Source organism: Tauraco erythrolophus, chromosome 27 (genome assembly GCF_009769465.1).
Source record: "Tauraco erythrolophus isolate bTauEry1 chromosome 27, bTauEry1.pri, whole genome shotgun sequence".
In the NCBI taxonomy this organism is placed as follows: Eukaryota; Metazoa; Chordata; class Aves; order Musophagiformes; family Musophagidae; genus Tauraco; species Tauraco erythrolophus.
Genome location: NC_141491.1, coordinates 4,749,445 through 4,863,131, shown reverse-complemented (window position 1 = coordinate 4,863,131; position 113,687 = coordinate 4,749,445). Strand labels below are relative to the sequence as shown.

The 113,687-nt window shown below is 51.4% G+C and overlaps 6 protein-coding genes across 7 annotated transcripts; 5 read left to right on the top strand and 1 right to left on the bottom strand.

Annotated features, from left to right (window-relative positions):
• The first annotated feature begins 3,321 nt into the window (after window positions 1-3,321).
• Window positions 3,322-20,361, top strand: SLC26A8 (solute carrier family 26 member 8). The gene is made up of 18 exons (XM_086627192.1): window positions 3,322-3,425; window positions 5,778-5,917; window positions 6,656-6,772; window positions 7,664-7,839; window positions 8,619-8,783; window positions 9,472-9,621; window positions 9,856-9,938; window positions 10,302-10,449; window positions 11,526-11,639; window positions 12,423-12,500; window positions 13,745-13,840; window positions 14,386-14,492; window positions 15,946-16,015; window positions 16,785-16,877; window positions 16,966-17,100; window positions 18,273-18,626; window positions 20,003-20,057; window positions 20,186-20,361. The coding sequence occupies exons 1-18, from the start codon at window positions 3,322-3,324 to the stop codon at window positions 20,359-20,361; spliced, it is 2,361 nt and encodes a 786-aa protein (XP_086483318.1).
• Window positions 20,362-24,160: 3,799 nt separating this feature from the next.
• On the top strand, window positions 24,161-51,812 carry SRPK1 (SRSF protein kinase 1). Of its 2 annotated transcripts, none has more exons than XM_086627190.1 (16): window positions 24,161-24,428; window positions 24,512-24,572; window positions 36,271-36,389; window positions 38,090-38,198; window positions 38,572-38,659; window positions 38,870-38,957; window positions 40,440-40,546; window positions 41,228-41,393; window positions 42,405-42,430; window positions 42,926-43,139; window positions 43,427-43,855; window positions 45,306-45,406; window positions 46,326-46,433; window positions 47,789-47,858; window positions 48,285-48,377; window positions 49,267-51,812. In XM_086627190.1, the coding sequence occupies exons 1-16, from the start codon at window positions 24,161-24,163 to the stop codon at window positions 49,449-49,451; spliced, it is 2,232 nt and encodes a 743-aa protein (XP_086483316.1). In that variant the 3' UTR covers window positions 49,452-51,812. The 2 variants fall into 2 exon arrangements, with proteins under 2 accessions (XP_086483316.1, XP_086483317.1); XM_086627191.1 differs by having other exon boundaries at window positions 24,388-24,428; window positions 36,256-36,389.
• A 1,571-nt stretch (window positions 51,813-53,383) lies between these two features.
• Window positions 53,384-56,521, bottom strand: LHFPL5 (LHFPL tetraspan subfamily member 5). Its single transcript, XM_009980487.2, has 2 exons — window positions 56,110-56,521; window positions 53,384-53,640 (listed from the first exon to the last, which is right to left on the bottom strand). The coding sequence occupies exons 1-2, from the start codon at window positions 56,519-56,521 to the stop codon at window positions 53,384-53,386; spliced, it is 669 nt and encodes a 222-aa protein (XP_009978789.2).
• A 1,979-nt stretch (window positions 56,522-58,500) lies between these two features.
• On the top strand, window positions 58,501-59,548 carry CLPS (colipase). Its single transcript, XM_086627400.1, has 3 exons — window positions 58,501-58,596; window positions 59,199-59,321; window positions 59,411-59,548. The coding sequence occupies exons 1-3, from the start codon at window positions 58,501-58,503 to the stop codon at window positions 59,546-59,548; spliced, it is 357 nt and encodes a 118-aa protein (XP_086483526.1).
• Window positions 59,549-80,364: 20,816 nt separating this feature from the next.
• Window positions 80,365-94,045, top strand: FKBP5 (FKBP prolyl isomerase 5). Its single transcript, XM_086627466.1, is given in 11 exon segments — window positions 80,365-80,472; window positions 81,723-81,867; window positions 82,080-82,222; window positions 83,075-83,189; window positions 88,318-88,474; window positions 89,212-89,302; window positions 90,552-90,635; window positions 91,142-91,186; window positions 91,188-91,328; window positions 92,288-92,527; window positions 93,938-94,045. Coding segments are annotated over 11 exon segments (1,374 nt in total). The 5' UTR covers window positions 80,365-80,367.
• Window positions 94,046-97,237: 3,192 nt separating this feature from the next.
• Window positions 97,238-104,557, top strand: TULP1 (TUB like protein 1). Its single transcript, XM_086627361.1, is given in 21 exon segments — window positions 97,238-97,284; window positions 97,758-97,803; window positions 99,342-99,369; window positions 99,372-99,458; window positions 99,577-99,639; window positions 99,642-99,725; window positions 100,289-100,372; window positions 100,375-100,422; window positions 100,669-100,782; window positions 100,891-101,028; window positions 101,221-101,303; window positions 101,558-101,731; window positions 102,107-102,190; window positions 102,192-102,220; window positions 102,712-102,742; window positions 102,744-102,767; window positions 102,769-102,822; window positions 103,019-103,117; window positions 103,392-103,563; window positions 104,423-104,514; window positions 104,516-104,557. Coding segments are annotated over 21 exon segments (1,623 nt in total).
• Window positions 104,558-113,687: the final 9,130 nt, after the last annotated feature.

The following is a 113,687-nucleotide window of genomic DNA, read 5'->3' as shown; positions in this document are numbered from 1 at the left end:
GGCGGGGCAGCCCCGTGAGGTGAGGTGAGGCGAGGTGAAAGCCAAGCGCGGCCGGGGTCGGCCGGCTGGCCGGCAGCGAGCGGGGCGGAGGGCTGCCGGGCGGGGCGGCGGTGTGGGGAGACACTCCCGTCGCAGGTAGGGCGGCGCAGGAGACGCCACAGCCGCTGCCTCCGCCCCTCTCGCCCGCCCCGCCCCGCCCCAAGCGGCGCAGCCCGGGACGGGCCCAGGCGGCGGCCCCTCTCCCCGCCCCCTCCACACACACCCCGGGGCGGCGGCGGAGCCCAATCGCTTGTCACGACCGCTCTCGCGAGAGCTGAGGCGCCGAGGGCAGAGATGACCCAATATGGAACCAGCGCGGCGGGCTCTCGCGAGAGCGGCCCCGCGGGGAGGGGGCGGGCCGGGGGGCGGGGAGGGGGCGGGGAGGGGGCGGGGCTTGTGGGGCAGCGCCGCGGGGGAACGTCCCCGTGTAAACCCTGTCGGGTGTAAACCCTGCCAGGTGTAAACGGGTGCCTTCTGACTCGAGCGATTCTGCCCCTGTGTCGCCTTGTCGTGAGCCCGGCTTGACTTTCCCGCGCAGTTCCCCGTAGGGTGCGCCTTAGGTGAAAAAAGAAAAGGAAAATGAATGGAAAACGGCCCCCGGAGCACTTCTGCAGGCCCAGGGTGACCCGTCAGGGTCGCTGGTGGGGAGGCCACGGTGTGTCTCGGGCTAAGCTCGCGTGCTTCGGAAGTCTTACGAGCCAGTATTAATTGCACTTGTAAACTTCCGAAGGACATTTTGTTCCCTTCCAGGGGCTTTAAGCCAGGAGTGATCATAGAATCATAGAATCATGGAATGGTTTTGAAGGGACCTCAAAGATCATCCAGTTCCAACCCCTCTGCAGGGGACACCCTCCACTACACCAGGTTGCCCAAAGCCTCATCCAACCTGGCCTTGAACACTTCCAGGGATGGGGCAGCCACAGCTTTGCTGGGCAACCTGTGCCAGTGCCTCACCACCACCAGGGAAAAATGGTTGGACTCGATGATCTCTAAGGTCTTTTCCAACCTAGAAATCTATGAAATCTATGAATCCAATCTAAATCTCAGTTTAAAGCCATTGCCTCTTGTCCTGTCACTACACACCCTTGTAAAAAGCCCCTCTCCAGCTTTTCTGTAGCCTCTTTAGGTACTGGAAGGTACTGGAAGGTCTCCTCGGAGCCTTCTCTTCTCCAGGCTGAACAGCCCCAACTCTCTCAGCCTGGCTCCAGAGCAGAGGTGCTCCAGCCCTCGGATCATCTCCATGGCCTCCTCTGGACCCGCTCCAGCAGCTCCATGTCCTTCTTGTGCTGGGGACTCCAGAGCTGAATGCAGTATTCCAGGTGGGGTCTCATGAGAGCGGAGTACGGGGGCAGAATCACCTCCCTCGACCTGATGGGGAGAGCTAAGCTCTCCCTGCCCCAGTGTCCCGCTGTCCTGGTCTTTCTGTCTGTGTTTGGAGAAAAAACTGTTTCTCAATCCTGCAATAGGCCTTGCGATATGGAAGATATGTATGTGCTCGCTTCCAAGTACTTGCCTAAGACCCGATGGAGTCATTACGTGCTGCAGGTTAAGCGTGTTTTGGAGTGGAGCCCATGGTGTCTTCACCAGGTAGCGGGTACGGAATGCCAAAGCATCATGTTAGAGATTTGTGTTTAAGGCTACTTAGCTTTGATCTCAAGTGTGAGGAGGATGAGTCTTGTGAGCAGTGCTGGCCAAGGGACACATTCCGAATGGGATATAGAAGCCTGCTTTTAGAACTTCCCTTGTCAAAGCCACTTCTACACGGTGTCACAGAGTGGGACCCTGGCCTCTGCTGCTGTGAGTCATCACCGAGTCCAAGGAGCAGGAGCGAAGAGCTGAAAGTTACCACTGCTTGCATCTAAAATGTTGAGGCTTTTAATGCCTTTAATTTGCAAACTCTAACTTCTTGTTAGTTTTACTTGTTGTTGGAAGGGTGATTATGCTCAAAGATGTCACGAACAGCTGAGTCTTCAAAAGCTAAGGAAAAAAATGACTCTTAAACTCATGTGTGGAAGACCTTAATTTATCTCCTCTGTAAAAAGAGGGAGAAGCTGTGCCCTAGTTGTTTGAGTCGTGCCCACTACTGGCTCTGTCTATGGTTTGGAATGACTGGGGCGTGTGTATGTGTCGGTAGACGTGTCTCACAAGGCAGTAAATACTGTGTCAGAGTCCCTGGTGCTGCATCCAAAGGAGCAGATCTCAGTGATGCAAAGCACTCGACCTGTACAAACTGATGTGGGAGGTTCAGGAGATGAAATATGAAGAGAAAACGTAAATCTCAATGAATTTTTGTTTTTGCAGGTTTTGATACTTTAAGCTTAGATTGCATTCTGAACAGATTCTCAGCTGCTCACTCACAGCCGTTTTTTATTTCCTCTTTTCTTTCTTTCTTCTGCCCATAGCCAAAAAAATATGTTCTTACATGTCACCGCCCTTCTTATATGTGCTTTCACTTGGTAGCTCTGGATTTGAACTTTTTCACTGCCTCAGCTGTTGGTATGAGAACTTTGTCTTAGATCTGCTCTTGCACTGGATCTTTACTTAACTCAGTATTCACTTTGGGAACTCACATCTTACCTACTCTGAGTGATAGTGATTGAATACGCATCTCCTTCCTGATACTGAAATTCTAAGGAATGGGATGAGATGTTTTTGGGATTTGAAAACCTGAATGGTATCAGATACCGATTTTGTACAGCAAGTTGTGGCATTTGTACAGCCTCAGATTTAGCTGCTCTCTGTACGATTCAGATTAATCCTTTTTCCTCCAGGACTGGAAACAAGGAGGACTCAAACGGTTTCCTGAGCTGTGGTAGGTTTAGAGAGAGAGATTGTGTTTAGTTCCCTAAACGCGGACCTGCTTTGAGGATCACAAAACGGAGGGGACTCAGGCTGATTTTTCCTACAGAATAGGAAGGCAAGTTCCAGAAGGACTCAGTGTTCCTACAACTGGTTTGGCAATCGATTCGATTGATCCTAAGAGCAGCATATCTTTCAGGGGTTTCAGTCTCCAGAGCCTTGCTTATCCCTGCTGTAACTACTGGCTTCACAGGAGTTATGTTGGGATGGACTGAACACAAACCATAAGTTTTATTTTGGTTTTAGTAGATAATTCAGTCAGTGACTCTGTTTCTTTCTTCCAGTCTCACTGCCAAGGAGAGCGTTCGTTACAGTCTCCAGCGTTGGCTGTTCCTCTGGTTTTGACTGACTTGTGATCAGAAGGAAAATACGGCCCTAGACAACGATACCCTTGGTACTTACAGGCAACCAGGAGCTTGAGAAATGCAGACTGAGGGGCACTTCCAGGCGCGGTTTGAAAGAAAACTGTCCTCCACTTTGAGTGGAGTACTGCAAAGCCCTTGGGAGATCAGGCGGCTACAGTGCAGGTAAGTTCCGTGCCAGGAATTTATCAGGTGTACAATTAAGGAGACTCTCCAAGCCCAAGTGTAGAAGAGGTGCTAACTTGCCCACAGTTGGTAGTTAAAATGCTGAACTGCACTGACTGATAGCAGAAACAGAACACCCAGTTACAGAAACTGGCACCTGAAGTGTGCAAAATCAGCCTTGCACTACCAGAGCTGCTATTTGCCATCTGTGAAAGCGTCTCTTCCGTTAGGACTAAGGTAGCGTGAGGGACAGATGCACCGTAAAGCAAAGATGCCAGCAGTTGTAGTTCCCTCCAGTGCTTCCCTCAGCCCAGCTGCCAGACACGAGCTTTCATTTGCTTTTTTCTCATTTGAGCCTTTTTTCTGTTCCCTCTTAGCTGGGGTCATGGAAAGCTGCACAATGGTGTGACTGAGATTGACTGATGTGCTTTGGCATTATTTTGGAGCTATGTTCCTGTGTTCTTTGGGGAGAACGGGTGAGGCGAGGGTACTGATAGAGCATTAATGCTTCCACAGCTTCCCAGCTGCAAAAATTCTCTTTTGGGCATTATACTGAGAGTAGAAGCATCTCCTCTGCCAGAGGAGCCTTGCAGGCTCACCAGAAGGCAGTCTTTGTTGGCAGCACAGGAGAATTCCTGATGTTCTTCCAGCAAGGCAAATATAATAAAAAATAGTACGCCCGTTCATCAGCTTCCTTTTTAATTTTGTTTGACTATGAATACTCTCAGTTTTTTTCTGAATCTCGTTTTGGATCCGCAGTGGACTGTCAATGGTTATGGCTGTGTCTGCTCTATAAAGTCCTCCTAAGAAAGTAAATACAAACTCTCTGATTCATCATTTATCTGAGCTTTGTTTCCACATGTATACTGAAACTTAAACTGTTGGTTTGAGACCATGGCAGGACTTGAGACTCAAGTCTAGCTGTGGGTGAGGTTCCACAAGGTGTGGTGAGCTAATCTAACAGCTTGCTGCTGCCAGAAGGGACAGGACCACACAGGGAAAGGAAAGTGGGGGAGCCAGACCTCTCTCTTTCTGTATAACTACCTCTTACATCGACTCTGTGTGGGCTGCAGCCTAAAACTGTGGGTCGTGTCTGACTTACGCTGCTGTAAAGTAATTTCCTGGTGTTAAGTGAAGGCAAATGGAGCCGTAGTTTGAGTTGCTATTGTGTTTTCTAACTTTCATTCTCCATGAAGACTTGTCATTGAGATTAATGGTGAGATCCTTTAGATTGTGCAATAACCTTCTGTTCCGGTTATTTATATGTATTTATTTATATTTTATAGATTTAAAAAATGTAAGAAGGAGATTGAATGAGGTTCTGGAGTCAGAGATACAAAATTACTTGATGGAAAGGGTTGAGTTGTGTATAATTATGACATGTGACCTGGAGTTAACAGTCTGTCCACCCAGAAACACCTGGTGCAGTAAAATAAGTCTTGTCTAGAGACCAAAGGGAAAGTTTTGCTCTAAAGTCATAGCTAACATTATTGGAAACTTTATCATTGCACTTGCTGCTTAATAAGAAAATATCTTTATTCCCACCCCCAACTCGTCATTTAAGAACTATGTCTGCCTTGCTTCCTCTTTTCCCTGTTTCTTTTCCACTTCCCTGTCTCATGTGTTTTCTCTCTTCTCCATTTTGTATCCACTTGTCAGCACAGTGTATAGTCACCTTGGACACTAAAATGATGGAAAGAGACTCAACTCCATCATGTTAGCTGGGGGTCAGTCCCCACAGCCACTGTTCAAGGCTGCCAGAAGCCTTGGGCAGACACTACATCGCTTGTATTTGGTTTGTAAGTAGAAAATCACCACCACTGCCAAGGGATTAAAAGGAGCACAGGGCCATGGGGTTAGTCACAGTTTACCTACTGGAAATTCTGATTCAAAACCATATATGTAAAGTAAATCATGTTGGTCAAGTCCTGCGTCCCCTTATTAAATAATGTAACACAAGAAACATTTGACTGGTTTTTGGGAGGTGAGATAGGCTTGCCTGTTTTTTCCCCCTAGATGTAGTGTTTCTATGTTTTTCTTCTAGATCAGAACAGGAGGAATCAAAATACCATCTCCTGTTTTTCTGAGGTGTTAAGTGAGGCCAGGTAATTGCTGCTATCATACAAGTGGCACACAGAGCATTTGCCATTCATCCGAATGGCACGCGAAGCCGTGGGGGTGACTGTGTGGGAGTCATGTTCTGTGCCAGCTGGATCTGCGGAAGGCTAACGCCTGCGTGGGTTCGCAGTACGTGGTGCCCCCAGTGTGGCTTCTGTGCCTGCAGAGCATGAAGCTGTGCAAAAGATTGTAAAAGCCAGTGCCTATAGCTTAGTTTATCTCGATTCTTTTCAGCTTCTCCTGGGGAAGGTTCAGAAAGATCACACTGAAGATGTTCCCTGTCCTGAACTGGCTTATTTCATATCGGTTCAAAGAATGGATCTTGAGGGATCTACATGCAGGCCTAAGTGTTGGGATGTTTCAGATTCCCCAAGGTAGGCAGAGAGAAACAAACACTCTAGCTTCCTTTTGTATATCATGTTTTTCATCATCTGTCTCCCGTGTGTGTTTCTGTTCTTTCTAATGGCATCAGGTTATGTGGGAACTTTAACCTTAGAGTTCCTTAAATCATTAACCTAAGTATTTGTATATTTGCAGAACTTCTTTTCTATAATTAGACATTACAGAGTGTAATTTCAAGGACAGGACGCTACTTTTTTCATAAAGTTTCCCTCAAACTAACTCAAAATATAGCATCGTTTTCCTATATTGCAAACAGAATAACATGATCTTTAAAATCCACCTTGCAAAGTCGGGTCTGTTGGACACCCACATGCACAGTCACCCCTCTAGCAGGTGGCCTAAATGAAGAGTTGTGGTTCTTTGTCTAATTTCTAGTTAGCAAAGGCCCATGTTGTAAAACAACATTGGCTTTTGTCCCTAACTGGCCTGACTTTATCAGGTCTTGAATTCCCTAAAAAACAGACTGTGGGAGTTGAATGTCCATCTTGCTCACTCATTTGGCGTCTTTAGACCCAAACTGGAAAGTGGCAGGTAAGTAAGCAAGACCAGCACTCATGCTGCCTATGTGTGGTGATTCTGTGAATAAATATAATGGGGTTTTCATCAGGGGTGGCAGGTTTTCATCAGCAAAATTTTGCTTTAAAATAGTAAGCAAAGATAGAGAGCCTTCCCAACTTGCTTGATTTTAGAAACAGACTTTTGCTTTCCAGGACTTTTAGGAGCTTGGCTGACCAGGTTACCTCTGCCAAATATCAATGTCTTCCTTTCTGCATTCTTCTGCTCGATGACATATGTTATATTTGGGACTTCGCATCATATCTCAGTTGGTGAGGTTTATTTTGTACTGTGAAACGTTTCTGTAGGATTTAAGAGATTCCATTCAGTGCTGCTTCAAAAAACTGGTGAGATGTCCTAGTCTATTTCATCTAATATGCAGATGTTCTATAAGTGAGAATCCAGATCCCTACATTCTCAGTTCATTGTAGTTCCGCTTCTGCAGCTGATCTGTGGTGAGAATTTCACCAAGTCAGTCACGTTTCAGCTGTGAGGTCCTTTGTGCCCCAAGGACGTGAGCTGTCACAGACACCAGTGCAGAGAAGACACCTGGAGTGTCATGGAGGCATCTCCTACGTGAAGTAAAGGACCAGTGCAAACTGCTTCACATTTAGCCCCAGGATGTTGCTGTGAATCATTGTTTGGCTCCTGGTCTTCTCCATGGTCTTCTACATGACTGAACTGCTGATGGGTTTACATTCTTAATTTGTTCAGAGGCTAGATTATTAAAATGCTGTTTACGTGTGAGAAGGCCCTTCACATGATCATAATGAGTGGGTGTGTGTTGCCCTGGCCTCTTAGGTAAATTGGCAGTTCTTTCTCTGACTGGTTTTCAGCCTTTCTGGCAGCTCATGGTAATGCATCCATTTTTTTTGTGCTTTACATTAAAATCTTTCTGTCATGCATCTGACCAACTAAAGGTTTTGCTTGTAAAACAGTAGGAATCTGAAATTTTCAGACAGGACTTTGGAAACTTTAGGTACTTACTCAGAAACAGTAAAAATCGATTATGTATGTGGATTATATACATGGATGAGAACAGACTGTCTCATACTGCACAGACTGATGGTGGAGGGAAGAGATGGATGTGTGGTTTTCAGATAAGTCTTTGTTGCAACATCTCATGCGGTTCCATTTTCTGTTCTCTGTCCTGTTAGTTCCAGGCTCATTCAGCATCCTAAATATGGTGGTGACAAACATTCTGAAGACTCTTAATTTCAGCCAAACGTTGTCCTCTAATGGTTCACTGGACAACTTCTCAGACCCTACATTTATGAAGGATTACATGGAGACCTTGACACTTACTGCATCAATAACATTTTTGACTGGCATCATTCAGGTAGAAGATCAATCTATTTTATATCCTTAATGATGTATCCTTCTGTGTGTTCTTCGTACAAAGGTAAGAATTGGTGCTGCTTGCACATTCTTACCACGAACACTAAGCTCAGCATATTTGAATACATACATTGTGCAAAGTGGGACCTGAAGGTCTGTCTCGTCCTCTCGTTCTGTCTGAAGAAGATAAGATTCGTGTGTCCATGATTAATACGTGTGAAGTAAATTATTATCTTTTGTGTTGACCAGTCCTGCAATGTGTTGACCCTTAGGTAGCCCTGCATAACTGCACACACTTGATGTCAAGTGCTCCTATTTTGGTTTGGCAGTGTCTTACTTAATTGTGCATAATGCAAATAGTGTGTTCAAATAAGTACCTGTCACGTGTGGCAGTGAGGAGTCGTGCTCTTCAAATATGGAAACAAGAAGGGCAGGGTTAGGCACTGATAATTGTATCACAGAATCATAGAATCGTCTGGTTGGAAGAAACCTTCAAGATTATCGAGTCCAACCATTCACCCTGCACTGTCAGGGTCCCTAAACCATGTTCCTCAACACCACATCTACACGGTTTTTAAACACCTCCAGGGATGGGGACTCCACCATCTCCCTGGGCAGGCTGTTCCAATACTTCACAACCCTCTCTGGAAAGAAATTTTTCCTGATATCTAACCTAAATTTCCCCTGGCGTAATCTGAGGCCATTCCCTCTCGTCCTGTCAATGTATTGCTTCTGTATTGCTTCATGCATCACATCTTGCTTCTCGTTTGTTCCACACAGTTGCTGCTGGGTTGCTTTTGCCTGGGGTTTGTGGCAACGTACGTGCCGAAGACTCTCATTGACGCTTACCTCTCTGCAGCAGCGTTGCATGTCATCGTATCACAGTTTGTCTTCATCTTTGACGTCATGCTTGACTTCCACAAGGGCCCCCTGGGCATTTTCTGTGTGAGTAAATTCATTATTAGTCGAAGAAATGGGTGCTTCTTGGCAAGGTGAGAAAAGAGCAGCTTCAGAATTTGGATTTCAATCTAAGTCAGTTGCTAAGGGATATTTGTGCAAGTCTCAGCTGTGGTTTACTTCGCCTTCCTGTTGTCTTGAGCAGTGTGTAGAGCTTATTGTGTGACTTGCAAGAAGAACAGTCCGTGTGTATTTTTAATTGCTTATGTAGCACTGTAATATGTTTTCAGCATGTCTGTAATTGTAGGAGAGCAAAGGTTAGAGGAAAAGGTACTTTTTGCCTGAGTAGTTCATCGTGGGCAAGCTATGGGGCACACGGTATCTTTATCCTATCTCACAAAGAAGCAGCAGACTTCAAGCCAAAGATAAGTTAAAGCTAATTCATCCTAATTCACTTTAGTAATGTCAGTCAGACAGCTTGAGAGAACGGTAGCGTAGAAGAGAGAAGATGATGGTACTCCATCTGAGCTATGTGTGGCAGTGCTTTCTCTGTAGATACCAACAGATAAGAGAGATTTTTAAGTAGTTTTGCTTTTAGCATCTCTCTTCTAACCAAAGATGCTACCGTAGCAGAAAGGAGGAGTTCAAGTGTCAGGGCAACCAGTGTTAACCTCCTGGGATATAGAAAGAGTTGTAGTATCTGCCTCTGATCCTCTCTATGATGATTCTTTTTCAGAACCTATTTCATTTCCTCCTGGCTCTCCCAAAGGCTAATGCCACCAGCATATTGCTATTTTTGTTTAGCATGGCCGTACTACGAGTCAATACATACATCAAAGTAATTTATAAGCAATGTCCTATTGCATTTCCTATGGAGCTTCTCCTGGTGAGTGATCTCTGAAACGCCTTTGTGGTAATTGAACTAACAGAGAGTATAATCTACTTTCCTTCAAAAAACATTTTGCAAGTTACTTTAGGATGCTGTTATAATTACACTCTGAATCTGTGCTTAAGTCCTTTAAATATTCCTACAGGAGTAACTGTCTGTAGATGTATTGTGTACAGTTTCAGGAGCAAATGCTGTGTCATCTCCAGTGTTGCTTCTTGTTTTCTTTCCCAGATTATCACAGCCACCATTATTTCTAATTGCATTCATCTTCATGCGGAATCTAGTAGTGCTGTGATGAGTGTGAATCCTCAGAGGTCAGTAATATGTGCTGTTTATGAGCTTATACTTTTCAGATACCAAATAGATGTTTCAGCCTGTTCTTGAGATCTGACATGGGCTGACTTTTACTGGGAAGGACAGCTATAGGAATAACTCTTCAAGAATTTTAATTGCATCATCATTTCTGAGCATACGCAGAACTCAAATTCCAGTTTTCTGTATTAGATTCAGGGTTTATTAGCACACAGAGGAAGGAATTTGCATTTTTGTGAGGTGGAAGTCAGATTGAGACCATCTCCTGTGGAGTGCTGGATGCCTCCAATGACGATCCTGGGTTTGGAGTGACTGTGGACAGAGCTCAGAACAGGTCTAAATTTATCTGTTCTCTAATCCTGTAGGTTTCTGCCTCCTACACTGCCAGATTTATCAAACCTGAGCACGATCCTACTGCATGCCTTCTCCCTTGCTGTTGTGAGCTACTTCCTTCTTGTTTTTGTTGGGGAGAGGTACGCTTCACGTCACAACTACAGTATTGCCAGCAATCAGGTGAGAACAAAGCTACTTCTTCGGTCAAGAAGCAAGCTGAACTCGACTTGCAAAGCCACTAACTACCTGCCAGTGATAGAATCATAGAATCATAGAATCATAGAATCATAGAATCATAGAATCATAGAATCATAGAATCATAGAATGGTTTGGGTTTGAAGGGACCTTAAATATCATCTAGTTCCAACCCCTCTGCCTTGGGCAGAAACGCAAGGATGGAGTGAATATGCCAGATGATGGTTTTGTAGCAACTTGTTACCCTTCCTATGGAAAGTGGATGTTATAAGCCAATAACGTGAAGGCCAAAACATGGCCTTCTTTGGCGAAGAGGCCTTTGTGTATTCCCAGTGATTGGGATCAACCTCCCACACACAGTGCTGCAACTGATTGCTGTGGACCGTTGCTGTCAGGAATCCATGAGGCTATAAAAGCATGATAAATTAATAACTGAAATTGTAAATGGCCAAAGCAGCTGTTGTTCTTCTCTGTATGTGGCTGCTATCCCAGAGTATGGATTCTCTGCCCGGAGCGATTGCTCCGAGAGGCCTTTAGGCTAAGGCTTTGTTAGTTTCCAGCGTGCTGGAGTTAGTAAGCATTAGGTGTTTTGCACTACTCCATGTTTAGCTTGTTGTGATGGCTTTGGATCTTGACTAGAACGGAACTAAGCCAGTAAGGAAGCTGCCCTGACTTCTTGAAGCCTCTGGGGATAAATATAAAGAGAATGTCTTTTTAGCTCAGCTTTTGTCCAGGTGTACTATGCTGCGTACTGAGATCTGCCATATGTTACCTTGAAAGTCGGTGCTTCATAGCTTTGGGGTTCTAAGTGGATTTCTTTGAAAGAAGGAACTGAATCTTTGGGTCCATGCGATCCTCAGCTGGGAAAAGAGTGTGCCTTTTAAGAGAGCTCATTTCACCATGGGAGACCTTGCTTTCCGAAGGTTTCCTGAGCTTAGCAATACAGATGAGCAACCAGCAAGTATGAACAAAAGGAAAGGGATTCCTGATAAGCTGCTTCTATGAAGGTAAGTCACTAGTTTGGGGTTTTCTGTGCTTCCGTTTCTGTTTTTGTTTTACAGGAGCTAATAGCTGTGGGGCTATGCAATATTTGCAGCTCATTTTTCAAAAGCTTTGTTGTCAGCTGTGCTATTTCTGGAACTGTCATTCAAGAGAAGACAGGTGGAAGAACACAGGTGAGCTGGGCTGGATTTTTTTAAGCTTCCAAACTGTTATCTAAAATCCCTGTATACTGAGGATAGGCTGACATTTAATCGAAACAGTTCGTGAGATACACGTGTCCAGGCAACATGAACTCAGGTACCCTCTGTATGTTCTATTACATACTGTCCTTACACAATATTCACAGCACGTGATGTGCCATGAAGGAGGCCAGGATCCTGTGGGGAGAATGGGATATGTTCATGCAGTTTAAAACTGTATTTTAGTGAATATACCCGAAAAGCCAAATGGAAAATTGTTCATGCACCCTTAATCCTGCCACTTCTTCCTAACTTTTGAGTATTTCACCTTGTGATCTTTTTTTTTTCCCAGTGGGAAGGAGGGTGTAATATGTAATAATAATATATAAGAATGTTTTTATCATACCTCTTAACTGAATGTCTGTACACACTTCACTGCAGCATAGAAATAATTTTGTTTAATAAAGAGTTTATTCCAAAGTCTGACTTGCAAAAGAAGTATCTTATTACTCAGGTGAAATTATCAAACCAAAATCCTTTGTTGCATTGTTCTGTTGTGCCTAATAGTCCGTTTAGGTCAAATTGATATCTACAGAAAACTCCTTCAGCTTGAGTATTCTGTTTGTACCACGCTTTGCCACATACCTGTGGCCTTTGTTAATTGTCCCCTGGGTATTTTTCCCAGTCGGTGGTGTTCCATGGGCAATACCTACTTGTTTAGAGGGGACAAGGGAGGTTGGCTTTGTCAGGCCTCTCTAATAAAGTATTTCTGTTCAGGTAGCAGCAGTGATTGGAGCATTTGTGATGCTGGTGATTGCGCTGAAGCTGGGACACTTTTTCCAGATGATACCTAATGTAAGTGAACCTTAAATAGTTATGGCAGCAGCCTACTTACTTCTTTCCTAAGCATAAAATGAAGATTTTCTAAGCATAATATGAAGATTTTGCTGGGACAGTTAGAGATTGTATCATGCTCTAGAGTTAATTGTTTTCAGGGATAGACCAAACCAGAACAATGACTTTAAACTCTCCTAAATTTCAGCAGGCTAACATATTGGGCAATAAATATTGCAACCCTCTCCCGTCTCTCACTGATCAGTACAAGCTCAAATTCATTAGCTAAAACTGTATGGAAATTTCACTTCCAGCCTCTACAATTTAAACATTGTATTTCACTTTTGGTTTCACACAAAAAAGGAGATCTCGCACAGCTGTATAACAAATTCATGAGTTTCTCTCTTGCACCAGTATAAGTAGTTCCAAGATGGGCACTTCAAAACCTTTAATATAAAGAGGTAAATAAAATCTTCCAAATGGAAATCTGGGGTTAGTGTTCCTGATTCGAGTTTAGTCTTTGAAGTTTATTTTAAAACCATATGGAGTCCTAAACTGTCTTGTGTGAATTTTGCATTGCCAGTGCAATAAACATAAACATTTTTTTATCGTAGATTATTCAGAGTGCTCAGTTTTCCACTTTTCCCTTAAATTTTTTATTAGACTTTCTTTTTTTTCCTGTAAGTTTTCTCAGGGAACCACTGACAGAGCATTGCTTCCTGATTTTTTCCTGGCCTTTTTGTAAGATGGGAGAATTAATCCCTTACCCAAAACTAGCTAACGAAGCACAATTTAACCACCTCCTTCCTTTCAGTCTCCTTTTCTTTGGTAAGAGGCAGTTTCAACAAATGGTGTCAAGCAACTTCCTAGATCTGGCAATGAACGACCCATGCTAATTGAAACCATTCTTTGAAACAGCAAGTCTTAATTCCGTAGATAGCGTTGGCCTTTCTCCTCGCGCCGCAGGAAGCGTAGGGATTCACTAAAGAACACTGGAATGGAAACTACACAGAGCGTTTGGAGAGGAAGTCCAGTCGTATGGGCAGAAGTGATTGTGAAATCAAACATGAAATTATGTGCTAGTTTCACGTTGGTTTGCAGATCAGAGGAGAACTCGTGTATCTGTAAAAATTATGGAAATAAAGCTATGATGAGATCTTAATTTCAAGCAGCTTGTCTGTCATGGATGTCTGCCCCTTAGCATGTTTGTGGTTGCAGACAAAAAAATAACAAAAAAATAACTGCTTTTTTTGTGATTTGCACAGGGTATACTGGCTGCTATTGTGGTATTTAACGTGCTCCCTTTTCTGGAAAAACTTCTGGACGTCCCCATCCTGTGGAGACGGGATAAGTATCACTTTGTAAGTGACAAAAAAAAATCCTGCCTAGGATTTGGAATGCGTCTTAAAGGGAGAACTGGATGTTTTGGGAGGGCAAGGCAAAGCAGTGGCCATTCCCTTAGAAAAAGGATCCCTTGAAATACCTGCTGAAAGAAGTGTATTGAAATCTCTTCAAATCAATTTGCAATTAATTCTATAAAGGGAAAACTGATTGTTGTTGTTGCTTCCTAGATTCCCTAAGAAGGAAAGTGTCTAGCTGCCAGCTGGTGCCACATTCTCACGTCAACTTTTGTGCAGGATTTCTCACAGAGAGAAAGTCCCCCAATATGATGTGGTTTTTCCTAAGAACCAAAACCCTGTTAAAAAGTCTGGAGATTTGAACTGTGATATGTGATCCTTGTTTGCAACTACTTCCAGGACCGAGTTGGTCCAGATATGCCAACAAAGCTTTTCACGTTACCATTTCTAGCCTTTTATATTGTCTGCAATTTGCAAGTGCTGGGGCTGAGCTGGAGATCATTTTGCATCTTTTTCCTGCTGATGTTCTCTCTGTCTCTTGTTCAAAGGTTATTTGGCTCGTAACTTTTGCTGCAGTGCTTTGTTTTGGTCTTGATGTCGGTTTAGTGATCGCCATGGGATTTACGCTCTTCGTAATCACCATCAGGTCACACAGGTACTTGTAACTTTTAAAACAAAATACTAGTTTTTTTCAGAGTTGATGTTTTAGAAAGTTATACCTGTGACGATGAAAAAGCTGTTTCATGGTTGGAAACACTTCAGTCAGGTCATTCTGGAGTCTCTCTAATGCTATCCCAAACCAATAATTCTGGGTTATTGGTTTATGGGCTGTGGATTGGTCCCTTCTGCTGGTGTGCAATGCTGTTGAAGACTGTTTATTGTGGTGTAGGCGTCAGTCAGGAGAGGTGATCTGTAAACACAGATAAAAGGAGATGTTGTGCCTTTATTTCAAATACATTCCTCAGCCTTCACTGCCCTTTACCAAGTTGCTTTATCTGCTCTGTAAGCTCAGTTCGTGATAGGGAAAGGAGGTTACATCAGGCACACATTACTCAGTTTATTCCCTGCTAATCCAAACAGGAAAATCGTTCATAAATCCAAGCCACACCTCAAGAGATTTACCATGATAGGGAGTCACTTGTCTGAGTAGACTGAAGCCTCTAGAATAACATGGAAAGAGCTAGGAAGTAAAAAGATGAGCAATGACCTCCAACTCAGTTGCTGCAAATATCAAACTGCTTGTGATCCGATGCAGAGTGGCTCTGAATGAATACCTTCAGGAAGAATTTCAGTTCTTCCGCCTGGAACTCACTGTATTACTTCTGCTAAGAGTTATGCTCCTGGGTTTGCCTTGGGATTTAATAAGCATTGTGAAAGGGCGTTTCTGCAGCCACTGTTCAGTGAGGTATCCCTGTTGTCCATGCTACCTTCAGGATATATAGCCACTTATCAATTTCCTACCAGTAAGAGCATTTTGCCAACAGCACTCCAAAAAGCTTGGGAAGTTATCTGCAAACAGATTGCTTTGAGTAGAGTGTCTTGACAACAATTTTCTGTATATCAGGGCGAGGAACCTGCCAGCCAGCCACACGTTTATTCCACCCATAGCCTAAACCAACCAGAACCTGCCCCCAAACCACACGCAGCACCATTAGCAAAGCCCAGTACCCACACTGAGATATTCTCCTTGGAGGCAAAACCCTGCCCTAGTGCTGCCACACAACCTCTGGGTCAGACCCAAACTATGTGCTGCCAGCTCTAAGCACGAGTTATAGCTGCCTCCACCTGTCTAGATGTGTCTTTGAGGAAGGCTGTGAGGAGATGGAGAGGGAACATGCTTCCTAGTGTAATAACAATAATCTGAGTGTTCCAGAGCTAGAAGTGGGGCATCATACATTCTTGAGGGCACCAGTGTACCTGAAGGCTGTGTTTGTGTACTGCACCCCTACTCAAAGAACTCGAATTATGAGTGAATAACTCTTTGTACTGGCACCCTCTAAGTTACAGTTGGTGTATCCAGTGTAGAGGAGAGAAATGGAGATCAAGCTTTTGGGAACAGATGGTTTTTCTCTGTTCTCTGTGAAAACCTAATAAACATCTTGTTTCAGAATGAAGATGGCAGTGCTGGGACAGATTCCAAACATGAATATTTATAGAAGTTTATCCGTCCACAGAGCCGTAAGAGGAAACAAAAAACAAATGTTCCATCTCTTTCTGTAATCCAGCTTCTTCCTTTAAATGCCTTGGGGTGACCATTCAGACTCAGGTCACTCGATTCAAAACTTTGAAAACTGAAGAATGTTTAAGTATCTGTAGTGTGAAGTGATGCAGATACCTCGCTCAGCCTGCTTGGAGCTCCTTGTGTCCCTCTGCGCGGTCTCACGGTGGAAGCACCACTGCTGTCACTTCCAGAGCTGTTTGGCACTTTTTGCTGACCTGCTTTTCTCACTCTGCTTTTCTCTATATATGTTTTCACAATAATAACTGTGCATGTGCTGGACTGACTGACAGCTTCTCCTGGTGGGGTGGGATAATAGGTGGGGCACGGGCCTTTTTAGCACGTTATTTTCAAGATCTGCACCACAGCGGGTTAGGCAGTACAGCAGTAGAGAGCTTTGCCTTGGCTGCATGGGTACGTTCTCATGGAATATGGAATAATATCAGGACAAGGTTAGTAAGATAAGGATATAGTATATTTTTCTGTAATGAGCATTAAAACCAATTTGGCTTATTTTATATTAGAGCAGAAACCTGTTGTCTGTGGTAGATCTGCTGGAGGTATGTTTTCTATTGCCAGTGCCGCTATCAGTATGCAGCGTAGCCAACAATGTGACCAAGACAAACTCTGTCCTTAAGACAGGACCTTGCAGACTAGAACAGACAGTCAGGAGGGGAAAAATAGCTCCTGCTAGGTACAGCCCTCACAGATACAACTTTTGTTTTACAGGCAAGGGAGATTGAAGGTATCAAAATCTTCCAGTGCTGTTCTTCCATCTCTTTTGTAAACATGAATCACTTCAAAACTTACTTGTTACACAAGGTAAATGCCACTTTTTCAGTCAGTGGAAGTTTCCAAGAGCCTGCATTAGGGAGATAAAAACTCTAATAAAACTACCTTTCTTTTTCAGATGGACATGAAAGCAGTGCCTCTAGATGAAAATGAAATGAGGGCTTTAATTTCACTTAATCTGTCTGACACTGCAGCAGAAGGAAAAGATCTTAAATGCTCTTGTGCGTGTGATCCACCTCTACTACCACCTAGGGTCAGCTTCAAAAGTATATTTATCTGGTCGGTCTGTTTGAGGTGCCTCCTTCTCTGTTCCTGAGGACAATGTTCTTAACTTGCCAGAACTTAAAAGGCTGTAAATGTTTATATAAAGCATATATATATATTTGCTGTTTGAAAATAAGCAAACATTACCACTGTATCTCTTTACACACACTTTGTCTGATAGAGCAATAGTAGCTCAGCTTTCTGAGTGAATTAACTAGCAGTTGAAGTATTCAACATATTCTCTTCTCAACTGAAAGCATTCATTTTGTCAGGTGCTTCTGTAGAGATTTTCTTCTTTTTCCCCATAGAAGTGAGAGAATTCTTTCGCCTAAGAGGAATTTGTTCCACTGCCAACACTGCCAAGCACGAGTACAAAATGCCTCAAAGGCAGTTATGATTATTGTGATCAGAAGATTTCTCATCTTTACTATAATTGGCTGCTGTGCATCTTCTGGAGCCACTCATATCCCTCTTTATCTGAATTTTCTGAATTGTCTCAGACAATGAAAGGAACTTCAGGGAATAGACTGTCTTCAAAAGATATTTTTCAAGCAGTTCTATGTGATTTGTAAAAGCCATTGTATAAGAAATGAGTTGAAAGACATCATCTTCTAAAGTACAAAAATGCAGATAGTGACTTTTCCTTTCTTGTGTTGTAAAAATTAAAAAACACATTTGGAACTGTTAAGAAAGAAAAATTGATTAAATCAGTCCATGCTGTGACCAGCTGCCATACAAGAAAGGAGATGAATCAAAGGTCTGCAGAACTCAGCCGGGAAGGGTCAGCTTACTGTTGCTCAGAAAGGCAATGGTCATGGGCAATATATTTTTTTCTCTTTTTTCTTTTCTGGAAGGTAGAAGTGACAAGTCAGATTCCAGTAGCACAGGCCATTTCAAGGTGTGGAAGAGTAAGGTACCACTGTACTATTTGGTGGCTGCAGGCTCTCTGCTTAACCACATGTGAGGCTTGCCTAAGTCACCTGCTACTTTGCATACTCTTGTGGCTTTGTCCTATATTTAGTGTTATTTCAGATGTGTTTTTTACCATGAGAGAAGAAATATCATGGGATTTACAAGGCTGTCTTACTTGCAGCAAAAAATTTTCCACCTCCCGGGCCCAATTCTTCCAACCACTGGTGTGTTCTCCATTTTCCATCTTAGATACCATATACAGAGAAACTGGTGAAGCGGTGTCACGCGGACAGCGATTCCTCATCATCTTCAGTTAATTTGGTACATTGGTCCAAGTACAGAGACACACTCAGCTCCAGGATGCTGCTGATGGGAGCAGACGATGCACAGCACGTGTCCCCAGGCTTGAACACGGGACGTGGGACTGGAAGGAGCGAGGATGAAGGGGGAAGCCTTTCACCAGGTTCTGCGATAGATAATTCCTCAGTATGCTTAGACCATGAAGAACAGACGGTGCATTTGCCAAGTCCAGTTCACACCATTATTTTAGACTTTGGCATGGTGCAGTTTGTGGATTTGCTAGGTTCAGAGTTACTGCGACAGGTAAGTAACCTGACTGCACATAAATGTGAAACTCGAAGTTTACCCAGTGGCTTTTGCTTCTCGTTAGCCTAAAACGCCCTGCACCATCCGCACATCTTCCCCTTGGCCTTTAAGAGGGCAAGATTTAGCTACTGAGTTTCAGAAATCGATAAATTCCCACAAAACCACTTCTTTTTAAAACCAAAAGCCCCGCTATTCACACAGAAGACATGCAAAAACCCATCATCCATTGTCACTAGTTCTCGAATAATGTAAACTAAACTAAACCCACATTTATTAAAATGTCGCATTTGGTTTTTCCATTTTGGCTGTTCATTTTTTCTTCTGGCCGGATGCTTAAAAAAAATGCTCTTCTTTAGAAGTGTCAGATACAAAACTACGAGCTGTCTTCTCCTAGAGTGATTTTTGTTACTGCTGACTGCCTCGTTACCCTTTTCTTTGAAGTATACCTTCAACTTTTAAATCTTCAAGTGGGGAGCCTAGCCAATGGAGATACATATTTAGCAAAAATAAATTTCATGGAGCTGTCGGTGCTTCTCAGAAAGATACAGTTCCAGATGGATTCTCAGTTGCCTCCCTCAAACTCTGTAGCTCAACTTCAAAGGATTTTTATTTAACAACAGGTTAGACTAACACCTGTTGGGAATAATTGTGGACTGAGCTGTTGTCCCTAAAATCCTTGAAGATTTATTTGCCATCCATCGAATGACCCTCCCATTGGGAATGGAGGATAAAGTCAGAGTTTTTCCAAATTCCTTCCAGCCACATATTCTGAAATCCTGTGATTCTCTGAAATAATGAGTTTCATTGCCTTTAAAAAAAAAAAAAAAAGTTAACTACTTTGAGATCTTTTAATTACAAAGGGTCAGGCAGTGAGAAAATGGTGAGAGTCTATCCCCTCTAAAATCTGATTCCTTTAACGCTGAGTTGATCTATCTAAAAATGTTGGACATGAAAACTGAGACAAGCAGAATTACAGGTCACACTTGAAAATCTAGGTTCCTATTCCGATTTACACATGGGCATGGCATCTGCGTGTGGAGAGATGCTTCAGGTTGGTCTGTTCCTGTGAGAACTTCTCGTTTAAGCGAAGAAACAACCCTGTGCGTGCGTAAGTGAGCTGTAGGAAGGCCGGCATGGGGGCTGGCAGTCACCTGCCCTGCTTCTGGAGTCAGTATTCCTTAAGGTCTTGGACAACTTGGCTGTTTAGTGCTGAACTAGAAAACTGGATCTAAGTTACTGGAACAATGGTTTTCTTCAGAAAAAAAAAAACCAACACTACAGGGGAGGTTTTATTTCCCTGTTTATGTTTTATCTTTTAGTACACCTGTGTAATGCAGAATTGCTCTAATGCCTGTATGGAATTCTTTTCACAGATCATCCATATGTTTCACAACATTGGCATTTCAGTCCTTATAGCTGGCTGTCACTGTGAGTATGCTATTTGGTTACTAATATTGACTTATCTCCAAGGATAAGTTTGAACTTAAGCGAAATGTTTTAGCCGTACTGCTTGGTGTGATTTTGCCGCTTTGTTTATTTTCCCCCAATTTTTATAGCCTCTGTGATAGCAGACTTGGAGAAGAATGATTTCTTCGACAGCTGTGTCACCAAAGAACGGTTCTTTCTAACTCTTCATGATGCTGTGCTGGCTGCTTTGGACAAGCATCCAAAGCCAGATGAGCTAGAACTTACTACAGAAGAGTTTGCTGAAGAACCAGCAGCTGAACAGTAGAAGGTAGAATATTTAGCTTAACATTCAAGCCTTCATGTTGTTAAAATATCCTGTCAGTAACTTAAACTTTGTCATGGGGCTGAGGAAATAGGGCAGAGCAGATGCTCTTTTGAATTCTCCACTTTTTCACAGGTACTTGCCTTTTTGCAATGGATCGATAATCCAATTTGTTTCTTTGAGTCCCATGTTCCTGTTTGGCGAAAGGCATGTTTGTGTGCAGGCTGGAAAGATACCCAACTGAGTTTTGCTACAGGGAATGACTGTTGCATTTTAAATTGTTTCCATTTCTCTGACTGAGCAAGGAAGCATACCAGCAATCCCTGAATTACAAGTGTTGGGGAGTTGGGATTTCAGTAGAGAGGAGAAAGGCACAGTTAGGCAACAGCCTTCGATGTTTTTTTTATTTTTTCTGTTCCAAAGTTCTTAAAATAGACAGCCTGCCTAATTAATGCTGTTGTTCTAAACAAAAAGCAACATTTATGATCTTGCTTTCAAGCATGTTCAAATAGATGTGCTAGCCAGCAATGCTGAAAGCAGAGAAATTTCAATGTGTTAGATAACTCCTAGTTTTGTAGCTAATTCTAGCAAATTATTTGTGCTTGTTTTCTGAAATTCTGTAAAAGTTTAAATGTCCTAACTTTGCACTTCTTGTTTATTTATTGCTTGCTAGGAAGTAAAATTAATCTGCCGTATTTCAACAGATTACATGCAGGTAGTTTCATTATTTTCAGATGTATTTAGAATTATATGAAGCTTCAAACAAAACATTTTGTTATTACTCTTCAACACTATGCTGAAGTTGATATTGTTGACACTAACATAATGTGGTGTCGGTCCATTATTTCTTCTTAAGCCTCTTTCTAATCCACCAGAACTAAATTCCAGTAAACAATATATATTTTTTATGTTTTTGTAGTCCTTTACTGAAATAGTGAAGAACGGAGGAACGTATTCACTCTGTTCTGAAGAGCCAGGAAAACTGTACTTAGATACAGTTAGCTCTTGGGAAAAAAATCAACTTAGTTCTATTTTCTGGAGATCAGCCATAGTTTGACACAGGGATATTGGCACACAAGTGTGAATTAGGATTCCACTGAAAGCAGAAGCATTTAACTGTGCCAGCAATACACGTCACAAGGCTTCACCGTGCCCTCACCCTGAGGATTATCCCATGGCACAAATTGCCTAGCATGAAGAGCTGCAGGTGAAATTCGTTTCAGATGGGTGGCCAGCACGGTGTATCTACATCAGACCCCATTTTAGGGCAAAACTTGGATTTAAACGATGGATCTTTTGTGTACAGATCCTGTGCTCTGGGCTGAATTCGTTAGCACAGGAACAGCTCTAACTTTTGCTGCTGGGCATCGTGTGGTTTCTGGATGTGCAGTAACACACAAGGTGGCTCCTCTGAATTCTGCTGCTCCTGGCTGCTAAATTTTAGCAATGATACAACAGCTAATAGGAGTATTAGTATTAATCCATAATGTATTCCAGTGAGTTCTGCTAATTTTTTTTTTTTCATTTAAATTCTTATCGTTTCCAAGTTTCTAGAAGGAAGCCACAGTATTGCATGTGTAAACTGCAATGGTAGAGGATTTTAGGGAACATTACTGTGTAGAGTTGCTTACTGTGGAGGAAACTGAGTCCTGGAACCCTCATACCTTTTGGATTGAAAGACAGGAAAAACTGAAAGCTCAAATGGTGTTGAGCAATTCTCAAACCACATATGCTTCCCTGCATTGTTTTGGACAGTGGCTTCACGCCAAGCTCCTCTCAGCTCTGCTCAAAACAGAGTAATACAAACCCCACAAAAAGCACAGCCCTAATTTCCAGATCCTGTTGGCTCTCCTACGGCAGCCTTGATTTAAGATGAAATGGCATTCCTAGCTGTTGGCACTATCAAAAGTCTCCATTGCAAACTTAAGAAAAAAATTTTTTTTTTGGCTTGTTCTGCAAAGTTCCGAATCTTTCCTTCCTACCCCCGTGACTCTGCAGAGTTGAGCACCAGGGGACAACGCAGACGTCAGTATGTTAGCTTTCAAATTATGGGCATTCATGTTGCCAAACAAATACGTCGCTGAGAGGAAGTCCAGACAACCCTGATCTTTTTTCCTTACAGCTGCACGGTGCTGTAACTCCGCTCCCGTGTACATACACAAGGCTTCTGTGTTTAGCCAAGCACAAATCCCTGGACATGGGCTGTGAAGTGACAAAGCATGCACTTCATGGCCAAGGGCTCCACCTACACCTCTAAAAAGCCACAGAAGTTCAAAGGCCTGTCTGTAATCATGTGTTTGTAGGCAGCTTGACGTTCTCACCTGACCTAGTTGCAAAAACTACAGTTGTTTTGTGCACAAAGCAACTTTTTAATGTCCTTCCCAGCTAATGGGATGCCACGATGTTTTCCTAGCTGGGCACGCTGCAGAAACCCAGGCAGCTCTCCCACTGTGTTGAATTAGAGGATGCAGATCCCCAAACACCCACATCATCATTGCAGATGGTGCAAAGTGCATATAACTACTTTCAAGCCTCTTGTCCTTTTATTAACATCTTACTCTGGTGCGTAAAGGGCTGCAGAAGAACACGAAGCAGCTGAGGAACCTCAGGAGTCAGGCGGCGTGTGGCAGCAGCAATGTGCTGCGGTGTGTCAACACTGTGCAGGAAGCTATGAGGAAGGACCAGATAAACCAGTTAGGTACCACCATTGTTCAGGGGCATTTATTCTGTTTTAAAAATCAGTGCCAGGCTGGTTGTGGAAAGATGAAGACTTCCAGGGATGGGGCAGCCACAGCTTCTCTGGGCAACCTGTGCCAGTGCCTCAGCACCCTCAGAGGGAACTCATGTCGTGACTCTAAGGTCGGGAGCTGCTGTGCGATGCAGGGGGGACTCCATCGTGCTGGAGCTCTTCCAGCACAACGTTACCCCGAACGTTGTTGTGCAAAGTTGTGCAAAGTTTGCAAAGTTGTGCAAAGGCTGAAATTTGCCCCTCTCTTGCATTATCGTCACAAAATCTGGTGCTGCAATTTCTCACTGAAAACTCTTTGCAGGACCGATGTACTGAACATTCCATGTTTGTAGTGAGTAACAGCAACAATTTATGAAAAGGGATTTTTCTGCCTCCCAAAACACGCCTTTTCATTAAAATACTTATGATCTGATGCAAAGGGCCCCGTTCTCATCACGCTTAAAAACACCGTGTCCTAAAAATTCCAACCAGAGCGGACACGGCTCACGCTCCGACTGCCGGCTTCCCGGCCAGAACGGGGCCAAGAATCCCCGGTACAATATGGAATGGCCTTGGAATAGAGCTGGGAGAAGTTTTTAGGTGTAAAATAGCGGGAAGCAAAACTGCAGATGGAACTTGCGAAAGTTCTAAGGCGAAAATACACCGTAAAACGTAGGAGTTTGTTCAGCGCTTACAATCGAGCGCCTGGACGGCCCGGTAACAGAAAAAAATGATCTTTTTTCTTGGATTTCTTGGATAATTTAATAGGGAGAACCTCTGACAGGGCAGGGCACGCGGGGTGGGAGCCCTTCCGCTGACACAGGCGGGTGCGGTGTCTCACGCCGCCCGACCGGCAGCTTTCCGCGCCACGGCGCTCGTAACGTGAAAGCCCTCGGGAACGCGGCTCCGCCGTCAGTCGGCCTCACCGCCGTTATTCTCGCCGAGCGGCCGTCACACCCGCGGCGCTGACGTCACACCCGCGGCGCCGGCCTCTCGCCACCCACGCGGCCGCAGCCGCAGCCGCCGCCACCGCTCCGGTCGCCCCGGCCGCCCCGCGCCCGCGCGCCGCCCGCCATGTCGCTGCCGCAGGCGGGGCCGGCGCCCGGGGAGCCCCGCCCCGGGGAGCCGCGGAGGGGGCGTGTCCAGCAGCGGGGGGGCGTGGCTTCCCTCTGCAGCTCGAGCTCGAGCGGCACCGCCAGCGGGGGCGAGGCCGCGAGGTGGCGCGCTGAGCCGCGCAAGCTGCGCATGCGCCGCCGGCCCGGCGTGGCGCAGGGGGAGGGCGCAGTGCGCAGGCGCCCGGGGCTACCGGGGCTACCGGCTCTGGCGGCCATGGAGCGGAAAGGTGAGAGCCGCGCGGTGTCCCCTGCCCCCCCCCCCCGGCACCGCGCCCGCCGCCCCTCACGCCTGTCCCCCTCTCTCCCTCAGTGCTGGCGCTGCAGGCCCGGAAGAAGCGGACCAAAGCCAAGAAGGACAAGGCCCAGCGGAAGTAAGTGCGGCCCCCGGCTCCCGCCCCGCCGGCCCCGCCGCCTCTTTGTTACCCCGCGGGGAAGGGGCCGCCGGGCCCCGCGGCGCCGCGAGCGCTGAGCTGGCGCTCCCGGGGCGGAGGAGCGCGCAGAGCCCTTGGGGCCGAACGCGTGTGGAGCTCGGGCGTAATTGAGGGCGCGTTTCGGGCGGGTGGCCCGGGGCGGCGGGTTCTGCCGCCCTGCTCGCCGCCGGGGCGGGTTTTCCCCAGGACTTTCCCCCGGCGCCGTTTCTTTGGTTTCCGTGGGTGTGTGAGGAGGCTCGCCGTGCCCGGCGCCTGCCCCCGGGCTGGGTGCTGCCCAGCTTCGTGCCGTGCCCTGACCCTGTCGGCCCCGGGCCGTACCCGGTGCGGGATGCAGGCGTCCCCTCTCCTCTCCGGAGCCCCCGGAGCTGCCTTTAGGAACCCGCTTCCCTTGACTCTCTTCCCTCACCGCTTATTTTTTTGTTTTGTTTTTCTAATCTTGCCATAAGAACGCTGTGATGCTTTGTCTACTTCTTTCTCTAACTTTGATCATAGAGTCGTGGAACGGTTCTGGTTGGAAGGGACCTCAAAGATCATCCAGTTCCAACGCCCCTGCCATGGGCAGGGACACCCTCCACTACACCAGCTTGCTCAAAGCCTCATCCAACCTGGCCTGGAAGACTTCCAGGGATGGGGCAGCCACAGCTTCTCTGGGCAACCTGTGCCAGTGCCTCACCACCCTCAGAGGGAACAATTTCTTCCTTATATCCAATCTAAATCTGCCCTCTTTCAATTCAAAGCCATTGCCCCGTGTCCTGTCACTACACACCCCTGTCCAAAGCCCCTCTCCAGCTTTCCTGTAGCCCATTTAGGCACTGGAAGGTGCTGGAAGGTCTCCCCGAAGCCTTCTCTTCTCCAGGCTGAACAGCCCCAACCCTCTCAGCCTGGCTCCATAGCAGAGGTGCTCCAGCCCTTGCATCATCTCCGTGGCCTTCTCTGGACCCGCTCCAGCAGCTCCATGTCCTTCTTGTGTTGATGCTCTTGTGTGGCTTCTTTCCGACCGCAGGAATTTGACAAGTCTTTGTGTGTGGTAAATTTTTGGATGCAGATGCCAAAATTAAAAGATCTCGAGTAAATGCCAAACAATGGCTCCCACCAAACTGTGTTAGGTACCGCAGTTGGTGCTGCTCCTGGATTCCTTTCTAGTGAAGGGTGATGTAAATCCCAGAGCTGGTTCTGTGTGCTCAGGAAAACGCTGTTTATTTGTGTAAAATCTGTGGTACCTCAGGCGGTTTTGTGCTCCCAGTGCTCAGGAACCAAAGGTATTTAGTGAGTAAGGCTTCGAGGGTGTAAGCTGGAGGGGTTTTCTCTTTAGAGTAACGCTTTCTTAGTCGTTTCATCTGACAAATCACAGGAATTTCGAAAACTTTTCTAGTTGTCTCCAACAAAGATTGACTTGTTTTGAGCTGAGGCTTCTGAAGGGTGGTGAGCATTCACTAAACTCTTTGGGAGATGTGTGTTAGGTTTCCATGTTATCCTGTAGATGTTCCTGGTGTCTCTTGAAGATAGCATTAGGGCAATTTTTGAAGAGCACTCCTCTTTCTGTGGTATCATCTGCATCCTAATTTCTGAATGAATAATCATTTATTTCGTTCTGTACCTGCCACTTTCTTTTTTTTTTTGGTCCAGCTGCAGACAATACTGGCTCTGCCAATAGTCTCCACATTTACAGTTGGAAAGACTGTTGTCTGTGTAAATCCTGAAGTTGCTGAATGGTTCCTTCCAGTGCTGGCATGATTTTAAAAAAATAATTTTTAACTGTGTAGCTAGAGCAGGTCCTTACCAGCACTGCTGGTTAGCCATTGATTTTTGCCGCTGACCCGGACTGGAGTGGAGAACCATACTGTTTGTAAAATGCTGTGTTTCTCTTCCTAAACTGCACACTTCGGCTCTGTTTTCTGGTACTAATAGGTTTATTAGATCCTACCCCGGAATTTAAAGAAAAATGCATGTACTTTATGCTTTACAATGTACAACAAAACCCAGTGTCAGCCTCTAACTTTAGGTGCAGTTCCATGACATTTATGCTATTTAAATACAAAGCTGCTCTAGTTAAATCTTCTAAAATAAGCTTAACTGGGTTGTTGCAAGAATTTTTCCATAAAATCCAAACTTGAAACCGAATGGAACGTCCTTTTAACATCTAATGTTCCATGGTAGGTAGTTGGATCATATGCGTGTAATTTTTTTGTATATGAAGGGCAGTAAAAAGTGTGAAATAACTGGTTTTAAAAAGTTAAGGTTGGTAAGTATTAGGAGTTATTATGCATAAGTATAAAAATGCAAAGAATGTTCTGAAGGGATTTAATGTGACTCAAAGTGTCTTTCACTTTAGAAATGAACTACACGTGCTTTAAGTTTCCCTATCAACCCAATCCTTTTAAAAGCAGAAAAAAGAAATACTTGAAAAGGTTAAAATAATCAGAATGGACTGTTTATAGTAGAAAACTGGAAAGTTATCTCTTTTCATCATTCAGTAGTCAAAATTGCTGCTATTTAGGTTCAGACAAGACCGGCCTAAACTGGTTACTTACAGAAAACCCTTGTAAACAGTAATTACAGTTCTATGTATAAGATATTTTTTTTCATGGAAAGGTCAACCAAGTTCTTCATTTTCTGCAAATTCAGTACAAATTCCTGTTTCTTCCCATCGTTCCTGTCTTAAAAGTTTTATTTGCTATCAGTAAAGCAGTGAGTGCATTTATCCTAATGTGTTCTTTTGCAGAAAGAGAGCAGGCAAAGCTTCTTAGTCATAAGAAGGTGAGGTACCTGTGTCTTCCTACTCCAGTAAAACTACCCCAAATCATCTTGCAATCTGGAAGAGCCATTAAACCAGCTGCCTCAAGTCTTTGTTTAGGAAGCTTCTACTTGTCCAGCCTGCTTGTTGGTCCTGTGTCTGCTGTTGTGGAGTTGGAGGAATGTCGTGGCTGCGTATCTTTGCCCAGCTCCTATTTCTGTGAGAATCGAGGAGGAGGAAGGATGGGGAGAGTGATGGCTGAATGTCTTGGAGACACAAAAAGCAAGCCTAGATACAGTGAGATCCTGAGTTCTCATGTTCGCTATCACTGGGTTGCTTTGTGGCCTTGAGTGAAGCGTGGATTTCAGTTTCTTCTTATCTCAGTCTTTTTCATCAGAAAGTCAAGGAATTGGAATTGCTTTCATCTGAATTATTTTGAGAAAATGAGAGGCAAGTTTCTGCTTGGCCTTTTTCTGAATATTAAGAATATGTCAGGAAATAATAACGCATGTTGAAGCTTTAGTTGCTAATAAAACACAGGCAGTTTGGTACGTAGGCTACTGCAGTGTGTATTGCTGCCAAAAGATGGCTTTGTTGAGAGCTATCTGGGAAGTATGGGATGTATTCATCTTATTTCATGAGGTGTGAACATCTCGGGCACTAACAGTCAGCTCGTTCCCAAAGGTTTTCAAAAAGGAGCTGGTAGGCTTACAAGCTTTCTTTTTTATTAAAACTTTCATAACTTAGACTGTCAACTTTATAGATAGCTGGGTCTCGTGAGGTGCATTCGAATAGTTATTTTTGTCTGATTGTCAAAAATGCATTTACTAGTCTCTTTGGAGTTTGGCACTCGTGATGCGTTAGGCATGATGTTTGGGGAGGTGGGGGAGAGCTCCACAGTGCTCTCTTGGTGAGTTTTGCTTGTTTGACTTCTGGAAACAGAATATCTGTGCTCTGGTGCTTTGTGAGCTGCTTTGGATGGGGATGTCCCTGAGCTCCGCAGGAGGAGCTCGGGAAGGAGCGGCGAGTGTCCCAACGGTTCCGTCGGCTACGAAATGGCTGCTTTTTGCTCTGCGGGTCCCGTGGCCATAATTGTGGTGCAGCAAGGTCGTGTCTGGTCAGGAGGCACTGCAAGGTGACAGGAGGTTACCAGCTTGATTTTTGAAGGCCCCATGTGCTGTTCGAAGGGGAACGTTGCTTTGAGTTGGTTCTGGTGTGGACAGAACATCCGTTCCTGGCTGAGGTAGTGCTGGAGCGTGCCCTCTCCGTGGTTTCATTTGGAAGAGATTCATTTCCTACGCTGTAAGACTGCTATACTACATGAACAAAAGCCCAATACGTGATGACAATCTGGTATTTGCTTCAAAACTATGCTTATGTTTGAAAATATAAGCTTCTGTTTGAACTAAAATACAGATTACCAGTGGCTCTGGTAGTTTGTAATGGAATCAGGCACTTGTGACTACTAGACTATAATTGCCAATAAAATGCTGTGGCTTTTTTCTGTCTATGTTGTACATTGCAAACCCGTAGAAGATCAAACTGTTCTCTTTGTCCTAGGAAAAAATGGCTCTTTAGGTTACTACCGAGACTAAGACCCGGAGTTTAAAAACTAGACTAAAAAAAACTATCCAGATTCAAAGCAGCTAGAGAAACAGGCAAGGAACTGAGCAAATAGTTCTGTGTTACAGCTCATTTTCTCTGAAATGAAGAAAACAAGCATATTACTAGAACCAGGCTACAAGTCTGTATGATGTCTAGCTAATTATTTCATTGGCAGGCCCAGATTATGATACCGTTTCGTCAAACCCAGTGTCTTTTGTGTTTCAGGAAAAGTTGGCCTTGTAATGCAGAGAACCAGCAGCTCTGTGAGGGCTGTTGGACCGATTGTGCCTCAGAGCAGAACACTTTCTTCCTGTAGGCATGAATAGCTGCAAAGGTACTGGCAGCCATACAGCTACAGCACGTGGCTCGTTCAGAAAAATGTACGTGACCTGAAGTACTTTCTTCCAATTCTGCAGGCACCGGTAAATTTATTTAATCCTTTCTTACAGGCTTTACTGAATGGGAGATAGGTTTTTCACAAGACTTTCAATAGTTCCTCTGGCTCCCTCTACTCCTGGAGGGAGGGCAGTGGCAGAGCTGGGTTGGTACAGTGCTGCTGTCTCACTGCCTCCCCCTCTTCCCAAATGCATGCAATGTTTAGTATTTTCAAAAGCTGCTTTACAGTTACCTGTAATTTTCTGGCCAGACTCTTGACATGCAGTGAAGCCTCACTTCCTTCTTCCTCCTCAATAGAATTGCTTTGAAGAGAGACGAGGAAATTGGTAATTTTTCCATCTGTGCAGTCTGGGGAGCAGAAAACTCCTAGTAGAGTCTGATGGTTTCCAGTTTGTTATTGCATGTCTTGCTTGTATTGCTTTCCTGATGTCTTTGAGGAGCCCTTGGGTCCTTAGGAGTTCTGACAGCCCTCTGGGGTTCTTCCTAAACTTCCCTATTCGAAACTTAGCTTGAGATCAGGATCTTGGATTATGTTTTCTCACTTGTCTTTCATAGTTAATACCAAGGCTATGTCTTTCGTAAGTGTTTTGAATGTAGGTTTCAGGTAGAGTCAGAATGCCTCGCCCACAGGATTTTTTCATGCACATGCAGAAGTGATTATCAGGCTGTGACAGGACACAACTGAAGATCTGCTGGTTTCCATATAAGTCCCTTGGTTTGGAATAGCTGGAATAGCAGACAGTTCTACAAACAGCATGTTAGTGTTTGTGTGGGGGAGTGGGTATGGGGAGCAAGAAACTTGATTGCCTCTGTTATCTGTGCATTAATACCATTCTTCTGTGAAATTCATGATTATTTACCTTCAAACTGAGCTCCCACAGATCCACTAAATTGTGTTGTGGTGCCTCTGAGTGCTGTTCTTTCAAAACTAGGTGTGAGACCATCTCCAGTCCTCTGAAGTTCTCAGCAGTGGTATTCTCCTGGCTCTGGGGTGGCTGCCCTACAGCAGCAAGCATTGCAGATCTGCCCTACTGGCAGAAAATTCATAAAATTTATTCATAAAAGTAGGGATGGGAGAGGGAATGAACTGCATATAGTCACAAAATGTGGATAATAGACTCATAAGTCCCCTACAACTTATGATATATAATTCCCCCAAATTCCCTCAAATACTTAAAAGCTTTTTGAGCAGAAAGGTAAAGTGCATACAAGCAGGAAAGTACTTTTATAATGTCAGAGCTGAATTTGTACTGCAAGTTTGAGTCTAAACAGTTACAATATTTATCCAACACCGGGTTTGCCAGCGGGTCTGCACGTTGGTGTGTTGGAGGCTGGCACCCAGCAGTTGTTCTCACTAGATGTGCCTTAACATGATCTTGCAGTTGCAGCACGATGAGGAGGAGTAACGAGATGCAGTCTGGCAAGCACACTTCCCTTAGAGAGACATTGTCTTTCCTCTTCCCCAAATGAAAACAAGGAATCCTGAACGGCACTGGAAGCAGATCTCGCTGCGGTGGGTGTGCAGCCCTGGGAGTCGCTGGCTGGATGGTGAAGGTGGAAAGCGCCGCTTCCTCCAGCAGCAGTCCCAGGGGTGTTGTAGCACTCTTCTCTGCCCCTCCTACGGCATGAGCTGGGTTCGTCACGAGTCCTGCGTTCGCGGAGGTGAATTCTGCTTGGGGATGTTCCACACGTGTGATTTGAGCTCTCAAATAAGGAACGACAGTGTTTGTAAAGATCGTGCTGCAGGCGGCTTAAAAATCATTTAGGAAAGCAGTCGTCTCCCGTTCCCCACGGACGGGCAGATATCAAGGGGCTGGCAAACCGAGGTGGAGAGGAGGAGTAAGGAGAGTATCTTTTGTTAGTTCATGTAAGGATGATAGCTGTGAGAGGTAATTTGGATTAAATGTAGGTGCACTCCCCGCTTGAGGGTGGAAGGGCTCTGCTTTTGTATCTGTTCAAAGCAGGGAGACAGGTAGCACGGACGGTATTCCTGCTGTTTGGAGGACAAGGAGAGATACTTCCTGTACAAAACAGAACTTTGAAGAAGTCGCTCTCAAACAGGAGAGCCAAACACCTCTCCAAGCGTTTCATGACGTGAGTTGTCGGGGTGGAGAAAACAAGTCCCGAGTTTTGACAGCCAAGTTCGTGTGGAGACGTGGCTGTTGCGGTGGCTTCACTGGTGGTTTGTGGAGAGCAGCGAAGGAGCACCAACAGCTTTCTCATGGCACGTTCTGTCCCAGTCTGTGTGACTCTGGTCTCCCGTCGCGTCCTCCTGACACTGTTGGATCTACCTCAGTGGAAATCCGTAGGAACACATTGTGTGATTGAGGCTTCTTAATGGTTTTTTTACCTTATTTCTAGTGGGTGGACTGGATAAGTGATTCTATGGGAAACAGGCAAGAGAATACAAAAGTGTATTTTCCAAACTCTTGGAACACCATTTGTTGGGAACGAGTGAGTGACTGAAGTCTTGGTTCCTGCACCTAGCTATCACTGTCCCTGCTGTGCATTGCAGAGGTGGGCCAGAGTTGTCAGTTGATTTATTCCATGAACGTGGAGCAAAGTCTTGTCCTAAGTGGAAAATTCTGCATGTTGTTAGCGTCTCTTCTGATATGAAGAGGGTCGACAAGGTTAACTGTTCAAAGGATGCTTCAGTGAGCTTTTAAGGTGAAAATATTTTAGATACACAATCCAATGAATCCAATTCTTTTTTTAAACGTCTTGGTTGAAAACTGCCTTCAGAGTGCCTTCCACTACTGAAGAGCCTTCTGTAGCAGAGGAAAATCTCTAAATTGTTACTTGCTGTGTCACCTTGCTGAGTTGTTTCCCCCCTGGCTTACATAAACCAGCAGGATAAACAGGCACAGGAAATGGCTGGTTGTTCTACATCGGCAGAGAGCGATCCAAAGTGCCTGCTGCTGTGAAAAACACTCAGTTCGCCTTTTTAAAGAAGATTTGACTCCTTCTCCTGCTTTTTCTTGGTTACTTTTAAGCATAAAGGATAATTTTTTTCCTCGTAACTCTGGATGGGAAGGCTTGGAATTACTTCAGAAAATTCGTTTTTCCTTTGAACGCCCTTTCTCCCCTGTGTGATGGTGCTGGCGTTTCTGTATCAAAAGGGTTGGACTGTCGACAGTTACCATGATCCTTGTCTTCATCCCAGCTTTGAATCCAGTGGGCTACTGAATAGGCAAATAAAACCGGCTTGTTGAGGAAGATGAAACAAAGCATCTGACTGAATTCCTAATTTCATTAGAGGGAAGATGGAGACAGGTAAACATCAAGAGGAGGAGATGAATCTATTTATGCTCAACCCCTAACATGACTGAATTTGCAGGAAGATCAGCTGAGAGCAACCCCCAGCCTTGCTGCAAGGGCCTTTACCTGCAATGCAGAGCTGTGCATCTGCAGCTGGGTGGTGGAGGCAAAGCCCTCTTCTCCCTCGCCCTTGCACAGAGCTCTGCTGCGTTCCAGGAGAACCAGCCCCTCCGCCCGCCGTTGATGTCCCCCCACTTCCCCAACGGTGTGGCATCTGATTTTTAATGGCTCTTTCGAAAACTATTGGGCTGTCTTCGGGAATATCTTTATCAATGGGAGGCCGTGCTTCGTGCAGGTAGGTTACCCTCTGTCGTTTTTTATTTATTTTTTTTTTCTGGTCTCATGAATTTGCAGTTCTTCAGGCATCCCTGAGAGAATAAGGACTTTCGGGAGGGTCTCTAGGTGTGGGTTCACACAATATCCGTGGAAGATGTGGCATTTTGCCTTAGCGTTGCTGTTCCACGTTGTTTTCCTTAAGTGAAATATTGCTGTGTAGTTGTAGAGAGACCCTGAAAGTCCAATTAATTCTGATGATTAATTAGCACATTGAGGGAGCAAAAGTAAAAGGTGATCAAGGTGTCCTTAAGCAGAACAGAGGTAGATATAAAAAAAGTACCCTAAAACACTTGATTTTTTTTAATGTGTGAAGCATTAACCATTTTTATAGGCTTTTTATATATTTTGTCTGCATTTTGTAATATTGCTGACAGCTGCTTAAGCTGTCATCTTTAAATACCAGGTATGGATTTTTATGCTGTCTTTTTATAAGCCTTTTGTGCCTTTTAGAGTGCTGTCTGTGAGTGAAGCAGACAGATGAGGGCTGGGGGTTTGTGTATCAGTTTTTCTTTGATATTAATACATATTCTGCACTGATTAAATCTCTCTTAATCTGTATCTGCAGTTGACGTGGTCACTTTGGAGGAAGAAGGTGGTGGGATGTAATAACATCTAATGAATTTTCATAGGAAGGCAAAGGAATGAGATGTGTTTTGGGGATGATTTCAGAAAGGAAATAGCACTGTAGAAATGGATGTGACCTGAATACAGCTCGCTATCCCATTAGTTGGTGTAATAGGTTATAACACAGCAGTGAAATGCTTTTGGATCCCCAGGACAGGCTCAGATGCAGACTACGGGGTGTGCCGTGTACGAGGTCGTCAGCAGCACGATTCGTCAGCCCTTCTCGGAGGGGTGCAGAAAGCTTCCGAGGGGATGGGGTTTAGTGCTTCCAGTAACTTCTTCCCTGGTGCATGAAATCACTGTTATTGAGAAGCGTTGGGACTGCAGAATGGCGTGATGTTTCTGTCTGCATCAGTGGCTCTTAAGACGAGCTTTCTTTTGAATCCATTCTAATCCCCTACATCTTGCACAGTGACAAAAGCGAAAATCTTGAAACAGCATTGAGGAGAAATTTGCTCTTTATGCTCTGAGTGTGGCTACTGGGCTTAAATTCTCTTTTCACTTCAGTTGTGCATTCTGGTTCTCTTTATCCTGTCTATAGGATTAGTTATGTGTGAGCATCCAGTCTCCCCTTCAGCCATTCTGTCTGTGGCCCTTTCTTGCCTTTGCTGCCTGCTCTAATCCAGGAATAGTCTGTGACTTTATGTGCAGCTCAGTTGTCCCCAAAGGAATGCAGCAGTTGTAAAGTAGCTTTTTGACCTCCAAGACTTTTCTTTTTCCTCCCCTGGTTTCCTTCTTCCTACCCTCTGACTTGTAATTTTGTGGCTCACAGGGGATGAAAAGTCTAATACTAAATATCTTGGGGCTGGATGGGGCTGGGGAGTTGTTAGTAAATGTCTCATTCGCCTCCAGCAGTGGAACAGACTGGCTGGCAGTCGTGCATTAGGGTTCAGGGCTACTAATCTGTGTTGCTTACCTGTTCCTGAATCACAAAATCAGCAGGACTTACTAGCTCTGAGAACCGACTGAAATAAGTGGCGGGTGGTTTGGTTGTGCCTGGGATGACCTTTGTAGCTCCCCTGTGCTTTACTGAACGTCAGTTCCAGGTTGTAAATGGCTGCAAGCTTGGTCATGATTAGGTTGGAATGGGTAATTTCTTCCTTCTCGTGCTCCATAGGTGTTTAAGAAATACCAAATTTGTCCCGTGGACTCAGATTAGTTAGGGCAGCCGTGGTAACGATGCACAAGACTTCAGCTCTGCTATAAGCTGCAAAAACCGCATCCGAAAGCCCACACGCATTAACATGCTGGCGTAAGCAGTGGCTCTCTCAGCAGTTACTCCTTTGAGCAAAACTAGTTGAATTTGAAGCCGGGTGGTGGAAGGCATCACTTGTGTCTGCTGCTTCGCTGGAACAATAGTTTCAGTACGAGAAACTTCCGCTAATTCTCGCTGACAGGGAAGCTCGCTGGCAAGAATGTTATCTCGTGCTTGTGCGCCGCAGCTGGAAAGAAATTTGTTGCCCACCTCCAGCTTGTTTTAGTATCTCACACTTAAAGAAAGCTCAAAGAAACATTTCCTTAAAGAACATTAATGTTAATATCCCGCAGTACTTTCCCATTAAATCTTGCCCATGCAAATGGGCTGTAGGCACTGTTCTCACGTACAAAAGGGTGTTGAAGATTCAACTTTGTAGACAATCAACTATTCCCTGTAATGCTTTGTGAATTAAATAACTTACCTGTTTTAGGATTATAGTTTCGGGAGCTCTGTGGCTGTAAGCAGTGTGCTGCCACGAAGGAGCTGCTGGGGCGCAGGGCAGGCAGCAGCTCAGGGAACAGCTTAAATCCCCAAGAGCAGTGGTGGCCTTTGCCAGTGTGATCTTCACGAGCAGGAACTCGGAGCAGCACACTTGGTGAAAAGTGGAACACACAAAATTAATGGTTTTATTTATGAAGATAGGAGTGAAGGAAAAAAAACCCACCACCTCGAGGCCTGGTTGCAATCCCTCTGCCATCACACGCTCTCAGAAGGGTTTGCAGAACATCTGCTCTGCGTACTCCTGCTCTTCATGGTTCGGGCTGCCGTAACAAACTTTAGACTTTCAGTGAAGAGACAAACTAGAAACACAGCCTACTGTGTGAGAACAGGAGCAACCAAGGGCAATATTAAGGATTTTAAGAGTTCTAAAGTGTTGGAAGAAGAAGGGTTGTTGATCTTGAAGGTGAAAGGGACAAAGGGCACAAGTTCTAAAACACTGCTTTAATTTTTTTTCCAAAGGAGTAAGAATTAATCAATGTGAGCCTGTAAAATAACATTCATCAGCATTTAAATCTTCAGGTTTTATATGAGGTAACATCTTAAAGTATAGATTTGCTTTAGAAAAGTCTAAAGACGAACATTTTGGTGGGATCACTAAGCTTTTAACTCGCCGTCTTGTCTGGCCTTTTCTTTGTTCCACTATAAAAGCGAATCCAGGGCATTCAGTTGTGTCTCTCACTAGTAGAAGAAAAGTTGTTTCTGTCTACGTTGATTCTAGCTTAGGAGTAAAAGCATTTAAATGTGAAAATAGTATTTCTGGGGACTGAATATTGCATCTGCTCCGTTATCAGCAAGCCCTCGCGTGAAGTGAAAGCTCCTGCACTGATGAGTAACGTGTGTGAGACATGCAGTGTGTTCTCTTTCAGACCCGACACTCAGCACCGGGGCCCTGCTGCTCATTCAGAGAATGATCTTCCAGAGCAGGAGGAAGAAATCCTGGGATCAGATGACGACGAACAAGAGGATCCAAATGACTACTGTAAAGGTGAGAACTGCCCTGTTTAAGGTGCAGGATTTTCAGTGTAATCAAGAAATTCCCTTGATTTCCCATCTGCTGTAGAGAATAAAAGTAGACTCCCTCTTATATTGAGTGGTTTTTGAAACTGCATGGTGATAATAACATTTTTCAAGCTAACCTGGAATGGAGAAACTATTATCTGAAATTCCCACTGTTATCAGTCAAGATTTGAGTTGGAGAGCTGTTTTTAATGTGTGTGTTTAAAGCTGTGCCAGAGGGCTTTCAAAACTGGTAAAAGTAAGTAGGCATTCAATTTCTTTTTGATTTTCATCAAGAAAAGGACACCTTCAAATTAATTTCAAATTCTCCACTGTTTTCTTGTGAAGATCATCTTAGTATCCATGCTTCGGATAACTTTGTGAACGTAGTCTTCCACTGATGTCTGAGTAGAAACTAAATACAGAGCAGATGGGAATATCACATATATAATTCTGTATCAAAAGGGTCAGGCTTTTTTTAACATAGCAAATACTTTAAAAGAGGCAGAACACTGATCAGACAAATTCAACTGATTAATTGAAACTTGAGTGTGTGCCCCACCTCCAAGCACTTCGTAAGACTGCTTCTGTGTCACTATTTATTGCATGTGTTGACTGAGGCAGAGGGAGAAGCATGTAACAAGTGCCATATATATGTGTATAAAAAATGCAAAGTAGAAATAGCACTTCAAAGCACTTACTTTTAGCATGCTACCCAAGTATTTGTGGGATTTTGCTGTAAAGCAAGTGGGAAGAGGCAAGTTATTGTGTGAATTAGTGATCAGTGCAGCTGTTCCTGCTGTAACTGAAATCTTTAAGTGAAGAGAAGGGACTTCTGGAGCTAATGGAGTAAGGATAGCAATTCTGTGTCTTGTTTGTGAAGCAGTCAATCAAGAGAGATTAATCTTCCTGGCAAAGCACGCGTTTCAAGAGTGGTATTTGCTGACCACAATTGAATGGTAAGCGCCTGGAATCTAGGATGTAATTCCAGGTTCTGGCAAAGATTTATGCCTTAGCAATTACAGATTCTTCTCTTTGTTCTGTTTTCTGCCAGTTCCCGTGCTTCCCTTCTGTCTTTGGCCTTTCCTGTCTTCATGTTTCCATCATGAAGTCTTCCTGCATAGTCAGCAGCTGAGAGATACTGGGGATATGGGGAGGAGACTTCCCTGTTTCCAGTGGTGCTGTTAAATGGCAAAGTGCCTTGCAGTGAGGAAAGCAGTTGCAAGGGGAGCTCCGTTGGGGTCATGGGTGCAGTACTCTTTCACGTTACGGGGCAGGGCGTGCAAAAGCAGTGCTGATGTTTAGCTGTAAGATCCTGTTACTGATCGTAAGCTGTGTTTTCCAAAGGTGGCCAGCCTAGCAGGCTTCAGGTGCTTTCACTGGGAGAATAATCTTTTGTGATGCTGCAGTGATGACCTACATTGAAAAGGAGGAAAAGTCATTCTAGTTTAATTATGTTAAAAAGATATTTTTCAATCAAGTAGAGGGCTGTTCTCAGCTCTTCCTCTAATGTATTGCATACTTGCTCTAGCAACGTCCAATCAGAGAAACATGTTTACATTTGTTTATGTGATGAAAAATTTAAACACATCAAATAAGTCTGCCTGGAGTTGTGATGCTTGTTCCGCATACCTGCCCTTCAGCACTTGCCTGGTATCTTGATATACAAACTTCCCACTGTTTTTCTAGGTGGTTATCACCTTGTGAAAATAGGAGATCTATTTAATGGACGATACCATGTGATTCGGAAGCTTGGATGGGGCCACTTCTCCACTGTGTGGCTAGCTTGGGACATCCAGTAAGTCTGTTCTAGCTGGTGTTTTTGTTGGGAATGTACAGCATTGCACAAATGTGATCAGAAAGCATCTTTTTACTTTTAGCTAAAAACACAGAGCATAGCTGTCCACATCCTGATGCAGAAGTCTCTCTTGATGTTGTGCATGCACGTGTGTGTGGGAGGGAGTTAACAGGACATGTGTGTGGAAAGATTACTCTTGTGTGCAGCAGTTTCTGACCTGTTATGTCATTTTATGAGTGTTTAAACCTTATTTTTCCATGATGCCTTAAATAAGCAGCTCTCTTATATGCAAAAGAATTAGGGTAATCCTGGAGAATAAGTTCTTTGTATGAGCATTAACAGTCTCCAATTTACTTACCTTGTGTGTGTGTAGAGGGAGGAGATTTGTGGCAATGAAGGTGGTGAAGAGTGCAGAGCACTACACAGAAACAGCACTGGATGAAATCAAGTTGCTAAAATCGGTGAGTGCCTGACAGTAGGGTTCAACTTATTTTTTTTTAAACTCATTTTAGGGAGTTCACATTAGTCATGTGCTTGATATTTCTAGATCGTTTAGCTGCAAAGAATTTGGGTAAGAACCTAACAGTAATGCAGTAGATCTGACTTCAAAATATAGTCTTGCCTAGTAAATACCTCGAGGAACACAAAATTAATCCTCTTTTTCTGTGCAGGTCCGCAACAGTGATCCAAATGATCCAAGTAAAGAGCGAGTGGTTCAGTTATTGGATGACTTCAAGATTTCAGGAGTTAATGGTTCTCGTATCCTTTTGTGGAATAAGGGCAAAGAATTGCATGAAGATGGGAGTTTGCTGGGTAGCTGTCACGTCAGGGCGGGTGAGCGATGCCTGGGCATCCCTTTCGCTGCCCAAGGAAACCTGCTGCAGAATCATCTGCCTCAAAACCGCCTGCTAAACTCCCACCCAGAGCGATCGTTCAGCCTGACACAGTAGGTGTAAGTCGTGGAGACAGCACTGCTCGGTCGTGCTGTGAACGTGAGACATGGGGTGGCCACATCCCATGTGTGATGGGATGTCCCAAGTGCCTTTGTGGTAAGAACTCATCTGTCTCAACCCCTCTGTTTTGCAGGCAGCCTGGTAATAACTCCTTATTTAAGGAAAGCAGTACAAAATGTTAGGTCAGTAATTAAAAAGAGCAAACATGCAGTCTGTAACTTGATAATAAGATGGTTTTCTAGTTACAGAAGCGTCTTACCTTGGACTTTCTCAACATTGTTAGGATGTTTGAAGTGTATTGCTTTGAAAATCCCCTGCAGTTCTCTGAACAGCCGTCTAATAGGCAGCGATTTCTGGCAATTTCTAATAATGCACCCTTGAAATTTGAAAGCTGGCCTTCTGTGCGTGTTTCTGCTTTGCAGTACCTTGAATTTTATTTCAGGGAGAATCACTAGGCTGCTTGAGGGAATCAAGCTGTAGGTTATAAATGTTTTAACGCTTTTAGAAAACAATAGCCCTGTAACGTATTTCCTCTGACTTTTTTCTAGTACCTAGGACCGAGTAAATGTTGACCTGATCTTGTATTTCTCCCACTCTTGTGAAACACATGCATGTTTTCTGCCAGTGTAGAAGAAAAGCAGCCTAAAACTCCCTAGAAGCTTGGCTTCTAAAGCAAAGGCACAATACTGAATGTGTCACTAGAGTGACTGTAGCTGTTGAGATCTTCTAGAGAAAAAGCAGATAATGTAAATATTGTTGAACTCCAGGCTTGTCAAAAGTTTGTTTTGCTGGTAAAGAGGCAAGAGAGGGCAGAGAAAGTAACTTAATTGTTCTGAAGATGACTTATGAAATAGAAATTTTATTATCTTTTCATATAATGCTAGTACAGGGAGACCTGGCCTCGAGTTTTGCCTGGGGCAAGAGCCTAGGCTGTTCCGAAACGTACATTGTTGGCTTGAAGCTGTCTCAATACCAGCAGGAAATACTGGTACGCACTTGCTTGTGTAACTGGCTTCCCCTCAAAGCAGGAGATTGCTACTGCTGCATTAGGACCATTGTCCTAACTGACTCCATCCCTTTGTATTTTAAGTTTTAGATAACAGCACTGATGTGTAGGGTAGGATGCTGCTGTTAAGGAAGACAGCTTCTCTGTCTGAGCTGTGTCAGACGGTTGAGGGTTACCTAATATAAAACACTTCACTGAAACGGGTTTCTTGTGATCCTCAATCTTGGGACTTCAGGGCTCCTTGGGTCAGGATGTCCATCTCTTTCCTTGACTGAGTTCCAGATATCTGTATGGTGTTTGAAGTTCTAGGGCATCATCTCCTGAAGTGGATCATCAAGTCAAATTATCAGGGGCTTCCACTTCCTTGCGTCAAAAAGATTATCAAACAGGTAAGTTCCACTTCTGACAGCGCTGTTCGCCTCGACCCAGTGAGAACTCTTTCACTAATCTTTCTCAGATCCAAGAAAACAAAATTTAAAAATCAGTGGTGTATCTCTCATGCAACAAAGTAATTCTTAGGTTAATACTTCCTTTCTTTTCTGCAAAAGCCTTGAGCTACAGATACTTATTTTCTGACACTTAAACCATGGCGGGAGGCCGGCTTTGCTTTTCACCTCTTCTTGCCGTGGTTTTTCCTTGTAAGTGAAATTATGTTTTTAAAACTCTGTCATAGTAAGTAAAGTGCTTAATGATGGGAAGAGCAAGAGAAACCTGTTCTTCCTACTGAATAATTGCCTGAGAAGAAACATCTTTCAACATGCGAGGTGGAAGGGAGGAGGAAAGCATGATTTTATTGTAGGGTATTAAGATTAGATTTTCAGCTGTGGTAAGCTATGAGAGTAAAGAGATAGTATTTTAAATCCATAACTAAAATCTGTATGCAAATCTATATTTTTCTGGAACTGAGTAGTAACCACTGATGACATTAGCTCCAATCTGGAGTGTTCTCAAAAAACACGGAAGTCATTCAGGTTCATTGGTCGTCCTAGGCAATGCTGTGTTTTCACTTCACTCTGTTTGCTTATTCTTTGCTTTTTCTAATGATTGGTTTTCTTCTCTCCTGCCTGCAGGTTCTTCAGGGTCTGGATTACTTGCACACAAAATGTCGAATCATTCATACAGATATTAAACCTGAGAACATTCTTCTCTGCGTTAACGACCAGTATATCCGCAGACTGGCTGCAGAAGCAACAGAGTGGCAGAGATCTGGGGCTCCTCCACCATCTGGCTCTGCAGGTGCTTTATTCCTGAATATTGTTGCTGTTTCCCACACAAACCCTCAAATCACCACTAATCTCACTAGGGAAAACTTCCTAACTGGGTGCAGTAGAACAATAATGCAGGTAACGTCTGAAAAGCCAACCATAAATTGTGAAGTTAGTCTTAAGTAGTAACTCAGAAGATGGTCATGAAGGCAGTGGTTTGTATAAGAAAAATGGGGGGAGGATACATTCCTGCTGGCACCTGCTTTTAACAGAGCTAATCTGGCGCCGATGAAGCAGTGGAGCAGTCAGTGTTGTATAGCTCACCCTGCATAAATGCTCGTGCACTCCAAATAGTGCTGGAGTGAACACGTGGTGAGATACTTCTCACATTTTCTTCAAAAGTTTATTTCCTTTCATTGTATGATGCTGGAGCTGCATTTCATGAAGGTCTCAACAAGATGGTGATTTACCTGTTTTAAGTTTGCAGAAGTCTGAAAAACTTGTAACAGAAACAGCTTCCCTGACATGCTAGCATCCCTAAAGATCCGAGTTCCTCCCCAGAATATCCATCTGTACCACTGTGTAGTTTTCAAGAACTACTGCAGTGTGTGTTGGGGGGCTCTGTCGGTCATAATCTTACACCACCAGTGTTTCGCTGAGCCCATCGTAGCGTAGGCTAGCTCAGGGAAACTCCCTCAACTTTGTTATTTTAATGTTTTGGTTTGCATTTTCTTTTCAGTAAGATGCATAATACATGCAGTAAATGAGGCTGCATGGCAGGAAGTTTAAGTCTTTGATAATCAGTCAAGCAAGTCTACTATCTGGAATTTTAATTATGCATTTACTGATTTAATGTTTTTCCTCATCTTTTTGCTGTACTTTTTTAGAGAAACGAGCCGTCAGAATAATATTTGCTGATACCTTTAAAATGTTGTTACCAAACCACATAGGAGATATGTGGTTATCTCCTTACCTTAGAGATAAGACTGCAGTTGCAGGTTTTTGGCTATAAACATACTAATTTACTTATCTTCCTTTTCAGTGAGCACTGCACCACAGCCAAAACCAGTAAGTATAATAGCTTTTATGCATAAATATCCATCCATTTACAGCATCTAATGCATTGTTTCATAATGCAGTCAGCATTAAGGGCAGGCAACCTTATCATATCAGAAGGAGAAATATGGTCTGTGTTTGTCATAGGCATCAGGTTCAATGCTGTCTTGGAAATGTAAGTAGTATTAGCTCATATATTACCAGAACACATAGTCTTTTTGGTGGTCTCAGGGTCTGTTGTGAAGGTGACTGTTGTCTGTGGAGTCTGAGATCCCTCATTTGGAAAATACTGTGGGTTTTTCAGGCCAGGACAGAAGTGCACTGATAAGACCTATAGACAACTGCTCCAAAATCTTAATATCTACTTTTTATTTGGGAGGAGAACTGTCTCAAGAGTCTTCATCCCAGACTACTTCCTCGGGTCTAAAATAAGTTAAAACCCAATGTGTTTTAGCTTTATTGAAATATAAAATGCTAAGTCAAATTTCTCCACTTGCTTTTGTGTAGGCTGACAAAATGTCAAAGAACAAAAAAAAGAAGTTGAAAAAGAAGCAGAAACGGCAGGCCGAGCTGTTAGAGAAGCGAATGCAAGAGATAGAGGAAATGGAGAAGGAAGCAAGCCCTGGGCAGACCCAGCCCGATGAGGAGGAAGAAGCTCAGAGCCCTCTGGAAATGCTCATAAAAGTTAGTCCACCAGAGGAAAACGTCAGCAAAAAGACAGGTATGGACCTAACATATTGCTGAAGCAGCTCAGCGTTGTCCTTTCTCTCGTGCTGGTACGTGTAGAGTGAGCACCTTTAGTAGAGGTGCCCATGGGCGTTTCACCCGTTTGCATTGCGTTCTGCCTGCCTAGAGAGGCAGGGAATTTCCTGTTACAAAAGGAACTCAGGAATGGTTGTGTCCAGTTAAATGTTAAGAACTACCTACTTCTGAGGGCTCCCTTGAGCAGCGTCAGCTATTACTTTGTTTAGGTGTGTTCTGCTACCTTCTTCTTTTCCACTCTTCCAGCCGAAGTCGTCGTACAAGAGCAATCCATTGTAATGGAAAGCAGCGTGGAAAAATGCGTAACAGAAATAAACTGCAACGGAGTGATACAAATGACGGACTTCCCAGACTCCGGCAATCAAGGGTCTGTGCGGCTTGAGGACGACCTTCATAACGCCAATGACTCTGGTGATCACCCTGGCACGCAGAAGGAGGAGAACTTCCACAGTTGTAACTACGGTCAGTGCAACGGTGACCCGGAGAACAGGCCTCCAGAAGCCATGTCGGACTCGTTCGTGCCCTTAGTTTCAGAAGATTCCATGGTGTGTCAGCCCACGTCCAACGAAGAGCGATCGCTCAGTGAGCAGGAGATGAACCATTTGCAAGAAAGCATCCGGACAGAGACACCTTCAGAGGACGAGAATGAGAATAACAGCCCATCAGACAACAAAGGTATAAGAGGAATCCTGAGGGAAAGGGCTTCTGTCTCCTTGACGTGGGAGAGCTGTGTTGTGACACTTCATCAGAGAATTAATGGAAACCTTCATTTTGTGGGCTGAAGTGATCAGAACCACCTGTTTGAGCCTTTTCCTGCCAGGAGTAATTCACCTGACAGTCCTGCTCCGAGGCACTCGCTGTTGGTAGCTTCCAGTTGTAGTTGTACTGTAGTTTTGACTATTGAATGTATTGAGTGTCCCCATTTTGGAAAAGTGCCTTATACATTAGTTTTTCAGTATAGGAACTTCCCCTCCTTTGTATCAGGTGTTGCTTATGTGATTTTTCGTTAACAGTTAGAAATGTAAGTCTGCAAATTGTCACTGGCTGCTAAATTACGGGATAAGTACTGTTCAGTGTGTTCCCATGGTTTTGTTCTTGATACAGAGCACAGGTAACTCCTCTCAGTTACTTGAGATGAGTAAATGGTTTCCCAGAACTGAAAATGCAGCCTGACTGAAACAAAGCTTGTATGGTATAGGGAAAAAAAAACTCTTTAATGCTTTTTGTTTAAATATGATTTGTTTCAGAAGGGGGAAAAACTGTAAGTCTTGTAGGTTTAGGAGAACATAAGGCACACAATAGTGTACAGCAGTTGAAACACATTCCAGGTGTATGTTTTTTACAAACTTGATTCAGCTGATAAAACTGTCCTTTTTTGCATCTTTGAGTCAAGGTCAGGTGCAGTATATCTGCTTGGAGAAGGAGGGAGAAATAATGTTTGTATTTCTTTTTAAAAAAAAACTCAGTAGCAGTTTTCCTGGCAGAGTACTGCTGCGGAGTTACGTGGATGAAAAGTAGCAAGTGCAGTTTAAAGATTTTTGAAACTTGAACTGCATTTAGTTGGATGCCCCTGTTACTAGATGTACCTTGCTTCTTGCAGCTTTCTCCCAACTTGCTGTAGAGCTACAGCTGGGTGTGATTTAGTGACTTAATATTTTTGTTCTCCACTGTGTCTCTGGGGTTTTCGCAATAAATCCTTCAGCTCTTGCAACTGTGGTGCAGCAGTGAGCCATGGGTCTGTCAAGAAGATGCTGTAACACGTGGACTGTCCTTCAAAGATTTATGAAGACACAAGGGTTGAGAGGCTTGTTTTGTTTCTGGCAACACCCTTATTTAAAAAGCCTGTCTAGATAGAGACAAACTCTTTAAGGTTGTTTAAAGAGTGCTGGGAAACACTGTTGCGTGTGCGTAGCTTGTCCTGCTGTGTAACACCAGTTGGGTCTTAATGGTGGTAGCTCTGCTCATAGTGCAGACTGCTGGTTTTTATACCCAGGCTTCGAGGAGGGAAAAGTTCTGATCCGTAAGCAAAACCCTTCCTGAGTAGGGAGAGGGTGGCAGGGTTTGGATGACAGATGGTGACACTGTCCATGTAGCTTTAATCAGCTGTTGTACATGTTGCCTCTAGGAAAATCAACTGCTGGGAATTTCCTTCTTAATCCTCTTGAGCCCAAGAATGCAGATAAGCTCAAAGTGAAGATAGCTGACCTAGGAAATGCCTGCTGGGTGGTAAGTTCACAATCTTTTCACATGGACTGTTTAAACCTGCTAATTCATTCACAGTATGCCAAGATGGAAAAGAATCTGTAAAATAGATTCTATCTTAGACCTGCTTGTGAAAGTAGTGACAGTCTGAAACTCTGCTGGGGGGAAGGAAGAGGTTGGAGCAGTGACACAGAGAAAGAAACGGTCCTCTAACAGGATTTCAGCCCGTGTTCTGAGTGCCTCAGTGGTCACTTCTAATAGACCTGTGAACAGTGTTGCATATAATGTGTAGAAATCAGCGTGTGTGAAACTGCTGAAGGAGTCGGTGGCTTTCCTGGGGAATGAGCAAGTTGCAAACAATTGCTGCTCTGCCGTGCTAGTTGTGGAGTTTAACTCATCAAACCATTGCAGTGGATTCATGAGCACATAAAAGAGACACTCATAAGTAGTTTTAATCTTTGATGGTTGTGCTGGGCTGCTTTTAAATGCTTGACGTTTCAGATAGAAGAAATGTCTATTTTACTTGGCTTAAATGGCAAAATGCTTTGAGACTTCTCTCTCCTGTAAGATGTAAACTCAGCATTGCACATCAGGCTTGCAGCACGTCTGGCAAGGTGGTCTCTCACGTTGGTGCTGCTTATCTGCTTCAGGGTAGCTGAATAATGGCCTGTTGTGGCCGAATAGGAGAGGGTGCAGCTTCTGGACGCCTTCCCTTATTGTATTTTTATGGCCTGCCTTCCTCTATATTGCCAGACTGTTTTACTTGAGGAGGAGTGTCTCATGTAGGACACTTAAACAGTACTTGTAGGAATATAAGGAAATATTTAATGAGGATGTAAAACTCAGATGGGAGTGAGCTTTGCTGTGCTCTGGCCTTCCAGGCTGCGGATTCTCCTCTTTTAAACAGCCTCTAACTGTTCAGTAAAACGTTTCTTCTGTTCAGCACAAGCACTTCACTGAGGACATCCAGACAAGACAGTACCGCTCCCTGGAGGTGTTGATAGGGTCGGGGTACAACACTCCTGCCGACATCTGGAGCACGGCGTGCATGGTGAGTGGTGTCAGCCCAGGGGTTTGAAACTGGTTTATGGGACATGCTGGGACACTCGTGTGCTCTGGACTGCTGAGTCACTAGCCAGGCCTGGCAAAAAAACCCTCACAGGTGTTCAGCCAACTTCCAGACTTGCTGAATACCATCTTTCCATACCAAAGTTGTTTGGTTTATTTTTTTTCTTTAAGCCACATGTGGCTTTCCTTTTGAAAGCTAGTTTTGTTGTACAGCACCAGCAGATTTCAGATATGATTGTACTTTGTCATCATGCTTTGTGGAAAAACGAGACAACTACACAATTCTGAAGACAAAATCTTTTTATATAAAGAGCCTTTCTGCTGCATCCAGCACTGTTTCACAGATGTCTTCAGTATAAATTAATATTTTAATCATATGCATCCTCTGCGTGTTTGGAATCAGTTTATAATCTGAGTAATGCTGAGACAAGGCTGGGCTGTTCCTGTAATAGCTGGCAAATGTAGAATATGGTGATTTAAAAAAAAAATATCAGTCTAGTCAGTTGCTACGTGTGCCTTTTTGGTGTCTCCATTCTGTGTTTTCTGCAAATCAAAGCTTGGTTTTGATATTTTAAGCTTGGAAAATAGCAAGCAAAATCATTTTTGCTGTCTTGGAAAACAAGCTGTGATTTTTGATGAATGTGGTAAAAAAAAAAAAAAACGCAAACGTGATTGTGTTGTGTCTGCAGAATATGTGGCCAGAATTATACAGTGGTTACTCAGAGTGCCTCATTCAGGGTTTGACAACAGCACTCTGTAAATAAAACTGAGAATACAGAAGATCAGAGTTACTGTTTTGAGTAAAAGTGAATATGGAAAAGGTAAATGTGTTGTGGCGTTTAGGAGCGATGAGTTGAATGCAAGTGTTTTTCTCATTTAAAACATGTTTTCATATCTACAGACAAACGTTCAGAGATTAACTGTTTGAAAAATGTGTCTTTAATATCTGGAATTTGGGGAGAGAGGAAAATTTTTGTAAAACAAAACAAAAAAAAAACCCAAACCCTAGAGTTTGGCCACGACATCATTTTGCAAATGCTGTTGAGGCAGAAGAGAGGCGAAGCGCATGAAATGCTTTCACTTTGTGCAGTTCCACACTCGCGTGCTGCCGTGATCCAGAATTCACCACTGATGTGCTTATGGTGTTGTTTAATGCAGTCCTTAGAACCTGGCGAAGTAGTTGCACACCTCAAGATGGTCGTGGTGTGCTGGAGTTGTGCAGGTTCTTCCCACTGCTTTGCTTCTGGCCCACGAAGAGATGCAGAAGCATCTGCAGCACGTCTGACTGCGTGTGAAATGCATTAAAGTGGTTTAATGTGCCTGTTTCTCTTTGTTTAGGCCTTTGAGTTGGCAACAGGAGACTATCTCTTCGAGCCTCACTCTGGGGAAGATTACTCACGGGATGAAGGTGTGTTTGTCCAAGTCTTTCCTTTCTAAAATGAGACACGAAATAGAATGGTGGCTTCTTCAGAATGAGCCTTCTCGTAGGAGTTGGCGATGCAAAGGCTCCTTGCTAAAAGGTTGTCCACCCAAATCAGCACCCACTGTGCTCGAGCCTCTGCAGTGAAACACAGTTCTGGTGTTTGTTCTGGTGTTTCCCTTTCCTCACTCTGGATTCTCTACCTTGCTTCTCAAACTGATCATGCCTCGGGTTGCCCTTACCTTTTTTCCCCTTGACTTTGTCGTTCTTTGTGTAATCTGATTTCAGGTGGATCTCAAAGTAATTTTTAAGGGAGATAATCTCTGGAATATAAGGACAAAGACAAGGAAAACTGGGGTATGGAGATGTCTTGTGTGAATGTGTCTCACTGTCTTTTCTTTTGAAAAAATGCAGATCACATTGCATTGATCATAGAACTTCTGGGGAAGATACCTCGCAAGCTCGTTTTGGCAGGAAAATATTCCAAGGAGTTTTTCACCAAAAAAGGTAAAAGGAAACAAAGCAAATGTCATGTATCCCTTCATCCCCTGCCCCAAATAAACAAGAATGCCTTGCTTGAAATACCAGTTAACAACAGATGCTAGCAAAGATGCCTCTGAAAGTCTTTCCTTTGTTTTACGAAAGACTCAGTAAAAGTGCAGCTGAATGTAAGGCATTCCTGTCTGACTGTTAGAAGTATCCTGCATCCTAGAACTTGACATCTTGGTGTAGATCGAATGCAGCAGGTAGAAAAACAGTACTCATATATTCTTTGGACTTGGTTTGGCTTTATTTAGCTGATTTTTGCCAACTAGAGGTGCTGACTCACCTTTGAAGTCTTCTCTAGACAACTTTGTCCCATTTCTAGCATGCCAGTCACCTAAATAGTGCCTCGCATCCTGAGCCATGTTGCTCAGGACACATTATGCCATTCTTATAAGCCCTAAGTACCCCAGAGATGTATTGAATCTCAAGAAGAAGTTTTTGACCTAGTTTAATACTTTTTTTTAACTAAAACAAACCCTTTTTTGTTAGCACTGTATTGCTTCCTCAAACAGTGCTGCATGTGTTCCAAAGTCAACGGCACAGTGTTTATCTGTCATGCCAACCGGTATAATTGGTGATTTAATGAAGTTAATATTTGCTGATACTGGATCAGAAATAGCAGGAGGGGAAAAAAGAAGCCTTCAAGGGAAGTACATTCCTAGAACAGTTTTCAAAAGCAGATAGAAAAGGAGGTTTAGTATAATTTATTTATTTATTCGGCATTCCCTACCATTTTGTACTCCCTCTGCCCAACTATTCAGAACGGTTTCTGAATTCATTGTTGTGTTTAGCTGTTCAGCTGCCCTCTTCCCGTGTCTTGCACTTCACCTGTCTGTCGTCTGGTTTTCAGGTGATCTGAAGCACATCACCAAACTGAAGCCCTGGGGCCTTTTCGAAGTCTTGGTGGAAAAATACGAGTGGTCCCAAGATGAGGCAGCTGCATTCACAGACTTCTTATTACCAATGTTGGAGCTGATGCCAGAGAAACGAGCTACAGCAGCAGAGTGTCTCAGGCACCCCTGGCTTAACTCATAGAGGCTTCAACCCAACAGTCCTACACTCTGGTTTACAGCATAGCGTACACGCACCCAGCTGCCCCTTCCCACATCCTTTTTTTTTTTTTTTTTTTTTCTTCCTTCAAGGCTTCCAAGATTTTAGATAAATCTGACCTGTTCCTGCTGAGTTTGCTTGTGTGACTCAATGGGGGACTCTCCTCAGCCAGTGGGCATCATCTGTGTTTCACCTTAATTGGGCTTCGCCAAAGACTAATTGACCAGAACGTGAAGTTTTTCCCGAGTCTCCTCGCTGTTACTCACCGTGTGTTACAGATGTGAGCTCAGATGTGCTCCCTTAGCTGAATTTCAACTCTCCTTCACGAGGGGAACGTGAAGATCTGAACCACCACCTTATCTCACTCACTCAGGAGTCAATTTTCCGCTGTTCATGCAGTAGCTAGCAATGGGGTGAGAAGTAACAGATGGCACCAAGGTGGCATTAGTTCCCTGTAGTGCAAAGACCTCGAAATCCTCCAGCATTTTCTAGGTGTCTACTGTATTCTTTGCTTTCCAGTCACTTAACTTTTCCTTAGTTCTAGCTGCTTATATCTTTTGAAAAGAGCTATTTAAACCTAGGTTTTAGCATCCTATATTTCTTCCTCCAAAGTGCTCTGCCCCTTGACTTCTTTTCCTTCCCTGTGCCCAGATAGAATAGTTTCTGAACTCGGTGACGTTTTCAACTTTAATGCCTGTGGCTAAAAGGTGACAAGCAAAATAAGCAAAAGCTGGAACTGACTCAACGCACAATCTTCAGCATACAGGTGGTGCACCCTTTGGCTGCAGAGAGGTAGCCTTGTTGCAGGCAACTCTTCTAATGTTTTAGCAAGCTGTAAGGTTTGTGTTGTTTTTTTTTTTTTATCCCTTACAGGCACTTTTTTGCCTTGCTTGAGGCAGTTGCTGTATCTGTGAGAGGCTGGCTCTCACTCATGCAGTCTACTCTGGCTCTTAATTTTTGACCGTTCACTTTTTCCTCGAGGAAAGGGTGGCAGCATCTTTATCACAGCCACGCTGTAGCCCTTGACTTTCAAAATCAATACTTGAAGGCCCAGTGTAAAGATTTCTTTTCCTTTAACTTGCTTCAGGTGCTGGCTTTCAGAAATAACTTCCCAGCCTGGGACTGCCTTTTATTTTCTGGGCCATTAGCACAAGGAGAGCTAGCAGGAGTGGAAGAGAACTGACTTTTCCATGTAGATACTGGATTAGAAGCTGTTTCTAGAGTTACCCCAAGTAAAAATTTCTGTGAAGTTTCTATATAAACTTCTCAGAGGGGGCTGGATATAATGAGGAAATGGGTTAATTTGAATTCAAGCTAAATCACTGTGGCGTTTGATAGTTTTATGATGGCTTCTTCTAGACTTGCCCATCCTGTTACAGATTCAGTGCATCCTACTTGACTCTAAAGCAAGGTTTGGCAGCGGTGAGACTTCAGAGGCACTTCCTTACCCCGGACCAAACAGGCCTTTGGATTCACGGTGGCTCTCAGAGGACAGGAGTTGCCGCAGGAGCTGCTGGAGGCCACGCGGACACTATCCGAGATGATTCCGTTGCCAAAACTGCCAAGACCACTGTTACATGTCACTTCTGTACGTGTGTTTGGAGATCCTGGTTCGTGAGGATCATTCATTCATAAACCTGGGTGTCATTTAATCCACTTAAAAAGAGTTTTTCCAGTTCCAGTGCCTGATTGGGCTTATTAATGCAAATCCTGCTGCATGTTTTTAGGGGTAGATCAGGTTCTCTATGCATATAATCTAAAATTAAAGGAAGGTAACATACCAAAAAGAGTTTTAAACTGCTGATTCGACTTTTTTTCCCCCTTTCACCTGGAGTTTTGCCAGTTGCGTGTCACTTCCATATCCTTTGCAGAAGGACTGCAGACAGGACTGGGTTCCAGAATACCTCCTGTCTCCATACTGTGAAGATACGTTGGCAGGGCAAACAATTTCTGTTGTCTTGAAAGCTCACCCAGTCCTGTGTGCTCGAGACTGGCCGATTAAGGAAACTTTCCTAGAAGGGGTCTGCACGCTTCGATGGAGAGCTCCTTCTCCCTCTGGCACCCCTGCCTGGAGGAGGAGGGTTTTTACCATGATAGCCCAGGCTAGAGCCAGCTTGTGAGTTGAAGACCTGCAGAAGCAGCTGTCAGGATTCAGTCTTGTACCGTGTGCTCCTTCACTTGGGGTTTAAATTTCCAAATTGCCGTAAAGTGCTCACACTAAAGGATTTGTACTTGCTGTGTTGGTCTAAAACCTGAAGGAAAATACATTTTTATTCTTTCTACTTCGGTGCTTTGTCTTTTTTTCTTTGTGAAAGCCGTACAATAAACAGATTATTTAATAACTGAGCCCTATTCCTCCTATGGTTCCCTCTGTAAGTCTGTTCTTTCTGAGCTAGTGGCCCATTGATTGAATTTTCTTTGCTAGTGAGCACTTAAGATTTCCAGAATGAGATGCAGGGAGATGGTGCAGGTGAAGATTTTGTTGCTGGTATTGTGATATGTTTTAAAAAGAGGAGAAAGGTAGTCCATAGCTGGACAACTGCTGGAATTTTTCTGTTCTAAAATGTTTTCCTCCAAGTCTGTCATCTCTCTGCTCTCTTTGCTCGCAAAGAGTCTTAACAAAACCTTCCCACAGACTTTTTTAGAGGGAAGCATGAAACTAGAAGGTGCTGGTTACAACTGAATCGATTTGGCTACTGCAGGAACCAACAAATTACAGCAAGTAGGAATGAAAACCCTAATCCAGGCTAATTTGGGGTTCCAGCCAGGTAAGAGCTGGACAGGACGGTGTGCCACTTGCACAAACGGACTGTGCCGAAGGCTGTCGCTGGGGGCATTGGATGGGATGAGAAACGATGGATTAATGGGATTAATGGGCAGGTGAGGTGGGGCAGTGAGTCCGTGCTGACTGGCACCATCTGCTGTGGTTTGCAGGAATTGTCCCAGGCCTGCTGCAGCCCAGCAGATTATTTTTTGTTTGTTCGCTTTTTTTTTTCCCCCCCAGAAAAGTGTCTTTTTTTAACTGTCTGGTTATTGGTGCCCAGAGTGGGGAAGCTGATTCATGGCTTCGCTAGGAGTTGGCTGTGTTGTGTTTTTTCAAGGACAAGGGCAACGTGGGACACAGAGGACTCCCCTTGCCCCAGGGAGACCAGCACAAAATCCAAAAAGATAACTTCTTTTTTTATTCAGAAGTAATTTCCTTGAAAGAAGATGTACAAACCCCAGGAAGCAGCAAATCGCCATCCCTTCCCTTTTCCCTGGGTTTGCTGATGCACTCAAATAAAACCTGTGCTGGTTTGGGCTCTTCCCATCAAACAAACTCCACGAGAGCGGTGAGTCCATAGTGGCCCTTAGGTGGGAAGAGCAGCTGTAGAAAATCCACCAAGTTGCTAAGTTTAAAGCTGCTGGAAAAGTCACTTTAAAGAAAAGGCTGATGGAAGAAGAGTTCTCGGTGTCCCTGGGAAGAGAAAGAAAAGGTCAGTTGTCGCTGAAAGGAGCATGGCTTCAAATTTTAAGGTTGGCTGGGTTATTTTTTTTTTGGTCACTTGGCAAGAGTTACATTCTCCTGGTTTCAGGAGGCAAAGCAAAGACTACTTCCCATGTAACCACAACTGAAACCAGTGTGACCATAGCACCAAAAGCCCATGCAGTTGTCAATCCTTTAGTCATCCTCAAAATAACAGCAGTGGCATTATGTGTGCTCGGAAGAAATTAAAAATCACTTACGTGCTGATCAGCTGTCAGTCATTGCCCTCTTCTGTAAAACAAGATAATTACTGTGTTAATGAGGTGTGGGAATAATGATGAAGATGCAGGTGTGTTTTTACCTGCAGCGTGATGATCATGGCTCTCCTGCTTCTCCCACTGGAAGAAGTCACCAAAAAATAGTGATCCCTTGTGGGACGGGAGCTCAAAGCTCAGCCCCGGCTGCTTTTACCTTTATTTTCCACTTTAAAATCAGACGGGAGGAGGTTGTCCTGCCGGTTGCCCAGCACGAAGGCCAGGAAGGAGAGGATGAGAGCGTCGAGGATGCCGATGATGCAGAGGATGTACGCCCAGCGCACGGTGCAGGCGCCCAGCGTGTACTTGTCCGTCTTGTCCCCGCACATGCGCTTCACCTCGCTCGAGTCCCAGCCGTCGGGGTAGATCAGGCAGCCGATCATCAGCCCGGTAGCTGCGGAGAGAGGGAGATGTTCCAGCAGCCATGAGCTCATACTGCTCATGGAGGAGCACGGCACGGCTGCGTCCAGCCACCAGCACGACGCTACAAAGAGAGAAAATGCTCTGGACCAGCTGACTAGGCTTAACGGTTGCCCATGCCCTGCAGTTGCCCATCACAGATGGGCTCAGCTCCGTTCACGCTGCTGCAGCCGGGGAGGAGCAGGATACGGCTCAACACGCTGCTCCCTGTCAAGGACACGCTGCGGCAGCATCTCCCATCGCCGCGTTGCCGAGGCAACACCTCTCCTGCCTCCGCACACATCCCTGGCCCTGTCTCTCTAAAGAAATATTTTCTCCCAACAAAACTGGGATGGATTTAGTCTGCGCGAGGTGGAGATCCTTGGTTTCGCCCCGTGCGTAGCTGGATTTCAGCTTATGCTTTGCCAAGGCAGCGGCTTTGCCGGCAGATTAATTCTGCTTGTTCAGCTGCCGTGGTTCCAGCCCGGCCTGGAGCCACCGGCTCCTCCTGCGGCCGCTCTCATCGCCCGACCCCGGCACACGCGACCTCGACGGCGGCTCCAGCCCGGCCGCGGGGCCCTCGGCACGTCCCCTGTGCGGCTTTGCCACGGGACTTGCACCAAACCCAGCGCGAGCTGCCGAAGGGCCGTCTTCTGCCAAGTGGCTCATGTCCGAAAAGCTCAGAAGTGGTTTTTTTTCCCCACATGCTCAGAGAAATTGTATTTGCTGGATGAAAGTGACCAAGTTGGATAGGGAGAAGAGTTGAGCTCGTCTGCAAGGCTTTGGGATGTGATTAACATAGACTCTTTGCATCCTTTGCTGTTATCCTGGTGCAGAGCATGGGAGTAACTGGTCCTTTATACCTTTTTGTGCAGGTGGGAGGACCTCCAGACCTGCCAGAAACAACCTCATGGTGGGAGCTCTGGATGAGCAGCTGTTTGTCCCTACCCTTCGTGGACATCCGCAGCCTCTTGCAGCAGTGAGATGCTCCCTGCCCTATACTGGTGCCTTTTCTCTGTTACTGGATGCTCAGTAAACCAAAAAACACTTCTAGGGTGGTTGCCTCATCCTTTGCTGATGTTTTTTTTCCCTTGGTTTGGGGACAGGAGAGTGGCAGGGCCAGCGGGCAGCTTCCTCAGTCTGCAGAGAGCATTTCTCTTCATTGAGCAGCAGCTGGTTTCTCCTATATTTAATTACTCTTGCCTGTAGCTACCGGAGAGGAGAGGCATGGAGAGATGGGGGAAGCTGGAAAGAAATCACTTCTCCTGTGAAAACGCACACTGGTGCGGAGCAAAGACCAGAAAATGGATCCGTGTGTCACCTGTCCCCTTTTTAAAAATAACTTCCAGAAATGCAGCAGCACCTGCCTTGCTCGGTGACGGCTCGAAAGCCCCCGAGAGCCTGTCTGGTGCAGAGACACTGGGATGTTGGGGACAATTTGGGCTCATCCACATGGCTGCAGCTTCCTGGGCCGGCTTTCTCTCCCCCATCCAGCACAAAAGTGTACGTAAAAGCCCCAAATATGACAGCAAAGCTTTTCCCTGCTCCAGCTCCCTGGGAGGCTGAGCTGCCCCAAGCCTCTTATCTAAATCTTTGCTTGAGCTCGTTTCTTTAGCCGGGAACTGGAGCAACCCCGATCCCACAGCCGTCCTCCCACAAGGATTCAGCTGGGGTGTCCGGGGATGGCGGGGGCTCCTGCCGGTCCCAGTATGAATGATTCAGGAGCAGCAAAGGGCTGGCTTGGGTTTCAGCTGAGGTTTCGAATGCCAGAGCTGGGTTACCGGGCGTCTCGGGTGTCTTGCTGCATTGGGGGAGGGATGGCAAAGGCTGGAGATCCGTAGGGATGAGTGGAGGGATATAAGGATGAGCGGAAAAGCAGGAAAACGTGGGTGATGATATCAAATCCTATAATCAGTCCCCTCCTCCTGTTCCACCTCCCCCATATGTCTTCCCCTGAGCTCAGGGAGTTACTGGTTGCTGCAGGAGGTATCGCAGGCACCAGATAACCCAGGAAACGTCATCACCGTTTCCCTCACTAATTCCTGCAGCATCCCTAACAGACCGGGGAGCATTCAGTGCTCTTGGACTGATGCTCTGAAGCCACAACCCCACTGCACCACGGGGCAGAGCAGGAGCGACGGCGTTGGGCGATGGCCAAGGGAAAACCCCCCCCAGGTAAGCAGGGACGGGCCGTGGCGGGGCCGTTGGTGCCATGTGGTTTTGCAGCAGCGCGTGGCAGGGGAGCATCGCCCACGTGCAGCGAGTCTGACGGGTCTCAGCTGCTCTGACAGGCTTTACTTTCTGCAAATTCCCCACTGGTATCCAGTAAGGGGGAGCAAATGGAGCATGGAGGTTATGCTGGTGTCCCTTTTCTGGCCAGCCCCCACCCCCAGCAGAGTCAAGGTGGGGGCAGAGAGGGAAAAGCAGCTCCGGCCCCCCCAGTCATCACCTCGGCCCCGCTCACCTGCTGCCAGCTGCATCCAGGCACAGACTTTATAGACGGTGGCCGCGTTGCAGAAGAAGAAGAGGCTGAAGCAGAGGATGGAGCCGATGATGAGGAAGGTGGAGATGCCTACGAAGAACATGGCGGTTTTGAAGGCACTGGAGGGGATGGTGCCGAAGTCGAGGGGGCTGCCCTTGCAGATGAGCTCGCCGGTGAGCGCGTTGCCGATGCAGTAGGAGAAGAGGCCGAAGTAACCGGCCTGCGGCGTGTCGATGCTGTCGCCGATCCAGTAGGGCTGGATGAAGGTCACCACCATCAGGATGGAGAAGCAGAGGGTGAAGAGGGCCCAGAGCACGCCCATGGCCCGCGCGTTCCTCACGTAGTTGGTGTGGTAGATCCGCGCCGCCTCCTGCGCGGGCAGCAGCTTGGGCATGGCGGGGGCACCGGCGCTGGCACCGGCACCGGCACCGCTCCCCGGGGCGCCCGGCGCTGCCCCGCCCCGGCCGAGAGCGGCGGCGGCGGCGGGCGCTGCGGCTGGACCGCCCCGGGGGACGGCGGCGCGACTCCCCCCGCGCCCCCCGCGCCTCCAGCGAGACGGGGAGAACCCGGGAGGAGCCGGCGCGACCCCCCCGCCCCGAGCCGCGGGAGCGTTCGGGAGGAGCCGGGCGGCGCGGCTCGGGATGCGCCCCCGGGATGAGCCCCGTGTCCGCTGGGATGGACCCTGTGGCCCCCGAATACGCCCCCGGAGTGAGCCCCGTGCGCCCGGGACGCACCCCCGGGATATCCCCCTGGGATGCGCCCAGTGTCCCCCGGGATGTGCCCGGTGTCCCCCAGGATAAATCCCTGGGATGCACCCTGTGCCCCCCAGGATATGCCCTCAGGGTGAGCCCCGTGCACATGGGATGGGCCCCATGCCCCCAGGATGCGCCCTGTACCCGAAGGATGCACCCCTGGGATGTGCCCCTAGGCTGGGCTCTGTATCCCTGGGGTGCTCCCCCGGGATACACCCTGTGCCTCCATCGTGTGTCCTTGGATGTGCCCGGTGCCTGTAGGATGAGAGTGATGTCCCCCACGTGCACCCCAGGATACACCCTGGGATGCATCCTGCACCCTGCTGTGCTCCCTGGCACACGCTTTGTGCACTGCTGTGTGCCCCAGGATGAGCCGTGCACCCCCAGGGTGTGTGTCAGGATGTGTACGTGCCCCAGGATGTGTCTTGCCCCACAACATGCGCCCCACAACGTGCCAGGGGCTGGGCTGTGCTCCCCAGGATCCACCTGGGCTGTGCTGTGTGTCCTGGGATGTGTCCCAAATTCTGTGCCCCCTCAGCTGCTCCCCTTGCCCTCCCAGCTGCTGTCACCAGGGGCTTTTTCCACTGGAGGGGAGTGCATGGGGTGCTGCATCATTGGGGCGTGGGGCTGCGGGTGCCCCTGGACCCTCCTGTCAGCTCCAGGGCTGGCTGGGGATGCAGGCGGGAGGGGACCGTCCCCACAGCCCCACTGCAGAAAGGGAAAGGGCTGCTGCCAGGACACCCCGAGTTGCCAGCCAGTGTCCTGCTGCCAGAGGAGTATGGGCAGCCCTGGAGCCTGCCCGGACAGGCTGCGGGCACTTATGGCCACCTTGGGACCTTTCCCCAGAAGCCACATCTGTCTTGCATCCCGAGAGGCCACAGAGGCTCAGCTCCTGCTGTGGAGTCCAGATGCCACGTGCCAGCGTGCCAGCCACCCCGCAGCCAGTGCCAGCCTCAGCGTCACCCCCACGGCTGCCGAAGGCCAGGGCTGCCCGGGTGTTAATCATTGCCAAGAGCAGCCCGGGCAACGTGGGCGCGAAAAGCTGTGCCGTTCCCAGGGCTGTTTCGTTTTCGTCAGCCGCGTCCCCCAAGCACTGGAACCCCGAGAGGAAACATCTGGTGTGGTGACAGCCCGTGGGATGGGGGCACCAGTGGGCTCTGGAGCACCGAGCAAGGCTGGTGGGATGCCCGCAAGGGGGTGGGCCTGCAGGGGGGTGGGCCTGCTCCTGCCACACTTTGGGCTCTCTCGAGCGGGTTTCTTGTGGTCATAACGTCCAAGCAGTGGAGGATCTGGGGATGGATGCAGCCACGGTGAAGGAGAGGAGGGAGGACTGGAATTTCTCCCCAGGGAAGAGCAGGAGGGCTCTTAATTTACTTTGGCTTGGGCCAAAGGAGCTGCCAAAGAGCAGGTTGGCGTCACCAGTGCAGGACGGGGTGAGACACCCCCATCGTGGCACCACCTGGCAGCGCGGGCATCGACGTTTTCCTGCCCTGGTCAGGGCGTTGTGGTGCTGCCCCAATGCCACGAGTTGGGGTGTGATAGGAGCAGCTGCATCAGCTGATGGAGACGCCGGCTATAAAGCGCCCGCCGGCTTCGTGGCGAAGGCACGAGCGAGCCCACCATGGCCAACGTGGTGCTCCCCTGCCTGCTCCTGGCTCTGCTGCTCCTGGCCCCAGCCCTGCCCGCGCCCCACGAGCGAGGGCTCATCTTCAACTTGGTAAGAGGAGCACTAACCCCATCCTTGCTGCAGCCGGGGGTACCCCCTGAGTGCTGCAATGGGGCATGGGGCACAGCGGGGGGTTGGAGAGGTCCGTGGTGGCTTTGGCAGCTACGTGGGGGAGCCCCGGCGTGACAGCTGCAGCTGCTTAGAGAAAAACTTATTGTGACTGGGGAAACTGAGGCAGGTGGGGATGGTGTGCTGGGTTTCCTGGGGTTGTGAGTCATCTCGCAGCCTGGGAAAGCAGCTGTAAAAAGGGACAGGGAAGCCTGACAGTGGATGGGACCGAAGCTCTCAGCTGCCTGTGCCAGGTAAGATGCCCTCCCTGGGGGGCTCGCAGGGAACGCGGAGTGGGGGGACGCTTTCCCTGTGATGTATGAGCCCAGCAGAAAACAGCACTTCAGCGGGTGGTATTTCGGGCCAGATCGAGGAAATCCTGCAGGGTGGGAGGCTCGGGCGTGCTGGCAGCAGTGCCGAGCCCCAGCGGAAAGGCAGAGCTGGTGTCCGACACCCACCCAAACCCCCCCAGACCCACGGTCAGGGGGGATTAAGGGGGACGGGGGACAGAGAGGGACCTGGTGCTCATGCCCTGTGCGGTGCAGGACACCGGGGAGCTGTGCCTGCAGAGCGTCCAGTGCAAGAGCGGCTGCTGCCAGCACAGCAGCAGCCTGAGCCTGGCCCGATGCTTGCCGAAGGCGGCCGAGACCCAGGAGTGCTCCCCGACGGTACGTGCACCCCCTGCTCCTGGGGAGGGGGACGGGGACGGGGATGGGGACACGTCCCCCACGCTGCACCATGCCTTGGTTCCCCGCAGAGCCTCTATGGAGTCTACTACAAGTGTCCCTGCGAGAGCGGTTTGACCTGCGACGCTGATAAGACCCTCGTGGGCTCCATCACCAACACCAACTTCGGCATCTGCAAGGACCCCGGGGACACCAGTGAGTCACGGTGAAGGAAGAGACCCCCCCAATGCCCCCCGTGCTGCCCCTGCCACCCTGCCTTTCCCCCTCCCCACGGATGCCCGGACCTGCCCGTGCTGCTCTGGGTGCAGGGCGGGGGGTTTGAGTAAAGAGCATCTTCTGCCACGCTGCGAGCCGGCGTTTTCACTCGGTGTGGGGCCAGAAGGTCCCAGAAAAAGCCACGAGGACTCGATGGCATTACCTATATGGGCACGCACATCATATGCAATCGTGTAATAACCCGGGCTGGGCCAGCCGTGGGGGGAGCTCTGCTCGGGGGGAGTGTTAGCAAAGGGGGTGCAGGGCAGGGGTGCAGCACTCGGTGCCTGACTCGGTTTATTTGCTGCGGTGGCTCTTCTGGTCACCGGAGAAGAGGGTCTTGAAGGTGGTGCTGAAGCTGTGGGTGCTCAGTGGTCGTGGCCGCCTCCGCCGTGCCAGGAGCTGCACGTGCTCGGGGTGGGAAGCTGTGGCCAGGAGGTGGTCAGCCGGGTGAGAGCCCTCCCTGAAAAGGACCTCGTACGTGCCATGGGGGCCCCTCGTGCAGCACCGCCAGCACCTCGTAGAGCAGCTTCTCCAGCTGCGAGATGCACAGGGGCTTCGGGAATTCGGGACAGAGCTGGGGAGACGTGGTGCCAGGAGCAGCCTGAGCTGGCAGCGAGGCAGCAAATCCCCTTAACTCTGTCCCCGATGGAGCTGTGCCCTGGGCAGAGTGGGCTGCAGGGGAGGGTGGATGATGCCCAGCTCGGAGCCAGCGGTTTGGGCATGGGGAGGGAGTGCAGATGTGCTGCGAGAGGGTGAGGAAGAGGAGGCACCCGGCTGGCAGAGCTGGGGGGGCAGCAGGAGGTGAGGGGGTCACTGGAGGGGGGGTTCTTGGCTTCTCCAGTGCCGTCTTCATCCCATGTCGTTTCTGTCCCTGGGGGCAGAATGGGCACCAGGCACCCACAGCGCCGCTCCCCATCGCCCCGGGGGGCTGGGCACCCCATGGCGGCTCTGCGCTGGGTGAGGGGGCTGTGGGGGGCCGGGGGCCGCTGAGGATGTCCTCCAGGAAACTTTCCTTCCAGGATAAGGGTGACCAGCAGCTTGAGGATCTGCACCTGCAGAAACACCGGGGATGCAGGTGGGAGGGTGGCACGGCTGGGGGGTCCCCATTGAGGGGGGGACATGGGGGGCAGCGTGGGGACAAGGCAGAGGATTCTCCAGAGACCTGCAGGTCCCTGCAAGCCTGGCTCAGCGGAGCTGCCAGAGGGGGAAACGCTGACCTGGATCTTTGTTTTGAACTCGTGGTGGGTGGTGAAAGCCTGGAGGGTCTCCGTGGTCCTGGCAGGAGTGCCACCAGGTCCATGTCCTTATGGGTGCAGGATGAGGCTTGGAGAAAGATGGGAATGGGAACAGAGATGGGGACCAGGACAGGGATGGGGATGGGGATGGCAGCCCCTCTTCTGTGGCAGACGGGCACCCGCAGGCACAGCGAGGGGACAGGGGCCATGGGGCAGGGGATAAGGGACACGGGTCTCTCCTTGGCCTCGTCATCTGCGTGGGGTCCTCAGCCCCCCCTTGCCGTTCCCCGCCAGCGAGGAGCACCCTGGAGAGGCTGCCATCACCCAGGGCACATACTGGGGACACTGGGACCAGCCTCACCCAGCGCTCGGTATCCTCACCATGGGCAGGATGCGGCCAGCACCGGGGCCCTGGCCGTGCCGGGACCAGCAGAGGGCAGCCGCACCGCACCCACAGCCTGGGACCCCCCCCCCAGCCCTGGGGACCCCCCCAGCCCTGGGGACCCCAGCCCCAGCCCCAGGGGCAGCTCAACCTCGGGGGGGAGGGGGCATGAAATGCACCCAGCCCCACAGCCCAGACACCCCTTGGGAGCTGCTTTGGGGGTCACTCCCTTCCTAAAAAGGGGTGATACTGGGAGCGGGGGGAATATGGGGGGGGGGGGCAACACATGGTGTATATGATGTCCTGGTATATATGATGAGGATTTTGGAGTGTCCCCATATTTTGGGGTGTCCTTATGTTGGCAGGAGGAAGATGGGTGCACTGGAGGGGTGAGAATGGGGTGGCTGAGGTGGGGTGGGGGAACACATGAATGGGCCCCCCCCTAATTTCAGCCCTATTTTTATTGGCTTTATTTTGGCAGCTCTCGGCTGGTAAATATTGGCTTAAACCGAAAAACCAGACGCCTGACTCACGGCGTCTTAACAAACACAGGAAGGGGCCCCGGAGCCTGTGGGGTGCTGCCAGCCCCGGGGGGGCCCCCCAATCAGGGTGGGGGCACCCTAAGCTGGGAGGTGGGGGGGGGGGTTATGAACATCCTTGTCCCCGGCAGAAGGGGGGGTAGGGGGGTGGGGGATGCAACCCAGGGGGGGTGTTGCACCCCCCACCCCCATAACCTCCCCACCCCCCCGCCGAGGACTTTCACGCAGGGGGGGACACCCCTCAATCAATTTCGCACCCCCATCCCTGCCTGCTCACCCATGGGGTGCTCCCCCTATCTTTACACCTTGGGGGGGGGTTGTGTGTGGAAGGTTTTCCTGCCCCCCCCCCGACGCTGTCCTCCCCCCTCCCCGGTTCCCCCCCACCCCCCTCCGGTCTGTTTTACCAGGAGGGTACAGGATGTTCTCGCAGAGCCGCTGCGCTCCCTCTCCCCAACCTCCCTCCTCCCTCTCTCTTCCCCCCCCCCCGCCCCCCCCCCTTTCCGCCAGCCCTCGGCCTTCACCTCTTCTCCTCTGCGCTGCTTTAACCCTTTTTTTTGCAAACCGGCGCCTTTTTCTCTTATTCTTCCTAATTTCTGCTGTATTTCTGCAAGGACGCGCTTGAACCTCCTGTTGTTGCCCATCCTGGGGTGTCCTTGCACCCCCAATTCACTGTGCTCCCCCCCCACTCTGTACCAGCACGAGCTGTGGGTGCAGGGTGGGGGTCTCCACTGGGGTGCCCACCCAATGCCCATCCTCGCAGACACCCCCAGCAAGGACACCCCCCCTCAAACAAGAAGCACCCTCCCAACTCTGCCAAAGCCCCCCCAAAAAAGGGGGTCCAGGGGTGGGGGAGTTGATCCTGCAGCTTTTGCTCTGTGGGCAAGGGGGCTGCCAGCCCTTGGGGGGTAAATGCTTTTTGGGGGGGCCTGAGCTGTCCCCGGCCCCACGGAGGAGCCTGGGCAGTCAGCAGCCCAGTAACACCCAGCTTGGGGCAGTGATTTGGGGGGGGGGAGACCCCAAGCACAGCCTGATCCCCCCTCCCCAGTTTGCCGCAGACTGGTGCCATGCAGGGGCCTGATCCTGCGGCAGGGTCAGGGGCGTCTCGTGGGGTTTGGGTTGGAGGGTGCTGGGGATGCCAGCGCTTTGTGGGAGGCTCATGCTGCAGGAACGTGCCCAAGGGGCTGCCCAGCGGTGTCTGGGGGGGCACGGAGGCATTTGGGGGTGTCCCAGAGGTTTTTAGGGGTGCCCAGAGGGATCTGGGGCTGGCCGCTTGCTTTTGGGGCTGGGTTTTATTTTTCTCCCCCCTGGATGACATTTTTCCCCCCGGTTTTGGTCAGGGCATCGCAAGGCGGTGGCTGGTGTAGCCTGGGGGGCGGTGGCCACTCTCGGGGTGTCCCTTGGCCACGGTGGCTTTTGGCTGGTGGTGGTGGCTGCGGGCACAGGGCAGGAGCCGCGGGGATGAAGCATGTCCCTGCGGGATGTGGGACACCCCAGCCAGCACTGGGGGCTCGGGGTCCCCCAGCGGGATGCCCCAGTCTGTCCCAGTGCTGACATGGGACACCTCAACCTGACCCCGCAGCAGTGAAGCCCCCAAGGCAGGTCTGAGTCGTAGGGCACAACAGGGTGCAGACCCCCCACCCACGCACCCAACTGCAGCCCTCAGGGATGCGGGGGCCCGATCCTGCACCTCCCTGGTGGCTTTTCCTAAACTCGGGCCAGGTTTGCACCAGCCCGGGGAGGTGGGTCAGGGCTGGAGCTGGCGAGAAGCCGCCCTCCGACATCTCGCTGGAGGCAGCACAACCTTTCTAGCAACAACAACAAAAAATGAAATTCATGAAAAGCTCTGGTTTGCCTCTTCTTGCCAAAACCAATTGTTGGAAGATTTTTCCCGGCCTCTCCGGCTTCGCCTTCACATGTGACGGAGGGAACAATGTCAGATGCTCTCCTGTTTTTCCGCTCGGATTTTTTTTTTCCCTGAGGCTGGGAGAGGGGAAAGACCTGGCAGGAGGGCAGGGACCAGCTCAGCACTGGGGACCCCAAAACCTGGTGCGGGGGTCCCCATCCTCCCTCCATCCTTGTGGTTGCCTTTGGGACTGGGAGCGTGGCCAGGAGCGGGGGTCCCTTGAGGATGCTCCCCCAGCCCAGAGCAGCTAAGGGCTGAGAACTGCCCAGCTCAGGGCAGTAGAGGAGGTTGCAAGTGGGACACGGGGACGCAGAGGTGGCCATGGGGGGGACATCCAGGCCCCCCATACACCTCCATGAACCCCTCCTGGTGCTTTCCAGCGGGGCGCAAGTGGAAAATGCTGGTGAGCTGGGCTGGGGGAGTGGGCCAGCACAGGGGGTGGGGGGAAATACAGGGGGGGAAATGCAGGGGGGTCTTGGGGGGTGTTGTGGGGGATGATGGTGGAGATGCTGGGGACACACTATAGGGGATGCTGGGGGAGGGATACTCAGGAGATTATGGTGGCGATACTGGGGGGGGAAGTTGGGGGGGGTGCTGGGGGTGGGTGCTGGAGGGGTGCTGGGAGTGGCTGCTGGGGGGGATGCTGGAAGGCGGTGATACTGGTGGCCACCCCATCCCCACCATCCAGCTCGGGGGTACGGGGCGGGGGGAGGGGGGGGGGCAGCTGCTTGGCGGGTCTCGCCCGCAGCAGGCAGGGGGTTTCCTGCCTGCGTGCCCGGAGGCAGCGGCCCCCCCCCGGCGCCCCCCATGCCGGGCAGGGCCGCGGCCGCCGGCCGGCCCAGCGGAGCGCTGTCTCTGGCAGCGGCGCGCACCCGCCGCCCCGGCTGCTGAGTCAGGCTGTTCCCGGCGCTCCCGCGGCCGGTACATCGCGTCCCCACGCCGGGCGCCTGGCACCGTGCCCGCCCGCCCGCCCGGTGCGGCTCCGGGCAGGGGCAGGGCTCGGCTCCCGGGGCCGGGGCCGGTACCGGGACGGCCCCTCCGGGCTCCGTGGATGCCGCTGGTGGGGCTGGCGATGCTGCGGCCGGGAGCAAAGCCCCGGGAGCTGAGGGGTGGGGGTTGCTGGGTTTTTGGTTTGGGTTTTTTTGCTTTTTTTTTTTTTGGGGGGGGGGGTGGGGGAGGCGGAACTGCAACCGTAACACTGGCCTGAGTCACGCTTGTGCGTGTCCCTGCCGGGTGCAGTGATGTCCCTTGCCCGGTGTCCCCCCCCACCCCGGGGCTCCCCAGGCACCCAACAGTCACCCAGGGAGGGGGGATCTCCTCAGGATGTTTTTGGGGTACTGATCCCTGCGGCAGGAGCATCCCCGCCACACGGCACAGCCTCACGGCTGAGCATCCCTGGGGGTACAGCACCCTCCGCTCCCCCCACCCCAGCACCCCCAGGGTGGCGGGGCTGGCGGGGAGCCCTGGCTGCCCCCGGCCACCCGCCCCGGCAGAGGCTGGTACAGTTCGTTACGTCCAGACCGGAATGTACTTTGTGTTAGAAGTGGCCCCAGGCCAGGACGGCAAAGCCGGACTTTATTTATCCTCCCCGCTCCGGCCCCGCTGCATCCTGCCCTCACTTGTCCGGGGTTGGATCTCCAATGGGGCTGGGGGAGCCCTGGACCTTGCCCATGCTCCCCTGCTCATCTCCAGCCGGGTTTTTCCACCTTTTTCCCAAGTGAGGAAATAATCCAGGAAAATATTTGTGTCCCTTCAGCAGGCAAAAGCCGTCCCCGTGCCTGGGAAAATGTGCCATGGGGGAGATGGGGACTCAGGGACGGATCCAGCCCCCAGCAAAGCCTCTGGCTGGAGGTGCCCCCCCAATTCCTGCTTGCATGAGGGTTCTTGCAACGGGTGCCGATGTTGGGATCACAACCCAGAAATTTATGGATTGGAAATAGATGGGGAAAGGGCCAACCCTGGACACACTGGAGGGGATCGGGCAGGATCAGGCCTGTGATGGAGCAGGGGCTGTTCCAGGGGTCCCCCCATGTGCTGGGGATGCGTTGGCCCCTTTACTGGTAAAAATTAATTGCAGGAGCCATGAGCCAGAGCAAAGCGAGGGGGGTCACAGCCAGAGAAGGGATCACCCCAGGCTGGATCCGGCCGCTTGCCACTGGCCAGGCCCAACGAGGGCACCCGGTGTCCCTCCCGCCGCCTGTCCGGTAGGAAGATTTGGGGGAAATTCATGCAGAAAGCAGTGTGCTGGCTGCTTTGCACCCCCTGCATCAAAAACCCCCACACCAAGCGGGTGGTCTTGCCCCACTGCCCCCCCTGTGCATCCCGCCTCCGTGTCCCCACCGTCTGTCCCTGCCGCCGGCGCAGCTGCACCTACGGCGGGCGTCGAGGACACGGTGTCCTGGTGTACTCCTGTACTCTGCTGCCTGTTGTGCAACACCCGCCTGTGCCTCCCGTAAACACCCGGCTCCCCGCCACCGCGCTCCCGCCACGCTGCACCCCCCCGCCCCGGGTGACAAACCGGCCCCTCGGAGGGGTGCCCGTGCCGCGGGGTGCAGTGGGGGGAAGCCACAGCATCATCAGGCTGCAAAAAGCTGCTTTGCTCCCCAAAATGGGCAGTGAGTGGGTATCTGGGGAGCGGGGGGAAGGATGGATTCGGTCCTTCCGGGAGGGGGGGAGGACCGTGCTGCAGGTCATCTGCCCCAGGGCCATCGATTTACGCCCGGGGCCATCGATTTGTACCGTCATACGCAGAAGGAAACGAGGAGAAACCCATTTCCTCCGCTCTCCAACGCACTCGAGAGATTCACTGATGCAGCTTTCAGACGCGAAGCCGGGGCGGAGGGACGCCTCTCCTCCCGGCGCTCTCAAGGCAGATTAACGCCGGTTATTTTTAGCAGAAGACAAGGATGAATAAAAATATCCTCTGTTTTATTTTAATTTCTTTTCTTTTTTATTTTTTTTCTCTTTTTCAGGAATTGCTGCTGTCACATCACACAAGGTGCTCAGGGGCCGGCTCAGGGAGGGATATCGCTGGCAGAGGGGGGGTCTCCAGACTTTGCTCCTCGATTCTGGTGGGGGGCAAGGCTTTCCCCTGGACCCCACGTCCTTTCGGGGCTGGGTGACGGCCGCGCAGTGGGTGCAGGGCTGGGACAGGACATGTGCAGCCAGCTGGATGGTGAGGGGGAACAAGCAGTGCCCCTGGCAGCCGCCCTGAAGCCGGCCGGGATTATTTATGGAGCAGATTTCCTCCAGGTTGTGTTACAGGGATGGGGGGAACGGGGCGGACCCTGGCACTGGGGCGGGGGGGTTCAGGCATCCCACCACCCAAGAAAGCGGAGTGAGTCAGGGAGTCCAGCACTGATATCGTGGTGATTTGGAAGGTGTCTTTTAAAAAAACCCCACTCTGGTACTTTCTTCCTATCCTATTTTGCTTTTCTTTTTCTCTGCCAGCAAACAAATTTAGTGGTTTTATGGTGCAAAAGCAAAGCAGGCTGGACCCCCCCCCCCGCTGCTGTCAGCCCCATGGGATTTTTCAGGGCTTGGGTGTTATCTAAGCTGGGGGGTTTGCCCATACTGGAAACCCACAATATTTGTTTGGCAAATGGAAATATAAAGCTGTCGGAGGCTGGGCGGGAAATGTTTAAAACCAAAATGCAAGATTTAGCTGGGTTATTTTAGAGAGGGAGAAATGAAATGTGAAAATAAATCTTTTATTTTTTTCTAAAATGGGCTTTAATTTTAAGTCTGGATTTCCGATGAGTGCCATCGGTGTCTAAATTACTGCTGGGAAAATCAACTTCAGCAGCAAAGAGCAGACCTGTGAGCAGGTATCCGTCAGGGCAGCGCTGCCTTAAGCCCGGCCCTGGGGAGTTTGTGGGATCAACACGTAGGAATTGGGGTGCAGGTTGGGAGCTGCGGGCACCAGCTCCAACACAAGCCTGGTAAAAACAAACACGATATAAAAACACCGGGAGATGCTGTGTTTTAAATCTGCCCCGTGATCCACCCCTCCTACCTTTCTTTTTTTTATGCTTTCAACTTTTCTTTTTTAACTCGAATCCCGGTTTCCAGGCTGGATTTGATGCCCCAGTGAGGTCCCCCAGCCCCTTTTCGGCTCAGACGCTGCAATTAGCTGAACATGCACGAGCAGGGATGGGATGTTTAATTGCAAACACACTTTTATTTCTAATCTCGGGGGTATTTTTGAAGCAGCTCTTAACAAAAATCTTATCTCCTCCATCCTGAATGGGAACATTTCTGTGTCCCAGCAGCCGGCGTGTCCTCCAAACCCGCGCCTCCCCGTCGCCAGCTGTGGGAGACCGTTATCTGCTTTCTTGTGGGATTATTTCCCTTAATAAACCTCGAGAAGGTTACATGGGGTTGGGGTACTCGCGGGGTGTTGCATGGGGCTGGGGCATCTCCGGGACATTGCGTGGTTGGTCTTTCTGGGGCTGGGATGCCCTTGAAGGGGGCTGCACAACGCTGTTTCCCCCCCAGGGGAACTGCTCAGGGCTGGGGGAACCCTGGGGCACTGCCTGGGGCCGAGGTGTCCTTGGAGCACTGCGTGGGGCCGACACCCCCCCCGGCGCATTGTACTGGGCTGAGCACCCCCCCAAAAGGCATTGCACGGGGCAGGGAACCCACCGGGGCACTGCACGGGACTGGGGACCCCCCCGGGGCATTGCACGGGGTTGGGGACCCCCCAAGGGTATTGCACGGAGCTGGGGACCCCCCCGGGGCATTGCACCGGGCCAGTAACCCCCCTCCTGCGGGACGCTGCACAGGGCTGGTGCCCCCCCCGGAGCATTACATGGCATCAGGCCCCCCCCGGGGGCACTGCACGGGGCCGCACCCCCCCGGGGGCACTGTCCGGGGCCGGGGACCCCCCGGGAGCACTGCCGGGGGCCGGGGACCCCCCGGGAACACTGCACGGGGCCGCCCCCCGGCCCCACTTCCCGCCCGGCTTCGCCGCCGCTGCCCCCGGCAAGTGCGCGAGGCGGGCGGGGCGAGCCGGCCCGCCAGGGGGGCGGGGAGAACGCTCTGATTTGCATACTCCCGCCACTCGAGCCAATGAGAAGGCGCAGCGGGAGCCGTCGCCGAGACGGGCAGGCGGAGGGACCAATGGGACGCGGGCGGGGGGGCGTGGCGTGGCGGCCGGGGAGAATGGGCCGGCGCGGGCGAGCGGGGCCACTCGGAGCCGGGCGGCGGCGGCGGAGCGTGGGGCGGCGGCAGGTGGGGCCGTGCGTGGGGCCGGGGGTGATGGGGGACCCTCCGTGGGGCCGGGGGGAGCCCTGCGTGGGGCTGGGGGCGTCCGCGTGGGTGCGGCGTGGGGCTGGGGGGAGGCTCGGGGGTGCCCTGCGTGGGGCTGCGGGGGGGCTGCGTGGGGCTGGAGAAATACCGTAGGTCCGTGTGGGGATATAGCGGGGGGCAGTGTGGGGTTGGAGGGAGGCGTGCGTGGGGCTGGGCGGGGGGCACTGGGGTCCTGCGTGGGGCTGGGGAGTCGCGTGGGGAAGGGGATGGTGCCCCCAGCTGCTACTGCGGTGTGGGGGTCCCCACCCCAGTGCAGGGGATGTGCGGGGGGAGTTAGTACAGAAGGTGCCCGAGCGTTGCTGGGAGCACTGGGATGGGGACGAGGTGGCATCGGCGGGATGGGGTCGCACCAGGCGGGGGTCCGTGTCCCGCCGTTTGTGCCAGCGGGCCGGTGCTCCAGGGAGGGGATTTTCCTTTTCCCACTTTCCCGAGGCCCCTGGGCTCGGCTGTCGGGTTCCTTTAATGCCACCTCCCCAAAGTCCCCTATAGGGCGTATGCACAGACGTATAGTTCCATTGGCAGGAGGTGTAAGTGATTGCACAAGGTAACCGTGACTGTTTTTTTGAAGCTCCTGCTGTTTTTCCCGCCTCTCTGGGCACAAAATCTCTTGCAAAGCTGCTGCAAGTTCGGGTGAACTTGCTTTTACCAGGAAAGAGAATTTTGCTCGAGGAGCTATAAGAGCTCGCAGGGGTTACGTCCATCGGCGGTGGTTTCCAGCCGAGGCTCCGATGTTGCAGGCACGTTTCTGTCCTCGCTGTGCCGTCGTGCCACTGTCAGTGAAAAAAAACCTCGAAAAATGAAGGAAAAAAAACCTACCAGGACCTGATGCTTCAGGGTTTTAAAAGTAGAGTTTAAATGGTGTCTCTCTGTAAGGAGTTGTTAAACTGTCGAGGTGGATTTGGGACATCATTGGGGCATCAAATCCAGCCAGGAAACTGGGATTAGAAGTTAAAAAAGGAAAGTTGAAAGCACAAATTGCTCCTTCCTTTAAAACGTGGGGAAACTGCATCCCTACTCCATCCCTCCTGTCCCCTTCCCTGCCCTGCGAAGGGCTGGGAGGGGGAAGAAAATAATTCAATCTGTCTGACAGGGTCTATATTTGGCTTTTATGGGATGTGGTGGGTTTGGGTCAGCAGCGATGTTGCGACTCGGAGATGCTCGGGTTTTATTTCCCACCTGGTACCCCAGAGATGGGACGAAACCGCGAGGAGGGGGACAGAAATACCACTGAAACAGAGGGAGTGACGGCTGCCGCCAGCAAGGGGTTGACCAGGGGTGTGAGGCTGGGCAGGATTAACTTTCCAGTGGTGCTGAGGGAGTTTTGTAGCCCAAAAGTGGGATGCTGGGGTCCCTCGGTGGGGATGCTGGGGTCCCTCGGTGGGATGTTGGGGTCCCTTGGTGGGATGCTGGTCCTCAACCCCATGACGTGATGGGTGATGCCAGAGGAAGGTGAGCGTGTGATGGAGCTGGGCGCTCACGGGACCGGGTGGTGATGGGGTGCTGGTGGAGGAAGGGGCAGCTGGGGACGTCCTGGGGGGATTTTGGGGTGATGAAGCAGGTGAGGCTCATGCTGGAGAAGACACGTGATGATGTGAGGGAAAAAAAGCAAATTTCTGGGGAACTGGGGGAGAAGTTATCGCTTCTGCCAAAACTTGCTGGGAGGGACGACAGCATGTGGCCTCTCTGGTGGTTTTGGGTTTGGAGGAGGGAGCGGGACTGGTGCTGGAGGGGGCTCGGGGAGGAAGGCTGGTACAATGTGGGCTGCTTGCATTTACCATCCTACCTGGAGCAGAGGTGTCTGCTAGGATCACAGCTTGTGGAATTATTTTTTCTTCTTTTTAAAAAAAATAAAAGCAAATAATCATACCTTCCCAAGGCTGTGTTTGCCCAGCACACGCTCGAATTATCTTGAGATCCTTTCCCAGTGCTGTTAGAGCATCTCCCTGCTGGGACGAGCCAGAAAATAAGGACAATTCCTGAGTAAAAACCAAACTACATCTTTTGAGAACATCACTGCTGTGTAATTAGGCACGTTTTAATTGCCAGCTTGCAGAAGAAAGTTTGCTGTAAGGCTTGAGATACCCAGCACCAGGACCCCCTCGCTCTGTCTGGCCGTGGCTCTCCGAGCTGGCTCAGGACGGAGAGTATTTTATGAAGTATTTGGAGAATAATTCATTCTATTATTTATACTTTTATACTATTTTATATTTGATTTTATATTCACTCTGTTATATATATTTATATAAAGTTTTTGCAGCCCCTTGAGGGAGCTGCGGAGCTCGCGCCGCTCTCACGCGTATCCCGGGGAAATAATAAATTACCTACCAAAGGTTGGTTTATTTTTCTGCTGTACGTTAGTGGGCGTAAGGAAGTGGCCACCAGTGCTCTTAACGTACAAGTTGTTCATGTAACTTGTTTGTCACGGAGCCAACCAGCTTTTTCCATAATCAGTAGTTGTGGTTGAAATATGAATTTCTGATTTCTGTATTGGAAAATTAGGAAAATAGTAGTAAAGTAACTGTCAGTGGTGAAGAGGGGGGATGCTGAGGGACTGCAATTAAATCCTCTTCTGCCTGTGATGTCCCCTGTTTATAAAGAGTAACATCACTCTTAGAAAATCAGCCTCGTTGAAAGTATTCCTGTTTCAAAAAGTATTTTTTGATTTACGTTAAACTTAATCACATAATTCCGTAAAATGAGCCGTAGGAGGCACCGCGTCTCCAAGAGCATCATCTCCAGGATGTGACCCCCGTCCCGGCGAGGAGCCCTGGCAGGGTGCGCGCCCCCTCCCCGTCCTCGAGCGATGCTCACGCGTGTGACACGCGTGTGCACAGCCGGGACACACGTGTTTCCGCTCCAAAGCCGCAGCTTCCCGAGCCCCCTGCACCTCTTAGCATCCCCCACGATGATCCTGGTCCTGGTCCCCCATCCATCAGTTTGGCCGCTCACGGCGTTTCTTTGTCCTCTCCAAGAAACCCGGATTTGGCGCGGGAACAGGCTGGTGTTTCCCGACACGCCGGGAGTTGCCGTTCGCCCAATATAATTTGGCATTTATGGACCATCGGGTGCACACGCAGCTATAAAAAAGGTCTCGGTGCCGGGTTATTCCTGGGTGTGCGGTGCTGCCAGCGGCAATGCCGGATGCCGAGTTGGGGATCCCCCATGGAATTTGGCAGCGGGGCTCTCGAGATGCCGCCGAGCCCTCGGGCGCGGGGAATAAGTGGTTAAATGCGGCGTTTCCGCTGCCGGCGGGTTGCTGTGGTTTAGGGTCACCTGGCTGAAGGTTGGTTGGAGAAACCCCTAAAACTGTTGCGAGCAACAAGATGCTTTTTGAAATGAAAATAAAAAAAAAAAAAGAAAAGAAATAAATCCGTGTTTAATTGTCAGATTGGTTCTGAAGAAAAGGCTAAATTAGAGCAGAATTGGCAAACAAGGCGTTTCTTGTTTATTCCCATTTTGTAGTTATTTTAGTTCCCCCAAGCTGTTTCTTAAAGTTGAATTTGCTGGGTGTTGGCATAGCTGTTCCCGGGAGGATGCTCCGAGCTGCCCCGGGAAGGGATCAAGCTTTACCAGGATGCTCTGGACAGGGAGGGGAACTTCACATTGAATAGCCAGAGGTGGAATATTTTTTTCCAGTATCCCGAAAAGCCTGGCCGGGTCTGTTCTCCCCGGTTGTTTTGACCGAGGCAGACGCCACGATGAAAAGGAACCTGCTCGTTTTCCATGGCAATAAAAAAAAAAAACCCAACAGTTAGAGGGTGCCAAGGAGTGGGTAGTGGGATGTCAAGTACTTTCTCGCTTTTTAAAGATGGTTTATATAACCTGCTTGGCTATATTATTGTATTTTTTTATATTTTTTTTTTTTCTCCTCCAGTTACATAATCCTAATTTATGAAAGCATTAGGAAATTGCATTCCCTGCTGTTACGTGAGCGTCTGTGCACAGTGGCCACCGAGCTGGTCGGGATGCTGCGCTCGGCCCCTCTGCCAGCCGCCTCCCCAGAACCTCAGGCAGGTGTGGAGCAGCTTTTATACGTTTATTATTATCATATTTTTAATTACTGTTTCTTTTTCACCACCATCCGAGGCTGTGTCAGCCCCTCCAGGAGCAGGATGGGTGCAGGCTGGTGCCTCTCCCAGCTGAATGGAGAGCAGAGGTTTGGCTGCCTGCTCCGGTGTTCCTGCTTTTTCCACTATTTTTGGGATATGGTGCTTGTGGCAGAGGCTTGTCATGATTTTTTGTGGTAGGGGCAGCTGAAATCCTTGCTGGGGACAGCTTTGGGGGCAAGTGGGATAGGAGCTGTGGAGCATCGGTGTGTAAAACCCTCGACCGCATCCTGTCCCTGGCACCTTCTCTCCTTGGAAGAGCAACAACCCGTAAATATTTATGGGTTTTGCTTTCTCAAGCAAAAAAAGTTTGCCTTTTAGATTAAAGGAGGAGGGAAAAAATATATATATATTTCTTGGTTTTTTTTTCCATTTTCACATTGAAGTGGAGGGTGTTGTGCCTCTGGGTACCTGCGCTGGGGGGGACCGTGGGCTGCTGACGGGATGCTCGCAAGAGTCGAGTCCAAAAAAGCTCCGTTGTTGCCGTTTCTTACTTAGGAGCAACCAAGGAAAAACCACCGAGCAAGCATTTCCTTGCTGGTGCCTTGCTAGATAACCAGGGGAAAGAGCCAGAGTAGTTTGAATGGGTTTGTGTTGTAAACTGGGGGGGGGGGGGTGGAAAAACGAAATCCCTTTCGGAAAATCTTTTGCGTGTGGCTGGTGCGGGTGCGCTCGCCCCGCTCCTGGGGGATGCAGACGGGCTGAACCCATCCTGCTTTCTGGTGAAATATTTATTCTGGCAGGGAGCAGCGAGCTGGCCTGCTCGCCTCTTCCTCTCGCTGCAGCTGAAACTTGAGGGCAGCCTCTTATTCAACATATTGGAAAAAAAAAAAAAAAAAAAAAAAATTAGTTACGACTTGGGGTTTTAACTAAAACCACTTCAGAAGCTTAAAAACACGAGCTAGGCAAAAGGATTAAGCAAGTGTGACAGGAGCACATACCGTCATATTTAAGCGAGCCGCATGCAGTAGTTTCCTTTTTTCCCTTCGTTATTCTCTTAATTACTTAAAAACCTCCCTTTGCTGCTCAAGCACCGGTACCCTCTGGTCCTCCAGAGGTGGATTGGGATCAAGGTGACCGCATCCCTGTCTGGGATGTCCTGTGCTGAGAGGGGATGCGATGCCATGGGGTGGGTGGCATCGGCATGCTGGGGGGTGGGATACTCGGAGGATTCTCAGGGGATGCTCAGAGGATGCTGGGGGGGTACCAGGGTCTCCATGAGCAGGAGTTAACCCTGGAGCAGCAACTGTTTGGTGGATAAAGCAGACCAGGGAGTTTGGTTCAGTCCCCAGTTAGTCCCAGTTCGTCCTGGGCGCGACGGAGGTTCGTCATGGTGCTGGGCAATTACAGCAGCTCTGTTTGCATTTTGGTTTTTTGTTTGAATAAAAGTCGCCACGAGCGGCCCGCCGGGATGTTCGCTGCTTGCACAACGCGCGCGCTGGGAAGTAAATCAATCCATGCGAGTCTTACTCAGCGAGGGATAACTTCAATTTACGGCTTCCCTATTTATTTTAAAGGAGGGGAGGGGGAAAAAAGTGGCCAGGATTTATTTAAAAAAAAAAAAAAGTTAATTTTTAATTCAAGCGGTGATGCGTGAGTGTGAGAAACGGCTCTCAGTGTCTGGGTGCATCCTTATGTGTTGGGATGGAGCTGAGGATTACGTGGAGCTGCCTTGTCGGGCTTAAGAAGGTCATATTTTCTTAGAAATCCCGATTTTAATTTATTCCCGACTCAAACGCCGTCTCCCTGGCTCTCTGCTCCGCAGGCTGCTGTTACAGACGTCTTAAAACACCCTTGTCCGGGGAAAATCCCTGCTCCGCTCTTCCCTTCTCCTGCTGCACGGAGGTGGTTCGCTCAGTAAGTTGATATTTTATTAGGGAAAAAAATAGTTTTTTGTGATCAAGGGGGAAGCGAAACCGCGGTGGGACGGTGGAGAGAGCCCAGCCGCTGCGCTAATTGGGTCGTTCTTCGTTATCTGTCGGCGGGTGTGCCGGGGCTGGAGGATGGAGCTGCATCCCTGTGCTGCTGCCCACGGGGGACTGGGATTCGGGGTGGTGGGGACCGGGATTCGGGGTGGTGGGGACTGGGATTCGAGGTGGTGGGGACTGGGATTCAGGGTGATGGGGACTGGGATTCGAGGTGGTGGGGACTGGGATTTAGAGCCCTGTGTCTCCTCCCTGTGCTTTTAGACTTGCTGGGTTTCAGCCTGACCTTTGCATTTTTAAAGCAACTCCCTCCGGTGTTGCAATCCGAAGCTTTTAGGGCCGTTGCGGTGCCGTGGAAGCGAAAGCGCTTTGTGCTAAGTGGGTCTTAAAAAACAAACCCCAGAGCAGTCAGCTCTTATTTTTCCATCCTTTTAATTTGCATCCTGACTTTCAGCAACGGTCAATAAAAAAGTTGGACAGAGTACAGCCTTTTTTTTTTTCCTTTTTTTTTGTTTTTGTTTTGTTGATGTTTTATGGAAACAGCAAGTCAAAGCATCTTCCCGTGGCCGTGGGGAGCAGAGGAGCTGTCACAGGAGGTTTTGTCCACAGCCTCATCACCCCTTTCTGACCATGGTGGAGCGTGGTCTGTGGCTTGGAACCACCATCTCAGTTCTCCTTTCTTCTTAAATCCTGTTTTGAAGTAAAGCACATGTGTGTTTTTTATTTTATTACTTTATTTAATATTTTTTTTTCTCTTCTTACCAGCTGTTTGTGCAAAATCCCCACCGTGTCTCTGAGTGGGCACCTCCCCGGACCCCCCTGGACCTTCACATCTCCAACCATCACATGGTGGCAAGGTGAGACCCCTCCAAACCCTCCCCAGCCTTTCTCTTCCCCCCCTGACTTCCCTGCATTCTCCTTTCCCCTCCCACCAGCCTCCGGGAGGGATCTGCGACATGAAGTTTCCATTTGGAGCTGGCAAATTCCTGGTATGCCGATTTCTAGGAAACGTGGCTCGGGATCGTGCACTCGGTGAAACCCTACCATGTGTGATACCTGCCTGTCCTCAGCCCGGGGTCGCACATCTGCATCCCATTCCCCACCTCTGAATTTTCTCATATTTCTCCGGGCTGGAAGATCCTAACATCCATACGGAGAGAGGATTGTAAAAAGGAATGATTTGTTTTTATGGCGTGGATTTCCGCGTGGCGTGGGCCGGTGTCGTACGGCGGGCGTCCTCCTGGAGCAGCGTTTTCACGGCAAAGATCCTCGTTGGAAAGGCATGTGCGAAGGGGAAAGGGCTTTGAGATCCTCCCGTTTCGTCCCAGTTTTCCACGAGTGTGTCTGGCGTCGCTTGCAGACAGCCCGAAAAACGCTTGGGGCTCAGAGGATGATGAAGGTGGGGAAGACACCAGCCACTGCACAGCTTAAAAAGGGGGGAAAAAAAGCTTTTTGTCAAACCTGCTAGTAAAAAACCAGACGGAGAAAGCACAGAGTGCATTTTTCTGAAGCAGCAGCTGAATTAATATCTGCTTCCGTGGGAGCGATAAAAATCGGGATCAAAGCCGCGGGCGGCTTAACTGCTCACGGGCATCGATTGTGGCTTAATTGCTCGTGGGCATCACTTGCACCTTCGTTTGCTGACGGGCATCGGTCGCAGCGATGCTTCTCTGCACCCGGAGGAGGCAAAATAATATTTGGGATGGCTCGTGGCAGCGCGCAGCAGGACGGCGTTGGAACAGTGGGTTCGCAAGGAGGAAGGATGGAGCTGCTGTCGCTTTTGGGAGATTCGAGGAGCTGGCGTCGGTTTGGCGGTGCCGAGAACGGGCGCACGTCGGTGCCGAGGGTCGGGGTGTGCCGGTGCGAGGGAAGCACAAATCCTGCACCTGTAGGAGTCTCCTGAACTCACGACCCTCCTTGTTGGCTCAGCCAGAAGCTCTTTAACGTGTTTCGTACGAATTAGTGCTGGAATAGTTGCGTTTGAAGGAGGTGGTGTGTCCAGATGTCAAAACCTCTGGATTTTGAAGCTTGTTTATTAAACTCACGGCTGCAAGGCAGCCCCGTGCCCAGCCACGAGTGCCCAGGGGGTGCCCAGGGGCACGGACCAGACCCCGCCGTTGGGCTCGAAGCTCCAGCAGAGGCATTTTTGGGGGTTTACAGGCTCCTGCAAGGGACTTTCCTTCAGAATGAGAAGAATCGAGCTGGGCAAGACTGCCCCAAACTGGGCAAAAGTGCCCCAAAACGTGCAAAAGCGCCCCGTCGTCCACGTGCACCTTTCCTGGGGCGCGCTGGGTTTCTTTAATCACCTTCCCGTCGCTTTTATCCTCTGCGTGTGGAAGTTCCTGCCGTCATTTACAGACTCCCAACGTGAAGTTTGTGGGTAACAGCAGCGGGAGAGCGGGATCTGCTCGGGGTGTCGGAAACCCCCGGAGGCTTTTGCACGGGGGCAATTCCTGAATCCCCTCCCTGTATCCGGAGCACACGTCGTCCCGCAGAGGGAAGGTTCGGGCTCCGACACCTCCAGCAGTCTTGCACGGCTCTCGGTGACAGCCCCCGGCTCCCTGGTGGTTAAATCTTGGGGTGTAGCAGATATTTGTTTGGGTTTTTTTTCCCTTACGACTCTTTGCTTCAAATTAATTGGGATTTTGGACCCCGGCCAGGCTCCTTCTGTCGCTCCAAACCGGAGATAAGTGGGAGCGGCGCGGTCTTTGCTCTAACCTAGTTGGAGCCGTGTTCGCTGGACGGAGGAGTCTCGAGCTCTTTCATAACGTGGACCACATCTTCATAGTCGGTCTTGCGGGCTCCATCCCTCCCACTGCTGCTGACGCAGAGCGTCTCCCCTCCCGCTCGCCTTGGCCAGCTTCCCTGGATGACTCCGCTAATTGCTTACGTAGGAAAAATAACGAGAAGGACGCGTAGGATGTATTTTTAGATGTCTCTTGGTGGGATTTAGCAACCGGCGAGCCAGAGCCAGCACCTCCCCATGTGTCTTCTGCATCCGAGCGGTGGCTGCTTGGTGGATCTGAGGAGGTTCTGCCCCAGGTGGTGGCACTTCTTTTGCAAGTTGCTCCCCTTTTTTTTGGGCTCCTCCTGGTCTTTAATAAATGGGTTATGGATGCTGCATCCTTGGTGCTGCACAGGGTCGTTGTTGGGAAGCCCTAAGCCAGCATGCGGTGCCGGTGGCATGCCCGTGCCGTGATGGACACCACCGCCTCCTTGCTCATCTCCAAGAGGATGGCCATGGAGGTGGCAGGGCAGTGTGGACCGCGGTGGCTTGGAGACCATCTGAGTGCCCGAATCATAGCGTCATAGGATGGTTTGGGTTGGAAGGGACCTTTTAAGGTCATGTAGTCCAACTGCCCAGCCATGAGCAGGGACATCTTCAACGAGATCAAGTTGCTCAGAACCCCATCCAACCTGACCTTGAATGTTTCCAGGGACGGGGCATCCACCACCTCTCTGGGCAGCCTGTGCCAGTGTTTCACCAGCCTCATCATAACAAATTTCTTCCGAAGTAACGGGTGGCATGTTTTCCAACGTATAAATACTCATGAGATGATGAGTCTCGTCACCAAAGTCACTTTTTTATAGTATTTTTTTCAGGTGTTCCCATCTGAAACCTCAGCAGAGCAGGGGAAAGGGAGCAGACACAAAATCTCGTTAAACATTACCCCAAAGGCTGGGATAATTGAGCATCACAGCAAGTAGTTCCCTTATTTTTCTATTTGCTTCTTCCATTGCAGGGCTCTTTGTGTCTCGGTGGTTTCCTGTGCCGGGGAGGAGGGGCCGGGCTCCAGCTCTTCCCTTTCCACCCGGGTGCGAGGAGCTCAATTCTTCTTGCAGCGCGACTTTATCTGCCCTTGGAGCTGAAAACATCCTTTCTTTGCTCTTTTCGAGTGCCCCGAATGAATGATTCCTCCCGCTGGTTAACGTCAGCTTCCACACCAAAGGCTGTGGGAAAGTTTCGCAATGAGGAGTGACTTTAATAGATCTGGTTTATGTCTTCAAAAACCCATCGCTTTCTAATTCTCCGTCACATGTTTCCTTGATTACGTGTCGCGCAGCGCTACCGAAATAGCCTTACGGTCTGAAGGAAATCATCAGGAAATAATGTTATTTGAACCGTTGGCAAGTCTCTTTGCACCAGGCAGCGTTGGAAAAAGGCTGCGCTTGACCGAAAAACGTGGCTTTTCCGCTCGCGCGGTGCCGCTGGGAGCGTGGCGCTGCAGCTGTTTGCTCAAAAAAAAGCCCTCTGATTTCTTAAAGTATTGCTTTGAATTTTCTCTTTGTCCACCCAGATAGTTGGGATTCTTTTGGAGTTGGGTTTTCTTTAGTTTTTGGAGAAGATGCTTGATGTGCGTTCAGGTCTTCCCACGCGGAGTGATGCTTCGCTTGCCTGAGGCTTGGAGCTTGGTGTCTCGTTTTGGGGTGTTCTTGGTGGGCGAGAGAAGGTTGAGGTGCTGCTTTCCGAATAACAGAGGCTCTGACAAATAGGTGATTCCTTGTGGAAAATAGTCTTGAACTGTATAAACTAACTCAAAAGACAGAGGCTAACCTGGTGCACGTATTTCTAGCACCCGTTCCCAAGGGGTGCCCACCTCTACGTGAGCCAGAAGGTATGGGTGAAGCTTGGTAGCCATCAGCCCTTTGCTTCTTGCCCATAAGCATGTTTGTCTCTCCTGGCTTTGTTTGTCTCTCCTGGCTTTGTTTGTCTCTCCTGGTTTTGTTCGTCTCTCCTGGCTTCGCTGCTGCCCTTGATGTTTCCCGGTGTAGGAGCTTCAACACTGATCCTGCATCAAAATGGGTGTGCTCAGTAGAGCATCACCGGCAGAAAGTGCCGGTGGTTTGGGTGCAGCGCCCCGAGATGGGTTTCCAGGAGATGAGTTTCCATCTCCATTTTCCATGAGAAGAAGTTCTGGCCTGGTGTCAGGAGCGGGTCGGCTGGCACCTGCATTACCTGCCGGTGCTTTTTTGGGTAGAACTCTGGTTGGAGGAGCCTCCTGGGGCAATGCCAGGGGTGCAGCGTTGACCCAGGGAGGCTGAAGATGAAGGCTCCATCACCATCCCCATCGCAGTGGCCGGACGAAGCCGTGGGGCTGTCCCTTGTCCCGGGGCGATGAGGACGGCCAGGCCGGCATCACCCATCGGGGTTTCCTGTGCCCCGTGGTTCAGCAGAGCCTGGGTGGCCTCTGGGAAGGGATTTTCCGCTCTACACGTTTGAGATGTGCTGGAAGCTTCCTGCCCCGGCCCTGCTGGGACAGCTGCTCGTTTTCTTTAACCCTTTCCTCTTACACCCTGTCCCGTGGTCCTGCTGGGGCTGACGGAGCACTTGCCGTGTCTCCCCAGCTCCGGGGCTTATGTGAGGAGACCATGACCACTGATGAGGCCACCAAGAGTGAAGGGGAGGTGCAGGCGGCGGCTCTCGCCGAGCGTGGGGAGGACATCACGCCGGCTCGAGACCGGGGGGTCCTGAAGGTAAGGGGGGCTGCCGGGAGGGGTCCTGCCCTTCCTGCTGTTTTGGGGTGTGTGGTTGCGTCGGTGGGCTGCATCCCCAACCCTTGGGGTCATGTCCTACTGCCAGGGTGGTGGGACTCATTTATTTTTTTTTTTAAGTTGAAAGGCCTAGAAGATGCTCAGGCAAAGGAGATGAGCATCTGCTTGGAATAAAGGAGGATGGGGCTGTGTTTGGGACTGATGAATGTCGCTGCTGTTGTGTTCCTAATCAGCCAATTAGCTGCAAATCTGCAAAGCATTAGAAAGAGCCCGTTACTCAGGGCACCCACTCTGCTCCAAAACCCCTTTTTTCATATTCGGGGCCGTTTCTGGATAGTTCCGCTCTCCAGCTCGCTCTTCTCCACTCAGTAGGACCTTTCCTCTAAGAATAGCATCCTCCCCCGTGCCATCCCCAGCCCCGGAACGGCTCGTTCCAGGCTGAGAAGGAAAAAAAAAAAAAAGAAAAAAGAAGTGTTGACAAGAAGCGAGTGGTGAAATGCCACACCCCAGTGGGCAAAAAACGTGCTGGGGTCGAGAGCGAGCGCGGTCGTGTTCACCTCGGGTGTTTATCCAGACACCTCCGCGAAGCACGGGCACATCCCAGCTCCCGGTCCCGCTCCGTCACCAGGGCTCCCGTTTGGGATTTGGTTTTAGGGGCTGACGGGAGGACAAATGGGATGGCTCCACCTCGAGCCTTCCCGTGGTTTAGAGCAGCACTGGGCTGTATATGCATGCAGATACAGATATTTTGCATACATATATTTCTGTGTGTATATGCATGTGTATATATATTTTTTTATGTATATGCACGTGTGTATATATTTTTACATATATGCATGTGTGTGTATATATATTTATGTACATGCTTGTGGGTATTTTCATCTATATGCACACATGTATATATTTTATGTATAAGCATGTTTGTATATTTTATGTATGTATTTTATGTATATACACACACATAGTGTAGTGGAGGGTTTCCCTGCCCATGGCAGGGGGGTTGGAACTAGATGATCTTTGAGGTCCCTTCCAACCCAAACCGTTCTATGATTCTATGTATATATTTTATGTATATACACACATGTATATGTTTTTTGATGTATTCATGCATGTGTGTATATATAAAAACGTGTGTGTGTGCATGTATATATCTGTCTCTCCATATCTGTTCCATGCCCATCCTTAGCTGTCCCTGGGCTCCCTTCTCACGAGTGGTTTTTTCTCTCTCTCAGATCATCAAACGACCCGGGAGCGAAGATGAGTCCCCCATGATCGGGGACAAGGTTTATGTCCACTACAAAGGCAAACTGGCCAACGGTAAAAAATTCGACTCCAGCCGCGATCGGAACGAGCCCTTCGTCTTCAGCCTGGGCAAGGGTGAGCCGGGCCGGGGGGGTGATCCCAGGGCGGCATGATCCTGGAGGTGGGACACTGTTGCAGGACACCTGGACAGTGCCACCCCTGCCCAAAGTGACTTCTGAGGGTGTTTTTTTTATTTTTGGGGCTGCCATTCTTGCAGCACCCACCTGGGTGGGTTTTTTTCGGGCTGCCAGTCGCTCCCTCCTGCCTGACATCCGCCTCTCTCCTAGGTCAGGTAATCAAGGCATGGGACATCGGGGTGGCTACCATGAAGAAGGGAGAGATCTGCTACTTGCTCTGCAAACCCGAGTACGCCTACGGCTCCGCCGGCAGTGCCCCCAAAATCCCCTCCAACGCCACCCTCTTTTTCGAGGCAAGTAACGCTGGCACGGGGACCCGCTCGCTCCTCTTCTGCCTTGCCAGCCGGCTCGGAAAGAAAAAACAACCAAACCCAATAAAAAAATTAAAAAAAAAAAAAGGCAACCAGCTTGGATTCCTGAAACATGTCCCTCTGCTCCAGGAACTGCTGCCAGGGTTTTCTCAGAAATGTGGCTGAGCTGGGAGGTTGGGACTGAAACTCCGGCTGGGCAGAGCCCCGGGGCTGGGGACGGACTGGGAGCGGGGAGAACGGGCAGATTCCCGTTTAAAAACGCACATGGGAAGGAGGGAACGGCTGGGAAATGCCTCCAGGTGCTAAAAACTGATGAGTGCCATGGGGTGGGAGGCAGGACGAGGTTTTGGCACCAGGCTGGGCTCGTCGGGGAGGAATGGTCTGTCCTGAATTAAAGCTTAGTCCTTCCCAGTCGGACTGGGACTAAGCCGTGGGTCGGAGCTGGTCCTGTCGGAGAGCCAAGGGGAAACTCCTGCCCACTCCGGTCCGGGCACCTTTCATGGCATCTTCCAGCACCAGCCGTGTTGTTACCCTTAATAAACTTATTTTTACTGTTAACTTTGTGTTACGTTTCAGGTACTGGATGTGTCCCAGTTTCTAATAAATCGGGTGCTTTATGCTGTGGCTTGGAGCCGGCTTTTGTGGGCAACTTCTGCTCGTCAGCTGAACGGAGAGTGAGCTGGTTTGGCTCTCAGCGGACGATGGACTGCGGCTCTGTGGCTTTTCTGTTGTTTTTCTCCTCTCCTTCCTCCTTCCCCGAGCTCTACCCGCCTTTTCTTTATTATTTTTTAAATTTTTATTATTTTTTTTAAATTTTTTTTAAATTGTTTTTAGGTTGAGCTGCTTGACTTCAAAGGCGAGGACTTGTTTGAGGATGGAGGGATAATCCGGAGGATCAAGAGGAAGGGAGAAGGTTACTCCAACCCTAACGAAGGTGCTACGGTGGAAAGTGAGTGCCGGTCTCAATGTGGGGGGGGTGCTGGAGGGGTGACCCTGCCCCGTTTGCTTCTGCTTAGCAAGGAGCTGCTGGCACTGTAGGGGTTATAGGTGGCCGTGCATCACGGTGGGATGCGCTTACATCCATCCGGAGGCTGGATGGGATGGAGAAGAGCTGGGAGAGCCGCGGTTCACCGCCCGCCCGGGGATGCTCCTCCGAGCTCTTCTTGGCACAACGCCGCCGGCGGCTCTGGCGGTGGCTCTGCCAGAGCTGCTGGCCGGGAGGGTTGACTTGAAAACCTCAATCCGCAGGAGCAGCCGATGCTGGAGCCACCGCTGGCACACAGCCCGCGCTCCGTTTCCATAGCCGTGTCGGCAAACACGTCCCCGCGAGCCCCGCTGCTGCTCAGCTGCCTGCTGGGGCGGGGGACGGAGGGAGCAAACCCCCGCGGGGTTTCGGGGCTCTGCCGTCTCCTCCGACCCCTTTGCACCCCTCGTGCTGTCCAAGGCGTTCCGGGATGCACCGGCAGCAGGGACGTCCGTCCCCGGTGCTGTCCCTTGCTAAGCGTTTCGGGCGCCGGTGCAGGTGCTCGGCAGCTTTTTTGGCCTCCATGTTCCAGCGGTGACGGCAGTTTTGGTGGGTTTTATCCTGTCTCTTGCAGGATGGAGCCTTTTCTTTCCCTTCCCCTGCGGCCAGAGGGCTGCTGCTGATGGAAGGGGGAAAGAGATTAATGCACGGGGTGCATCCTCCCTCCTGACGTGGGAGGATGAGGAGCTCGGGTCCCATCGGGCTGTCCCCATTCTGGTCACGTTTCTGGAGCAGACATGTCGTGGGGCTGGATGAGGGAAGCCACGCTCATTTATTTGTTTTTTTTTTTTTCCCTTCCCAAGAACCACTCGGCCACAGAGCTGCCTCCGTACGGGAGGCGTTTAATTCCTTTTCTCTCATTCGGAGCTCGCGTACGCAAAGATTAACTCCCTTTAGCGAAGGAGAAATTGGATCTGAGCTGTGGCAGCTCATAAAGCTCACAGCCTTAAGCAGCTGGTTCTTCTACCGAGCCTTGCTTTTAAGGAAAAATGAGGTTTTGACTCAAATTTGACTGTCTGCCTCTCCCGCGGTGAGCATCCGAGCTGGGGACCAGCCACGAGCCGAGCTTCCAGCCAGCTCTGCTACCCCAAAGATTAAACTAAAAGACTAAATATGATTGAAATCATCGCAGATCCAGCATTCCTCTTTGTTTTGATGAGCTCCGAGCGCTTTACAGGCAGCGCCGTGCCCAGCGCGGAGGACAGGGAGAGCCCTGGTCCCTGTATGGTTGTTCCCTTTGCAGCTCGAGGTTTGCTTGAACGTGACAATGCTTTAATGGCTCGGGAGGGGGAAGGAGGCACCAGCCAGGAATCATCTCTCTGGAAGGACGTAAGGAGCCAAATAATAATCTCATATGCCTGATGCCCCCCCAAAAGCTTCACCTCCTTCAAACAACAGCGTCTGTTGGAGCAAACACAGCGAGTGTGAGCGTGCGTGGTGGGGATAATGGAGACGAACGCTCTCCGAGATGGTCTGGTGTAACCGGTGTTGCTCGTGCAGGGCAGAGACGGGGAGCGCGGTGCTGGTCCCGCGGGCACCCGCCTGCCGTGCCGCCCGCTCCGGCCACACTTCGCTCCTTTCGTAGAATCATGGAATGGTTTGGGTTGGAAGGGACCTCAAAGATCATCCAGTTCCAACCCCCCTGCCGTGGGCAGGGACACCCTCCACTACACCAGGTTGCCCAAAGCCTCATCCAACCTGGCCTTGGACACTGCCAGGGATGGGGCAGCCACAGCTTCTCTGGGCAACCTGTGCCAGTGCCTCAGCACCCTCAGAGGGAAAAATTTCTTCCTTACATCTAATCGAAATCTCCCCTTTTTCAGTTTAAAGCCATTGCCCCTTGTCCTGTCACTACACACCCTTGTAAAAAGTCCCTCTCCAAAGTCCAGAGTCCCTCTGCCTTTGGACCTACGTGTCCCTCTATGTCCCTGTACATCCAGGGACGGGAGACCCTTCAGTATATCCCCAGGAGAGAGGATGAGGAGAAGCAGCACCAGGCAGCCTTGCAGTGAGCATTTTGGGTGTAAATAGGCTTTTTTTTTTTTTATCAAGTGCAGTGCTATTTATGATGGGCTTGGAGTGGCCGTAGGGATGGCGTGGTGGCCCTGGGGATGGCGTGGTGGCCCTGGGGACATCATGGCAGCCGTCCCGGGGCGAGGCTGTGACCCAGGGTAGCAGCAATGGTTTGTCTCAGCTGTATATTTGGGAGGTGCATCTCCACTGGAATTAGGCTGGAAGAAACCACTCTTCCAGGAGTGAACGTCTCCAGGCTGGAGTTTCAAAAGCGTTTTTTGGGGTTTTTTTTTATAGGTTTTAAGTTTTTCCAGACCCTAATTCGCAGTTCCGGTCCCTAAAACCCGAGCTGCAGTCGAAATCTGGCATTCCAGCTTTCCTTACAACCTTTCCCCCCCCACTCCCTCCCCAACCCCTCCTCCTCCTCCGTTTTTAATCTGAGTACAAATTGCTGTCAGCACATCAAGTCCGTGTGCCAGCCGCACTCGGTACACTCTGTTCTCAGCTCTTCAAAAACAAAATCGCTGCAGGCACCGAGAGAACAATAAGTCAGGGCTGCAACCAGAGTGATGTTCCTTCGGCAGCTTTTTTTTTTTCCCTCCCCCTGTAATCCAAGAGCGACTGCAGCCAGCTGACCTGCTCCTGGAAACCCGAGCGGAGATTTCCCCCCCCCCCTCCTCTTTGCCCGGTGTATTTTATGTGCAATTAAAACAGTGAAACTATCCTCGAAGAGAAGGATCGCAGCGTCCTCCTGTCTTAAAGTGGGATCTTCCCATCAGGGCTGCATCCCATTGACCTGGGAGAGCTGTGGTGCTGGTTTTGGGGTCGGGGATTATGGATCCGTACTCACTGGGTACTCGCAGGGAGACGGCGGGTTGCTGCCTTACCTGTGTTTTAGGCTGAGTTTTCCCCTTTCTTATGCTTAAAAAAATAACCAGCTTGGTTTTGAGTGGTGCAAAAGCCCCGGAGAAGCTGGAATTGCCTTTTGTCCTTGTCCTGAGCCAGGTGAGCACACGCCAGCCTGAGCCCCGTGGTCACTGCACACTGGTGGTGGATGCAGGATGAGTCCCAGGGATGCTGGGAAGCACGTGAGCATCCTCCGCTCTGCTGTGCTTGAGTCCCAGCATGGCTTTGGCAGCAGGAGGGGGCTGATGAGGCAGAGCTGGGTGTCTCGTCCCTGTCCCTGCAGTGGGGAGAGCATCCTCGGGCTGTGTCCCAGTGGTGGATAACGCTTGAGGGCTGGACTTGTGCTGGGAGCGGGAGGCTTCCTGCGCTCTCCTTTGGTCCGTGCATCTCATCCTGGGGACTTTCCATAGGTCCCAGGGCAGGGAAGTGTCCATGGGGCAGAGACGGGCAGATTTCCATCAGCCCAGGCTGCAGCTCTCCTGTACGGAACCTGGACCCTCTGGGCTGCATCCGGCACGGATGCTCGGTGCCCCGCAGTAGCTCGGGTCTTATCCTGCGACTCCATACAGTGCTGGGGGGGCTCTGAGAGCAGCCCCTGGCCCCGAGGATTGTTTTCCTTCCAAGCCCCCTCCTCTCCTCCCTTGGCAGTGCTTGCACGTGTCTCCTCTCTCTGCTCTGCAGTGAGCAAAGGTAAAACTCGTGTCCTTCCAGGCTGCAGAGTCCTTAAGCACGGCTTGGGATGCCTACCGTGAATTTTTCCTCTTAAAAGCTTTTTTTTCTTTGTTTTGGCTTTTTTTTTTTTAACAGTACATAGGAGTTCCTTATGAAATTGCTTTTACTTTATACCTACCCGCACGCGTGCGCCTCGTACCCTGCGAGCAGAGCGCAAAGAACAGAAAACTCTCCCCGAAGCCCGCAACGTCTTCGGGATCGAATAAATACAGACTAATCTTGCTGTGGAAATCCAGCCAGGAGTACCAGGTGGTGAATGTGCCAGGTACCCGCTGTCCGCTTCTGCCAGCGTCTGGGGCTGGAACAGCACGGCTATTGGTTGAAGATTAAAAAATAATAATAATAATAATAATAATAGTAATAATAATAATAATAAAAAAAACGTTTATCTTGTACTTTGAGTTCTTAGAGGCAGGAGAACACAGCCTTGTTTTCGAGGTGGAAGGCGAGGCGTATAGCGCTGTATAGAACATTTGTAATCGCCGTGATAAACTCTGCGTGGCGGCGTGCCAGGAGCAATATCCAGTTCCAGTAAGACTTGACTCGTGCAGTTGAGTACGAGGGGGAACATATTAGTCATGATGTTTATCTGTTGTCTGGTCCTTAGTTAGGCGAGATAATGCCTGCTTTGCTTTTCAGCAATGTTTCCAAGCCCTCCCCGTCCCTCTCTGCTCTTCAGGGGCTCCTTGGCTGCCCCCAGCCCCGTGTCTTCCCTCCCTTCCAGGGCTGGAGGCTTTTGTAGAATCATGGAATGGTTTGGGTTGGGAGGGACCTTCAAGATCATCTAGTTCCAACCCCCCCTGCCATGGGCAGGGACACCCTTCACTACACCAGGTTGCCCAAAGCCTCATCCAACCCGGCCTTGAACACTGCCAGGGATGGGGCAGCCACAAGTTTGCTGAGCAACCTGTGCCAGTGCCTCACCACCCTCATTTTAAAAAATTTCTTCCTTATATCTAATCTAAATCTCCCCTCTTTCAGTTTAAAGCCATTGCCCCTTGTCCTGTCACTACACACCCTTGTCCAAAGCCCCTCTCCAGCTTTAGGTACTGGAAGGCGCTGGAAGGTCTCCCCGGAGCCTTCTCTTCTCCAGGCTGAACAGCCCCAACTCTCCCAGCCTGTCTCCATAGCAGAGGTGCTCCAGCCCTCTCATCATCTTTGTGGCCTCCTCTGGACCTGCTCCAGCAGCTCCATCTCCTTCTGATGTTGGGGACCCCAGAGCTGAACACAGCACTGCAGGGAGGGTCTCACAGAGCAGAGCAGAGGGGCAGAATCCCCCCCCTCGCCCTGCTGCCCACGCTGCTCTGGATGCAGCCCAGGATATGGTTGGCTGAGCTCGCCTTGCCTTGGTTTGGGTGGCTCCAGGTATGATCCTGCCCCGTCCCCTCTCTCCTCCCCACAGTTCACCTGGAGGGGTTCTGCGGCGGCACCAGGTTCGACTGCAAAGACGTGAAGTTTGTGGTGGGCGAAGGGGAGGACCATGACATCCCCATCGGCATCGACAAAGCCCTGGAGAAGATGCAGAGGGGAGAGCACTGCATCCTCTACCTCGGACCACGGTACGGAGCATCCCCGCAGTGACACCGTCTCCTTTTAAGCTTCCAGCATCCGAGGTCGTTTAGTGCTCGTGGAAGATGGCGATCCCGAAAATAGGACTCTGCAGAAGAGCCTCGAGTTAGCGATGCCAGCAGGGACAGCAAGAGTGACCGGTGGCGTGTAGGCAGGAATCAAGATTTAAAAATCAAGATGCTTTAAAAAAATTAGGTGAAAGGGGTTTATCCAAGTCCTGTGGCTGAAAGGAAAATGTTTCCCTGGAAATTGCCACAGCTGGGTCAGAGAAACGCGTATAAAAAGAGAGATTTGATGCATCTGGAGAGGATGATTTCCCATATATATATATATATTTATATTTTTTTATTTATATATATGTATATACACACACACATATGGAATCATCCTCTTCAAATAGAGAGATATATTTGTATATGTTTTATATATTAATTTTTTTTACATATGTAAGGAATCATCCTCTGCAGATATATATATTTTTATTTCTAATATATTTATATCTTTCTAAACATATCTATATAAATGCATTGAATGTTGTCACATATCTTTGCTTGCAGAGAATAATATCACCCTGGCCCCAAAATGTTAGAAAGCTGCGGGCACGGAGCCAGGTGTGAAACCAAAATTAGCAACTGGGTCTGGTTTTATGGCCAAATGCTGCCGAAATGAAGATTTTTTTTATTTTTCCCCTCTCTGCTCCTCTGACAGCCCCTTTCTGCCCTTCCAGGTACGGCTTCGGCGAGGCGGGGAAGCCGAAATACGGCATCGAGGCCAACGCGGAGCTGGTGTACGAGGTGACGCTGAAAAGCTTCGAGAAGGTGAGGCTGGGGGTGGGGGTGGGGGTCCCTGCCCGCGCCCGGGGGCGCCGGTCCCTCCGCTGCGTCCACCCTTTGGCCCCGGCGCGAGCGGATCCGTCACCGAGGAGCTCCGTGTTCTGAATTTGTTCTTCTCTGTTGGTTTGTTTTTCTTTTTCTGGCCGGGGTCCAAGGCTGGTTCTCTTATTTGTTCCTAGCCTTGTTCCTTTTGTGCTTTCTTTTATTTGTTTTTCCTTTTTGTAATTTTTCCTTTTCTTTTTTTCCCTTTTCTTTTTTTCCCTTTCTCCCCTTTTTTCCTTTTCTTTTAACCTTTTTCCCCTCTGACTTTTTTCCCCTCTGACTTTTTTCCCCTCTGACTTTTTTCCCCTCTTACTTTTTCCCCCCTCTTACTTTTTCCCCCCTCTTACTTTTTCCCCCCTCTTACTTTTTCCCCCCTCTTACTTTTCCCCCCTCTTACTTTTCCCCCCTCTTGCTTTTTCCCCCTCTGACTTCTCCCCCCTCTTGCTTTTTCCCCCCTCTTGCTTTTTCCCCCCTCTTGCTTTTCCCCCCTCTGACTTTTTCCCCCCTCTGACTTTTTCCTCTCTTATTTTTTCTTTTTTTACCTTTTTTCTTCTCCCCCCTCCTTTTTTATTCTCCCTCTTCCCTTTTTCTTCTCCTCCCTCCTTTTTCCCCTTTTATTCCTTTTTCTTTTATTTTTTTTCCCTGGGCTGCACAGATAGAAGTCAGGGTGCCCAACCAGCTGCCCCCAAGGAACTTGGCCGGGCAGTGATCTAGCTGTGCCCGTGCAGAGGCTGGGGATGCCACAGGAGATGCCCACGGAATGGGGCGGGTGCTGCTGTGCCGTGGCCCCGGCCGGGTGCCCTCCCCACCCCATCCCCCTGCCCGGGGTGGGATCGAAACCCACCGCATCCCCTCTCTGCTGGGCAATGTCCCTCCCCACCCTCCTGTTCTTCTTTGTTTTTTTTTTATTTGGTCGGGGTTTGCCATCCTCACCTTGCTCGGCATAAAGTCCCGGACATGGTGGGGGGTTCTCTGTTGTGAAGGGCTCCAGGTGCTCTCCTCCTCATCTGCTCTGGGTGTCTCCTCGTCCCCAGCCCCTCAAATTAACAAAACTACTGGATCTGCCCTCTGAAACGCCACCCTGATGAGCTCCCAGCTCGTTATTGAGCAATCCTGGAAAGCCGCCAGGTCCTGCCGGGTGCTGGGTGGGCTGCCGGGCTCCGCTGGGATTGCTCCGAGCGTCTCTTTGCAGGCCAAGGAGTCGTGGGAGATGGACACCAAGGAAAAGCTGGAGCAGGCTGCCATCGTCAAGGAGAAAGGCACCATGTACTTCAAGGTTCGTAGATTTGGCAGAGAGACAGAGCTAGAAATAAATTCGGGGTGACCGACTTCGCAGTCGTCAGCGTCGGAGCAGCCGTGTGCCCCCTAAACAGTGCTGGGGGTGGGGGACAGGACAGCGAGTCCTGCCCTTCCTCTGCCTTTTTCTCACTCCTTGATGCTCTTTGAGATACCTCCTGCCTTTCCCAGCACTGGGAATCCACGTGTGCTCCCTGCGGAGCGGGACAGCAGCTCGGACTCTTCCCAGGCCAGGGCTGATGCTGGGGGAGGCTTTGCAGTTCCCCTTCCCGGGCTGAGCCATCCCAGTGCTCCCCTCTGCTCCGTGTGGCTTTTCAAGCTGCAGACCCGCAGCTCCAGCCAAATCCCGCTGTGTTTGCAGGTTATTTGACATCCTCCTTCATCCATTTCCTTATTTAACGCGCCACGGTAAACATCTGCGGGATGTGTCGGGAGCGGGCCGTTGTCGGTGTGGGTCCCTCTAGCCTCTTCTTTGCTCCATCCCAGGAAGGCAAATACCTGCAGGCAGTGATTCAGTACGGGAAGATCGTTGTCCTGGCTGGAAATGGAGTATGGCTTGTCCGAGAAAGAGTCGAAAGCCTCCGACTCCTTCCTCCTGGCTGCCTTCCTCAACCTGGCCATGTGCTACCTGAAGCTGCGAGAATACGCCAAAGCCGTCGAGTGCTGCGATAAGGTAGAGGTGCCCGAGCCCGGGGTGGGTTGGAGCATCTTCTCCTCCTGCAGCGTTTTCATTGGGAGTTTGGGGTTGGGGTTTTTTTTTGATTTCTTTTCATATAAGAAGCGATTTCCAAACAGCAGCAGGACGGCGGCGTCACTTCTGCGCCTCGAGGTCTCCATGGGTGCTGTGTGCTCGGAGACTGCAGGAGCGAAAGGGCCTTTTGGGGTTCAAAATCCACCCGGGTGTGCATTTACAACAGCTTTTCTTCCAAAGCTGGATCTGTGTGGATGGGTTACTGCCTGGAGTGACAGCCTTAGGATGCTGTTTGGGGTCTGCCCAGGCTGGATCTGGGTGTTGGGTGCTGATCCGGGTACGCAGAGGCTGTCTGCGCTGGAGCTGCAGCGGATCCCCGAGTCCGTAGAGGGCTGGGCTGGGGCTTGCCAGTCCCTAAAAGAGCTGCAACCTTGTCTTTGTCAGGAAACTGTTAATTCTTTTATAAAAGGCTTAGATTTAAGCGTTTTGCCTGTGAGAAAGGTAATAAAGCTGATGATTGCCTTAATCTAGAAGGTAAATAATCTCTGAGATGTGTGTGTGGCTTTTACTGATGGAAAATAATGTCATTGTTAAAGCAGGGAGAAAAAAACATGTTTCATCCATCAGCTTCTCTAGCCTGCGAGCTCCTCGTGCTCCTCTGGGCTCAGGTTTAGTGTTTACACCTGGTTTCTTGTCTGTGGGTTTGTCTCCCACCAATTCTGCCGCTCTTGGGGGGACTTTAAGCAAGGAGAAATAACTAAACCGTGTTAATGACCTGCCAGCTGCTGGTGACGACGAGTAGATTTTTGTTGAGCAAAATACAAATGGTCTGGAGACTTGGAGCCACTTTGTCCTAATTTTGGCAGATTTAATGAGGCTTTGACCGTAAAGGGATCTTTGGGGGATCCCCAAGTCACTAATGGGGACCTGTGTGTTTCCAGGCACTGGGACTGGACCAGGACAATGAGAAGGGCTTGTACCGGAGAGGCGAAGCCAGGTTATTGATGAACGAGTTTGAGTTGGCAAAATGTGACTTCCAAAAAGTGCTGGAAGTGAATCCACAGAACAAAGCAGCGAAATCCCAGATCTCCGTCTGCCAGAAAAAAACGAAGGAGCACAACGAGCGGGACCGGAGGATCTACGCCAACATGTTCACAAAGTTTGCGGAGAGGGACGCAAAGGTGCGTGTTGCCCGTTTTTGACCATCTAAGCAGGCTGCACTGAAGGATGCTCAGCAGCTTTGTGATGAGAAGAGACAGGTTAAAACCAATTAAATTACAGATCAGGTTGAGGATGGAGGGATAGAGCCTGCTGCAATGGGGAGAATCATAGGATCATGGAATGGTTTGGGTTGGAAGGGACCTTCAAGATCATCTAGTTCCAACCCTCCTGCCATGGGCACGGAAACCCTCCACTACACCAGGTTGCCCAAAGCCTCATCCAACCTGGCCTTGAACACTTCCAGGGATGGGGCAGTCACAGCTTCTCTGGGCAACCTGCTCCAGTGCCTCACCACCCTCATTTTAAAAAATTTCTTCCTTAGATCTAATCTAAATCTCCCCTCTTTCAGCTTAAAGCCATTGCCCCTTGTCCTGTCACTACACTCCCTTGCAAAAAGTCTTGGTCCCTCTTACGCAGAGGCTGCTGTCGAGCGCTCAGCCATCGATAAAAGTGTCTGTGGCACGAGGTTCCGAGGGCTGATGACAGGGTTGGCGTTTGTCCTTCATTTTGCTGTTCCCAGCTAATGACTGTTGATGACCTCCTGGGCACCGGTCAAATGAAATGTCATCCCATCCCTGGCAAGGCCAGGGGTATTTTGAGACGTGATAGTATGGATTTCCTGAAGCTGGTAAGGCGATAGCCGGCTCCTCCGCTCGTACGGAGGGATCGCTGTCTCGTAGCAGGCTCTCATCCAAAATTCCTCTGAACAAAACCCGCTGTGCTGTAACGAGAGAGGACACGGCTCCGCAACCATCCGTGCGGGTCGTTTTTAATAGAATCTCTTCTGAACCGGAGCCTGGAGGTTGAGGCTGTGGAATAAGCGGCCGGTGCAGACCCTGGGGAGCAGCGTGCCGGGATAACCGGCTCGGAGCAGGGAGCGGAGCCATCCCCGTGCCTGGGCTCATGGAGCTGGCTGTGACCGGGAGAGTCGCTGCTGGCGCAGGTGTAAGGTGTTACCGTGCCGTTGCGCTCCTGCGCCCGCGGCCGGGCGCGTGGGCTGCACCTATGGCTCAGACCCGCATCTCCGCTCCGATGCTGCTGCCTTGTCTCCTGGTCCCCCTCCTCTCTGCCCCGCACCCACCCGTCCAGCCCGGCACTGCAGCGGTGCTGCGCTCCCGTCGAGGTGGGTCACGTTGTTCCCAGGGGATCCCGTACTTTCCCCAAAAGCTGGCGGAGCCGGTGAGGTTTAACCTCCACCAGCCGCTGAGCCAAGGAAACAGGAGCCTCCAGTGTGAGCTGCGCTGGTCGATGGGCTGGGGGGAGCTGGGGGGGCAGATTTTGGCTGCCCATACCCATCCCTGGCATCGCCATCACCTGCCTGCTGCTTCCTTTTGTCTCTGACTCCATGTGCTTTATTTGCTGTTTTGCAGGAAGCCGCAAGCAAAACCGGGGTCGAAAAAGCAACGGAAAAAGCAGCTTGTGAAAAGGGACCGAAACCTCCTGGTGCTGAAGATGAAGAGGCTGAAGGACACGTATGACGGAGGAGGAAGAGGAAGGGAGACCCTCCTGCCCTTGGCCCGTGCAGAAAAAGGTTGCTGCCGCCAGACCTCGGGACTTGCCGGTGTTTTCTTGTAAAGCTTGTTACAGTTTGTGTGATCGTGGAAGCAAAAAGCACCTCGTAAAGAAAAAACGACCCCCGTCCCACCGCCCTGGGGTGCGCTCGGGGGGGGGCAGAGCGGGAGCGGCGGGACGCGCCGTGGGACCACCGCACGTGGAACAAATAGCTTTTAAACGGAGAGAAAGAGAGAGAGGAAAAAAAAAAACAAAACACAAAAATAAATAAAAATTGAAACTCTTGGCTCTTGGGAGGTTTCCGTAGACACCTTGTCCTGGCTCCCTTGGCTTTGTGTCGGCTGTCGGCGCAGCATCCCGGGTCCTCCGAGATGAGTCGGGATATGGGAGATGCTCCTTGTATGCTGCAGTGCTGCCTCCGGTTGTATCCGACACGCGACCGCGCTGCACCGCACCGGTACCGGCCACCGCGGTGCCTCCGCCAGCCCCGAGCGCGGAGGGGAGCACCGGAACACCGCCGGCACGGGCACGGTGGGCTGCTGGAGCCCAGGGCTGGCTCACGGGGACCTGGCACCCTGGAGCACCCAGCAGTGTGTTCACCCATGGGTGCTTGCTGGGTTTTGCGGGGGAAATTGGTTTTCTCTCCTGGTGGCTTCTTGCCCGTGGCCACAGGGGTTGGCATGCGGGACCAGGGGTGATGGGGGGGGGGACCCTCATCACCGCAGCAGCCCCTTGGCGCAGGGATGTCGTTCGCCTTTAAAGCCCTGGTTTTGGGATAAGGGGAATTTTATCTTTGGAAGAAGCTGGTTTCTGTATCCTTGGAGAGCAAAACCTCCTGTCCAGTTCTGCCACTCGCAGGGGCTCCAGCCTGCGCCCCATCCCTCCCTTCCCCTCTGTAAATGGGGGCTTATTCTTATTTGGGGTCCATATGAGGGGGTGTCTGGGGGGGGGAAGAGCAGGTTCAGAAAGCCGAGTGACCGGGTCTGAGCAGGTACTGAGGGTTTACAGCCCATCAGTGAGCTGTCGTGGCGAAGTGGGGGGACCCTGGTGTGTGCAAGGTGCAGCATGTCCCCCACACCGGTGCTGCTGCCACCTCGGCCATTGGCCCCCCTCCATCCTAAAGTGACACTGTCACTATCCGGTTGTTATATTTTCCTGTCTGTTCTCTGTAACATCCCTTTTGGAGCTTGAAAATAAAGTAAGCCAAACAAAACAAAAGTAAAAGAAAAAAGTGCTTTTTCTCTGGATCCTGCGCAGCAAAGGGGGAGCCTGGGGGGAGGACGGGTCTGCTCTCCCCTGGGTGGAGATGTTCTGGCTCCAGCAAGGGTTCATTAAGGAATTATTGGGTTCATTAAGGAATTCCTGATGTCCCCAAGGACCGATGCTGCCCCTTTTTATCAGCACCATCGTTCCCTGGAGAGCCGAGCTTCGGGGGTGCCTGCCTGGGGGACGTGATGGAGCTCTCAGGTGTTTTCTAAGCCTTGGGGGGGTTGGTTCATCCTGATGCTGCTTTTTTTTTTTGCCAGCATGTACCTTTGGGAGGGAGATACCCAAGGGGCACCCAGGTGGGGGGAGGAGGTGTTTGTGCCCTTTGGCTGAGGGTGTAGATGGAACAGAAGCAGGATGGCAGGTCTGCCCCTCTCTTACCCCCACCACTGCAATTTTGGGAGGATGAACCAGATTTCGTTAAAATTCCTGTTCTCTAGTCCTTGAGGTGGGAACTGAAGCAGCATTTCTCAGGCCTATCTGGTTTTCCACCCGCCCTGGACATTCCCAGCACAGCGTCTGCTCCGGCTGCTTGTCCGGGTCTCCGGTTTTACACCACTCCCGGGGTGTCTTGTAACCAGCAAAGGGTGCTGCCCGGGGGGGTGCTGCAAGACCCAGAGGCTCTGCAAAGAATTGTTGGTTTTTTTCTTGCAGGCAGGGCAAAAAAAGTAATTTCGGGGCTGCCCTAAACCACATTCCCCACAGGAAACAACCCTCCACAGGAAAATTAGAAAAAAAAACAACTTGCTTTGCAGTTTCTGGGCTTTTCCCCTGTTTTTAAGTAGATTTTTGGCTTATTTGGCGTGGTGCTTTTCTCCCCCTTGGAAAGAAATGGGAACTCGGGCAGGTGGTGAGATACGGGTTAGAGATTAACGGGAAACCGGCTGGGTTTTGGTAACCGGAGGCGCCGAAACCTTCTCGTGCCGGTACGCGGTGCTCAAATGCCATCTAGTGGCACTGGGCACGCGTGGGAAACGGGGCCGGGGAGGGGGGTTGAGGTGTCTATGGTGGCCTGGGCAAGGTCAAGGGTCCGGTGGGGACACTGGGGGCACTTGGCTTGTCTGGCTTTGCCACTGGAGAGGGTCCGCAGGCAGCCTTTGGTGGCCTATTAACAGCTAATTATTAAGTGCTGTTAATGAAGAGGCAAGCGGGGTGCAGGGTGTGAAACTTGTCACCCAAAGGGACCTGGGGACATGGGATGGGGGGCCAGAGCAGAGCGGTGGTCCCTGGGGAAGCCCTTAGCATCGCCTGGAGCCGGGGATGCTGCCGTCCCTTGCACAAGCTCCCCGTGCACAGCTCATGCAAAACAGCCCAAATCCTGCTTTTCTGTCACCAACATGCCATTTCTGGGTGGAAAAAGGCACATCCAGGAAGGGGGACCCTGCATGAGGTCAGGCAGCATCCCCCTGCCCATGCCAGGCTGGAACAAGCAGTCCTGACCGCCCCCCCCTAGTGTGGGGGGAGCTGTGCACCCCCTAAAAGGCACCCAGGGTCCAATTGACCTCCTGTGCCCCCCCCACGCTCCTGTGGGGCCCCTTTTTCCTGGGATTACGCCCTGCCAGCTGCTCTCCCGGCAGGGCCTGGGCGGCAGCCCCTGAAATCCTATTACGGAGTTTCAGGAGAAATAAAAAGTTAATCATCTCCTTCGCCCGCCTCTTCCTCCACCTCCTCTTCCTCCTCCGACCGCCACGGAGGTGGCCGAGCCGATGCCGCTTGACCGCTCGGAACCGTTGCTGCCGTGGCTGAGCCATGGCTCAGGCCTGGGGCTGGTAGGGGCTGCAGCAGCGGGGGGGCCAGCGGTGGGTGCCAGGGAGGAGGGAAGGAGGTCAGGAGGGGGGAAGGAGGTCAGGAGGGGGGAAGGAGCCATCGCGCTCGACGCCAGGCCGGGAGCGATGCCGCTGCAGACGGAGATCCTGCGCGAGGTCTGGACTGCCGACAGGTGAGTGCGGGTGGGCAGGATGTGACCCCCGGGGTGGGTGATGCGCTGGGGATCCCCACCCAGCTCCCCCAGCACCTTTTTCTCCGGTTTTCAGTGTAATTGCAATTTAATGAGCTGGTTATTGGTTTTTTTTTTTGCTCCCGGGGGGTTGGTGCGGTGATGCTCGTTGGCTGGCAGAGAGGAAAAGTGTTTGGTGGGGGGGGTGTTCCCCAAATTAACCTCATTGGTGTCACCCGTGGCCGAGGCAAAGCCCATCCCGTGCTCCTCGCTAGGAAGGATGCCGTCGGCTGAGCACCATCAGCCGAGCTCGATGTGGTCAGGATGGGGGGGGCTGTTTCTGGAGCCAAACAAAGGCTGATCTGCCCCAACACACCCCCTGAGAACTGGAGTGCTGCTCAGCCGGAGAGTCTTAGTGGCCCCGGGAGCTGCGGGGGGCTAAAAGCCCTCACCCCTTTGCTTTCTGCACCCCACAGCCCCAGCGAGGAGCCGGGGACGCCCCAGAAACACAAGCCCAAACAGGTGAGAAAAAATCCTTCCCCCCGGGGGGCTGGGGACATCAGAGACCCCCAAACCCCAGCCCTACACTGCGACTGACTCAGGGCTGGACGGGGTGCTCCGTCAGGGTGCTGCAGCCCCGGGGGGGCATGAGCTTTTGGGGCCCCCCCCCTCCAGAGCAGGTGATTAAAGGAAATCCCACAGCCCCCTCCCCTGCTCCTTCCCAACCTCCTCTCCATCACTTCGAATCACTCCGTGAGGTGGACTCTAAATTGCTAATTAACACTTTACTAAGCCTCCCAGCTAAGCCCTCAGCCGTGACTCACTTTCCCCAGGCTGTGACCCCAAAGGCCAGACCCCCCCTCGCTGTTTCGGCACAGCCCTCGGGTGCTCCCCCGGGTCTCCGAGGGGTCTCGACAGCAATTTGTTGACCACCTGATTTAATGAGCAGCCCCTCCTGGAAGGGCTTCATTAAGTAACGAAGCAAGTGGCTGTGTTCATCCTTCCCCCCCCCGCCCCGCAGCTCCTTAAGGGATTAACGAATGCGAAGGAGTTTTTTTCAGTGTGAGCTGATGACATGGAAGAAATTGGTTGGTGCCCAGTTTTGCTCTGGGACCCCTGGCTTTGCCCCCCAGATCCATGGCACTAGGAGAGGGTGAAGCATCGCTGCTTTGGGGGCCTGGGTTCCCCCCCCCTTGCAAAAACACCTTCACCCACCGCTCTGGGGTGCCCAGGAGGGATGAAACCCTGCGAGGGGGAAGGTGCTTTGTTGGGTGGTGGGTGCCCTAGTGCAACTGGATTTGCTTTAAATCACTTTCTGAGGGCCCCGGGCTGACACCTGCTCCCCAAATATCTCCTGTCCGGAGCTGAGTGCTGCCCCACATCCTTCTTATTTGGTAAATCAGCGTTATTTATAGCCACCGGCTCACCGGGATTAGGTGTGCTGTGCCTAATCCCCCCGCATCCCCCTCTCCTGCTGACCTCCATCCCGCACGGCCCCGCAGCTCCTCGCCTTCGACAGGAACTTTTTGCGTGGGTGAGAGGAGCTGGAGGTGCAGAGCCAGGCTGCCTGCCCATCTCCGTGCCCCCTGCCCTAGCTCAGGGCCCCAGGATGCCCAGAGGGAGATGAGCCAGTGCCTGGGGTGGCTCCTGCCCGGGGTACCTATGGCATGGCATGGCTTGTCCCTCCATGCCGCCATAGTCCGTGGTGTCGGGGCAGTGCCAGCGTCATGTCCCTCGTCCCCGGGGGCTGGCATGTGGCTATCTGTCCGATGCTGACGCTCTCCTGTCTGTCCACTAACAGCCTTTCTTTTCTCTTTTCCTCCCTCTGCCTTCTCGGGGGCTGCCCCCACGGTAAGTCGCTCCCTTTGGGAACAGCCTGTTTGACGGTGCGAGCGTGCCCCCGTCTCCCCGGAGCGAGTCCCTGCTCCCATGTGGGCCGGGGAAAAGCCCAGCCGTGTTTCAGGAAGGGAACTGGTGCTGTATGAGCAGGGGTTGCCCTGCGATGGGAAAAGGGGGTTTTTAAGGCCGGCGTGTCTCCGCAGCACCGTCCGCGGCGGCAGAAGCTGAAGAAGAAGCGGCAGGAGCCGGGGTGGAGCCCGAGGCCAAGCCCCGGCGGCTGCGGGTGAAGAAGCTGGGTGAGGCGGGGGCTGCAGAGGAGCCCCATGCCCCGGTGCAGGGTAAGCACAGACACCCCCACCCCAGCTCCCACAGAAATGTGGGGACATGCTGGACCCCCCCACAGTCCACCCCTGCACCCGCGGTGCTTTCCATCACCGGCATCTCTTGAACACACAGGGCTGAAGAAGCTGAGGAAGAAGAAGGAGGAGAAAGGGGAGGAGGAGAGCGACAAGGACCCTACCCCAAACTCACCAGGGAGCCTCGGAAGAAGAAGGAGAGCCCGGCCCCCCGCTCCCGTGCGGCCAAGGGCCTCAAGAAGCAGCAAGGTGTGGGGGCAAGCGCCCACCCCTCTGTGGGCACCCACTCGTGGCAACATCCCTGTGCACCGTGTCCCCACACCCCATGTCCCACTGGTGCCATCGATGCTCCAGTGTCTGCAGGGCCTCTGCACATCCCTGGGGAGCTTTTTGGCCAAAACCCAACTACACACCTGGGGGGAAAGGGGATGTGGCAGGGGGCCTGCCTTGGCTGGGGAGTTGGATTGGGAGGGGACACACACTCTCCATGGGAATGTGGCAGTTGGCAGCTCGCTGGTGCCACCAGCTCCCCGGACACCTTTCCAGAGGAAAAAGATGGGGTGGGCAAAAAAAATATGGGGCTCATCATCCCCCCTACTCCGCACCCCGGGGCTGCAGCCACGAGATGGTGGTGTGACTTTGCACGCTGTGTCCAACAGCACCCACGGCCCCAGCACCCTGGCCATGGTGGGGTGGTGCCCACACTGGCCGGTGTTGCTGAGGGAGGTTCCCTGCCCACAAGCCATGAGGCTGCAGGGCCCCGATGCAAGAGGCCATCGTGTTGCTGACGCCGTGGTGTCACCTCTGGGCAGAGCTGGCTGAAGACTCAGAGGATGAGGAGGAGGAAGAGGAGGTGGAGAGTAAAGACCCACCGAAAAAGTTCAAGAAGAAGCTGCCCAAGAGCCTCCCTCAGGCGAGAGCCGGGAGAAGAAGATGAAGCCGAAGGGTGAGTGCCCGGGCAATGGGGATGGCTCGAGCTCCGTTGGCACTCACATCTGTCCTTGCTGGGATGAGGGGATCACCCGTGTCCCGTCCCCACCGCTGTCCTGGGAGGCTCAGGCAGCTGCAGGGCAATCGTCCCCTCCCTGTGCCATCTCCCCCCAGCTCAACCCTTCCCACTGCCCCCACCCTGTCACCTCCCTGTCACCGTCCGTCCCCGTCCGGCCGCTCATCGGCTCCTCTGTCCCACCAGCAGACAAGAGTGACCCCGACAGCAAAGCCAAATCTGCCAAAAGCACCAAGAAGGAACCAATGTCCATGTTCCAGGTGAACGGGGAGAAGAAGGAGAAGAAAAGCAAGAAGAAAGGTACAGGGCGAGCGGGGGGGGTGGCAGCCAGTCCCGCTGCCCCACGGCGTCACCCCGAGCTGACAGCACCCGCTGGTGCCTGACTGTGTCCCCCGTGTCCCCCACCAGCCGCCACCAGCAGCGATGAGGAGGACGATTCCGACTCCAGCACCAAACCCATCAGGTCGGAGAAGAAGAAAAACCCGGCAGCCCTCTTCCAGACTGGTGGGGACCCCCCCAAGGAGAAGAAAACCAAAAGAAAGGTGAGCGCCGGGCACTGGCGACGAGATGGAGGGTGGTGGGTGCTGGGGGTGGCTCGGGGGGTTGAGGTGAGCCTGGCCATGGAGAGGGGGGGTATGATTGATGGTGTTGGCATGGGTCTATGCCGAGCTCGGTTTTGGGGTTTGGCGGAGTCAAGCTCTTCACCCACCCCGTGCCCCTGCCCGTTGCTGTCTGCAGCTCCTCCCAAAGCAGCCGAGAGCGAGGAGGAGACCCCGGAGAAAAACTCCAACAAGAAAGGCAAAGGGAAGAAATCAAAGAAGGTATAAAAACCCCCTCAGAGCTGTGGGGGTCCCCTTGGGTGGTGGGGACAGCAGGTCTTCCCCCCCAGAATGGGCCGATAGGCTGGAGCATCCCTTGGGGGACCTGCTGCAGCACCGTCCCCAGAGCCATCGGCTGCAGAGCCGCAGCCCGGGGAGAGTTGGGAGCAAGGAGGGATTAGCTGGGAAAGGGAAAGGGGTGGGGGGAGCTTTTGGCAGGTTTGACTTTGGGGTCACCATGGCCGTTGGTGTCGCAGTCGAAGGAGGAGAGGCCCCCGTCACCCGTCATCGAGGTGGACAACCTGGAGGAGTTCGTGCTGCGGCCGGCGCCGCAGGGGGTGACCATCAAGTGCCGGGTGACACGGGACAAGAAGGGGATGGACCGAGGGCTCTACCCCACCTATTACCTCCACTTGGATAATGACAAGAAGGTGAGTCAGAGTGGGGGTGAGGGGACCCCTGGGGCACCCTTGTGGACCCTCGGGATTTTTGGGGGATGGCCGCCTGCATCCCACTGTGCTGGTGGGTCCTGGATGTGGCTGCTCCCCTCCTCTGCAATTCCTCCTGGACATGCTATGTGTTGGTGGTACCTGGGATGATGAGCAAATGGTGGCTGCAGAGCCACGCTAATGCCGGGCCGGGCTCAGACCCTCCCATCCATGGCTCAGCCGGAATTTTGGGGATCATCTTCAGGCCATGACTTGCACAAGGTCGTGGCAATGACTTGTTGGGCCAAGTCTCATGCAAAGGACTCGGCGATGGCGATGGCAATGCCCTGTCCCCACGTGGTCCCACCACCCTTCCAGGTATTCCTGCTCGCCGGGAGGAAGCGCAAGAAGAGCAAAACCTCCAACTACCTCATCTCCATCGACCCCACTGACCTGTCGCGGGGGGGGAGAGAACTTCATCGGGAAGCTGAGGTAGGAGCAGAGGTGGGACCCCGTTCCTGCAGCACTCCATTCCTGCAGCACCCTGCTTCTGGTCCGTGGGTTTCCAGCTGTTCCAAGCAATGGTTGGGTCAAGCTGGAGACTAAATTTGACGTTCTCCACTGCTGAGTCTGACCTGAGGAGTATCGGGGGCCAGGAAGGGAAACAGGCTCGGCTGGTTCCTCCCGGCAGACAGGTCGTGGCTAGAAACGGCGCCTGGCAAGTCCCGGCGCGCTGCACTGCCGGCAGCTGCGTGACGATGCTGGGGGGTCTCCCGTGGTGGCAGCACCCTACAACACCCCCACTTAGGGGTGCCCTGAACTCGAGCAAACGGCTAAAGGGTGGAAAAGGACAGTGTTGGCTGGGGGCTGCACGGGGTTTTGCAGCTGGAGCAAAGCCGGGGCTGTGGCTGGAGGGGGGGACAGGAGGGGTCTGAGGGGACTCGGTGGCACTGGCCATGGCCATCTCCCATCCTCGGCTGCAGATCCAACCTGATGGGTACGAAGTTCACGGTTGTTTGACAACGGCGCAAACCCCGACCCGCGCCAGCGCCGACTGGTCCAACGTGCGGCAAGAGCTCTCGGCCGTGGTCTACGTAAGCAGCAGTGCAGGGACCCCCCCACCCCGGGACCTCCTGGGCAGGTGGTGAGGGGGTCTCGACTGCAACCCTTCGGTGGGCTGCTGCCCAGAGGGGTTGCAGAAATGCGGGATGGGCTGGGTCCATCCCTGAGCCGGCGAGAAGCTGCAGCCCGTGGCAGTGGCTGGTTTTAGGGACGGGGTTTCTCTTGCAGGAGACCAACGTTTTAGGGTTCAAAGGCCCCCGGAAGATGACGGTCATCATCCCTGGGATGAACGCCGACAATGAGAGAGTGCCCATCCGGCCCCGAAACGTAAGTCAGGGGCCAGACTGGGAGAAACACCTTGGGGGCTGGATTTGCTAGGGTTCCCTTTGGATTTTACCTGTTTTGGGGCATGGAAAGGCTTCCGGATGTCCCTGGGAGGTGGGAGATGTGGTGTCTGTAATTTTTTTTCTCCACGCTGGATCCCATCTCCCAGCTGGGTGCTGCTGCAGAGCATCCCCCAAGCACATCACAGAGTAGGGGGTGGCAGCGCTCCGGGTAGGGTCACCCCAACTCCCGCTCTTCCCCCTCTCGCCCTCCCCAGGATAACGACGGCCTCCTGATGCGATGGCAGAACAAAAACATGGACAATGTGATCGAGCTGCACAACAAGGCGCCGGTGTGGAACGACGAGACTCAGTCCTACGTCCTCAACTTCCACGGCCGGGTCACCCACGCCTCTGTCAAAAACTTCCAGATCGTGCACGGCAGCGACCGTAAGCTGGGAAGGGGACGGGATGGGACGGGCGATGGTGGGGGAGCACCGCCATCAGCAGGGCCAGTGCCCCTTTTTTTTTTTTTTGCCGAGCTTTAGTTTTTTCTCTTTTTTGGAGTTTTTCGGGGTCTGACTTGCCTTTGGAGTCGGGATGAAGCCGGACATGTGTGCGGCACAGCTGCCTGCGTGCCCGGGTACCGGCAGAGGGAGCGCGCGGGTCAGCTGTTGCCAGGCAGATTAGGGCAAGGACTAATCCTGTGGGGTGCTGAGCTCCCCCCATCACCCTACAGCCACCCACACCCAGCCCAAGCCACCCCAGGGCATCACCCCCAGCAGGCACCCTGCTGCTGGCAGACTCACCCTGGGATGCGTCGCTCCTTGGGGACAATCCCTTGGGATGGCAGCGGCTCCGGCCCCGCGTGAGCGGCCGGACGCGGCCGTTTGTCACCTGTCCGGCGCAGTCAGAAGCCTTCGGCCTCCGGGGTGTTGGGTTACGGGGACAGAAGAAACCTCTCGGGGGCCTCTGGTTATTTTTACAGATTTCCTGTCACCCGCCCTCCGGTAGCAGTGGTCTCGGGGCGGGGGTGAGCGGTTGTCCCTGTCCCTTGGGAGGCTGCGGCTCCCGGGAATGGGGTGCTGGGGGGACCAAAGGGTGCCGTGGTCCCATGCTGGACAGTGCAATGGGATAACGATGCTTTTTGGTTACGTACGTTGCGGCACGGCACAGGCAGCACACGAGCCACAGGCAGAGCTTGGCAAGGGGGTGGCTTCTTTGGGATGCTACTGCCTGGGTCCCCTGGGAAAAGGGTGGGATGGGTGCGTGGGTGACATCCCAGCCACCCCCTCGTTCTCTCCCGCAGCCGACTACATCGTGATGCAGTTCGGGCGCGTGGCGGATGACGCCTTCACCATGGACTACAACTACCCGCTCTGCGCCGTGCAGGCCTTCGCCCATCGCCCTCTCCAGCTTCGACGGGAAGCTGGCCTGCGAGTAGCGCCCGCGCTGGGGCCACCAGAGCCACGTGCCGGTGCCTGGTGAACGCTCCTGCATCCCCATCCTGCTCTGCTCCCTCCGTTTCCATCTTCTGCCCGGTGAATGCTCGTGGTTCCAGCCGCTCCCAGGGTGACATGAGGTGCATGGTGCCTGCGGAGCGCCGTGGGATGTCCTCTGGCCGTGGCCACCCTCTCTGGGCAAAGTAGGGACAGCTCGCTGGGCTGGGGCAGATGGCAGAGTCAGGCCCGGGGTATATTAGCAGATGAGACTGACTGCGATCCCAATCTCATCCCTTTGAGACGTTTCTTGGACTCGGATCCTGGAAACTCATCCCCCTCTTATTTTTTTTTGGGTATTTTTTTAGATTCTTGTTTGTATTTTGTAGCACGATCTCTCAGTGACGGGGGGTCAGTGGTCTCCTAGGTTTGTGTTTCCTCATCCCCCATGAGTGTGCACAGAGCCCACGCACGGCCGGGCTCTGCACAAGCTCCCGGAGAGGGATCCCACCATCCAGCTCGGTGCCCACCGGGCACCAAACCCTTGTTCTGCCCTGTTTTACCAGGATGTGAGCGACTGCGCAGTGCCCGTGGTGTCTTGGCATGCCCCGGGTTCTCCACCCACTGGGTCTAACCCTGTTGCCTGGAAGCCTTCGGGGATTTGGGTCCCTGAGGAGCAGCCTGGCACCCCAAATGCCAGCGGCATGTGGGCACGTGCTGAGGGAAGCCAGTTTCAGTGGGAGGAGGGCCAGCAGCCACGTGAGGCAGAGCCGGCATCACCGGCACGGGGCTGGGCTGGGTCGGTGCTGCCAGGAGGGACCTGGAAGGGAAAACTCTGGGTGCACCAGGAAGCGCCGGGGTGACTCACGAGGTGTGGTGCGGTGCTGAGTCACGCACAAGCACCAGATGGGTCCCGCTGAGCCCCCCGTGCCCCCGCTGCTTGCCGCTCCGGTGTTCTGCAGCATCCTCTGGACCCCACCGTGCTGGTGGTCCCACGGAGGACCTGCACACCCCGTCTGTCCCCACTGCCGGCATCGTCCCCGCCGGTGCTCCCTGCCCACGGGGAGGTGGTGGAAGGGAGGAGCCACCCCTGGGGTGTCACGGGGGGCTGCAGAGTCATTGGGAAGGGGAGATGATGAAGAGGGGCAGCTCGGAGGGAGCTGGGCAGCCCCTGCCCTGCTTTCCAGCACAAACCCACCTTTGTGGAGTGAGGATTTGGCTGCACGGACGGTCCCGAATCTGATTAATTCAGTGATGAGAAACACCGGGACACACCAAGGTGCCTCGAAACCCCGTCCTCGACTCCCTGATAATGCTTCTCTCACCTGCTCAGCTCATGTGCTGACCCCAGGGGGGCCTGATACAATTTGGAGTCACCTTCCTAGGACACATACAGGTCTTCCCCCATCCTGGAGGTGATCTGAGTCCCCCCAAATTAACACTGCGAGAGGTAGCCTGGGTGGAAAGGCTGAGGAGCCGAGAGGGATGACACCGACGTGGTGTGTAAGAAGGATGCTCATGGTCACTGGGCAGAGTCGCAACATCGCTGCAGCTGGGGACAGACGGCAGTGGGACCATGGGCTGCAGCCGGACCGCTGGCGAACATCTGCCTCAGCGACTTTGCAGACCAAGCCGAGGTTTTCCCACCAGCTGCATGAACCCGGGCTCCGTGATTCATCGGCAGACGGGGGCGGACAGCTCGGGGCCGACGGGCCGGCCTGGGACATCGCCTCTTACCCGCGCGGCAACATCAGAGACCTTGTGAGTCGAAGGGAGAGCGAGCCAACGCGGTTCGGGGCCACCATCCCCTGGCTGGGTATGGCCAACAAATGTGGGGAAAAGCCAGAGCTTTCTGCCCAAATCGGCCATGAACGCATCATCTGTTTGAAATCGGGAAAGGCTCAGCTAACGGTTGAGCTAACTTGTCCCAATTTCCTCTGGTGGAAGGAGGAAAAAGCGACGTGGGGTGAAAGAGAGGGGTTTGGGATCACCAAAACCGTTGAGCCGCCGTTATCCCAGCTGCTCCTCAGGGTCTTTCTCCCTCCCCGCACCCGAAATATCTCCCTGTTGCCCATGAAACCCCTCCGAATTCCCAACCTGCAGCCCAAGAGGAGCAAAAGAACCTGCCACAGGCATCCGAGGCGATGGCCACCCCATCCCAGAGCACCGTTATCCCACCAGCCGCCTGTCCCAACTCACTCCCACAAACCCTCTAACCCAAACCAACTGTGGCACAAGAAGCAAATGAAAAACAATTGACTGGGGCGATGGATATTGGGGCCCTTTGTTTGTGCTGGCTGTTAACACCAGAGGAGACGAGGAATGGAAGCCGTTGAAATGTGTATCTACTTTGGCCGATGGAAAGTGTGACGGATGCAGCGGGAGACCAATGGCTGAGGATGCCGGGGTGTGCGTGGGTGTGAAAGGAATGCTCACTGTGAGAAAAGATCAAAAAAAAAAAGAGAAAAAAAAAAAAAAAGAGGAGCCTTATCAGCAGTGTTTGAGCCCAAAGTGTGCGTCTTCCTTGGAGAGTTTTCTCCATCCCTGGGGATGATGTTTTCCTTGTCACTTTGAGGCTTCTGAAGGTTCATTTTTCGGGGGCTGGTGGTGAGGGCGGTGAGCCCCGCGAAGTGCTTGTGTGGGGGCATGAGGGCGGCTGGAGGCCACTGCTGGCAGCTCCTCGAGGGAACCTCCTGGAAAACACCTTTTATTTTTGCCAAGATGCTTATAAGGCAAAGGGGAGGAAAAAAAAATAAGGTCCCACCCCGATCCTAGCCAGGACCAACGTCACCACAGTGCTGGCGGTGGTTGCTGGCATCCCCATCCCACGCTGATGAGTGGAAAGATGCTGGTCCAGAGCTGAGCAGGAAGATGGAAGCAGTGGGCTCTTCTCCGACCGCTCGCTTCCCCCTCTGCCCCAGACCCCCGGGGCTCAGGGGGCACCATGCACCCAGCCCCGAGCACAGGCTCATCTTGGGGGAGCTCCGGGGTGTTTCCACGGGGCTCTGGAAGGCAAATGCCCCATCAGCTGTGCAGCCTGCGGTGGGAGAGGGCCTGGTCACATCCTGGCGGGTGCGGGACGGGAGGGAAACTCCTCGCCTGGTGATGGAAGGGCAGGAGCTGTTGGATCGGCACCGGTGCCCCGCGCAGCGAGAGCATCTCCGCAGCCCCGGAGGCTCCTGTGCCGCACTTGGAAGTGGTGATACATAAATTAATTAAAGAAGTGATGGCAACGGGGTGTTTTTTCTCTACCCTTTCCCTCCCCACGTATTTATTTCTGTGGCATTTTTTAGAGGGAAAGGCAGCCTCGTGCTCGGTAAGCCGGGCCGCGGGTTTGCAGGACGGGCTCTTTCTCGGCGCAGCGGCAGGCGGTGATGGGAAAGGCAATATTTTTCAACCGCTTTTGAAAAAGAATCATTTTTTAATTAGTGAATCCATTCTGGAGAAGTGTTGGAGTTTTACAATGTTGTAGCTGTCTTGGTGTCTTGCCTAGACTTGGATGTTCCGGCCATAAGAAAATATTATTTATGGCGTTGCTGCTTGCAGCTCTTTTATATTATAATTTGGGAAAGGAAGTTGCTGTTCCCACCAGTGGACGGAGAACAGCAGAAACAAGGATTACGGACTTCTGAAAGAGGGAAAAAAATAAGAAAGGCGAGACTGAAACAAACCACCGAGCCGAGCTCGAATCGCCGCGCTCCAGAACAAGCTCATCCCGCCATCGCCAGCGGTCGGGTTGGATGCCGGAGCCCAAACCCTGCCCGCCCGGCAGGCCTGGCGCAGCGGTGATCCCCTTGGTACTCCCCTGCACGGCGTTCCATATGTTCCTAAACATTTGCAGATCAGGCTTTTATTCGTGGGCTAACGCACGCTTGTTTGCTCATGCCTTACTCAGCCTAAACTCCTATTGAACTCAATTAAGCCTGTCATCTCCAGGAGCACTCCATGTCAGTTTTGCCCAAGTAAGGGATGAGTAACGAGCGCTCCGAAGGGCCCTTGGAGAATAGCAGCCATTTTGGTGCAGTTTTTGGTCCAGATTTCTTACAAGTTAGCACCAGGCCAAGGGTGGAAGAATGTGATACGGCTTTATTAATCACACACGATCGCTGAATGCGCTGGATCCTTCGGAGACTGTCGCTTACGGGCTGCAGCGTTGGCTGCCGTGTCCCGAAATGCTTGAATAGAACCAAGCTCGGCACGGAAAATTAGAAAAATATGTTTCTAGAAGGGATGGGGTGCAAAGAGCATCCCTTCTCCAAGCAGGGCACCGGGAGGATCCCTCTCCCCAGTTTAAGGGTTTTAGGTACCGCAGCACAGGTCCTTGGCACATGCCGGACCCCGTGGCCGGTGGGGCCGGGGTTTCTGCCGCACGTTGCCCGTCTCGGGGCCGCGATTCCCGCCAGTCGGGCTGGGTGACGGCCAGAGTCTCGCATGCGATCAGCCGGCTGTGGCTTAGCACGTTACCACCCATCGGCTCGCTCCGAGGAAACGACCGTGGCTTGGCTCCTGGCCGCGTTCCCTCGGGAAATCGCAACGGCGTAGGCTGAGATCCCCGTCCTGGGTGCCATGGGATGGGGTGGGTGTCCGGGAGAGACTGGGAATCCGCGTGCTGGTGGGGTGCAGGGTGATGAGGGTGTGAGAGGAGGATGAGGAGGAGGATGAGGGTGTTTGGAGGGGGTTGAAGGTGTGAGGATGGGGATGAGGAGGGAGATGAGGGTGTTTGGAGGGGACTGAGGGTGTGTATGTCGGGATGAGGAGGGGGATGAAGCCGTGTGGCAGAGGATGAGGGTGTGCAGAGGACAACGAAGGTGCAGGGAAGGGGATGAAGGTGTGTGGAAAGGATGATGAAGATGAGTGCAGGGATGAAGGTGAGTACGGGGGTGAAGATGTGCACGGAGAACCCTGGCCGGTGATGGGACGGGACAGCAGCACCTCATGCTGCGGCCCCGAGGCTGCATCCCGGGGCTGCGGGCCGAAGAAGAGGAAGAGGAGGAGGAGAGTGAGGAAGGCTCCTAGAGGGCGCTCCCAGAGCCCGGGCCGGGCCGAGACGGGCTCTAGAGCTGCCTTTTCCACGAAAACCTTCTCGGCGGAGGGGAAGCCCAGCGTCCCCGCGTCCCGGTGTCCGTCGGGCAGCGCTGCCGCCACCGCCCCGGGGGCGCGGGCGGGGAGGGACGGCGGGAGGAGGGAGGGTCGGCCGGGTGGCAGGAGGGACGGAGGGAAGGAGGGACGGAGGGAGGGAGGGCCGGGGAGGAGGGAGGAGGGTCGGCCCGGCCCCGCCGCCTCCTGATTGACTCCCAACTTTCTGCTCCTCCCTTGCATAAACTTTCCCGTCCCTGCGCCTGGCTCCGTGCGCGGACCCGGGAGTCCGCCGCGCTCCCTGAATTCCTGCCGCCCTCCCGGCCCGGCCCCGGCTCCGGTCCGGCCCCGGTCCGGTCCCGGTCCCTGCACCCGCGGCCGGCCCAGCCCCTCCGGAGCACGGAGCAGGTAAGCGCTCGCCGGGAAGAGACTCCCAACCCCCCTTCCTCCTCCTCCTCCTCCTTCTCCTCCTCCTCCTCCTCCTCCTCCTCCTCCTCCTCCGGCGCCTCCTTCCTCCCGGCCCGCAGCCCTCCGGCTACCCCGAGCCCCTGCGGATGGTGGCGGGCGGCGGGGTCGCCCCAACCCTCACCGCTCCCCTCCACCCGGTACCCCCCACCTCTCCCCCCCGACGGCCCCCGATGGGGGCGGGGATGTATGTGTGTGTGTGTCTGTGTGTGTGTGTGTGCACAGCCGGCGTGTCCCCGAGGTGTCCCCAACCCCCCTCCCCCCATCGGGTCCCCAGGCTCCCGCCCCGTCGGGGCTGCGCTGCCCGCCCCTCCCCGCGCCCCAGGCCTGTCCGCTGGGTCCCCCCGTGCTGCGGCTCATGCCCGGGGTGCGCGGCGGGCCCGGGCTATAGGGTTACAAAGAGGCCTTGTGTACGGTATAGCCCATACGTCGGAGCGTGTAGGGCGCGGGCGCCAGGCGTTATAGAAAGCAAAAAAACGTCCTGCTGCCTCCTGGCCCCGGCTGAAACCCCCCCAGGCAACAGCACGGGAGGGGGGGAGGGGGTCCCGGGTGGGGTGTGGGGGCCACACGCGTGTCACGTTACATGTGTGTCACACGCATGTAGGGGATGACCATACGCTGACTGTATGCTAAACACTTTGTGCCTCGTCATAGGGGCGCATTGCTAACGAGGCAGCAATTAGATGTATAATTTTCAGCCGTGTGTCATCTTTATTATTATTATTATGCTTATTTTATTTTTACACCCTCCTTGCGTTTGGGGTTGTTTTCCCCCCCCCTCCTTTAACTCCCTTTGGAAGGTAAATAAGGCCAAGCCGTCCTAGTGCCGCCCGCCTCCGCCCCCCGAAACCACTCGGGCTCTTTGCGACGCGTTTGGCCTGGGCTGGCTGAGAAAACAAACCATATTTTGGGGAAAAAACAGCTTGAAGTGGTATCAGAGGCTCTGCTGGGGCTGTGGGCACCCTGCAGCCCCCCATCGCTGTTGGGTGGTTGGGGTGGGGTGGTGGGGTGAAAGGTGATGGCAGAGGTTTTGGGGTTTTTTGGTGCTTTGCAGGGAGCCGGGGTGAGCCGAGCCGGGCGACTGTCCCACCGGCAAAGCGATAATCTCCGGTGTCAGGCGCGCCGGGGTATTTTGGGCTCCGGCATCCTCTCTCCCCTCCTATCGCTTTACCCGGCGCGGGTACGTGCGCGCCGTGAGTCAGGGCTTTGGCACTGCCCGGCCACCCCTGGGGGCCCTGCCAGTGGGGCTGCAACCCCCCCACCATGGTTTTGGGGTGCTCGCGATGACGGGTGGAGAATTGGGGGTCTGCCTGGCTGGTGACCTCCATGCAGCCCCAGAGACCTTCCCCGCACCCGGCTTTCGGGGTGAGTCATTTCCGCGCGGGATGGGAGGAAGAGGGTCCCCAAAGCTGACGAGGGGCGAGGGCTCGCCAAGGTCACCCAATGGCAAAGCCAGGGGAGAAATGGGTTGGGGCCAGCGGGACCAAGAGACCACTGGCAGGGCAGGTGATGGCCACTACAGCACTGCCTGAGCGGCATTCCCGGCACTTCGCTACCAGAAAGGACGGGCACAAGCGCCCGTGAGAGAAGGTGCAGGATTTGGCCATGTTTGGGTTTTGCAGGGCTGGCATTCCCATGGGAAGGGGCTGCAGGTGTGGGGTGTGGGTGACCAGCCACCCCCTCCCACCTGGTGACATGACGGGACGTTTTCGTCCCCAAGGGACCTCAGGCACTGAGCTCTGTGCCCGGGGCGGGCACGCGGCTGGCACTGCACCGGCTTTTCTAACAAAAATAACCCTTCGAAAGCAGCGGGCTCTGCGGTGGGCTCCGACCACCTTGTGTCAGCAGCACCCATGTATTTCAAGGACCCTTGGCCTGACCATCAGGGCTCAACTCAGAGTTGGGGGATGCTTCGGCCAGGGAATTTTGGGGGGCAAAGGGGTGCAGAGACGAACCCTCCACCAGCGGTCTCACCTCTGACATCCCCCTCCTGCAAAGCAAAACCCCCTCCGCCTCCATGTCCGTCGATAAAAGGGACTCACATCCGTTTCCCCGTGGCGTACGGTCGCTCTTTATCACGATACCAGAAACAGCATCTCCTTTTAATCACCGTTTTAATCCCCATCTCGCCACCACCGAGCAGGTCGAGAGGTGAGTCCTGGTGGCCTCGGCACCGTGCCGAAGGAAGGAGCCTTTTCCGGCGGTGTGTGAGCAGGTCGCCGCTCCGGGGAGGTGGGGGTGGCAGTGGTAATCAGCTATAATTAATGTATTAAAAAGCGAGTAACCGCGCAGCTCCCGTCAAAGGCGCAGCGAGCGCGAGGCTGGTGGCAGGTGAGCTCGGTGGTGGGAGCACACGGCTGGTGGGAACGAGGAGAGAATGGGCAATTTGGGGCTGTTTGCCGGGGGAAAAAAGGGGATTTCCTGCCTTAATGCCTTTTCTCCCATCCATGGGAGCGGAGGATGGACGGGAAGAGCTGAGAACGGGCTGCAAAGCCCTCACCGAGGGTGCTGCTGGGGTTTGCATGGCAAGAGCCATTCCGGGGCTCTTTGTGGGATTAGGATCCCTGTGTCCGTCGATGGATGGGATGGATGCTGTCCAAAAAATGCCCCATCTCTAGGAGCTTCTCTCTCTTGTTAAATCCTTGACGGCGATTGCAAGGGGCTGGCAGGGCTGCCGCGGTGTTTGCACCACCCTGGGTGCTGCCGGTGGGTGGGATATAACCAGACACTGTGGATTTGGGGAGCTCCCCTCCCTGAGAGATTTGCCAGGCGGCCGGACCGTGCTCTGAGCTTCTTGGCCGTGCGTCCGAGGTGTTATTCGGGGTCGGTGCCCGGGCCGGGAGCGTGCCAGGGGCCACGGCGGCCGAGCCCAGGCACCTGCGTGTTGCGGTCGGGGCCGGCACCTGAAGCGCGTGGGCGTTCGCTGTTGCCACCGTCACGTGGCGGCTTATGAAATGTTTTTTTGGAGGGAGGGAGGGAGGGAGGGAAGGTAATGATGGGGTGAGCCGGCGGGGCCGTGCCCCGCGCCAGCCTGCAGCGGGCACGCGGCAGGAGCTCCCCCCCCCCCCCCCCCCAACCCCGTTCTGCGATAACATGCGGCCGGATCCTGCTGCGGGTCCGGACACGCCGCTGCAACTCCTGGTGCTTTTGTTTTCCCCACCTGTGAAATGGGAGCAAGGGGTCTCAGCAAAACCTCCTGGTGGTGCCAGACGGCCGCTCGCCTGCCCGTGGTGGTGGGGAGCTGGGAGGTCACAGGGTGCCGGGCACCTTTTCGGGCTCCCCGTGCAGCTTGTTGCCAGGTTTTGTGGTGGGCACGTGTGGTTGAGCCCTTCGAAGGTGACCATGAACCCCACGGTCTCGTCCCTGGGGGTGGCAGCTGGTGGCCCTGCGGGGACAGCGTTCACATAGGCATTGGCACAGCCGAGGGCATCCTGCGGGCAAAGAGTCCGGAGAAACACAAATGTCCAATTGCACAAAGCATGTCCCATCCCGGTGGTGCAAATCCCACCGGAGCGCGACCCCTCACCTGGTCCCAAAGATGCAACACTCCGACGTCCCAGTGTCCCCCGTTACGTGCCATGAGACAGCAGTGGC

Coding starts and splice junctions, on each gene's coding strand:
- SLC26A8 (XM_086627192.1), top strand. CDS start 3,322: ATGCAGACTGAGGGGCACTTCCAGGCGCGGTTTGAAAGAAAACTGTCC. Junction 6,773..7,663: donor TTCGCATCATATCTCAGTTG/GTGAGGTTTATT, acceptor TGTTAGTTCCAG/GCTCATTCAGCATCCTAAAT. Junction 14,493..15,945: donor ATCACCATCAGGTCACACAG/GTACTTGTAACT, acceptor ATCTTGTTTCAG/AATGAAGATGGCAGTGCTGG.
- SRPK1 (XM_086627190.1), top strand. CDS start 24,161: ATGTCGCTGCCGCAGGCGGGGCCGGCGCCCGGGGAGCCCCGCCCCGGG. Junction 40,547..41,227: donor TCAAAAAGATTATCAAACAG/GTAAGTTCCACT, acceptor TCCTGCCTGCAG/GTTCTTCAGGGTCTGGATTA. Junction 45,407..46,325: donor TAGGAAATGCCTGCTGGGTG/GTAAGTTCACAA, acceptor TCTTCTGTTCAG/CACAAGCACTTCACTGAGGA.
- LHFPL5 (XM_009980487.2), bottom strand. CDS start 56,521: ATGCCCAAGCTGCTGCCCGCGCAGGAGGCGGCGCGGATCTACCACACC. Junction 53,641..56,109: donor CTGGATGCAGCTGGCAGCAG/GTGAGCGGGGCC, acceptor CTCTCTCCGCAG/CTACCGGGCTGATGATCGGC.
- CLPS (XM_086627400.1), top strand. CDS start 58,501: ATGGCCAACGTGGTGCTCCCCTGCCTGCTCCTGGCTCTGCTGCTCCTG. Junction 58,597..59,198: donor GAGGGCTCATCTTCAACTTG/GTAAGAGGAGCA, acceptor TGTGCGGTGCAG/GACACCGGGGAGCTGTGCCT. Junction 59,322..59,410: donor CCCAGGAGTGCTCCCCGACG/GTACGTGCACCC, acceptor GGTTCCCCGCAG/AGCCTCTATGGAGTCTACTA.